General features: G+C 41.2%; 1 protein-coding gene across 4 annotated transcripts; it reads right to left on the reverse strand.

Moving 5' to 3' along the window:
- Positions 1-46,820: 46,820 nt before the first annotated feature.
- SLC38A4 (solute carrier family 38 member 4) lies at positions 46,821-115,130 on the reverse strand. 4 transcript variants are annotated; one of them, XM_037061098.1, is made up of 17 exons: positions 86,950-87,056; positions 86,675-86,734; positions 76,425-76,654; positions 72,593-72,683; positions 71,977-72,092; positions 69,169-69,242; positions 68,614-68,706; positions 64,736-64,817; positions 64,563-64,645; positions 64,405-64,463; positions 63,211-63,483; positions 63,001-63,080; positions 61,655-61,755; positions 59,548-59,672; positions 51,674-51,818; positions 50,438-50,535; positions 46,821-49,024 (listed from the first exon to the last, which is right to left on the reverse strand). In XM_037061098.1, the coding sequence occupies exons 3-17, from the start codon at positions 76,541-76,543 to the stop codon at positions 48,923-48,925; spliced, it is 1,641 nt and encodes a 546-aa protein (XP_036916993.1). In that variant the 5' UTR covers positions 76,544-76,654; positions 86,675-86,734; positions 86,950-87,056; the 3' UTR covers positions 46,821-48,922. The 4 variants fall into 4 exon arrangements, with proteins under 4 accessions (XP_036916993.1, XP_036916996.1, XP_036916995.1 ...); XM_037061101.1 differs by lacking the exons at positions 86,675-86,734; positions 86,950-87,056 and adding an exon at positions 115,077-115,130; XM_037061100.1 differs by lacking the exons at positions 86,675-86,734; positions 86,950-87,056 and adding an exon at positions 107,930-108,169.
- Between the last annotated feature and the right edge of the window lie 29,049 nt (positions 115,131-144,179).

Genomic DNA, 144,179 nt, shown 5'->3' on the forward strand with positions numbered 1-144,179 from the left:
TTAAAAGGCTCCAAAGAGACTTTTTTCTAGGGACTCCATCAAGTCCAAGGAAGAGGCAATTTTCATGACATCACCAAGTGCATTTGTGGGATTTGTCTCTAAGCCCAGCCCCCAGAGGATGAATATCCACATACTATTGAGGGAAGGGGACAGGGTGAAGATGGAAAGGGCTATTTCTCTACCTTCTAAGACATTTGTGCACTTGCACTTTGGCCTGAATAGTTTTTTTAATGCAATATGACCCAGAAGGAGACAGAGATAATCTGCATAATCCTCAAGTGAACACTCTGAAACCTAGGTATCCCTCCTCTGAGAGGAGAGCAGTTCCCACGTGAAAATTCATAAACAGACACCTCATTTAAAGTGGAGTGGGGAGACTAGAAGAGGGAACTCTCACGCCCACATTACCCAATCCACACTACTGACATAACAGTAAGTCACTATACTTTGAACTTTCGCTTTCTTCCGATGGACTCTTTGTCTGCAATAGTTCCTTCCGAGTCTGTAAGAGAGTGTTCCTCTTTGTTTTTCTGGACTTGCATATGGTTTGTGTTTAGACCCCTTGTCCTGAATTGCAATTCTTTGTCTCCCTGTGGGGAGGCAGGAGAGAGGCAGTAGCAGTCAGAGGACGGGATTTGTTATGAAGCATAGGTGAGCCCCCTACTGGAGATGCTCAGAAATACTTGTGTGGTGGTAGAGATTTTGTAAAAAACTAAAAGTCCGGTATTAGCAGTTCAGGACAAGAGTCTACAAAATATGAACTAAAACTACAACTTTGCCTCCTGCCCTACCTATAAACTGGGAAGATAGGTTCCAGCTACATATTACAGGAAAGTAATTGTGATACTTAAGATCAATAAAGGTGAATTAAAATTAGGAGCTACTGAGGTTCTCCTTGACATCTTTGGCAAAAGCTGCTTGAATCACATTTATTTGAATTCAGGGTTTGCAATACAGAGGTATTTTCTCAGGGGATATTTGCTGACTGACTATTACCTTTTCAATACTCACTGGGTGCTATATAAGATACAAAAGAAATATGACTATCCATGCCCTTAGGGGCTTATCGGAGAGATAGCACAGATGCAAAAAAACTTAGAAACAAAGTAAAAGTGGTAGTTAGAAATATATGAGGTCTGTCCAGAAGGTATGCAGCCATGAAATATGAAAAATAGGGACATTTATTGAAGAAGATTCAAGGCATGAGAAACATTGTACATAGGACGATGATACCACAGTCTCCTTCAAAGTAGGCACCTTGGGACCTCACACAGTTCTCTCAATCACCATCAGCTGCCCCATTGTGTTTTCCTGAATCTCATCGATGGTCTGAAATTTCTTCCTTTTCAAGGGTGATTTTAGTTTTGTGAAAAGCCAGAAATCACAGGGCACCAAATCTGGGCTGTAGGAGGGCTTAGTCACCTGAGTGATTTGATGTTTCACCAAAAAACTCTGCACAAGATGTGATGCATGAGCAGGTGCATTGTCATGATGAAACTGCCAATCACCAGTTATAGCTGTGGCCTTCCGAATCATCCGAATAGTTTCCATGGAGGAATGTTCAAGTTTGATGCAAAATTTGATGCAGATTTATTGCTCTAGTCACTCAGTCATTTTTAATGTGATGACCACACAGTACACCCACATATTAAACGGTGTCTATTGCTGCCACCAATTAGTACAGTGAAGTCGTCATTGTTCACACATATACATTCCAGTTCACTCTCCTTGATTGAAAGATTATGTCAATGCCATGCTAAACTTTCTTGTTGTAGTCACAATGGCTGGGCTTTTTCTGGACAGACCTCGTACAGATATTTGGTTGATTCTCATAACTAGTACTTGTACTTAGCCCCCCTTGGTGGACTTGAGGTGAGCTATTCCTGAGGCTAACTTGAAATGAAAAAAACAAAGCAGACATGCAGCTTTCATGCAAGCCATCTTCTAAACTCCTTTTCTCTTTGCTTGGAATTTTTGCTTGTCATTTTGCTTAATCATCATGCAAATGAAAACTTGCTGAGTTTATACTATCTATGGCTAACATTGATTCAACTATACACGTACCTGTCCACTGCCTAGACATTTCCTTAGGTTTGTAACAACTCCATAATTTCATTGCGTTCAAACACTTTTGAGTGGATAAATTAAATTTATAAACAATCATCTTCATAATATATTTCATCTGATTTAAGAAGTCGTTGATTGTAAAATGCAGCATTATTTTATATATCACTAAGGGAAAAAACCCTGCCAATTAAACTATGCCATATGCTTTTCATCATTCAGAATTTTAGACTGGTGCTTGTGAAAACAGCTCTTTAAGCATTATTTATAGAGAATTTTACCACATATTCCTCTTGTGCTTAGATTAAAAGAAATATATAAACAAAATAAATTACTTAAGATATTCCTAAAACTCTACACTTTAGAGTTCAGCTCTTCTAAATCACTTTAAAAAAACTTACTTGAGATTTTTTTAAATGGTGGGGGTTGGAATCTGTTTCCATTTTTTCTTTGATGATCAGTTGTTCTGGCAGAATTTTAAAATAGTCTATAGTTTCCCACAGATCTACAATGACAGCTCTGTCATAGATCAGCGTTCTGTAAAGGGGTGGGTCTGATGGGATCCTATTCTTTTTCATGGGTTTTTCTATCCCCATGCTTAAATATTAAATCACATAATGACTAAGTTTTGCTACTTGATAGAACAAGTGCCCCAGCCTAGCTCTTCTTTAAGCCTGTCTTGGCTTCTCTTACTTGGCCATTTGCTCTTCCCTCCCCATTTTAGAACACAATTGTCAAGGTCTTTTAAAAATCCTATTGAAATTTTTGATTAAAATCATATTGAATATGTAGCTCAGTTATTGGATCATTGACATGATTACTATAGTGAGTCTTCCTATCCGTGCATATGTGTCGTCCCTCAATTCGTATCTTCTTTAAATTCTTTCAATAAAGTTTTACACTTTTTTCTTGCCCATCTTTCCCACTGCTCTCCTCTCTGTCAACCATTAGCTTGTTCTCTGTACATGGGGGTCAGTTTCTGTTTTGTTTTGTTTATCCATTTGTTTCATTTTTTTACATTCCAAAATAAGTGAAATCATATTGTATTTGCCTTTCTCTGTCTGGCTTACTTACTTAGCATAATACCCTCTAGGTCCATTCATGTTGTCACTAATGGCGTGACTTTATTCTTTTTATTACTAATATTCCATATTCTTTATCCATTCATCTATTAATGGCTACCTAGGTTTTTTCCACATCTTCCCTATTTTATCTTTTAAAATATAATATAAAATATATTTTATCTTACTTAGAGCGCTTAGCCTCATCTCACTGTCTGAATCATCATTCTTTTATTCATCCAATAAATATTTATGTTGAGCACCTACTATTAAATCAAGAAGCTAGCTCAGTATTTTCACCTTCTTTTAGCTTCTTTAAAATATTTTAATGAGGCAAGTTGACTTTCCCTTTTCTTCTTCTTAGTCCTATGAGTTCTCTCTGTAATCAGTGTTTAGTGACAAATGACCTTGAAATCTCATTGCTCTGAGTTCATGCAGTATTTTATTCCTACTTTCTTGGTTGCATCCCTCTTCTGCATTAGCCATAAAACTATGAAAACTAGATTGGTAAGTTTAGTCTCCAGGCAACAACAGGAGAAACACCATCAATTTAGCCCGAGGCAGAGCCTTTTGTAAACCTGATTTTTTAAAACCACCAGAATTTTTTTAAAAAATTAATAAATGTAACCAGTTTTAAAACATTTGCTTTGTTTGATATTGTTTTATACAATAGATATGAGACCTGAGGAATATAAAGCACTTAATAAACCAGTTGAATCAATCAATCAACACTAAATGTTTACTGAAGAGGACTAAACATTTTCATCTTTCTTGTCTCTTCAAAAAAGGAGACTAAAAATATAAATGTCATGAAAGACAAAGATGGGCTAAGGACCCCTTCCACTTTAAAGAGACTAAGGTGATGTGAAGCCTAAATGCACAGTGGATACTGAAGTAGATCTTGGACCAAGAAAAAAATTTCTATAAAGGACATTACTGGGACAATTGGAAAAAAATTAAATAAAGACTAAATTAGAAATAGTACTGTACTGTGTTACATTTTCTGATGTCCCTAGAAAGTACACTCTGAAGTGTTTAGGGGCGCAGAGAAGAAGAAAACGGTAAAACAAGTAAGACCCTTGGTCACACGCAGATGGCCAAACCAGGTGATGAGTATCAAAGAGTTCTTTGTAATAGTTCTGGAAAATTTTCCATAAATTTTAAAGTTTTCAATATAAAAAAGTAAAACAAGCAAACAAAAAAATATAACAAAGTTATAAACATGGTCCCAGAGAGACATCCCTTGGTGGAAATCAGAACTCAACGGTTAAGCAAAATTTACATTTTATCTGTCTGTGCTTCTTATTGTGAATAATGTTACCCCCATTAACATGGACTCAACCTAGCATACAAACCCCTTAGCTCTTTTATAGTTAATGGTGATCATAAATTACAGAAGTTTGAATTTAACTGGGGTAACCTGTAAAAATCCTCACATCTACTAGGCTTGCGTCAATCTTCGTAGCCTTCCCTCCTTTCCTCCCTTCCTTTAGCGGCCATTCTCAGGCTGATGTTGGACACAGACATGTGATGCTCGCAGCTGCGCTGTCTGGCAAGCCAAGGAGGAGAATTATGCATCATGTTCAGACCCAGCTCAGAAGCATTTACCTGAATCCTATGGTCATGAAAGTGTTTCATATTCCATGAATCTGAGTGGAGATGAGAAAAAGCTTGAGAACAGATTCCTTACACTATTGATAAGTGTTCAGTCATATTCCATTTTCTGGAATAACTTCTTATAAATTCCATATCTTAGAGGTAGGTGTGAAGGAAATAAAATTGTTTCTGGTGAGTTTAGATGGTGTTCTCTTATATTCTATTATGATTTCCTTTATTTTATTTACATGTTTTCAAGCCTCTTCTGTAACATAGGTTAAAAATTAATAAAAGCAGAATCAATATTTTCCCACAAGGTGTAAAATAGGTTATCTGAATAAAGTGGGTGACTATTTTCTAAATAGAGGAACAAGAGATATGACCTAACAACACATTGCTTAAGACACAGTCTAGGAGATATAGTCAAACTTTAAAATGTTGGGAGCTTTGGGACATTTCAAAGGTACAAGGAGACAATGGGAAAAATATTTGAAATTGGGATTTATCTGGCAGGGGTGTCCAAACGTTTGGCATCTCTGAGCCACACTGGAAGAAGAAGAGTTGTCTTGGGCCACACATTAAATGCACTGTGACATGTAATCACACACAAAAAAATCTCATAATGTTTTAAGTAAATTATGATTTTGTGTTGGGCCACATTCATAGCCATCCTGAGGAAGTCCAGAAGTTCAGAGAGTCCCAAAGAAGTTGGACCCAAGGAAGCACATACCAAGGCACATCATAGTTATATTACCCAAGATTAAAAATATGGAGAGAATCTTAAAAGCAGCAAGAGAAAAGGAGACAGTTACCTACAAAGGAGTTCCCATAGACTATCAGCTGATTTCTCAAAAGGAACTTTACAAGCAAGAAGGGGCTGGAAAGAAGTATTTGAGGTCATGAAAGGCAAGGACCTATCTCTAAGGTTACTCTATCCAGCAAACGTGTCATTTAGAATGGAAGGGAAGATAAAGTGCTCCCCAGATAATGCCAAATTAAAGGGGTTCATCATCACCAAGCCCTTAATATATGAAATGTTAAAGGGACTTACCTAAGAAAAAGAAGATGATAAAAAATGTGAACAGTGAAATGACAACAAACTAACAACTATCAACAACTGAACCTAAAAACAAAACAAACCAAGCAAACAACCAGAACAGGAACAGAATCACAGAAATGGAGATCATATGGAGAGTTATCAGTGAGGAGGGGGAGGGGTGAAATGGGGAAAAAGCTACAGGGAATAAGAAGCCTGAATGGTAGGTATAAAATAGACAGGGAGACATTAAGAATAGTATAGGAAATGTAGAAGCCAAAGAACTTATATATACAACCCATGGACACGATCTAAGGAGAGGAGGATGCTGGAGGAATGAGGGTACCTGGCAGAGGGGATAAAGGAGAGAAAAAACAATGAGACACCTGTAATAGAATAATCAATAAAATATACTTAAAAAAAACATAAGTCCATATAAAGTGTGTCCATGAATGTTTGTATTAGCATTATTCATAATAGCCAAAAAGTGGAGGCAACCTAAATGTTTGCGATGAACGAATAAACAAAAAGCGGTAAATCCACGTGATGCATTATTTGGCCGTAAGGGCAGTGAAGCACTGACACAGGCTATAGCATGGTGGGCCTTCGGAACATTATGCCAGGTGAAGAAGCCAGTCACAAAGGCCACGTAACATATGACTTCATTTATATGGAATGTTCAAAACAGGCAAAATCATAGAGCAGAACGTGGTTGTCCAGGGTTGGAGGGGAAGGGGAAAAAGGAATATTTGCTAGGGAGTGTTTGAGGGGGTGACGAATATGTTCTGGAGTTAGATAGTGGTGGTTTTACCACTTTGTGAGTAGTCTCAAAACCAGTGAAGTGTACACTTTAAAAAATTAAGTGTATGGTTTTTTGCCCTGGCTGGTATAGCTCAGTGGATTGAGCGCGGGCCTGCGAACCAGTGGATTGCGGTTCGAGTCCCAGTCAGGGCACATGCCTGGGTTGCAGGCCAGTTCCCAGCAGGGGACCCACGAGAGGCAACCATACATTGATATTCTCTCCCTCTCTCCTCCCCTTCCCCTCTAAAGATAAATAAATAAAATCTTTAAAAAATTAATTGTATGTTTTTTTAATTATGTTTCAATTTTTTTAAGTTGCTTCAATTTTCCTTTGTGTCCTGACCACCTTGCCCAGTTGGATACCCTCTGAGTAAATCATTTAACTTTTGCTCAAAGAAATGAATTAGAATGACAGGATAAACATTACGAGAAGAAATGTTTCATGTTAGTACCATCCAATCATTCAAAAAATACTTAGTGATGGATTCTCTCTTGCTAAACTCTAGGGACATAGTTTGAGTAAGACAAAAATGCACCCTGCTTGTAAGTAGCATAGAGTTGAGTCAGAGACATTTGTATTGTTAGAATTGTCCAGTTATATAGTTTAAGCCCAACAAAAATATATTCTGCTTTTAAGTAGCATACAGTGAAGTCAGAGAGCTCTGTACAGTTAGAGTTATCCTTCCTCCAGAAGTGTTATAACACCTTTAAATCACTAAGGTGTTTAAGCAGAGGCTGGATGACCAGCTATTGGTATGTGGAATTCAAGTCTTGGTTAATTGTCCAAGAGCCCATAAGTCTCCATGAGATCTGAAATTCTGATCCTCTGACAAACCTCATCAATATGCCAGGATTGCTACTTTGGTTTATTTAATAAAGAAAGTTAAAAAGTGCTTCTGGATTTTGGTTTTTAATGCCTCCAGAACTGAAGGCATTAAAAAGAGAATGCATATGCTCTCTACTGCCATTATACCTGCCTGTTTTTCCTTCCCTCATACATTCTGTTTGAGGGAACGGGACCTGCTTAATCTCTGTGCAGGTTTTACCATTTTGTTTCTCCCTGTGTGATTCAGTTGTTCTTTAAGATTCGTTGAAGTAGTCTTTGCCTGAGAGAAAGAATGGTCAGGTTTCACGGACCTTTTCCAAAAGAAATAGGACCCTTAATGCTACTTTTGAATAGTTTCTCAGTCAAATAGACTTGAGCTTAAATCATGACTCTTCCTTGTAACAAATACATGATCTTTCTCAAGTTATTTTATTTCTTAGTGTCTACACCTGTAAGAACATTTGACATGCAAGTTTGTTAAAAGCTTTAAAAATTACTTAGTCTTGGTTCACAGAATGGGCAGCTGTGTTCATCAAGATTGTTTTGGCTTTGGCTGGTATGACTCAGTGGATTGAGAACCACCCTGCAAACCAAAAAGTCACTGGTTCAATTCCCAGGCAGGGCACATGTCTGGGTTGTGTGGGCCAGGTCCCCAATTGGGAGCATGTGAGAGGCAACCTATCAATGTTTCTCTCGTACATTGATGTTTCTGTCCTTCTCTGTCTCCCTCCTTTCCCTTCTCTCTAAAAATAATAAAATCTTTAAAAAACATTATTTTGATCATGTAAAGTTTAATTAATAATGATCCAAGGATGATATTTTGTATTTTTACAAAATTTTTATTCAAAATGCACCTCTAATTTTTAATATAGAGACCAACCAAATTATTTTTCCTGGGATAAAGAAGAAACATTTGAGTATAGAGAAGCTATGTGGGATATTAGGAAGAATGTTATATCTGGATTTGGAGATATGAGTTCCATCTGTAAGTCTAATGTAAATAATGTGATCTTAAATAAGTATTTTATATTTTTGAACATTGTATTTTTGAACATCAATTCTCTCATCTCCATACTGTGGGGGTTACCTTAGGTCAAGGTTGTCAAACTCATTTTCACTGGGGGCCACATCAGCCTCACAATTGCCTTGAAAGGTCCAAATATAATTTCAACTCCTTAACAGTTAAGGAGTAGTTACATTGATACAGTCCTAAAATTATTTCGGCTCTTTGAAGGCAACTGGGAGGCTGATGTGGCCCCTGGTGAAAATGAGTTGGACACCCCTGGCATAGGTCAACATCGTCCAACAAGGTTCCTCAATTAAGTCAATTTGGGAAACTAAGTTAACTAAGTTAAACTAAATTAACCTTAAATAAGCACTTGCAATATTTCTCAGAAACTACCTATAATAATATATGTTATAATTCTCATTTAGGAAATATAATATGCAATGTTACTTAAACTTACTGGGACACAGAACCACTTTTGGAAAATCTTTTTGATTATATTGTATTTTTTGCACTATCATTTATCCCCCTAGACCCTCTTCCACCTCCATACCCCACCCCTCACCTCTGCAATCACCACCCTATTGTCCATGTCCATGAGTCCTTTTTCTTTTCTGCTTAATCTCTCCACTCTTCTGTTCCCCGCAGAGTTGTCAGCCTGCTCTCTATGAGTCTGTCTCTGTTTCTCTTGTTAGTTCAGTTTGTTCATTAGATTTCACATATGAGTGAAATCATATAGTATTTATCTTTCTCTGACTGGCTTATTTCACTTAGCATAATGTTCTCCAGGTTCGTGCATACTGTTGCAAAGGGTAAAACTTTCTTCTTTTTTACAGCTGAGTAGAATACCATCATGTAAATGTCCCATAGTTGTTTTATCCACTCATGGACATGTGGGCTGCTTCCAAATCTTGGCTGTTGTAAATAACGCTGCAATGAACATAGGGGTGCACATGTTCTTTTGAATTGCTGTTTTAGGTTTCTTCAGATAAATTCCCAGAAGTGCAATTGCTGGGTTGAACCACTTTTTATAGAGCATCTCACAAGACCAATGGGGCACAGGACACGTGCTGGGAAATGATACAATACGTAAGGAAGGCCCTTCCAATTCTAACATTCTGAGGTAAGCTGCCTCCTGCACCTAAGAGTTGTCCAAACTCAAGGGTGTCTAAACCTCTCTGAGTTTTAGTTTTATGTCTATAAAATGGGACCCGTTGCTATCTGCTTACCTCACTACTTGGTGGGAGAGTTAAGGAATATGGTTGAAAGTGCCTTATAAACTATAAGGCACTCCAAAAATGCAAGGGTCTCTTCATATCATTACAATATATTTTTAAAGATTCTATTTGTTTATCTTTAGAGGGGAAGAGAAGGAGAGAAGGAGAGAAGTATCAATGTGTGGTTGCCTCTTGTGAGTCCCCTGCTGGGAACTGGCCTGCAACCCAGGCATGTGCCCTGACTGGGAATCGAACCACGATCGTGTGGTTTGCAGGCCCACACTCAATCCACTGAGCTACACCAGCCAGGCTCATTACAATATTTTTTAAAACATGAAGGTTTGCTCTGACTATTCAAGAAAATATAAGCAGCTGTACACATATCTTTATACCAAATTTAAAACAGAAAAGTGCAAAATTCCTTTCTCCCATGACCAGGGAATTTCCTGCTTATTGTTTGGGTTTGATTAACTAATATGATGCATTTTAAAGCATTTATAATTTTTCATATGCTCAAAATGCCTGTTGGCATAATTAATTAACAACTAATTAAACTGTAAAGGCCTACTGGGTTCTGTAATTGCTGAGGGACAGAGAGTATTCACAGACATTGTGTTTCTCGTATCTGCTCTCATAGAATATATTCAGTGCCTTTTGTATGTGGGAAATGGTTATGGGAGACTTGTGGGTAAAGGTATAGATATGTGACAAAATGGAAAGAATATGTTTGGAGCCAGAAGAACTGAGTGTGGTCTGATCATTCCATTCACTGGCTGAGTGATTCTGGGCAAGGAATACCCCTCTGATAATGAGATCTTTTCTCTATAAAATGTTTTTTAAATAAAATATTGTATGGCTTTTGTGAAAAATAATTGAGAAAATCCTTTGTAATTCTTATTCACTATAGAAATGTTGTCTTTCTGGCTTTGATAAACTATTTAAAGTATATCAGTTGTCTCCACAGTGATGAGTGTACAGTGCACATGGAAAAGCCATTGTGTTAGAGTGGGCACTGGCTGGTCAAATGGATAGTGGTTAATGTGGTTTGTTAACAGCCAGTAGAAACAATTGATTGTTGTACAATTGATTCTTGTACAATTGATTGTACAAGAATCAAGAAAACAAAACAGATAAACAAGGCTCTAAAACGTGTGAGAGCCTCAATGACAACTTGAGAAAACAGGAGTGACTCAGACTATACTCTAAGAAGGGCCCATGCATCTGGGTCCTGGGGTAGAGTTCTCTGTGCAATGGCAGCATCACTAAAGTTACGTGATCGACTAGGGGAACCTAAATATATCGCTAGATTAGATAAATATACTAAAGGTTGATGTTCTGAAATCCTTTCTACAGTCTTAGTCCCTAAATGTGGAGGTGACACATACTTTGTCTTGAAAGGAGAAAACTTGCCATGTATTTCTGAAATGAGGGTGACTGCCATGCAATTAAATTTCCAAAGTTTATTAATGGGAGAGAGATTCCAAATCCCTCTGGAGGACAGGTTTCTCGATGTTCAGGCCAAATTTACTTTTGTGATTTCAGGATTGTGTTTGTATATGCTTTCTTATTTTGGCAAATATGGTTTTTGCTGACACTTATAGGAACCCCATTTATTGTTTCTTGTTCAAATGATTTATTTTTCCTCATGCAAACTTCCTCTTTAAAGCAGCCATCTAATTCCTAAACTTTCTCTTCTATGAACTCTTTTCAGTTTTTTTATAAATGCTTAGTAATGCCTGCCTGGGTTGTTCAACTCTTCTTTGGGGAAATAGAAGAGGAAAAGGAAAGGTCATTAATTATTATTTTTTGTCATGTTTTTAATTAAAATGAGCACAAATTCTTCCTTGTAATATGTGTCATTACATGTCCTCCCTTTCAGGAGCTCTTCTATATTCTCATCCTTTGAATATGGGTTAGCCATGTGACTTGCTTTGTCCAATGGAGTATCAGCAAACCTAATGCAAAAAAAGACTTGAAAAGTAGTTTCATACCAGGGTTTGTGTTTTTGCTGGGCTTAGAACCTTGAGCCAGGCCACCAGGTGAACAATGAGAACTAACATGATAGAAGATGGAAGAGAAATTGGGATTGCTAGCCAATGACCTGCCAGCCATTAGATGTGAGTGAGGGCATCCAACATCATGCATTCACCATCAAATGCACCAACTTACCACAGATACATGATAAAGCACAGGAAAGATTAGATGAACTTGTCCAGTTCCAGAGAATGATCCAGCTGGCTTGCAGATCATAAGCTAACTAATGAGAATTAAATAAAGTTCCCACACTGTATAGCTTTTCTATTGCTGCAAATTAAACCATCCTCAACTTTAGCAGCTTAAAACAACAAACATGTATTATTATCTTGTAGTTTCTGCAGGCCAGAAGTTCAGGTGCAACTTAACTGGGTGCCTCTGACTTGAGACCTCTCACAAAACTAGGTCAAGATGTTGGCTGAGACTGCAGTCATCTCAAAACTTGACTAGGGAAGGATCCACTCACTCAAATATCTGTTGGCAAACCTTGGGACCTCACTGGTTGTTGGCCGAAGGTGTCAGTTTCTTGTCACATGGGCCTCTCATCAGAGCTGCTCACAACATGACAGCTTACTTCCTCCACAGTGAGAGATCCAAGTGAGATTAGACCCCCAAAGCAGAAGCCACAGTCTTTTTATAACCTAATCTTGGAGGTGGCATCTCATTACTTCTTCCACATATTTGTTAACAGCGAGTCCCTAAATGCAGCCCACATCCCAGAGAGGAAATTGTACAAGAGCATGATAGTAGGAGGCATTGGAAGTCATATTTGATGTTTCCTGCTTCCCATATTCTTATAAAAAGATAAATTTTCTATAGCCACAGAAATGAATAGTCACCATACCAATTTTAGCCCATTTAATAGATCAACTCCAACTTGCCTCATTAAACATGCTTTTGTAAGGCCAACCAATCAGTATCAGCCTCTCACTTTTGTAAATAATCAATCAGGAAAGAATTCACTCAAATAAGCACAGCTCTGAGTGTGCCAGTTAATCAACAAAAGTCTCACCCAAGTAACTGTAATTCAACAGGTAATGTCAACTCACTTAGGACTCTGAACGTCCACCTGTCTTCAACTCCACGGACCCCTCAGGCCCTCTGTCAAATCAGCAGTCTGTTCTGCTTGGAGAGACTGTGCCAATCAGTACAGTTCTCCCCTATCACATCAGCAATAAATGCAGCCTTTCGTTTTGTTTGTTTGCTTGAGATACTGAGTGATGGTTTGTCACTCTCTGACAATCCAATAGATGCCATGTCAAGCTGCTAAATTTGGGTGCTAAGTTGTCAGGCAGCAAAAGCTAACTATTCACCCTGGCAAATAACACACCCATCACAAGCCGTTCTTTTTTATCCCCAAAAGAGTAGGGTCTGGGTTCAGTTGATACGGAAGTTGGAGAGTAGAGATAGTCAATTGTTAATGGAAAATATGGCTTGTAAAAGTGGTTAAGAGTCAAAGGTATCATTGTCATACATTTCAATTAATTTATGACTCAATACCTTTTATATTGTTATTCCTATTAAAGTCTAGAATTTCAGATGTCATAAATGTTTCTGGAGTTTTCTACCTGACTTTAAAATGCATTCAGGGGCTTGCTCTTTTTTCTTAGAATAATGAGGATGCTGGTGTCAAGGGCACACACCCTCACATAAGTGCAGACCGACTTATGAAAACTGTTATCTGAGAGGCACATTTTAAAGGCTCTGATTTATTTTTATGGTAAAAACTCCTGGAAGTGGGCTGTGACTGGGTTTTTTCCTTCGCACATAACAGGCTTTCACGTGATGTTCCCTTAAGACCTTGGTCAGAACATGCTCTGTGTTGTCTTGTGTTAAGTTTCCTGAAGAACAGCACTTTGTTTTTGAGATTCTGGGGGTTGTCCCCTGCCGGTCAACAACCAGATGATCAGCAGATGCTTCCAAGGAAGAATATGGCAAGACATAGTCTGAAAAAAATGTAACAGTTATTTCCACAACCAATTGTATTCAAAGCACATTCAACTTACCATCTTGGTGTGTATAATGAACTGGATTGAGGGACTGGAATTAGAAAGAAAACCAATAAGGTTGAACTTTAAATGCCATAAAAAATAAAAGTATATATTTAAAGAGCAGAGGGAGCTTTTGAAATAGTTTAAAGGCAACAATGTCACAATCGGAGCTGCATTTAGGTGTGTGAATATGGTGTTAGGTAGGATCAGTAGGACTGGGCAGTACTTGCTGGGAGGAGACCAGTTGGGAAGCCGGCACATTACAGCATCCCTCTCGCCCATGGCTTCACTTTCCATGGCTCCAGTTACCTACCGTCACCAGTGGTCCCACAGTGTAAAATGGACATTCCAATATGTAAACAATGTAGAAGTAATTATTCAGAAGTTACACTGAATAAGGCCACTTTGCTTCTGCACAACTATTAAACTTGAGACTAGTCTCCCTGTCAGTCAAACATTGGAAGTTGTTTTTAACTGCTTTCTGAGGAGGTGGTTTTCATACCCTTCTTCTTCTTGAATACCCAGAGTGAAATGGGTGCGGGTCATGGGAGTGTCTGAATGCTGCTGGGATGGCCCCAGGCTCTGCCTCCTCAGTCCACCCTGCCATTGCTGTTGGAGTGAGCACACAGCTCAGAGTGTGCTCCCTGAGCAAAACTTGGGGTTCTTCGGGGATGAGGCTTGCGGAGGCACCCGGGAGCCCTCTGTGGATTGTTAACAACAGGCTGGCTGGGACTGGAGGGCCCACTCTCCTAGTGGGAGGGGCCTGAGCCCAGCTTGTCAAAGACGAGGTGGCCTCTGGTCTGCTGCCCTCTTTCCCACAGTAGGAAGGGCTGCTAAGTCCCAGAGGCCCTCGAGGTCGCCAGGTCCTGGGCAGCTAGTGTTTGTCACCATTCCCCTGATCAACAAACCATGAAGTTCAATTGGCTCAATAACTAAGTGCAAAAGTGATCATCCCCTCCACTAAAAAGTTCACTTTCCAGTGTATACCATAAGGAGAGCAGGGGTGGTCGAACCTCAGATCACTTGTTTCCCCAGTAAAGCTTGCACTTGATGCCTGTTCTGAAGTTGTGGAATCCACCTCCGTCCGCTTCACCACAGAGCTACACAAGCATGCATGCATGCACATAGTTCCCTTTCGGATTTCTTCCCTTTGCTGAGGCATAGGTCCAAGTTTTAGCATTGGATATAATTTCTCTTCTTCAAACCATGTGGATTGATTTTTTTACTTAAAGGTTTTTCTTTTCTTTTATTTATTTACTTTTAGAGGGGAAGGGAAGGAGAGAAGGACAGAAATATCAATGTAAGGTTGCCTCTCGTGTGCCCCCTGCTGGGAACTGGCCTGCAACCCAGGCATGTGCCCTGACTGGGAATCGAACCGCGATCGTGTGGTTCACAGGCCCGCGCTCAATCCACTGAGCTACACCAGCCAGGGCTTAAAGGTTTTTCTGAAAGCAGAAATATTAATACTGTTACTTAACGGGTGATACATGCTCTTAACGCAATTCCTGCTAGCTGAAGATAAGGTCCGGGGAAAGGAGGCTCAGGGACCTCCCTGGGCCTCCAGAACGTCTCTCTTTGGGTGGTTCTTTCATCCACTCGGCCTCTGGAATGCAGCCAAGCAGGGATCAGGGACTGGTTCTTGTCTAGGCAGATTTTAATCTGTGAACCCAAGGGCTCTCGTAGTTTCTTTGGGAAGGTGAGGCTTTTAGTTCTCAGAAACCTGAACTACTGTTTCTCAAGCTGGTCTCTGGCCACTTAGTCTTCTGTCCATCATGATACAGTTGATCCTCCAATCGTCAGCAAGCAAGAAGGGGTGATGCCTGCTATTGGCCAGAAGCTCTAGGGTGGGACTGGCAGTCTCCCTACTAGGGCAGAGCTAGGGAACCTCATGGAGATGAAGGACATACAGTTATCATCCGAAGTACAGGAAGTCTAAAAGAAGAGTTCACCTGTTCTTTATCATTTGCTAAGAAAACTCCATATTATCTCAATCAGGTAATGAGGCAGAGCCCTTTCTCAGATCAGAAAGACTCCTGGCTTTCTAAAGATCCAATTGCCTCTGCAGGGTCAGCATCTGAGCATGCCTTCAGGCTACGACACTTCATGGTGAGCATGTCAGCCTGCTTATAAGAACTGGTTAGTGTGTTGGATTTCCAGGAAGTGCAGGCATAGTTCTAATTGCTTCACAAGATTTAACCCTTTTAGTCCACAGAACAGGACTACTGTATAGCAAAGGCCCTTGCATTAACTCTGTTTTATAGGTGAAGGAACAGAGGCACGGGTAGTTAGTGTCCTGATCCTGGTCGAGCAATGAATAGGTATGGCAGAACCAGGAATGGAACCTAAATAAGTTGGCTCCAAAGCCCACGCCCAACCACTGTACCACCTGCCCTTCCAGGTCCTGTCGCCCCTTCTGTGAGTCCCAGTTTACCTTCCCAAGTCCATCTCTTTACTTGCCTGTGACAAAACTGGAGCACTCACTCTCTTCTGAACAAAATCCATTCTCTGCATTCTTTCATGATTTTTTTCTCTGCCTGAAATTCGCCTCTCATTGCTCCACCTCTGCCTGTAAATCTCACACCCGTTTTTAGGGGGAGTTCATCTCAAGGATACCATCAGAGCAAAAGAAATGAACATTTGCTAAGTTCCTACTATCTTTTGAGTGCTGCACCAAGGACATTAAAATAAGATATTTTAGATAGCCCTCAGTCTAACCCTTGGCATAGGGCAGATAAGAAATGGGCCTGAGGTGAGTTCCGTGCCCCGTTGGCAAAGGCCAGGGCTGCTCTGACTGCAGCCTGTGCCCCGTGGCACCGTGGGCTCCAGGCGTGTCCCGTCTTCCCCTTGTTGCTCCCACATGCTGCGTCCCTCAGGAAACTTGACCATGCCTGACAGCGTGGGTGTTTGTGCAATACCCCTATAATAAGACTGTCGATAGCAGAAATCGTGCCATGCTCCTTTTCCTTCCTGAGGTGTCCAGCCTAGTCTGGTGTAGCTAACTTATCTCATAAATATTTGTGTCATCGAATGACACTGAATCGAGTGAGGATCAGGGAGGCAGGCTTCGTGAGGCAGACAGGCTCCCACTTGCCAACTCCAACACTTCTTCTAAGTTCGAAATCAGGAGCTGTCAGTTCCCTTGGGTTGCTAAGTCTTTTGGGAAGAAAGAAGTGAGTCGAAACAAGCAAGTGCGTGCCTCGGTCCACCAGGACAGGAAGCTCCTGCTTTCAGACATGACGAGTTCCCCAAATATGCGGCGTTCACTCCAATAACGTGCATGCAGCCTGCCTGCGAGGTACGGACGTGTGTGGACCAGCTCAGGAGTGAAGAGACAGCCCAACTCAGAAGCGCCAAAATACATGAACATACCACAAAAGCAGCTAACTTGAACATTACATGGCTCCTGCAAAAGGAAATAATTGGTTTGGTCACTCTCTTTTATCATATGCCATGCTTTCACTGAAATGTGTCTAATTAGCCTATGTTTGTTGTGTGTCAGGTGTGTAAGTAATTAGATAAGGACCCTGAGGCACTGTGCCTATTCCATCACTGCTGGGTCTTGAGTTCCCAAAAATAAAATAAAATAAGAATCTAAAACGATAAAACGCCAAAATGAAAAAAACATTCTCTTTTAATCCCTGATTTTCCTCTCATTCCAAAGCAGAGGGCTGAGAGCCACCAAGATAACCTATTTTTGTTTTTTTATTTTTCGATTACAGTTTACATTCAATATTATTCTGTGTTAGTTTCAGATGTATGGCAAAGTGGTTAGAAAAATCATATACTTTATTGGAGAAGTCTCCCCATTGCTTCAGGTACCACCTGGCCCCATAGACAGTTATTTTGATATTATTGACTATATTCCCATGCTGTAATCTACTACCACTAAAGTTTTAAAATAAAAAAAATCAATTGATTATAGATGTATAGGTTCATTTCTGCACTCTCACTTCTCCTTCATTGATTTATATATTATTTATGCTAGTATTACGCTGCTTTAATCCCTGTAGCTTTGTAGTAAGTTCTGAAATCAATTACCCATATTTTTGGACTATAAGATGCACTCCCTCTCAAATTTGGGAGAAATAATGGTTGTTAATGCTGCTGTTGAGTTCTGTTTACATTTACATTGGTGAAATATTATTTATGTTATTAAATATTTTACCACGTTTTTTTGCTTCAAATTTTTTTCTATATTTCTCTAAAACCTAGGTGCATCTTATGGTCTGAAAAGTATGGTAATGTGAGTCTTCCAGCTCTTCTTGACCAAAAAAAAAAAAAGATAATCTAGCCATTAGGGGCTATAAATGAGTTTCATGATGCCAGCCCTCTTTATTTTGTCCTGATTCCAATTGGCTGAAAATCAAATGTGTCTTAAGAATACCTAAGCTCGGTGATCTGTCCAATCATCATCAAGTACTGGGGAGAGAAAGCAGGAGCTCGGTTTACATTTCCCCCTGTGCATCAGAACACAGGGGCGTCAAAGCAGTGGTGGTAGGTATCTGATCTGGAATCAGTCAAAAAGCCTGTATTTGGAGGGAGAAAAAACACTGATGCAGGGCGATCCAGAGAAAACGACCGCAGCCGTTTTCTGAAAGACGATAAGCACAGCATAGGTCAGTGTTAGCTGGAATGGTGAGGCAAAGTGGGGATGTGCTTGGGAGGGGCTGGAAAAGCGTTGGTGATGGAGGACTGGTGAGGGGGGAAGATGATTCCCTTTCTGTAGGCTTGGTGACTTGGGGGGACAGCGTTGTCACCACCTGAAATGTAGAACTCAGGAGCAGCAGGAGAGATGAGGAGAAGGTGATGTCGACGTTGTGGTAGCATAAGGCTGTCTTCTCCAGCTTTCTGGGTAAAGTAGGAAGCATGCCATCTACTAATGGGAGGAGCAGTGGTGTGTCGGGGCCTTGAGGATGGTGGAGGTTTACAACGACTACGGAGGAGAGGCCGACCAAAGGTGACAAACTGTGAAGGGCGGCGCTGAGGGCCAGCGGAGCCTGGAGAAGGCAGACTGACAGAGTGGTGTGAATTGCCCTGGCAGTGGCAGCGGCCTGGCTGCCGAGGGGCGAGCAGAGAGCAGCGGCACCGACAGCCATGAGCCGTTGTTCTGTAAGGAGTGGTGAGTGCTCCCATCGCCAAAGTCTTGCCTGAGGTGGTCAGTAGTGTCTACGCAGGCCAAACACTGACCCACGCAATTTGTGTTTTAAACTAAGCACTGTGGAGAACAATATACTTCGAGCAGCGATTTTCAACCCTTTTCATCTCTTGACACACAGAAGTACTGAAATTCTGCAGCACATCAAAAATACATATATTTTTGCCAATCTGACAAAAAATTAGGTATGATTTCAGTTCATTCACACCGGGTGGTTATTGTTGTGTTGGCTGTTGTCATTTTTTACAAAAATCTGACAAGCGAAGGGAAAAGAGGTCAGTGCCCCTGACTAGACAGTCAGGTACGGCATGTTTTAAAAATCCTGCGGCACCCCGGTGCGGCTGCCCTGGTCTGCCCATTGGACATCGCTGACTCAGGGTGTCAGTGTGAGGAGAGCTGAGGGAAGGACAACCGGAAGAAGGAGGAGGCGCCAGGAGAGCAGGCTCTGCAGAGGGTAAGGTTGTGGCCTTGGGCAGAATTAGCTGAGACGTGACTCGGGACTTTATGACGTCAACAGAAAGGTGGACTTTTGGGGGTAGCTTTTGTTTGGTTTTATTTGTTTATCTGCCTTTATGATTGAATCCTTAAAAGAGAAAAAATGCAGATATATGATTTTTAAGAGAGTATGCTTTGGCAGGTACAACCACAGGTGCTGGTCAGTCAGCTCCCTGGGTTCAAATCCCCACTCTGGCGTGTTAGAGTTGTGTGGTCTTCAACAAGTTACCTAGCACTCATCTGTAAAGTGGAGATAATCATTTTATTAGTTATATGGTGGTTGTAAGAATGAAATAGGTTAATACAGTAAAGGGCTTGGGAAAACTGCCTGGTGCATATTAAAAACTCAATAAATATTGGCATTATTCTCATACACATTTATACCAAGTGTTATCCTCTCAAAGAATCATCTTGTTCTTGGTATTGAAATGAAAATGGGCAGGCCCCGCAGACAGCGTCGTCCCCCCCCCACTTGTGCACTTTCCCGTAGAACGCAGCAGCTCTGGCTCACTACACTCTTCCAGTCACTTCTCGCGTCCTCTGCTTGTCCCATTTTCCTACCTTGTTGGTCCAAATGCAGACCGCAGTTTCTTGTCCTGGATTTCCCCAAACTATCTTCATCACAAGGCGAGTTAGAAGCATTTTATCTGAGGCTGTAGAGGGTAACAGAGCAGCAGCTTATGCAACACACTGAGACTAATTGTGAAATATCCCAGCATGCCCGTGTTGTCCAAAGTCCACTGGGTCTTCCCACGGCCAGGAATGGCCCCCGGCCCCTGCTTTGCCTCACAGACCAAGTTACTGAGTCTCTTCCTCTCTCTCAGCTTCGACGTCTTCATCTCTCTTCCTTCTCAGCCCAGTCTCCTCACACCCTCTTTCCTGGGCTGCCAAAGAAACTCCATCCTTTAAAAAATATATATTGACAACCATTAAATTCCTCCTTGTTTCAGACTTTCACCTTCCAGAACCATGGCCTATCAAGGTGTTTTGTCCAATAAAAAATAATTCTCTCACTAAAAAAATATTTTAAAAACCTGCTGTTGACTTTTGAAACAAGTCTTTCCTCCTTAAATGCACAATATCAACAATTAACAAATGCTACATAGTGCTGTTCTAATATAAATGTCCGCCTGGGTACATCAATAATTCATAAACTGATGAAATGTTTCCTTCTATACAATTTGTGACTGTTTTGTGGAGGATCACATTGTTGTTTGTCAGAAAGATTAATTTACAGTTTTCTTTTATTATAATACTCTTGACGGTCTTTGGTGTCAAAGTTATACTGGCTTAAGAAAATAAGTTAGGAAGGCTTATTTTTTTCTTCTCTGAAAGCATTTGTAGGAAAGTATTGTTATTTCTTCTTTAATGTTTAGAGGAGTTCACGGAGAAAACATTGAACCTGGATTATATGTGCGTGTGCATGTAAAGGTGTGTTAGTGGGGATTGAAATTATTTTTATTTTAATGTCTCATATTAAAAAGAAAAATTATTTATTAATTCCTATAACCCATAATTTCTATACAAACACAGGAACAAAAATAATTAATATGCTAAAGATCAACAAGGCTGTAAAAACCAACATATTCAAAATTAACAATGTTATTTCAGTGTGTTGGGTAATTGTCTTCCTTGGCTAAGTTACAGTTTCAGACATGACTGTGGTGTTGCTTGGGTCTTCTGATATCGCTCCGCCTAAGCTGTCTTGCATCAGGGATTGCTTTAGCTCCCATCTCTTTTCTTCACTCAAAATGTGAGGAACTTTTCTTATAAGGTACACAGTGACATTATTGGGCTTTCACTTAGCAGAAATGCCTCATCTATATACTAGATTCTCACATTGTTTTCTTTTTGCTACCAGTGTGGTGCTCTTAATACAAGGCATTCTTCAAATATCAGTGCTGGAAGGGAGTTAGTTTTTGATGAGTAACTTTTCATACTGTCTCTCATCATTTCCTCTCTTTATCATTACCTCTCTTTACCAGTGATCTCCCCTATTGAAAGAAGTTCCACTTTCTGTCTTTCATTTTCTGTCTTTCTGTTTGTTTTTTTTAGAGATTTTTATTTATTTATTTTTAGAGAGAGGAGAAGAGGGGCAGAACGTAAGGGAGAAAAACATCAATGCGTGGTTGCCTCTCATCTTCCTCCTACTGGGGACCTTGCCCTCAACTCAGGCATGTGCCCTGACTGGGAGTCAAACCAGCAGTACTTTGGTTTGTAGGCCTGCACTCAATCCACTGAGCCACACCAGCCAGGGCCTGTATTTCCTTTTCTCAGCTCCTTGGTCTTTCCTCTCTCTCTTGCCCTACTCTGCCCTTCCCTTCCCTTCCCTTCCCTTCTTTTCCCTTCTTTTCCCTTCCCTTCCCTTCCCTCTGTCTCCCTTTTCTGCCTTAAGAATAGGGTTTTTATATTATTAGAAACAGTTTATATCATTCTTTTCTAGAGTAGTCTTTTGACTTCATTATAACAAGTTAATATTTGTAAAACAGTAAAAATAGTTCTAGGCACATAGTAAGCATTGTTTGATATTCATTTTTATTTATTAATTAATTTAAGAATATGGACTTACTTAGGCATACTCTGGGGCCCCAAATGCTTTACAGTGATTTTAAAAAAGCCTTCAGGAATTAAACAACTCTGGATAAGATCCAAGATAGACATATTTCCCCCCAGTTTTATTAAGATATAATTGACGTATGTACATTGTATTGATGTAAGGTGTACAACATAGTGATTTCATATGTGTATATACTGCAAAATATTTACCACAATTTTAATCAACATGTATTATCTCACATAGAAAATTTTTCTTGTGATGAGAGCTTTTAAGATCTACCCTCTTAGCAATTTTCAAATTTGCAATGCAGTATTATAAACTATAGTCACCATGACATACATTACATCTACCAAACTTATTTATAATGCATGCCACTGCAAGTTCTTGCCTTTTGACCACCTTTGTCCACTTTGCCCACCCCCTTCTCCCTGCCTCTGGCAACTGCCAATATGATCTCAGTATCTATGAATTCTGTTTTTTAGATTATACACATAAATGAAATTGTACAGTCTTTGTCTTTCTCTGACTTACTTCACTTAGCATAATGCTCTCAAAATTCATCCATGTTGTTGCGAATATTGAAAAACGGGCTTGTTTTATACTAAATGTTGCTCTTGGGTGAAAAACATTGGAGGGTGATTTCAGTGCTGCTACGACAAAGATCTTAAACATCATTCATGCTATAGCTGACAGATTGCAGGGAGAATAGACTGATGGTGGACATGAGGTCTAATGTGATTTAGACCTCATGTGGTTTCATGTGATTAAACTTAAATATGCATAACAGTAACCCAGCTGAGGGAGATCCAAGGTGGCAGAGAAGTAGGTGGAAGCTACACTAACCTCCTCCCAGGACCAGTCTGGAATTTCAGCTAAATTGTAGAGGAATCATCCCGAGTGACCAACTGAACACTAGCTGGAGAGAAGCCTTATAACTAAGGACAGACAGAATAAACTACTTTACCACAATGTAACTGGTAGGGAGTGGGGAGACATGAGAGGGCTGGCTGGGCTCCCATAGGTGGCAGCTGAAGATCTGGAGGCATGTTTCAGAGGCTGGGGGGATTCCCTATGAGAATCGTGGGGTCTAAACTCCAAGATGGACTCCCCAGCCTACAGCACCAGAACCAGAAAGGAACTCAGGTAACATCCAGCTGTGAAAAGCAGCAGGGTTTCTGTTGGCCGGGGAGAGATGGCTGGAGATGTACAGAGCTTCTTAAAGGGCCAGTGCACAAAATTCTGTTTGCAGCCACTTAAGCTGGGCTCTGGCAGAGAGAGGGCAGAGTGGACTAAGACACTTCTGGAAAGTCTAGGTTTGGTGGCCCTGGGAAGAGAAGTGAAGGAATAGCCACCAAGGTCCCTGTGCCAAGTCATCCCCCATACTGCAGAAGCCATCTTTCTCAGGCAGAGCACTCCCCTCCTGGTGGCATCAGCCTGAGGGGAAGCAATAGCCCTGCCCAGAGGATTTACTCTGTCGCAACCTGTGGAACTTACTCCAGGTGACTAATCACAGCTTTATTAGCTTAAAAACTGATCAGTTTAGTAACTGATTGCTTTAACAGTTAGGGTGGAAAATACAAACAAGCAGCCAAAATGGGAAGACAAACAAACAGACCTCAAATGAAAGAACAAGAGAACTCTCCAGAAGGAGAACTAGATGAAAAGAGGCAAGCAATTTATCAGATAGGGAGTTTACAGTAATGATTATAAGGACACCCAAAAGCATGAAAAAAGACATAGAAACCAGTATAAAAAGTGAGCCAGAGCCCTAGCTTGTATGGCTCAGTGGATTGAGTGTGGACCTGTGAACCAGACAATCATGGTTCAATTCCCAGTCAGGGCACATGCCTGGGTTGCAGGCCAGTTCCCAGCGGGGAACCCACGAGAGGCAACCACACATTGATATTTCTCTCCTTCTCTCCTTCCCTTTCCCTCTAAAGATAAATGAATAAAATTTTTTTTAAAAGTGAGCCAGAAATGAAGAATGCAATATCTGAAATAAATAATACACTAGAAGGAATAAACAGTAGGTTAGATGAAGCAGAGACTGTGTTAGTGATTTGGAAGATAAGATAGGAAAAAAAAAACACCTAAGCAGCTCAGCATAAAGAAAAAAGAATTTTAAAAAATGAGAAGAGCTTAAGAAACATTTTGGACAATGTGAAGTGTAACAGCATCTGCATCGAAGGAACACCAGAAGGAGAAGAGAGTGAGCAAGGGATAGAGAACCTCTTTGAAGAAATAATGACTGAAAACTTCCCTAATCTGGTGAAGGAAAAAGACACACAAGTTCAGGAAGCTCAGAGCGTCCCAAATAAGTAGAGCCCAATGAGGCCTACACTGAAACACATATAGTTAAAATAACAAGGCTTAAAGACAAGAAGAAAATTCTAAAAGCCGCAAAAGAAAAGCAGGTGGTTACCTAAAAAGGAGCACGAATTAGACTCCATCAGATTACTCAACAGAAACATTTCAGGCTAGAAGGGAGTGGTGTGAAATATTCAAGGTGATGAAAAGCAAGGACCTAAAAGCAGGGCTACTTTACCCAGAAAGGCTATCATTTAAAATCAAAGGAGAAATAAGGAGCTTCTCAGACCAGAAGAAGCTAAAGGAGTTTGTTAACACCAAACAAGTGCTGCAACATATGTTAAAGGGCTTGCTTGAATGAAGAGGATGTGGAGGAGGAGGAGAAGAAAAAGAGAAAGAAAAAAACAGAGGAAAATAGTCTAACAATAAAATTTGCACTACATACATAGCTACCAATATTCATCCTATATGTAAAAGGCTTAAATGCTCCAACCAAAAGACTTAATGGATAAGAAAATAAGACCCATATATATGCTGCCTCCAAAAGACCCATTTTAGATCAAAAGATACACATGGAGTATGTAAAGACATGGAAAGTAAAGACATGGAAAAAGATTCATGCAAACAGAAATGAAAAAAAGCTGGGGTAACAATACTTGTATCAGACAAAATTAGGCTTCCAAATAAAGGCCATCATAAAAGACAGAGAAAAACATTACATTATGTTAAAGGGATTAACCCAACAGAGGATATAACTGTAATAAACATTTACACACCCAACATAGGAAAACCTAAATATGTAAAGCAAATCTTGATGGACATAAAGGGAGAGATTGACAGAAATACAATCATACTCAGGGTTTTTAACACCCCATTGACTTCCATGAATAGATCTTCCAGACAGAAAATCAACAAGAAGAGAGATAGCCTTAAATGGCACACAATGTCAAATGGATTTAATAGATATCTTAAGAGCTTTTCACCCCAATCAGCAGAATATACATACTTTCCAAGTGCACATGAAATGTTTTCTAGGATAGATCACATGTTAGGACACACAAAAAAATCTCAATACGTTTAAGAAGATTGAAATCTTATCAAGCACTTTTTTTTACCATAATGCTATGAAACCAGAAATCAATCACAAGAAAAACACTGAAAAACACACAAAGACACAGAAGCTAAATAACATGTTTTTAAACAATAAACAGATCAAAATGAGATCAAGAAGGAAATCAAAAAATATCTTGAAACAAATGAAAATGAGAACACAAGAATCCAAAATCTGGGGGAAACAGGGAAACCAATCCTATAAAGGAAATTCATAGCATTACAGGCCTATCTCAAAAAGAAAATACAAAACAAACAAACAGAAAAAAGCTTAAATAAACGATCTAACTTTACACTTAAAGGAACTTGAAAAAGAACAACAAAGCCCAAAGTGAGTAGAAGTGAAGACATACTAAAGATCAGGGCAGAAATAAATTAAATAGAGTCTGAAAAAACAATACAAAAGATTAATGAATCCAAGAGCTGGTTCTTAGGATAAATAAGACTGACAAACCTTTAATCAGACTCATCAAGAAAAAAAGAGAGAGGACCCAAATAAATAAAATCAGAAATGAAAGAGGAGAAATAACAAATGACACCAAAGAAATACAAAGGATTGTAAGAAAATATTATGAACAACTATATGCCAACAAACTGGACAACCTGGACAAAATGGATAAATTCTTAGAAACATACAATCTTCCAAAACTAAGGAATAATAAGATAACTTGAGTAGACAGATTTTACCTAGTGATATTGCAGTTATCAAAAAAATTCTGCCCCTGGCCAAAAGCTCTGTGCCAGATGGCTTTACAGGAAAATTTTACCAAACATTCTGAGAACTAACACGTCTGCTTTTCAAACTAGTTCATAAAATTCAAGAGGGGGGAAGTCTCCTAAACTCATTTTATGAGGCCATCATTATCCTAACTCCAAAACCAGATAAAGACACTACAAAGAAAGACAATTACAGGCCAATATCTCTGATGAACATAAATGCTAAAATACTCAACAAAATATTAGCAAAATAAATACAGCAATGCATCAAAGAAATTATACACCATGACCAAGTGGGATTTATTCTGGGAATGCAAGGTTGGTACAACATTTGCAAATAAATAAATGTGATTTACCATGTACCAGGGGGTTCCAACCTTTTGGCATCTCTGTGACACACTACAAGAAGAAGAGTTGTGTTGGGCCATGCATTAAATACATTATGACACATAAATAAAAAAACTCATAATGTTTTAAGTAAATTTACAATTTTGTGTTGGGCCACATTCATAACCACCCTGAGCTGCATGCAGCCTCTGGGCCACAGGTTGGACACCCCTGAATGAAGGACAAAAACTACATGATGCAGAAAAAGTATTTGATAAAATCCATCACTCATTTATGATAAAACTCTCAACAAAGTGGCAACAGAGGGAACATATCTAAACATAATAAAGGCCATATATGATAAACCCATTGCCAGCATCATTCTCAATGGGCAAAAACTAGAAGTGCTCCCCTTAAGATCAGGAACAAGACAGGTTTGTCTGCTTTTACCTCTCTTATTCAACACAGTACTGGAAGTCCTAGACACAGCAATCAGACAAGAAGAAGAAATAAAAGGCATCCAAACTGGAAAGGAAGTAGTAAAACCGTCTTTATTTGCAGATGACTTGATACTGTACATAGAGAACCCCAAAGGTTCCACCAAGAAAGTGCTAGAACTGATAAATAAATTCAGCAAAGTGCCAGGGTGCAAAATTAATATCTGGAAACCAGTTGCATTTTTATATGTCAATAATGAGCTAACAGGGAAATTAAGAAAACAATCTCATTTACAATTGCTTCAAAAAGAATAAAATACCTAGGAATAAATCTAACCAAGGATGTAAAAGACCTGTACTCAGAAAATTATAAGACACTGAAGAAAGAAATTGAAGGAGATATAAATAAGTGGAAGTACATACAATGTTCATGGATACGAGCAATTAACATCATTAAAATGTCCATACCACCCAAAGCAATTTATAGAATCAACACAATTCCTATCAAGACTCCAATGACATATTTCACAGAACTAGAATGAATATTTCAAAAGTGTATATAAAACCACAAAAAACCCTAAATACTCACAGAAATCTGAGAAATAACAAAGTTGGAGGAATTGTACTACCTAGTATCAAGCTATACTATAAGGCCATAATAATCAAAATAAAATGGAATAAAAACAGAAACATAGATCAATGAAGCAGAATGGAGAGTCCAGGAATAAACCCACAGCTTTATAGTTAATTAATATTCAACAGGGGAAACAAGCAAATACAATGGGCTAAAGACAGTTTATTTGATAAATGGTGTTGGGAAAATTGGACAGGTATATGCAGAAAAATGGAACTAGACCACCTGCTTACACCACACACAAAAATAAATTAAAATGGATCAAAGACTTAAGTGTTAGACCTGAAACCATAAAAATCATAGAAGAAAACATAGGCAGCAACATCTTGGACACTGCATGTAGCAATATTTTATGGGTAATATCTCCCCAGGCAAAGGGGAAACAAAAGAAAAAATAAACAAATGGGACTACATCAAACTAAAAAGTTTTAAACAACAAAGGAAATCATCAACAAAATAAAAAGACCATAAAATGGGAGAATATATTTACTGATACATCTCATAAGGGGTTAATACCTAATTTGTAAAGTATTTAACAAACTCAACACCAAACCACCAAACAACCCAATTAAAAAATAGGCAAAGGACCAGAATAGACACTTCGACAAAGAGGACATACAGAGGGCCAATACACATATGAAAAGATGCTCAACGTCACTGATCATCAGGGAAATGCAAATTAAAACCACAATGAGATATCATCTCATACCAGTCAGAATGGCTATCATCAATAAATCAAAAAACAGTAAGAACTGGCAAGGATGTGGAGAAAGGGGACTCTTTTTTGCACTGTTGGTAGGATTGCAGACTGGTGCAGCCACTGTGGAGACCAGTGTGGAGATACCTTGAATAATTAAAAATGGATCTGCCTTTTGACTCAGTGATCCCACCTATAGGAATATATCCTAAGGAACCCAAAACACTAATTTGAAAGGATATAAGCAGCATTATTTACAATTGCCAACATATGGAAGTGACCCAAGTGTCCATCAATAGACAAGTAGATAAAGCAACTATGGGACATTTACACAATGAAATACTACACCATAAAAAAGAAAATTTTACCCTTTGCGACAGTATGGGTGGACCTGGAGAACATTATGCTAAGTGAAATAAGCCAAATGACAGAGAAAGACAAATACCATCATTTCACTCAAATGTGGAATCCAGTGAACAAACTGAACTAACAAGGAAATGGGGACAGACTTATAGGTGGAGAGCAAGATGACATTTCTGGGGTTGTGGGAGAATTGGGCGGAGGGATTGAGCAGAAAGGCAAAAGACTCGTGCACATGGGCAACAATGTGGTAACTGCTAGTGGGAAGGGGTATATAAGGGACTAAAAGGTAATGTAAAAAAAAGACCATAAAGATTAAAGAAAGTTTACAATAATAACCCGGTTGTTTTAGATGCTCAATTTCTTTTAACACCTGGTTTCACACTTACTTGTACTTCTGCTTAACACAGCTGGATACTGATTTTCCAGAAAAATTCAGGAAAAATTGAAAGGGAACTGCACACCTATTTATCGCATGCATAATGTATTTGGGACAATTTAATTATAACCTAAGTGTGGGTTTCTTTTTAAAGTACCTTAAAGACAGTAAGAAAGTAGTACACAGACAATAAACACTCCCAAGTTAGAGAGAATGTACCAGAGCATGCATTCAGGTCCCACATCCCGGGAAGCTCATCCCTGGGTAAAGATGTCTAGGATTTGCAGGATGTGGAGATGGAGATTCTGGGTGGGAGACCCCACTCCGGCTGACCTGGGCCCTTACCGCTATTAGCTGCTTTGTTTTCCTGCACTTCAATCACAGTTGTGTTTAATAAATGTGTTTGATGGTCTTTTCATCTACACATGCTTCCTTATGCTTTCCTGAGTTATGACCAGCCCATATGGGTATTATGTGCAGAGCTCTCCGCCTCTGAGATAGCAATTTACCTCTTAAATCCCTTCAAAGGAGCATTTTACAACCTCTGCCTCTCAGCTTTTGAGTGTGAGGAAATGACCATTTTAAACAAGGGTTGCAATAGAGCTCAAAGTTCTCACCTCGTCTGTTAGATTTAACCCCTTCCGGAGTAAGGAGCATGGCAGCCTGGGTGCTCTCCTCAGGAACAGCCTTTAAGTCAGCGTTTAAGTCAGGAACTTAGAGATCCTGAAGGTTGCAAACCACCCTTTTACATGGAAGGACATACTTTGGAGTGTAAATTCTTCAGCAATGCTGATGAAAACCCATTAGTAATTTGTGGCCAAGAGAGGATCTAGCTGTTTCCTCCAACCTGACAGGGTTCTGCCCAGCATAGTAAGTGTGACGGACAGATGACTACTTTACAGGTAAGATGACCATATATCCCCATTTTCTAGGACAGTCCTGGCTTGTGTGTATTGTTCCTGCATCTGTCCAGTTAATAGCCCCATTCGCTCTCAAGCATGTCCAAATTTAGATACTGAACTTAATGAAGCACTTACCACACTTGTAAATAAACAAGAGGTCAGGAAAAAGTCACATCGGGATATGTAGCATCTCCTCTTGTTCTGTAGGATTTCTGGAGTTCTGGTAGATTGGGATTTCTGCTTATTGAATTAAGAACTCAATGGAAATTCCGGGGGCATTGTGTGGATGGGGTCCTCCCCACCAATCTGTACCCCACTGAGCACTGTACCCTCCCTCCAGCCTCGTCTTAAAATTATACAAAACAAGACCACCGGCATCATTTTGCTCCTTTCCCACTCCTCGCCTTTCTCTCTCCTCCCTCTCCTCTTCCTTCTCTGTCTTAAACAACTGCTCCAGATTGTTTTCAGTTGCATTTTCTATTTTAGGAATTTCTGCTCAGCAGTTGGAATACATGTTACAGCTTCATGATAAGAAGTTATGTATCTTAATTATATACTTTACTGGTTACTTGTTCTATATCTTCTGCTCTTGTTCTATTTCTTATATCCCGTGTTATTCCATTTCTTGGATTACATTTTTATTTTGAGTAATATTTTCAGAAGATTATGTGGGTGGCAAAATTTCTAAATTGCTTGCATGTTTGAAATTGTCTTCATTTGCCTTCATATTTGAATGGTAATTTGACTGGGAAAAGTTTCCAAATACTTTTCCCTCAGAATACTTAGGCTATTTATCCAAAGCTTTCTAGCCTCTCTGCTTGCCAGTCAGAAGTCTGGTGCCAAATTCATTCCAGCTCCTAATTTTCCTTTTCTTCCACCCTCTCTGTTTTTGAAAGTTTGTGGCATTTTCTTTTATCCTTGGAAGACATAAAAATCCTCAAAATGCACTCTTTCTTAATATTTGCATAAAGCACACGATGAGCCTTTTTAATCTGAACACACGTGGCTTTCTTCAGCATATGGAAATTTCCTCCTCTTTTTCTTTGATTTTACTTTTTCCTCCATGCTCTCTGTACTCTCATTTTGGGGGGGTAAATATTAGATTTCCCCTTATAGCTCCATGTTTATTAACTCTTCTCTCATGGTTCTCTCCCCTCCCCCTTTTCTATGTTCTTAGAAAAGGCCTCATCTGGAGCTTCCAGGTTGCCAAGCGTGCGCCTCCAGGCCTTCCCATTCTTCTGTTCAAGCCTTCTACTGGAGTTTCACTTTTGCAACCCAGTTGTTAACTTTCAGGAATTGTTCACTGTTCTCATGCTTGAATTTCACACTATTTTCTTATTTAATAGGTAGGACTTTCTTGAATTCTCAGAAGACATTTCTTTAAATAATTTTTTAGGCTTTATTTCATTTCTTCCATTAATTGTGCTTCCCATGAAAATAAGTCCTCTATTTATTCCATTCTTCTTTTCTCAAATATTGGGACCTGGCTCTGTAGTAGGCAGGCCTGTGTGATGGGTGGGATTCTTCTGAAGGCCAGAGAGGCCTCTCCTCTGCGTATGGAGATCCACGTCCACAGCGAAACCAGAAGGGACCTGGGACATGACCCTGCTTCCATCTCCAGCCCCGGGGCTCATGCTGGCGTTCCCTGGAAGTAAACTCTGTTTCTTGGAGAGGTATTCTTAGAACTTCTGACTGGGGGAAATGCTATTGGCAAAAAGCAGATTCTCAGAATCTGTTGAATTTTGCCAGCATCCAAGTTTAGCCCTTCTACTTTGTGTCATACAGAAATTCCTCACAGACACAGGCAACAGTGTGGTGATGGCTGTGGAGACAGGGGAAGGAGGAGATGGGAGGCATAAAAGGCGATGGACAGGGACTTGACTGGGGTGGTGAACACACAATACAGTGTGCAATGATGCGCTGTGCTTTGGTGCACCTGAAACCTGTATAATTATGTTAACTTGTATCACCCCAACAGATTCAATAAAAAAGGAAAAAAATTCATAATATTCTGGTCTCTAATGCCAGCTTCTTGGTTGTCTAGTGCTTCTGAGAATTTGATTTCTTTTTCCTATGACATTTAGGTAAAAGCGATAAGTAGTTCATCCACTTGGAGCTTTAAAGCACATCAATTCGTCAGCTATTCTAATCCCAGAGAAGCTTTGTCCGATTTGGACCATGTGGACTTTATAGTCAATAGAGGTAACCATAGAACAGCTCTTACTACATGCTTCTACATATTGGTTTCTAATTGTGTCTCTCATTTTATAATTTAACATTTTTTCTAATTAATTCGTGTTAAAGGAAATCCTGTCATATGTTACAGTGTAGATAGACCTTAAGGACCTTATGCTAAGTGAAGTAAGCCGGTCACAAAAAGACAAATACTGCATACTTCTACTTACATGACGTATCTAAAGTAATCAAACTCTTACCAGCAGAAAATAGAAGGGTGGTTGCCAGGGACTGTGTGGGCTGGGCCGTGGGAGAAGTCGTTCAACGTGTGCAGAGCTTCCGTTTTGCAAGATGGTGACGCTCTAGAGATCTGCCTCACAAGAAGGTACTTTGAGTTAATGCTGTGCACTTAAAAATGGTTTAGGTGGTACTTTTGATGTTATGTTTCTTCTACCACAATAAAAAAAAGTGAGAGCTTTAAATCTTAGTTTGAGAGAAGCTTTGCATGTGAATACTTCAGGAAGAGGGAAACAACGGGCTTCAGTTCAGTGGCCACTGACGTGAGTGGGGTCAGGTCCTATTTGAACAGCAGGTCTTCAGAGGAGGAAGGACAGCTGAGAACTCGAATCTCTGGGGCTCCTGAAGGGGCTGGGGACTGTGTGACATGGTGCCAAAAGGTTAGACAAAAGGTTGATGGTGTCTCGATGGTGAGGGGCACACTTAGGGGCTCAGCAACACAAGTTTGATTGGCAGATCGTGTTCCTGCCACATTCTTTCAAGGAGTCAGAGAATTGTTTGGAAAATGAATTTCCCATGGAGTCTTGTATGTAGTTCCTGAAGCCATGAGCTTCCTTTCCTGGTTATATTGTATATGTGAATGCGCTGTGAGGAGCTGAAAATATACAAGGTTGCTACTGAGCATGATGAAATCAGCAACAGGACATTGTTTTGACCTACTTTTCCTTTTCATATCCCCAGTCACCTAACTTGCAAAAAGCCAAATTAAAAAAATAACCTCAGTATTTCTGGACAGCTTCATTCATGACAATTACATCACACTAAGCAGTAAGGAGAAGTTATAAATTACCAAAATTCCAAAAAAAACTAACTAGTATATGAAAATTACGAAGTATTCATGTTATCGTTTGATGGAAGATTATTAAAAACCAGAACACTCAAATTTTTAAGCTGGGAGTTGAACTATCTTTTTAAAACGTTAACAGTTTTAGATACATTAGAACAAACACTTCAAAAAGTAACATTTTATTTCAAAAGGGTCTTGTTGATGTGATTTTCTGCCCTGTATTTTCATTATTATGAATATTTGCTTTATAAATATATGCTTCCTTCTAAACAAATCAGGTGACTAAATCACTTCCTGTACTGAGATATTTGGTATCAGAAGACTTCGTTCACATCAGCTAGCATTTGTGTTAGCACAATGTCTATAGGAAACTGATAATAATACATATTAATGTGGAAAAAGGAAACATTCTAACAGAAAAATGAGCAAAGAATATGAGCGAACAACTTTCTAGTGATGAAGCATTTGTTATTAACAAATTACTAGATATGTAGTCAGATTTATGCTAATTAAAATAATGAAATTCTGTATTTCCTCGTATAGAGGCAATTATCAAATAATGAGACTATTGAGGAGTTGTCAAAGGGTAGGAAAATGAGACTCTCATATACTGCTGGTGAGAGAATACATTTTCGCAGTGACTTTGAGGAGTAATGTGGCAGTTTCCATTAAATTAAAGATGTGCAGACTAGGACACAGCTAGAAAAGCACTCGTATTTATATATAGGAAGGTGTGAATTATGGTCTGCATTAGTCACTGCAGCATTTTGGTAATAATGAAGACACAAGAAACAATAAATGACTGTTACTTGAGTAGTTAAAGAAAATGTGATATAGTCAGACAACGGGTATGACTTAGTTAAAGCAATGATGGGGCTACCACAGTTAAAGCAATAAATGAAATATATGAATAAACAAACATCTCAAAAACTATATTGAGAAAAACAATATAGTTTATATCGTAAACAATATAGTTTATATTGTTTATATAGAGTACCCTATAAACTTACATTTAAACATAACACAAAACAATGCTATATTTTTATTTATGATACAAAATTATAGAAAAAAGTCTGGAAGAATACCCAGAGAATATGCAAGAAGAAGCTTCCAGGTCTCTGATGTGCCCATACCTGGCACCGGGTCATTTCAACTACATTCGAAGTCCAAGGCCAGCCCAGACTCCGGGGGGCTTCCCTCGTGGTGGGCTGTGGTAGTGGTGGTGGGATCATGGTGACCACCTTTGGAGATGATCTACCTACTCTTCTTTCCCTGTTTTAAGCAGTTGACATCCTCCAGCTCTTGGCTCCCTTACTCTCCCATTTATCTCCATCAAAGTTAGCTTTTAAGAAGATTTTATGGGATTCTTTTACTTGCATTGTGAACTGAAACAAGATAAGCCCTTTTAATGGAATATTTATGCTTTATATCTCTCTCAGATTGTGGCAAGAAATGATTTATCTCTTTTAAGGCAAGTTCAGGCAATATCAGGAGGGGAGAGTGCTTTTCAGAGTTTTGCCTTAGAGTCACACCTCAGGATTTTCTAAGTGCTTCACTCCATCCCCCTTCTTAAAAGCTGGCTGGGGATAAAAGGGTACTATCACCCTGGAGAGACCAAGTTCTCCAGTCACAGATGCTGGCTGGAGTTTGAGTCTGAGCTTCTGAAAGGTGTCCACTGTTACCTGAAACAGAAGTGTCCTGTAACCACTTTCCCTCCGCTTTCTGGGCACTGTTAGTTCACTACTGACTGTGTCGGATGTCAAATAGGAGAGGGACAAGAAGAAGTCATCTAGTCATCTATTCAAACATACATGTTGAGGTCAATGTAGCTGGACACCATGCAAGACACTGGATGTACCAGAAGTGAACAAGACAGGCAGGGTCTACCTTCCCAGAGTTTATGGTCTCGTGGGATGTATTGACAAGGAAACAACAAGAGTAATACGTGTTAAGTACAAATAAAAGGGAAATGATAAGGTGCTATGGGAAGACCACAGAGGGATCTAAACAGGGATGTGCTGGTGTTTAACAGCTGGCTCTACCAAAGCGACAAAACAAAACAACACCCCTCTCCCCCATTTGTAGGGCTTGTCAATTTCCGCAGTCTAAAAACTACAACCAATTTCAAGCTATCGACATGGTGTTACTGATGGAGGTATAAAGAGGTGGTCTGTATTGACGGGCAGATCCTGAAAGCCAGCACAAGACAGCTGCAGTGTTCCACTGGACCTAAACAGGATGGGGTCGGGGGAGAAAGGGGATGTCAGATGTCGGAAAGGCTTTCTGGAGGTAGACCCTTCAAAGATGAGAGCTGAAGGGATGAGGAAGAATGAGCCAGATGAACGGGGTCGCAGAGAAATGTTTCATATAGAGGGAACAGGATGTGCCTCGGCCTGAACGGTGACAGAGGGCATGGCACACTTGGAGAATTACAGGTCAGTGTGAGACAAAGCCATGGTACCGAGTGGTGTGTATGTATGGGTTGGGGGGGAGCCCCACATGTGCAAGTGTACATTGGGTGTTGTGTGGCAAGTATATATGTATATGGTACAGTAAGGTAGGGGTGTGTGTGTGTGTGTGTGTCTGTCTGTCTGTCTTGTCTCTAGCTGACTAAACAAAATGCCACTGACTGGGTGGTTGAAACAGGAGACATGTATTTATCACCATTCTGGAAGTTGAGAAGTCAAGGTGCCGGCAAATTTGGTATCCAGCAAGGGCCCTCTTCCTGGCTTGCAGAAGGTTGCCTGCCTTCTTGCTGGGTCCTCACATGTAAGAGAAAGAGAAAGAGCCCTGCTCTCTTTCTCCTCTTGTTAAAAAATTATACTTTATTGATTATGCTGTTACAGTTGTCCTGGTTTTCCTTCTTTGTCCCCCTCCACCCAGAACCCCTTACTCCCTCAGGCACTCCCCCCACCATTGTTTATGTCCCTGGGTCATGGGTGTAAGTTCTTTGGCTACTCCACCTCCTGTGCTATACTTTACTTACCCATGACTATTCTGTAACCATCTATTTGTACTTCTTTTTTTTTAAATATTTTATTTATTTATCTTTAGAGGGGGAGGGAAGGAAAGAAATATCAATGTATGGTTGCCTTTCGTGAGTCCCCTGCTGGGAACTGGCCTGCAACCCAGGCATGTGCCCTAACTGGGAATTGAACCATGATCGTGTGGTTCACAGGCCCATGCTCAATCCACTGAGCTACACCAGCCAGGGCTATTTGTACTTCTTAATTCCCTTACCTCTTCACCTATTCTCCCCCACAGGCCCCTCCCAACTATCAAAACACTCTCTGTATCCATGATTCTGTTTCTGTTCTTGTTTGCTTAGTTTGTTTTTTAGATTCAATTGTTGATAGATATGTATTTTTGCCATTCAATTATTCATAATTTTTATCTTCTTCTTCTTAAATAAGTCCCTTTAACATTTCATATAATAATGGTTTGGTGATGGTGAACACCTTTAGTTTTTCTTGTCTGGGAAGCTCTTTATCTGCCCTTCAATTCTAAATGATAGCTTTGCTGGGTAGAGCAGTCTTGGTTGTAGGTCTCTGCTTTTCATGACTTTGAATATTCCTTGCCAATCCCTTCTAGCCTGCAAAGTTTCTTTTGGGAAAGCAGCTGACAGTCTTAGGAGAGCTCTTTTGTAGGTAACTTTTTTTCTTGCTGCTTTTAAGATTCTCTCTTTATCTTTTACCTTTGGTATTTTAACTATGATGTGTCTTGGAATGGGCTTCTTGCATCTATCTTGTGTGGAACTCTCTGCGCTCCCTGAACTTGCCTGTCTATTTCCCTCACCAAATTAGGGAAGTTTTCTTTCATTATTTTTTCAAATAGATTTCCAATTTCTTGTTCTTTCTCTTCTTCTTCTGGCACCCCTACGATGCAAATGTTGGACTGCTTGAAGTTGTCCCCGAGGCTGCTTACACTATCCTCATTTTTTGGCTTCTTTCTTCTTATTCTGGCTTGTTGTTTTTTGCTTCCTTATGTTTGAAATTACTGATTTGATCCATGGCTTCATCTACTCTACTGTTGTTTCCCTGTAAAGTGTTCTTTATTTCAATTAGTGTATCCTTTGTTTCTGATTGGATCTTTTTTATGCTGCCCAGGTCTTCACCAAGTTCCTTGAGCATCTGTATAGCCAGTGTTTTAACCTCTGCATCTGATAGATTGCTTATCTCTATTTCATTTAGCTCTTTTTCTGGACTTTTGGTCTGCTCTTTCATGGCATTGTTTCTTTGTCTCCTCATTTTGGCAGCCTCCCTGTGTTTTCTCCTATGTATTAGGTAGAGCTTCTTTGACTCCATGTCTTAGTAGTGTGGCCTAATGTAGTAGGCATCCTTGTAGGGTCCAGTGGCATAACCTCCCATATCACGCATGCTTAGGTACTTGAGGTGTGCCCTTCATGTGGGCTGGGTACACTCTCCTCTTGTATTTGAGCCTTGGTTGCTATTGGAAGATCAATAGGAGGGATACACCCAAGCCAGTCAGCTGCAAAGAATGGCTGTGACCACTGACCACCACCACCGTTTATGCTCCATGGCAGATCAGCTGTGCAAGGGCAGGGTTGTGGTACTCTGTTGTGGTCTATAGCTGTCCACTGGGTGCACTGGCCCTGGGGTTTCCCAGGTGGTGCAGGCCAAGGTCAGTCCCCACCTGTGTTTTTCCCAGGGCCACTCTGCCTGAGCTGTAAAGCAATCTGAGGTGGCTGGTACTTGTGCTGGGCTTGGAGATTCCCAGGGGGAGCCAAGCTATGACTCTAAGCTGGCTTCTGCTAATGCTTGCCTGGGGCTCACTGAGGCCAGCTGTTGCTTGTTTAAGAGGATTTAGAAAGTTGTCTCTTTCTCCTCCTATAAGGGCATTAATCTCTTTATGATGTATGAGGTCATCCTCATGATCTGCTGTTGTGTAAGCCCTGACAATTATTTTATTTATTTCTATTTGGTAATACAAGTGGCTGACTCAAAACTACGATTGCAGAGGCATCTATTTCAACGAGGCAACCACTTCTAAGACAGCTATCTCAACTACACACACAGCCAGACACACAAGAGCCCGGCCGCCTCCCCACATCGAAGATCCTTTGTTTTAGAGATCTTGGTTGATTTCAGCAAGTGTCCACATGGAATACTTTTTCCTCTCTTCTGATACTTTAAATTCTCACTCTTACACTTAAATTCTCCAATAGAGGGTGACCTCACAAAACCTCACTCCCCCAACCTGGACCCCAGTAAAAGCAAAACCCCAGGCCCCTGTTCTCTCCCTGTCTCTCTGTCTCGATCTCTCCCTCCCACCTCACTGTGTGGCCCCAGGCGTGCTTTGTAATTCCCAGGTCCTGCGAGTTATACGCCTTTATTTCCTTCAAAGTTTCCTGATGGTTGTTGCTGAAGGACATCTTGTAGTCCTAATTAGAAGCACAAAGGCTGGTCCAGCCACTACTTTGGTTTTGATGGTCTGAGACCAATACAAAACACGTCACCTTAACCTAATTACCTCCCAAAGGTTTTACCTCCCAATACCATCAAATTGAGAGTTAGCGTTTCAACATATGAACTGGGCAGTGATAAAAACATTCAGTCCACTGCAGTCTCTGGGCGTGTTCCTGATGAGAGAAACGTGGGACCGGGGTGTGAAGAGTTGTGCAAACTGGGAAGGTTCATCCTGGTTCTCGACTGGAGCCCAAGATTCTGTCCAAACTGGGCCGGTCTGTCTTTCAGGGAGATTTTAATAATATCACAAAAACTCAGCAATTTTCCAACCTTTACTTCATAAATTTTCCTCTAGCTGAAGGCTCCTTTGTAGACTCAGAGGGCCCCTGGGGAAGATCCAGTCAGTTCGTTTGTGTTTTCTGTGGGTAGGGCTATGCTGCAGAGAGAGGCTTCCCAGATCGCCTGGCCAGGGTATCCTTCAGGCCTTCAAGTCTCAGTTCTCAAACTTAACTGGGCCATCACTAGGGCTGGAGTTGGAAGTAAAATAATTTAGTTAACTCTTATTCTAAATAAGTCTTCCCAATCCTGAAGTAAACCTCTGCTTAAATAGTACTTCATTTCATAACATTATTAAATAGGAAATTATTCATGTGGTAAGCATCCCTTATAGGGAAATAATTTTTTATGACATTGTCTGTCTTATTCTTTCACTTTCCTGCACAGCACGGTGAGGACTGCTGTCATCTTAGCTGCTGTCCTCTTTCCAACAACCCGCCAGTGGAGGACCAAGTTTCATACCTTTAGAAAAAGAGAGCAAAGCAAAATGGCAACTGTTTTTGTCCCTCTTTAAATTGCTGAGTCAGCATAAGCTGGAAGAAATGCTGATTGTACTTCTGGGAACAGAGGATTGGGCTGCACACCAGGTTTAGGTAATTTCTTATTCACCAAGTAAAACTTGGTGAGTTTCCAAAATTTTAACTTAAAAAACTGACAATGATAGAAGAAATATGTCCATCACTTTATGGCGAACAGTCAAGTTGATCTCTGACATGATAATACCAGGAAGCGGGCTATAAAGTAATCAATGTCAAGTAACTTATTCACAAATCATCCTGGAGCATAAAATGCTCTGTGACCTTGTGCCGGGTGAAGCTGGGTTAGGCTCAGCAGAGAAGAATCGGGTTTCTGTTTTTCTCCCTGCGGGGCTGGTGGAAAAACCCAGCTTAGTGACACTTCAACTTAACGTCAGTCTGAGAGCGCAGATCGAGATGCTCAGAAGCCTATTGCTACAACTGCACGCAGCCCTGGCCAGGCTTGGAGCTTCGGAGACCAGGAGGCCGTGCACAGTGTGGTGAAATCTCGTTGCTACTCCTCTGTTCCTGGGGCCTCTCTGTCCCTTCAGTAAAATGGATGTAGCATTTTCTTCCTGTGAGCCTACTGTGCTAATCAATTAAAGTCAGACAAATGTGGGAAAAATTAGACTGCAGTAAGCTCACGTTTTATTTGGTTACCTTCTGTAACCCTCCTTTGGTCTGGCCTGGCCCCTCATTCCCACCTCCAACACACACACACACACGCACACACACACGCACACGCACACGCACACACTTCCGTTCCAGACTCAGAGTGGCACATGGCGATGGTTACTGTGCCATTTTGTACTACTGTGCACAGAGCCCTAGAAAACACGAGCCCCATATCCTTTTGACCACAGAAGGCTAAGGTCTTTTTTTGTTTACAAAAGGATATTTTATTGAATATAAGATTGTTTTATTTTCAGATAAACCACTAGGTTATACACCTCTAGAAGAGGAAAACTGCTGCTAATTAAAATGAGACACAGTGCTTTCTTTTTTCTTTTTATTTGTGTCAGTCTTGCTGGAAGTTTATCAGTTTTATTAAGTTTTCCAAAGAACCAGCTATTACTTTATCGATTTTTTTCTGTTGTTTTCCCATTTTCTGTTTCATTGATATATGCTCTTATCTTTATTAGCTTTTTCTTCCGCTTGCTTTGTGTTTATTTTGTTCTTCTTTTTCTAGTTTCTTTTTTTTTAATTTACTTATTTCTTTTCAAAGAGAGAGGAAGAGAGGGAGAAAGAGAGAGAGAGAAACATCAGTATGAGAGAGAAACATTGACTGGTTGCCTTTTGTATGCACCCTGACCTGGGACCGAAGCTGCAACCCAGGCATGTGCCCCGACCAGGAGTCAAACCAGCGACCTTTTGCTTTGTGGGTCGATGCCCAGCCAACTGAGCCACACTGGTCGGGGTTTTTTTTTTTTCTCGTTACTTAATATAGGAATTTATTATTGATCTGAGACCTTTCCTCTTTTCTAAATTAAGCATTTGGCGCTAAAATTTCCCTGTCAGCACTACATTAACTACATTAACTGCACCCTACATATTGTGATATGTTTTTATGCCCATGTTTATCCAGGTTCCAGTTCTATCATGCAAAGGGTAGGGGCCCCTTCTTTCTCTCTGCTGCGTAGAAGCCCACTGTGTAAATGTACCAATATTTGTCCTTTTATCATTTGCTTTCTGTTCAAAGGTTTTTCTTTGATCAGTGTTTAAGGATAGGTCTGCAGCAATTCTTTTAGTTTTTCTAGAAATGTTATTTCCCCTTTATTCCTACAGAAGAGTTTTGCTGGATATACATTTTCAGCTAACCAATTCTTTTTCTCTTGAAAAACGTGCCGCTTCTTTCTCACCTCCACGTGTTTTGCTAAGAAATCCTCCGATATTCGAATCAGTGTCCCCTCCGGGCAGTGCGTTGTTCCCCTGAGGATGCTTTCAAGGGTTTTCCTTGTCTTTAGGTTCCAGACGTTTGATTATTACTTGGTATAGATTGCTTTGGCTTTATTTCATTTAGGATTCACTAAGTTCTTTAAATATGTAGCTTGGTGGCTTTCACCAAATTTTGAAAGTTTTCAGCCATTATTTCTTCAAATTGCCTTTTAGTTCTAATCTTTTTTCCTTTTCCTTCTGGGACTGGGACTTTTTACTTTCTGGCCCACCGGCCCACAGCCCTTTTGCTCCCTTTTCCCTTTCCCCTGCCCTTTCTCTCCCCCAGTATCTCTCTCTCTCTTGTTCAAATTAAGCGAATTCTGTTGATATTTACTCTAGTCCACGGATTCTACCCTCAGTTATCTCCATTTTACTACTGAGGACATCCACTGAATTTTTCTTTACATTTTCAGCTGAATCTTTTCTAAAACTTTAGTGTTGTTTTTTTTTGCCAGCATGGTCTATTTTTTACTTGTTTAAAGAATATTTGTAATTGGTCATTGAAGCCTTTTTACAATGGCTGCTTTAAAATCCTTATCAGTTCATTTGAATGTCTGATTTGTCTCAGTGTTGGCATCCGTCGACTGTCTCTTCTCATTCCAGTTGTAATTTTCTTGGTTCTTGGTATGATGGGTGATTTTCCACTGTGCCAGACACACTATTTAAATCTTTTGTTGCAGCAAGCAGTCACTCTGTCTAGGCTTGGCACATAGGCCCTGGTCTACTTTGTGGCTGTAGAATGAAATCACAGTTTAATTTTAAGAATCTGTTGTTTTACTTGGTCTTTATATGGCTCTGCTGGGGCTTCTGCTGATCCTTGCTGTGCTAATTGTAGGACAATAAAATGTGTTCTTTTAAGCCCCCAAGTGTGTGGTAATTTGTTGTAGCAGAGAAAGGAATCGAATATAGAGTTTGTGGAAGTTATAGGCATATATGTATTTTTGAGAGAATGTGTGGGGTAGGAGGGCAGTAAGAACAGTCACGTTTCGGGCCCTGGCTGGTGTGGCTCAGTGGATTGAGCTCAGGCCTGCAAACCACACGATCGCGGTTCGATTCCCAGTCAGGGCACATGCCTGGGTTGCAGGCCAGTTCCCAGCAGGGGATGCACAAGAGGCAACCATACATTGATATTTCTCTCCCTCTCTCCTTCCCTTCCCCTCTAAAGATAAATAAATAAAATCTTAAAAAAAAAAGAACAGTCATGTTTCTGTGCATGCTGCTCACGCTGCTCCTCCCTCTCTGCCTGATAACTCAGCTGTGTCCTGAAGGATTCAGTTCGGGGGCATCTGCTGCCAGGCATCTCTGACCGCTCATCTCTCCCCGAAGCTGACTGGCGCTCCCTTTAGATGCTCTGTTGAATCCTGGGCATATAATGTAGCACTTTTCACTTTACATCGTGACTATTTGTATACACATGACCCCCGCTCTAGACTGGGAAAGGACCACTCTGTTGTTGTGCCTAAGGAAGTGCCTGGCAGATGGATTTTACTGAGTAAATGTTTATCTATTAAATTATTCAGTCTGAGTGGCAAGGCAGAGTATTCTTCCGAAGTATTTGACTTACCTACTCACTTTCAGGACCGAGCTATAGAAATCATTACTGCGAGGTATTCTTTGTAGCTCTCTGATGACTCCTTATTTATGACTGTCGCTAAGCATTTGTACTAGAGATATGACTCCTGTAAGAACCTTCTGCTATTTCCAATGATCCCAAGCTAAATGGTCTTAGCAGTGGCATTATGCAAAAAGTATCCCAACAAAAATGAAGAAACTGAGGCTCAATAAAATTTAACAGCTTGCTCATATCCTGGATCTGAGACTCACCTCCTTGTCTACTGGCTGTGCGACACTGTGTTTTGAACAAGTCATTCCTTTCCCTTCTCAGCCGCCCACAGGGGCTAGGGTCTGCCCCAGCCCTTCATCCTCTGCGTCAGTCATTGGTGACTGTTCCCTAGTGGTGAATTGCCCTCACATCCAGTTCTGCCTTTAGGCCCAGCTGAAAATGTAAAAATACATAGGAATTGGCAGCATGCTTTATGTCTTTTTCCAGAAAATGTAAATTGGCAGAAAGGAATTTCTCTTTCTTAAAAGTTTTTTCTAACTATAAAAGGAATTTTGTAGAAAATTTAGAAAGGAACAGAAATGTATGAAGATGAAAACTNATATCCTGGATCTGAGACTCACCTCCTTGTCTACTGGCTGTGTGACACTGTGTTTTGAACAAGTCATTCCTTTCCCTTCCCAGCCGCCCAGAGGGGCTAGGGTCTGCCCCAGCCCTTCATCCTCTGCGTCAGTCATTGGTGACTGTTCCCTAGTGGTGAATTGCCCTCACATCCAGTTCTGCCTTTAGACCCAGCTGAAAATGTAAAAATACATAGGAATTGGCAGCATGCTTTATGTCTTTTTCCAGAAAATGTAAATTGGCAGAAAGGAATTTCTCTTTCTTAAAAGTTTTTTCTAACTATAAAAGGAATTTTGTAGAAAATTTAGAAAGGAACAGAAATGTATGAAGATGAAAACTAATATCACCATTGTCTTGCCATCTATAAGTACCTCCTTCTCCTTTCAGTATTATTGGGAAATAACTGACATACATCACTGGATACACTTAATGTGTACAGCATAATGATTTGATTGATATATATTGTGAAATGATTACCGCAGTAGGCTCAGCCAACATCCATCTCCTCATAAAGATACAATATGAAGAAAAGCCTGACATCTATTTTTAACATTTTAGATCTATTTCCCTTTTCCTGTTCCTGTTTTTCTATTCCATGCATTTTAATATGTGAAATGAGATAAGAAAACATTTATTCTTTTTTCACCTGATATTATACCATAGTTTTTTATTTCATTAGTGATTATTCAAAAACATTCTATTCCAGCAAAAGAAGACACTAGAATTTATTTAATCATTACACAATTTTGGACATTTGCAGTATTTCCAAGTTGTAACCTATTATATGTTGAAAGAATGCATTAGTACATAAAAGTCAAATCACTTTTCTGATTATTTCCTAAGACCAGAGTTTCACAGAAGAAATTAGCGGATCAAAGAACATGAATGTTATATTTCATAGTTTCCTATTGCTAGCACTTAAAACAGCACTTGTTCACTATCTCACAGATCTGTTGGTCAGAAGTCCAACGGGCTCAGCAGCCAGCGCTCTGCTTAGGGCACTGGCTGTCCCCCGCTACTCGTCTGCTTAGGTTTCTCAAATCGTAAATGGGGGTGTGAGTGCCCTGGGCTCCTGTTTGGAGGCTCAGGAGGAGAATCATCGTGGCTCACTTAACTTGTTGGCAAAATTCATTTCCTTCTCAGTTTCCATGTGGTCTCCGCCATCCTCAAGAAAGTAATGGCGGGTGGAGTCCCTCTCATGCTTTGAATCTTTCTAAAGTCAGCTGAAGAAATCAGGTGACTTTCCCCCTATTTTAAGATTTGTACTTCATTGTATTGGTGAAGTCCAATTTCCTGTGTAAGGTAACATATTCTCAGGTTCTAGGGATTCTGATGTGAACATCCTCGTGGGGTGGGGGCATTCTGCCTGCTACAGACGTTTTTAGGAACCTTTGTAAGTGTCACAGGAATACTGTCCCGATACGCGGAGCCAAGATTTCTGCCACCAGCGTGGAACGGAGGCGCTCAGTGCTCACACCCACTTGGATGCCTTTGACTCACAGTGAGGTCAAGCTTTGAAAATACTCATTGACCGATCACTTTTCTTCTGATGTCGTGTCCATTGCCCATTCTGCTATTGGATTCTCAGTATTTCCCTTACTGATTTTTATTATCTTTTCATACTTTAAAGATATATTGGTCTTCTTTGCGGTAGCTAGTTTTAAAAAATTACTTATTCTTTAGGGTTCAGGATGGTTAGTTGCTGGTGCACAGTTAGGGGCATTTGTCACCACTTTGGGGTCCCCTCCACTGTGTCTGCTTCCCAAGGAGCCACCGAGGATGTCCACAGGTTGTTTTGACTCTCACACGGAAGTTTTTCATTTTGATGTGTGATGTGAAGAAAGACTCTGAACCTATTTCTTTTTTCAATCAGTTTCTTAAATACTGTCTATTAAATAAGGAATGCAAAACTTTTACTGGGAAAAGACAGTCCCGATTTTGAGTGCTGCTGAGGCAAAGGCTGTGCGTCCTGCTTCTAGAAGCACATGCAGCAAAAGGCAGAGTCGAGAGAAGACGGCGGAACTTCCAGTGTGGTAAATAAGAACCAGACGAAGTCATTTCTTCTGTTTCTCTTATATGTGTTTGTAACAAGGGCTGTGAAAACTAACAAAGTGGGTGACCAGTAGCTGATATGGGTTTTGGATACCCTGGGCCTGTCTGTGTAGCACTGAGTCTCAACCAAAATTCAAAGTGATTTAGAAGAAGTTATTTTAAATCAAGTATCTGTGTAAAACAAGAGCTAGATTAGCATACATTAATAAGCTAACTACAAGCCCCGCCCCCCAAAGAAGACAAAGACTCTTACCTCCAAACTTGACAATCTAAGTACTAATTATGACAATACCATTCCAATTGATCTTATTCTAGGAAGACAGGAATGGCAGCATTTCAAGCCATAAAAACCGGGCCCCAGACAGATGTGATTAAGGCACCCGTAGGAAAATGAATAGGTGTGCCATATACTGAGAAACTAGATTTGCAATCTGACAAAGGACATATATCCAGGATATATAAAGAACTCTGACAGGCCCTGGCTGGTGTAGCTCAGTGGATTGAGTGCGGGCCTGCGAACCAGATGATCGCGGTTCGATTCCCAGTCAGGGCACATGCCTGGGTTGCAGGCCAGTTTCCAGTAGGGGCCAGTTCCCTGCAGGGGATGCACCAGAAGCAACCATACATTGATGTTTCCTTCCTCTCTCCTTCCCTTCCCCTCTAAAGATAAATAAATAAAATATTTAAAAAAAAGAACTCTGACAAATTCACAATAAAAAGATAACCTAACTTTAAATATAAACAAAATATTCAAACACACTTTATACAAGGAGACACGAGTGGGCACGAAACACAAGGATATTGCCAACACTAGTTATCAGGAACTAAAAAATGAAAATCACAATGAGATACCATTTTGCACTCACTTGATACAAGGCCACATGTGGAGGAGCTGGAACTTGTTTGTATTACTGGGGAAAGCAACAGCGGAGGAATCTCTTTGGGGCGCTATGTGGACGCATCTCAGGAAGTTAAGCCTACACTTGCCATATGACCCGTCACCCCCACTAATTGTCCGTTTTGACCCAATCCTCAACCCTCACATGTTGCTTTCTTTCCTTCCAAATCTCCCACGTTTTTACTTTACTATTCTCATGGTTCTTTTAGTGAAAAGAATCCCTCTCCCCACTTCAAATAAATTCTGTCATTAATCATAAAGACTCATTTCTTCCACATTTATTCTAGGAGGTATATTTGTGATGACATAAAGGTGATCGAAGATTAGCTGTGTATTTGCCTAAATAAGAGGGCAACTGTTTTTGACAGCTATAGATGTTAGTTATATGTCAAGAATAACAGTGAAAATAGAACCTACACCAACTTAAGAAGGATAACGTGTAGATTTAAAGTGTTTTCTTATACAAATAATTCATACTCTTCAACAATAGAAAGAAAATCACAACGCCGTCCTTTGAAAAGTTCATTTATTATATACTAATATACACTTTCTGTAATAAAAAAGCCTCCCAATACGTTGAACCATCTTACAAATGAAATAAGAAAATAAAACTTTCATCTGCTTATAAATGGGGTTAAATTAACTAGTGCAAGATAGATGTGTACGCCTGCCCTGCAGTCTGTGAACTCCTCCTGAAGGGGCCACGGGAAAGCAGCCGTGCTCCGCCGGCCAGTGCTGTGCTGCTTCCCTCGGATGTCTGCATAACCACACGTGTGGGTATTTTCAAGTTAGTCGTTGGAAGGGTGGAGCATTCAAAATATATACAGATGTTACAGTTTTCCATTTGGGGGGATTAATCTTTGATATTTACATTTAAATATATTCAGATTAAATATTTTTTTAACATTCAGGAAGTACCCTTTCCACTTGCTATCTCTTTAGATGAAGGAAAATGTACCTTAAAATGGTATTTGGCATTTTTCCCCCCAATAATAGTAACTTAAGAGTTATGATAGTATCTAGTAATGCTCAATTTTTATAAAAAGTGCACCATTTTACATATTGCGCCCCTAGAAAATAATACATAAAGCAAATACACACTTTCTTAAAGCACATTGCAGAAAAACAATTGAAATGTGATGTAATATTATCATACTTATAAGATACTTTTATTTCATATTTACTAACATATAAAATATATAAATGTTCTTGCTCCTGATCTGAATAAAAAAGTAGCAAACTCAATTTCCTGTGCGTTGTAGGAGTGAGCAAGAACAACAGTTTGCTTCTCTTTGCAGTGTCCGCACTTTTCCTTTCATGGAGAACCGCTCCCCGTTATATTAAATGGCAAATGGATGTCAGCAAATGCCTGTGTAAGATACTATGAACTAAATGCTATTTTAGATATGCTAAAATAAATGAACATTGGTATTAATGATTATTTGCAAATAAGAACTTCCTTTCTTGTAAATGATTATGATGCTATTGTAAACATTGAAGAGCATTACTGAACTATATATAACTTGGGTTCCAAATTTAAAATATCCTCAGTAGACAGATACGTACAAATGGATGTTTGAGTCCATGAACTTCATTCCCTGCCCCCAACCCCAAATAATATAAATGTTTTTACTGTAATGAGAGAAAAACTACACATGTAAAAAAAATCAAATGTACCACACACTACAATTCTGAAGACTACAGAATGAGATTATATACATAAACACATAGCAATCACAGTTTCCTGCACTGAATGTTTATCAAATAAAAATGTATCAATACTGGGTAGTACACCTCCACATGAAATTGTGGTCTTCTGAAAATTCCGAATGAGAATGGAAGACGAGAGGGAGAGCATTGTTCAATGATAAAAGAACAAGAGGACGAAGAATAACATTAAAAAGCAAATGCCTCCAGATTAGACAGTTTATAGTTATAAGCATTATTTTTGTTGTTGCTCTATAACTGAAATAAACCCCCTCTCTTAATGTCTACAAAAATATCTAAATGAAGAAGTCACTAATCCAATGTCACAAACAGAATGGGCAAAATACTCTTTTACTGTTGACGATAAGATATTCTAGCCTGGTGTCTGATCATTCATGTGCCTTACTGGGACAGTTCACAAGACATGCCTTTTGCCTCTGTTGTTAAATAGACCCAGAGTATTTGGTGCAAGATCAGGGAAAGGCATTAGCTGGTGATAGCTTTGCCACCAGGGCATTTTGTTTGATGTTCTGAGAATGCAAGTATTTGGTACTTTGGGGAGGAGGAGGGGAAGGGGGAGGGAATTATCCAATGACCATGATACTCAGCTACCCGTATTCTTCTGCTTATACAGCAACAAAAATACATCATCTTATTTGCCTCTTGCAAAACCTGGGTAGAAATGCACACCACAAATTTTAAACACATGAACAGCCATTCTTGACAAAAATGATGATTTCCTCTTCTGAAGGTGCCTGGTGATATTGCTAGTAAACGTCTGTGGAATCTTCTTGTTATTTTCTATGAATAATACCCCACTCCTTGGGGCAAAATAATTCACATGTCTTTGGAGCATAATTTGCAATCACTTCCAGTAGAAAAAGAAGGTATTTTTTCTTTGGGTTAGTGATGTTTGGAAGTTGGGGGGTTGTAAATCCAGTCGATTATAATGAGCGCCATGCTTCCACTCATGAAGATGATGCCAACCACAAGGAAAATCAGAGCCTGCAAGGCAAAGAGAACTGTCAGGGACACATAAACAGCACACTGTTCACCAAACAGCGCTCTGATTTGCATAGTCAATGGTATTACTCTTACAGCTCAGATGCCTAGCAGTTCAGTCAATTTAGAACCCTAGTTGGGGAAAGAGGGTGAATACACTGGGCAGATTGAACTCAAGTGTTCAAAATACAGTAATAGTTCACTGATGTGGTACAGAAAAAGGATGGGATACCCTGTGATACCCTTTCCCTGTTGCGTTAAAAATCAAGTAACAGAAAACACTTTAGTGACCTGGGGAGAGCTCACAATGTTTTAGGTGAAAACAGGCAGGTCATAAAAGAGTAGCATGTATGATGTAATCAAAATTTATAAAGCAAACCAATAAAAATAAAATCCTAATACATGTTGCATATTCCTTGGGGGGAAAGCAAAGTGTGTGTGTGTGTGTTTGTGCAGAATACAATATTTAAGAATTTTAACAGTAGGAACAGCCTTCTATAGTACCACACAGATCAGCCTCCTAATTCTATATATGAAGGAAGTGGCCACTGATTTTTTTCAGTAGAAAGAATCAGTGGCCACTGATGAAACTGAAAATGGGTATCTCAAACAGAACAAGTAACTTGCCAAGGTCACATTGTTATAAAAGTCCAAGAAGGATAGACCACGCAGAGTGGAAATCTGGGGGTGAGATGAAGGGGGCAGCTTTAGATGCCAAACTCTCTGCAGTGCCTAAACAGTCGGAGAGGTGGATGACTCCCAGGCAAAATCCGGCGTAATTCAGTCAAAGGCATTCTTTCCGAGCCTTAATATAAAACTTCATGAAGCAGTCACTGATAATATTCAGTTACTGGAAAAATTATTTCTAGTACATTTTTCTATAGTTTTATTATGGAAAAGAAATACATACTCTCTAGTTTAATGAAACCACATTTTATATCTAAAGAGGTTAACTGGAAAACAAATGCTTCCATCTGGACCTCAGTCCACACCAGAGAATGACAGGTAACTGTGGAGGGGAAACAAAAGCAGTGTCTTTACTTTTGGCCTTACAGACATAATGGATATGGCCAAAGTATTTAAATTATTTCATAGCACCAATAGGGAGACTCATTCCTTCTTGCACAATTCACTGTAGATTGTGCGGCAATAGCTGAGTGGGCTATTACCCCACTCCTGCCAGTGGGAAAACTCCGTCAGCCTTTGACAGGTGGGGAGAACTCAACACGAAATATTTAACATTTGAACAGAAGAAACCCAGGAATCTTCTGGGGGTACCCCTCTTTCTCTCCAGCTCATCTTTAATTTTTTCATTCTTGTTCATTAATTCCGTTTTTTGAACCAGGTATATTTTCTGGTATATTCCAAGTCATTAGACAATAACTTCTAATGGGGGAAGTTACAAGCCTTACTTACCCCAACCTTTTGGGGTGACCGAAGAGGTTCTTTCTTGACTAGTTTAAGATAAAAAGCTGCTGGGAGAATGAAAATCAGCATAGTGGCCGAAGAAGCGCCTGGGGAGAGAAACACAGGGCAGGTCAGTGGCTCACGGAGAAGGCCTGGCGCGGCGCGGCAGAGACCGAGAGCAGGCACTTTGAACACGTCCAAAGCTACCCTCATCTTAGCACTGAAAGCACCATAGGATCCTCTTGGCTGCTTATTCAAAGGAGATAGAGAGGTTCATAAAGGAGATTAAAATGTACCGAACATCATAGCTGCATACTACGTATGTGTAAGCTATAATCAGTAATAAAACAGCTGGTTGTCACACACGCACAGGAAACTAGTAATGCTGTAAACACCTGTGAAGGAGGCAGGACCCATCACACACCCTTTCTATCTCCTTCTAACTTACACTGAATGTTTAGAAGTTTCATATGGTACTGGATTTTAAGTTGGAATAACCCTTCACATCAACAGAATAAAGAAATTAACTATGTTAACGGGCCACACAGTAAAGGGAAATAATATGCTTTACAAAATATCAATCTTTTCCTCCTCCGAAGATATCCTTATTGCTCAACTAACTCTCACAGACCGGAGAGAGCATCCTATAGGTACAATCTATCTTCCTTACTTTCTGATGCAGAGTTAGGACCTAAATTCAAATCCTGGGTCTAAGGTATGTGACTTGCCTTCCATGGGGCTCAGTTTCCTCATCTGTCAGAAAAGGACTAAATGACCAATAAGGTAGCTTTTGGTGCTAACATTTTCCAATCCTGTGAATAACTCTCAGTGTCACCTAGGAGGGAGGGAAGGCGATAGCTGGAGTCCCACTGGACTCCTAAGAATTCTGTGAGCCTGAGACTAACAAGGATTCTTGATCTCCCAGCAGAGGCTCCCTGTCTGCTATTTAAGGAGCTCGGGTCAACTAAATAAAAAGGTGAAAGGATTAAGAAGTGCAAACTGGTAGTTACAGAAAAGCCATGGGGATGTAAAACACAGCATAGGAATATAGTCAGTAATATTGTAATAACTGTGTATGGTGCCAGGTGGGAACTAGAAATACTGGGGAGCCACTGTGTAAAGTATGTGATTATCCAACCACTATGCCGTGCACCTGAAACCAATACAAAATAATATTGAATGTAACCTGTAATTCAAAAATAAAACTTAAAAACCATAGAAAAACAAAGCCTCTCTGAAACTTACCTATGAATCCAAAGATGTATTTTATAGTTGGCACAAGGATGACCAAAACATTATTAAGTGCAAGAAGCATGGCTGCAATCAGGAAATGTCTTATCCAGCTGAAGGGTCTTCTGGGAAATAACAATGTGCTCACTGAGGTACGAATCTGCAACAAGAAAGTTCAAAGGCAAGGTCACAGCTTTGTTTTCTACTTCATTATTTGGAATATTCTCATTGCTCCAGAGCATTTTCTTCTTTTTAGATTGAATTTATCGGGGTGACATTGGTTCACAAAGCCATACGGGTTTCAAGTGCACAACTCAACAAAACACCTTCTGCACATGGCATATGTGCCCATCACCCCAGTGGAAGTCTCTTTCTGCCCTCATTCCGCACCCCCTTCTTTGTCCACCTCCACCCTGCCCCCCTTTCCCTCTGGCTATTACCACACCGTTCTCTGCATTTTGTGTTGTGTATATGTTTTTTGGTTAATCCTTTCCCCTGTATTCATCTGGTCCCCTACCTGCCTCTGACCACTGTCAGTCTGTTCCATGTGTTCACGCCTCTGTTCCTATTCTTCTTTGTCAGATTATTTTGTTCATTAGATTTCACGCATGAGTGAGATCATACGGTATTTGTCTGTCTCCGACTGGCTTGTTTCACTCAGCATAGTAATCTGTTCATAATAATCTTTGTTTCTCCCAGAATAGATCTTGATGCTGATTTTTTTTAGAACTTTTTTATTGTGGTAAAATACACATACAGTTCACCATCTTAACTATTTTTAAGTGTACAGTTCAGTGGTATTAAGTAAATTCATACTGTTGTGCAACTTTGATGCTGATTTTTGATGTGTTATTTTTCCTTGATGTATTTATCTTGTGCTCACTTCCTTAGCTTTCAGAATTTTTTCTTAAAACTAATCTCAGTCAGAAATAGATAAAATATCATATAAGAGGTATGATTCAGAGATATAGTAAAACCCTTACCGATTTCTAATTATGTCTCATCAGACTGGATCACATGTTAAGGGGTGAGCACTGAATTGATTTGCTTGGAATTGCAAATGGAATTTTTACAAATCTGGGTTTTCCTTAATTTTGCATTGTACTTTTTTCCACGTGACATATATTTTTAAATATAATACTCTTTGTGTTTACTCCTTTCTCTCTCTCCTCTTTTATCACCCCACCCCCAATTATAGATTATAAATGCACAAAAGCAAGGAATTAATAACATTAACATTCCTCCGAGTTCCTAGCTTAGAGTCTTACGCACAGCAGGCACTCAATAAATGTTGAATTAAATTAAGCAGAATTCATCTTTCCCCTCCCTTCAGGATCCTTGACAGATTTCAGCCCTATTTTAACAACCCACACAAGTAGGTGAAAGGTCGAGAGAGTCTCCTTTCACAGCCGCTGCTCAAATTGCTCTGATGTAACTGGATAAAAAGGTCCTTGTGGGCGGAGGGCGGGAGGGCCAGTGCTGCATGAGCAGCTTCACAAAGTTGAACATAATCTTATCTTTGAGATTGTTTAGAAGACACTTCTGACTTAGTGCAATTTGTCTATTGGCTTTTCAATAAGTGAGCACTTCACCTAAGCTGGGACTTCACACTTTTAGAAGTGCTGGGATTCACTTTCACTTTAAAATTTTACTTCTGAAGTCTCTAGTGGCATGGAGACGGGCATTTACTTAAAGGAGAGAAAATGTAAACTATAGTATTTCGAAACACATGTATGAATGACAAAAAACTTCGAACTGAATTGCTTGCAGTTTCCAATGTGACATTCCGTTCATTCCACGCCACCAGAAATTAAAGCCATCTGTTCAGATTTAAAAGGCAATTTCATTTCCAGAATGGCAAACCAGATAGTCTCTGGAAATGGTTTAAGGGAGACTTTGTAACAGATTTTAAAAATTGGATTAGCAAAAATTATGAAAGCCATTGTAAAAAGGACCGAGGAAGGCAAATGCCCTCATTTGTTTTTCCAGCAGACTATAAATTCTACATTATGTCCTACAGTTGGTGTTTGCTTAATAATATCCCACTGGTCTAATTAGTAGGGTTACAATAAGCTTTCTATGGTGCATATATGGTGTTTAAGTATTTATTTGCCGGAAAGTGCTACGTTTCTAGAATGAACAATGAGAATATAGGTTATTTTCAGGCAGAGGTCACATCTATGTGCTTTTTAGTCATTTGTCAAAATAATGCCTTTAACTCAGTAAGCTGAATTAGAGGCAATCCTATATGTAGAATATAGGATTCTGCATTAGGATTGTACACAGAGGTTTCTAACAGTCATATGGCTCCCAGAAACATGAAGATTTAGGCCAACGAGGTAGAAGACAGAAAGTTTATAGGAATAGTGGTCAGAGTAAATGGTAGGTACTTGCTCCTCCTAGTGAGTAAGGAATAACAAAACCTTGAACAAGACTTCCGGCCAAGATGGAGGCATAGGTGGAAACACTGTCTCTCCTCACACAACCAAAATTAAGGACAAAAAAAGATTTAGAAACAAAAACAAAACCAGAACAGACAGAAAATTGAACTGTATGAAAGTCTGACAACCATTCAACCAGACAGGTAAGAGGGGCTGGCAGAGAGGGATCGTGGCAGGAAAAGGCGGTGGCTGCCAGACCCCGGAGCACAGGTGGTATGGGACCCCGGGTGCGGGGAGGAAACAAGCAGAGTGGGCAAGACGGTTGGCTGACCTCGGTCACACAATCATGCACAGAAAAAGCAGGCAAAAGTGGGCAATGAGACAGACTGTGCAACCCAGGACCCCAGCAACAGGAAATTAAGCCTAAAAGCACCGATTGAAAAGGTACCAGGAGAGACTCCTAGCCTCACAGGACAGTTTGTTGGAGAGACTCACAGGGTCCTGGAATGTACACAAGCCCACCCACCTGGGAACCAGCACCAGAAGGACCCAGTTTGCTTGTGAGAAGCAGCAGAGGGCACTGAAATCCAAGAGAGAGCAGAACAAGCACCATTGTTCCCTCTCCGACCCCACCCCCACACACAGCCTCACAATCCAGCAACTGAGTTGCCCCGCCCTGGTGAACACCTAAGGGTCTGTCCCTCATACATAATAGGCACAACCAGACCAAAAAATTATGGCTCAAACAGAAGAACAAATCAAATCCCCAGAACCAATACTTTTAAGTGACCAAGAGATAGACAACCTATCAGATGCACAGTTCAAAATACTGGTGACCAAGATGCTCACAGAACTGGTTAATTTTGGTTGCTAATTAGATGAAAAAGTGAAGGCTACACTAAGTGAATTGAAGGAAAATGCACAGGGAACCAATAGTGATGGAAAGAAAACTGGGACTCAAATCAACGGAGTGTACCAGAAGGAAGAAACAACCAAACAGAAAAGAATAAAGAAACAAAAATTCAAAAAAATGAGGAGAGACTTAAGAACCTCCAGGACATCTTTAAATGTTCCAACATCTGAATTATAGGGGTACCAGAAGGGGGAAGAGGAAGAGCAACAAGTGGAAAAGTTATTTGAACAAATAATAAAGAAGAACTTCACCAATCTGGCAAAGAAAATAGACTTCCAGGAAGTCCAGGAAGCTCAGAGAGTCCCAAAGAAGGTAGACCCAAGGAGGAACACACCAAGGCACATAATAATTACATCACCCAAGAGTAAAATGAAGGAGAGAATCCTAGAAGCAAGAGATAAGGGGACAGTCACCTACAAAGGAGTTCCCATCAGACTGTCAGCTGATTTCTCCAAAGAGACCTTACAGGCAAGAAGGGGCTGGAAAGAAGTATTCCAAGTCATAAAATCCAAAGACCTACATCCAAGATTGGTCTATCCAGCAAAGCTTTCATTTAGAATGGAAGGACAGATAAAGTGCTTCTCAGATAAGGGCAAGTTCAAGGAGTTCATCATCACCAAGCCCTTATTGTATGAAATATTAAAGGGACTTATCTAAGAAAAGGAGTTAAAAAATATGAACAGTGAAAGGACAGCAAACTCACAGTTATTAACAACCACACTTAAAACAAAAGCAAACCAAGAGGACAGCTAGATCGGGAGTGGAGCCACAGAAATGGAGATCACATGGAAGGTTAGCAACAGGGGAGTGGGAGGAGGAGAAGGGGGGAGAAGGTGCAGAGAATAAGTAGCATAGACAGACAGTAGGTAGAAAATAGACAGGGGAAGGGCAAGAGTAGTTTGGGAAATGTAGAAGCTAAAGAACTTATGACACATGGACATGAACTAAAGGTGGGGAATGTGGGTGGGAACGGGTGTGCAGGGTGGAGGAGGATGAAAGGGGGGAATGGGACTACTGTAATGGCATAATCAATAAAATATATTTTTAAAAAAACCTTGAACAGAACTGAGGGTATAGAGAGCTGCCAGTGCCTTCCTGAAGAAGGCAGCCAGGCAAACAGGGAGACAGCAGGCTGCTGGTGATGGTAGAGGTGGAAAAAAAATAGAAGGAAACTTGCAGATCATTCCATGTTAAAATGCAACCTTGAGAAGTGAACCTGGGATCAAAAGGTCCTCAGCAATGCTGTTTACCTATGTCAGGATAGAGGTCACTCTGGCCAATTACCCACAAAGCACTGCCTGCTATTCCACTTATCTAAGTGCCCTTTCCTCCACAGACACAGACTGATAAGAACCTGGAAATATAGGTCAGATGCTGTGAGGCGTGGGGAGAGTCCCCAGCAACAGCCATGGTGTTTGACTCAGAATGATTCCAGAAAAGTTCTATGCTGCTCTAGAGAAAGCGTTCTGAACAAGAGCCTCTTGGGAGGTGCTCGGTTGTAATGTGGGGACCTAGTGTCAGAGTCAGAAATGAGGTGGGAGTGTAGCAAGGGGGAGCCTTAGGTCTGAATTCTACCAAAAGGGAATAAATCGCAGTATTACTTCGTAGGATTGCCTGGGACAAGACCTGTGGATCACGATTCGATTCCAGCTTTCGTAGCAACGTCTGCCATATTTCTATGCTTACTCCTCCAGACACTTCAGAACAGAAAATCTGAAGGCAGCATGCCTGAAAAGAATAACTGTACTATGGTCAAATAAAATAAATGCAGCCAGAGAATCTGAGACGTGATCTCTTTTTTGTAAGCAGTGGCAGGTGGAACTTGAGCTTCTGTTCATAATAAACCTGTTAGGATTACCTGTTTTTCTGTTTTTCATGGTGCTGTGTGAATTCTGCTATCTACAGGGAAGCATAGCTAATGTGACATTGTTAGTCTGCGGGGAGGAGTGGTGAGTCTGATAGGAGGTGCTGCTGCCTCGTATCATCTCCCTTCCCCTACTAAGGAAGAGGAGACAAATGCTGGATGGCTGGGGAAAAGCAGAGTCTTAATTCACTTCATTTATTCATGCGTTCAACCAACATTTCAAGCTGTCACTATGGGCCTTTTACTAAGAGGGAAAAAAACAACCTGATGGGAGGAAAAAGATATGATAAATGGATTAATCAAAAGAAAAACTGTCCAGCCAACCCACAGCAACAAAACCCTTCTATCTCCCTGGGCTTCTGAGAGATTCCAGTTATGTATTGAAAAGAGGATAATACCAACCTCTCCCTAAAGCTGACATATTTTAATCCAGATTATGTTTTATTTGCTTGTTTGTTTTATTATTAGTGTGGGGATATGGAGATAAAGTAAATAAACTTCTCATAGGTCAAGAGTCTCTTGATACAAAGAAACCTGTCAGGAGAACCATGCTGTGACTCAGCACTTGACACCTAGAAAAATCTTGGCTCTAAGACTGTAAGAAACAAACAAAAACACCACTAACAACTTTTCTGCTTATTTGGGGGGAAAGTGTCTGAATGTAGCCTTGCGGCACTGACTGGGACAAGGAGGCCGGACCCGCTTCCCTGTCATCCATCCGTCACGTTCACAGAGGCTCTGTTCATTCAGCCCAGACCCTCATCCAAGCTGGGGTTCCTGACGAATGTCAGAAGGAGAACGGTCTATGCAGTTGCTGGAAAGGGGAGTTTGTACATCTCCAGAAAGGCAGGATTCACTTGGACACCATTTTTCTTGGCGAACTTTGCTGAGACTACCCTATGCCAGTCTTTGTGCACTTCCCTAATCTCCAGGGACTTACTACCCAGGGAAATGTGGACAAGTAAACAGATCATCTTGATGTGACACTGTGAGAACAAAACAGAGTTAGATGCACACTGTTTCGTAAAAAGCTAAGGCTGGGTAATGAAGGATAGCAGTGAATTATTTTTCTGAACTTAGTAATGGTCTGTTTTGGTTCTAATGGACGTTGAATGGGGGTATTTCCAACCTACTATGGCTCCTGATGGTCAGATTTGTGCCAGAGCCTTACCTATGATGCAGGGAAAGAATGCCTATGGGGATGTCAGCATTGTTAATGTAGAGGGGAAAAGGTCCTCAGTAAATGAAAGGCTGAGCGTACTCTCCATCGTCGTGACCCAGCCCTCGGTGTCACGCCTGGGGCACCACAGTCACTGGACTGCTGCTGACGAGCAGCGTGAGCAGAGCCAAGCCTGTTAATCTCCTGAGACCACGACTTGAAAGCACTACAGTGGGCATTTGTGAATGAAGCAATACAGAAGCACACACCAGCCTTCTCTGATAAAATGCTTTGGTTGAACAATGATGTATCTACCGTGCCCCCAAATTTAGTTAGTGCTATCTTTACACACAGAAAGGAGAGCTCTGATATTCTTTTCCCAGTGACGTCGTTTGCTTAGAAATGTGGCCCTATAATACACTTTCTGTCCACAGCTGTCTTCTGCCCTGTACCCACCAAGGAGCGGTCTGTGGGCTGAAGCTGTGTGCATGTCGTTTAAAATACTTTCAGATATATGAGAGACAAGACATTGTTTAACAGTAAATATTAGCCAACAGAGTAATAAGGATCTGATTTCATGCAGTCATGAAAAAGGAATGTGCCAAAAAATATTTCAGGACACAAACTGCATTTAAATTGACCACAGAGTCATTATATGACCAGTCCTCATACGCTTGGCCCTGTATGGAACATTCCATACAGGACAGTGCTGGTTACTGTGTCGCTTATTTCTTCCCCTAAAATGAATAAGTAAATTCAGTGTTCATGAAAGGAGAAGAGCTGGCAGGAGAGCACAAACCTATGTTTATCCATAGGTGGTGGTTTTAACTCACACCGTCCAGATCTCCGCAACCAGCCCTGCTCTGTGGTCCCAGAGAAGCTGACATCAATGCCAAATGCCAAGAAGAGTAGATGCATTGGGAACACAGGTCAGTTTGGGCAGCAGCACAAGAGATATATGATGGATAATATCACGTCTTCAAGAAATTTGGTCTTAGGATGTAATGTACTTAACAGAAATCCCCTTTTCATTAGTTCTCAAGGAATTAAATAAGGTGACTTTTGGATGTTATCGTTGCACAGTAAACTGGGGGAAAGATGAAATGCCTTCAAAACTACAGTGAAAATGTAATATGACTCTCAAGTTATTGTGGTTTTGGCTTTCAAGGAGTGATATGAACTCCCCCTCATTTCTACTAACCCACAAAATGGAAGCTCAAGATCTGTGTTTTGAATTTGAATTTAAAAATAAATTTCTGTGTCAGGAAGGCTGGAAAATAAATAAAAATAACTTTCATGATTTTTCCCTACACTTCAAAAATACTTAACAACAAAAAATATTTTCTCTATTTACATATTAAGTAGTCAATTTTAAGTGGCTCCAAGTCGTTGTGGGGGGGAAAATGGAGACAACTGTACTTGAACAACAATAAAAAAGAGAAAGAAAAAAATGATGTCCGCAGGCATTGCAGATGCAAACTCACATTATAATTAAGTCCATATCAAGTCGGAACATATGTACTGATCTACAGAGTCAAAGAGGATTTTTTCCTCAAAGCTCCATGTACTTACCGGGAACAGGACGATGGGCACAGTTAGTGTTACTGCCACAAGGACTGCCAGGCGAACCATGAGGAGAGGGGTGTCAAAGGTATACACTTTGATGTAAGCGTGAAGTAGTTCATCTTCAACTTCTCCTACAAAGAGGAGGAACAGAAAGAGTTCATTCGGTGTTGTCAAGGCATTACTGATTACTTGTGTTAATATTCTAGAGAGGGAACATAGTACAGTTGGAAAAACCCATGTCTGCAAATCCAGACACTCCTGTTTTCACTACGTCTCTGAGCTTATTAGTTGTGCGACCATTGGACAAGGGGAGCCTGAAGCTTGTAAGTTGCAGAAGCTAATATGAAATTGCCAAGAGGCTTCTCTAGCTCATTTGCATGGTGATAAATCTATCTCTGCTCTACAGAAGCATCACAGAACAGACGATAGACTAAGGTGCTCCTGTTGAAGGGCATGAAAAGCCCAAGCCCCACCAGTTGTCCCTCATCCTGTCACCCACCTTCTGCCCCTACCTGCCCAGCCAGCCTTGAGGCAGCTTCTCATAACCCAGTAGGGAAACCCTAGGACAAATGATCTCTAACATTTTTTCAAGCTCAACAACTGTGACTCTGTGGCAACACTGACACACAGGCACATTTGGGCTTTTTCAAGTTCTTGCTTGTCTTAGGAAACTCAGAGTCACTATAAGCAACATGCAAGGATGAGTTAGTACGATTTTTTAGTCTGGTGCAGACTTTACAAAGTCTCCCAGTGAATATTGCTCTAAGAAGCTGCCCTCCTGGAAAACACATTCATTCAGAATTTCAGGCACAAAGAGATGCCGATAGAATGAAATGCAGTCTGATTATCCCACTACTCCCCTCAAAATCAGATAAAGGTAGATAAAAAAAACACCTTCAATGATACTGGCCTGACTTTCATTAACTTACAACCAGCAAGGAGTTAATGCCCAATGTAAAGCAAGTACTTAGCTAGTAGCCAAATATTAGTCAAGTAGAATAAAATTCAACCACAGGATGATCCCTCTCCCCCAGTCTTTTCCTCCCCAACTTGTCTTGCAATCAATTTAATTTTTTAAGTCATTTGGAAGATTGCAAAAAGTTGGGTTAATACAAGAAATTATATATACGTTGATCACATTGATTAGTGGAAACGAATGCCAGCAGCTCCATGTTCGCCCCCCTGGGATTTGTCCACGAGGCCGTGTCTCCTGGGAGGGAATAGCAGTCCCACTCCCTTCTGCATCCTGCTAAGAGGCCGCAGAGGAAATGTTTTAGGCGTTATCTAATGTGACCACCGTCACATTTTGTTTTGGTAGTGCATTCCCAGATAGAAGGGGATTCTGTCATGTAATTTTCTTTCTTTTTTTTTTTAGATTTTATTTATTTATCTTTAGAGAGGAAGAGAAGGGGAGAAGGAGAGAAATATCAATGTGTGGTTGCCTTCCCCTTCTTTAGAGGGGAAGAGAAGGAGAGAAGAAGAGAAATATCAATGTGTGGTTGCCTCTCATGAGTCCCCTGCAGGGAACTGGCCTGCAACCCAGGCATGTGCCCTAACTGGGAATCGAACCTCGATCGTGTGGTTCGCAGGTCCACGCTCAATTGTAATTTTCTTTCTTTAGGAAACCATTCACTATAACAAAATAGAATGGGATGAGGGAGGAAAAAAAAGCCTAATGCTCAAAGGCCTCAGATTCAACTTGACTGGTAACTAAGAAGCAGGCTCCAATTCAGCAATGTTGTATTTTTTCTGCCATTTGCTTGATAGTTTTCAACGTGCAATTAGATTCACTGTCATTGCTTCTAGCCTGAGATGGACTAGGGAGTCAAGCCAAAGAACTATCATCTATCCCAGCAGGAAAATAATTAAATCTGAGGAATCTTTTAAATACAATGTGTATGGATTTTCAGACTGTTGTAACCTGTTAGCCAAGCTGGTTCAGATCCCATTTTCTTAGGTCAAGAGGCATGACTAAGATAGCATGTTAATTGAGTACTTGTATCTCCAGTCCATTCTGCTTGGGAGGGTAATTAAAAGAAGGATGCCTTCCCGGGTTAATGACCAGTCAAACTAGGATTTGCAGAAAGAAAACGACTTCAACAAAGTGACCTACCGTAGAAAGTTAGGTAACCGAAGAGGGCGGCAAGCAGGTACATGATGAGCATCCCCGTGATGGAAATATTTGACACTGTTTGCATCTTCCTCCGAGACCGACTGAAAAGAAAAAGAACACTGAGTTGTTTTTTTTAAATCTATGAACAGATCTTAAAATAAGAAAATAATGAAAGAATGTATGTTTGTGCTACTCATTCTAAAACCTCATTTCTGGTGCAGAAACACAGCTTATTTAAATTTGTCTTAGGGAGTCATGAAGGATTTGTTTCCATTTTTCTAAAACATTACTCCTTCAGTCTTCCACTTTCTGAGAAGAAGACCAGTTTGTTTCGTGTCGATAAGTCAGCTTGTCTGCTGAGTATTTAGGAATGTGATTAACATGAAAGTCTTAATATTTCATAGTGAGGTGGGTTAAAGGAGGACAAGTACCTACTGGAACAAGCAAAGTCCTACTTCCAGGAGTTCTGATATTTTCACCAGGATGCTTGACATTTTTACTTGGACAACTTCTAGGAACCATTCTAGAAGGTGCCCAGTGGCTAAAATTGAATTATCAGGACTGTAAAGTAACTGCTACATGTGATTTTCCAAGTAAATCAAAGACATCAAAGTACTTATAAATTCCAAAAATTTCTTAGGAGGTAAGTCAGAATTTATGGGGAACGTTATTGCTATTTGGTGAAAAAGAAGACTGAGATTGTTGTTGTCTGGGATAGGGAAGTTGAAAATTATTATATGACCTTGTCCCTTAAAGGTAAAGAGGGAAGCTGCTCCAGTGGGCTCAGGCCCAACTCACCCTCTAGTAGCTGCCAACACCCTCAAAGGGAAAAGGCTATCAGCGACTCACGGACTATCAGCTGGGAGAAACGCGATTGCCTAGCCAGTGTCTCCATTGTACAGACAAGACCATGAAGGTCAGATAGTGGTGAGCGACTTTTAGACAAGGATTGGGGACTGACCACAGGTGGCATCAGTGGCTTAGTAAAGTCACCCTACTCATAATTTTTGGTCTTCATGAGTGTGGTAATTTCCAGTTCAGGTGACATAACTTCTTTCCATCAAAATTCAAATTCTCCTTGCCCGCCCAAATCCTTACAGCCATCGGCTCCTCCTCCCCTCCCCCATACTGTTAGGATCGGGGAATAGAGGAGAAGGAAGCAGACAGGGTAGTGCAGTGAAGGGTCTAATTCACACCTTTTTGGTTAAAGCACATTACCGAGAAGTGGTTGTAACACAAACTTTCTCTGAAGAGAAAGCTATAAACCATGCTTCTGAACAGAGCCTCCTTGAACATTGAAGCCCATTTTCAAAGCAAATGAGAATGCTAAAGGATGGCTGCCTTACTCTTTCAGTTCACTGTAGATGGGAAGGACCTCAGGGTGGCACACAAAAGCAAATGCGAGGATAGGAATTGCATAGGCCGTCTGTAAAACAAAAAACACCGCATGTTTAGCATTCCAACGCAGACGGCAATCCCAGACCATCTCATCGAATGAAAGAAAAACTCAGGGGCCACACTGCTGGGCTCATTAGAGGCCAAGGCCTCACACTTACCCGGGAGTTGAAAACAAAGTATTTGGGCTGACACTTGTCACCATGCGCTTCATACTCTACTCCACTGCCATGAAGAGAGCTCTTGGCCTGGTGGTCATCTAGCCCTGTAGGGTTCTGGTGGGTGTGATCCATCATGAAGTTCACACCACTACTCTCCGAGTTGTTGGGAAACATGGTCATGTGCATTGGAAGTGTATTGTTGAATGTCAGATTTCCAACAGCGTGGTCCAGAATGGGCAGAGGGCAGGGTATTTGAAATTTCTTATAAATCACCTAGACACAGCCATTAAAAAAAATTAGCCTTTTGAGGCAAACAATGAAATGAAAATCCATATGTGTGCCTCGGAGGATGATGACTAAGGATGATGGTGGGGAGCCTCTGCCTAGGGGTCCACTTAGACTAATGGACAGTGGAGACCCCCTCTAGCCTCTGTCTCGAGGAGAGTTGGAACTGTGTTTGGCAGCCCTCCTCTTTGAGTCGACAGAACAGTATCTTGCATGAGTCATCCTAAGCCTGAGGCACACTCTTCCACAAGAAAGACCATCATTTCTTTGCTGTATTTCACATCTTTTATGTCTTCAAACTAACAATAATACAGGTCGTTAAAAATTCTCCTCTCCTCCTTATTCTCTTTGGAGAAATGCTGTGTAAAATTTGGCAGCTGTGATATGATGAGAAATTCTCTTTTGGCGGGGATTGGGGGGAGGTGAGAAGAGATTTCTGTCTTAGTCCCACTGTGGGTGCCCTCTCTTCATGGGAAGAATGTGTAAGAGAAGATGGCTGATTCGTGCGGATATGGCTGATTCTGTAGCCTTTTCTCTTCTGGGACTCGTATCTTCTTTCTTCACCTCGCTAAATGCTGGCTTATTGTCATGTTCCTGCTTGAAGTGTTCTTTTTGTCCAGATATATATTGTGAGCCTAAAACATACTATTAGCAATGGTCTTGCTAATACTAAGTCCTAGACAGTATTGGTCTTACAATAGTAAGACCAATAGTCTTAAAATAACTTAACTGTTTTTAAATCGTGACTGTTCTTTTCTCTTTCCAAATTAGAATATAAAAAAATTGCTTGTGACACAAGAACTCTCTCATGCTAGTGAGTTGCTTGAACAAAAAAGAAAACACTAATTCAGGCACTAAATGCGTCTCATACTCCCCAAGCTACAAGAATCATGTCAATAAATCACTTACCACACTGACAAAAAACACCATGCAGCTAAGAGAAAATCCACTGGTATAGCCAAGGTAACCTGGGAGTTAGCAGAGAAATTCTGGAAGGTTAATATGGCATCTACAGTCAGCTTGCTATTACAATGTAAAATAAAAACAAAACTTAAAACTGACTTTACCTAAATTTTTAAGAAGAGAAAGTGGAAGAATGATTCCAACAGACACAAATATGATGAGGTAGTTGCCATTGAGGTACCATTCTCTGGAAAAGAAAGACCAACCAGAATGTTGGGATTGGAAAAGACCAGCTAGAATGAGTCACTGGACTTTACAGAAAGAATCTAAGACATACCCAGTATTTTCTTCAAGTCCCATGAATGCTCTGATCACTTCAGGTAGTTCATATTTAATGATGAAGAGGTAGCTTGACATTGCTGAAATGAAAAGCATGACAACTCAGTAGGGTGCACGCACTGAAGTCACAGGTGAATTGTGAGAAACCCTTGCACTTGGGATGTGTATTCTTCCAGTAAGATGAGCATTTACTCCACCAAACTGCATGAAAACTCACCCACTGTGTATTTTGTGCTGTTTCCAAGTTCTTTGGCCCTCTGGCTCTTGAGCATGGAACTTCACTAACGATATCAATGATGGTTCTGTTCAATTCTGCTCTGAGGTTTTCAGAGAAGCTGCCCCTGGCATGTTTCCCCCTCACTAGTTCTAAGTCATCACGGACTGTACTGAGTGTGCCTGTTTCAGTGTCTGTACAATCTGAGGAGGGGACTGGCAACAAAAGGCATGGGCCAGGAGGGAGGCCAGAATGGCAGGGTGAAGCAGGGCTGACTCCGTGTCACTCGGGCTGTCCCCAGCTGGGTGCCAGTCTGGGTCTCTCTATCCTCCCCGAGGGGCCAGCAAAGTCTGGGGCCACGATTATCTAAACTGGAGTCACATGGGGCTGGTGAGCGTACAGGAGAGGATAGCTCCTCCCCGCTTTCTCAGTGAGGTTTTTCCTCCCCTACATCCCGGTTTCCTTTGGCCGTGTAAGAGATTATACAAAATGGAAACCTTTGAGCATCTAGGTAAGTGATACATGTGTGATCATGTTCTCTTCTGAAAACCTGATGAAATCTGTAAACCCAAACCCTGGAAACAGTGTATATATATATATATATATATATATATATATATATATATATATATATAATGCTCAATAGACAGTTTTGTCAGCAATTGTGGGGATTTCTGCAACATCTCTTTCTCAAGTCCATCCACTCAAGGAAGTTAATCCTGATTTGGTATTTGACACACAGTCAAAAGACTCAATTAAAAATAAACGGACAAGTTTTACATTGGTAGCGTTAACTGTATGCGGCATCCTGGCAAGTCTTTGCGATCAGACGTTTTAATGCAAACACTCAGTTAGTTGTAGATTGAATCATTAAAATATTACTGAATATTAAGCTATTTCCTTAACCTCAAACAAAGTAATAATGGTGATAATAATTCCCCACATTGTTCAGTTCTGCACATTACTCCATTTGGACAGCAAGATATATGTTATCTTCATTCCACAGCTGAGGATAGAAAGCTTACACGACATGTCCAAGATCACATAGCATGAAAATGACAGTCCACGTGCAAAATATGTTTCCTGGTCTTGGGCCAGTGGCTTCTTCTTGATTGGGAAGTGGGATGATTCTTACAATAACTGACGTATCTTCTGCAAACATTATTTGGTTAATCTTTACGAAGACCTTGGCTACAGCTAAATCTTACAGAGCGTAAACAGGAGATATTTCTGATTAACTGGCTCTGCGAGGTACCATGCAATTTTAGACAGCTATTATTGCTGACTTTCAGTGATGTTACCACTGTTAATGTGTTTGGTCTTTAAAAATTCAGAATGATCCAGACCTGTCTGGGTAATGTCAACATTATTCTGCCAGTGTTGAAACATCCATGGTAAATGTTAATTTTCAAGGGACTGAGAAAATTGAACATTCTACATGTGGAGTTGCTAAATACAGAAATACAAGTGATTTCCATTCGGGCAAAATAACCACTGACCATACAGAGTAACCAAAGGGAGAGCATTGTCAGGGACAATATAAAATTGGACCTTACTCCCCGAAAGCCACACTCCCCTTCATGCGTATGGCTTGCTCCAGAGACCACTTCGCAGCTCATTCCATGATTTGGAAATACAAGAGCAGCTGTACTTTGAGCAACAGGCCACGCTACTGTCGCCCGGCTTGTTGGATTCGGGGCTAAATGTGTGCATGGTTATTTCAGTTGTCTGAACAAGTAAAATAGATCAACTATGAGGTGATCCTATGAAACCCTTGGTGCTTTAAATCTTGATAAGGCTGAAAATTTGAACCAAACGTAGAGCAGTCTATTTGGTGGAGGACAGGAAGGTAGCGGGGGTGGGGGGGGGAGGAGGGGAGGAGGGTGCACTGAAAGGCTTATGACCCCAAACCAGTAAAATGAATGCAGCAATCCTGGCATTATTGCCAAATTCTGCCCAAGACTGTAGTCCTAATATATACAAATATGCGAAGAAACAAATACAAACCAATATATCTTTGGATTTTATCTGCTTAACTACTATCCTGGCTCTGCTTAACATGATCCATGACCAGGAGCAGGTACAGTTAGACACAGGTTATAACGAATTGCTGGGTCCTGAAATCCTAGGTGGCTCCAGTGAGATTTTGTTTATCAAAAAGGTTTCCTATTTTCAAGATCTCTGTGCAAATTTATTTACTGCCGCGTTGTTCGTTATTGTGAAAAACTGGAAACCACCCAACTGTTTGTCAATAAAGGGTTTAGTAAACTAATTACGCTGCATTTACACAATGGCAAACTCAAAAGTCATTAAAAAGAATAATATATGAGTATATTTGAGGCATATTGTTAAATTAAAAAAGCAGACTGAAAACTAGTATTATAAAAAGATCCAGTTTTAACAGAAACAATATATTTGTTAACTTTGGCATAGAGAAAAACCTGGGGTTGTTATCTCTAAGGGTGACTTACATTAATGTTTCCCTGTCATTTATATTTTATGCAATGTTTTAGTTTTCATAGTTAGCATTTATTTGTCTCAAAACTATAATAATGCTCATTTAAAAAATAATCAGAAGGGCTCCAGACCCATGGATATTGAATTGAGAACCAGGTGGGAAGGAAGCTTGTACTGAACCCCTATTATGTGCCTTATGTTGTCTTAATTCATCCTTACAATGACCTTGTCAGGGTGGAATATTGCTCTCATTTTCATAGATGGAGAATTAGACTCGGAGGGGTAAAGTGGTTTTCCCAAGGTCACAGATGGTGACAGACACAGACTCAAATTCAGAATCCACAATGCATCAAACCAATCCGCAATTCTGTTACCTATGCAAGGGTTTTTAGATACCTTTTAAAAATAGTGACAGACAAGAAGCCTCCAAAGAGGGCTGAAGGAACCCAGAGGAACTAGGTAACCCCAGATCCTAAAAGCCTAGAGAAATGCCAGATCCTGGGAAGAGAGCAAGGAAGACAATGAACCTGTGTCATTGTGTGTTTGTGTGTGTTAGGATAGAGGGCTACCGGAACAGGGGAACTGAAGATAGTGTGTTATGGTGTGACACAGGACACACACGGGGTAGATAGAGAAACAGACAGATATTAATAGGTAGATAGATATGGGGGTGGATAAGAAAGGTATCAGAAAGGTAGGCAGAGGGAGAATCTTATGCAGAGGAGAAGCAAAAGTAGATTTGAATTTGAGAAAGTTAATCTGCAGAATGAGTTAAAGACGGGAGCAGGAGAAGCTCAAACTCAGGTGGCCACTACGGTGGTGAGAACAGAGTGAGAGGAAAGACTGAAGAGCTTAAGTGATAGAATGAAAAGGAGCTGCTTGGTGTTTGATTGGACGTTCAGGGTTAGAGAGGGGGCGTCATTTAGGCTGACACCCAGACTTCAAGGAAGCTTTTTCACTCTAGATTTTAATTCTAGAATTCAATGGGTAGGGTTTTATAAAGTATTTCATTCTTACATATTGCTATTTTTAATTAAAGAGGAACAGGGAGTCTATTTTATTTATTTATTTTTTTAATTTAAAAGCTACAAAGCAACTATTTTTCTGTATTTAAAAGTGCTGTCTATTGCTGCAAGAGTTTTCTTACATATCAACATTCTTTAGAAAGTTGGAGTAGCCTGTTGAGAGCTGTATCGCCCCCTTACCTCCAATGTTCTGCGTTGTGATGGAAACAAAAGCTCCAATTTTCCCAGGCCATCCAAATGCCTTTTCCCCTAATTTTTCATAGATTAAAGACCCTACAACCAAAGATAAAATAACCTTGTTAAAAAAGAGTGTTTCAATGACTAAAATATTTTTGTAATATAATTCTTCACCAGCATCCCACATGTGAATAAGCACCATGTAGAAATTATAAACTCAAAGAGCACAGTCTCAAAAACTACTTCAAAATATGTTCAGATATGCTCAGTAAGAAGCAGTGGCTTCACTCATGCGCTCCACGCAGCAGACCGAAACTCGTATTTGCATTATTCACCCCCAAACCTCTTTATTAAGTTGGCTTCTACTTGAGCCAGCTGACTTGTATTCCTCTCAGTGGCTCAAATAACTAAGAACCTGGAGAAACCACACCGTGGGGGTCAGAAGAAACAGAAATGTGGAATTGACCCACATCATCCTATAATTGTGGAGCGACAGACTGACAGACCCTTTAGTGAGACTCAAAACAACATTTCAGACTTGAAGAACGGGCAGCATACCTCCTTCCTTCGAAGTCTTTAATAAGAGGTGAACTGAATAGAGCGATAATATTGCCACAGCCAGCAGCAAGATGCTGTGAAGGAAATAGAGAGTAGAAAATAAATAAGATACAGTAACAGATAGTATAATAAATTCTCCCGTTGGTCTTTTTAATCATGGACATTCGAAAGTATGTGGATTGGGGGTAAGCTGAGGCACTCTTTTCAGAGCTCCACACATACTCTTTAATGTCAGAGAACTGGAATTTGCTATTTGTGTACCCAAACCGACTGCCTGAAATTCCTAACACATCTCTTTTTAATGTTACCCAGTAGTAAAATCTAGTTTATAACTTAACTTAGATGCTAAATGTATAGCAAAACTAGCAAATACCACATCTACTGACTCAGCCCATGGCTCTATGTGCATCATATTTGCAGGATAGTTGCACCAACAGTTATAATTGGAGGGCCGTTCAAGAGTCTGACTAAACCTTAATCAAAATCTAAAAACAGAGAAGCCAAAGCATGCAGAGTCTGAGCTCCATCACTACCGACCCGGCACTTAGAGGTCAAGTGCGAGACCCAGAGGGCCAAGCAATTGCCTGTGTAAGAGAGAAACAGAGAAAGGTAAGTATGGGGTAGAGGGATATTGCTTTTCTAGATTCAGAAAACGTCATCTCAGGACCCTTCGCACGTCCTGAGATCATGCATGTATGATCTCTTTATGTAGATAGTGACCAAGAACTGGAGAGCAAATATAAATGAATAGAGGCAGTTACATAATAATAGAGGAGCAATAGTAAGCTTTACCTGACCTTAGAAGAAACTGTATTCTTTGTCTGTTTTCACATTATAAGAGCACACTAAACATTTCCCCACAACTGATCACATTCTTTGGTAATTCCTGCTGAACTCAGTGTTGCAACTGTACATTTGGACCATGAGTTATTAATTTTACAACTACCCTACTATGCTGTACCAGAACTAAATAATCAATGACTTATTCATATATTTTTCTGTATTCCTTATGAACTTGTCTGTTTTTAAAGAATTATGTAATTCAGATTACATAATTTTGTTCCTTGGAAAAATACTGAACATTCCCTGTATTCTAAACACAAGGTTGCTTTGGCAGAAAATACTAAGGGTACAACCAATGCAATCCTGTGTTACTTGCTGTGAATTAGGACAGAGACCTGCATCCAGTCTGTGCTGCTCAGACACCCAAAACATACCCACAATGTCTAGAAATTTAATTTCTCTGGCCAAATTAATCTGCTCCATGTTTGTAAGCCTGAAATGAGGTTCTCGGTTTTAGAAGTAGAATATTCTCCATGAGAATGGTCTGTGGCTCTAGTGTTGAGGGGGGGAGCATTTCCTTTTCCTTTTCATCAGTGATCTATGCTAACATCCTAGTTATTTTAATAGTATGTGTAATTAATGAGAAAAAATATATATAACTACATACATGAATACATCTATAGTCATTAAGATTCAGCAAGTAGAAAACAATGAGTTTATTTCAAACATGGCTTATAAAAGTAAAGTTGATTTTGAACATAAAAACCCACTCAGCTAAAAAGTATTAGAACTAAAACACGTCAATGAAAGCACTAGCACAATATAAATATTTATAGTGCTGCCTGATTCTTAGCCCTCAAGTGGCTGTGTGATCGTCTAATCATAGGTGGTGCTCAGAACGTAAATGGCATGTATGGGTAATACAAATGCTGCATTCTTAGACAGTTATCTAATGCTCTAGCATCGCACTGGAGGTTGCGATCTGCCTCCACACAGATGCCTGACTAACATTAGACTTTATTCCAGTGGAGAATTCCAGTGCTGCCAACCGTGTCTTGGAAAATGCCAGGCAGTACGTAATGCACACAGACATCTGTGGCCGTCTGTCACGGACAAGGCGGGATCCACCCTCCAGGGCAGCTATGTGGCTTTACTAATCTTAGGCAGCATTTACCATGTTTGATTAAAGTACCTAGGTTTAGGAATGAACTTGGGCCATTCTACAAATATTCCCTGTTCTAAGCTTGTACTCGGTCTTGGGGATATAGACACGTGGTAAATAAAAACAGACATAAGCTCAACTGTCTGGAGATTATAGTGTAACAAGGGACATAGACATCAATCAAATGAGTCATACAACGGCACCCAAATGTTAAAACATGTGAGTAAGTGTATTATAATAAGGTAGTTTGTCCCAGTCACGGAGGTCAGGAAAGCCAGCCCAGAGATGAGGCTGAGCTCATAGATCAGGAGTTAACTACATAAAAATGAAGAGGAGAGGGTTCTAAGAGCATGTGCAAAGGCCCTGCGGTGAGAGAAAACATGGCATCTTCACGGGATGGAGAGAAGGTTAGTGTGCCCAGCATATCTGGTGCAGAGACATAGGGCTGAGGTGGGATGTGGAACCAGAGCTTGCAGGGCCCTGGCTTGGTGCGGACTTTCTCCCTACGAGTGTTACAAAGTCTGACATGCTTCTGAGAAGAATTTTTTGACTATTAAACACCAAATCATTGTAAGCATCCACTAAATAATGAATTACTTTTTGAAATGATCCTATAGACTGGGGTTGGGGAGCTTTGCTTGGTTGAGCACATAAAGTTTCTGCCGCTAGGTTAGGAATGGTGGGTTGAACAAATACTGTGATTCAACTGCTCTGCGTATTCTTCAAGTTGCTGTTTTATCTAAAAGCAAGAGGGATATGCTAATAATTCCTCAGATTATTTCTGTTCACAAAGATCAAACTACAGTTTGTTCATTAAAAGAACACCGGGTTCAAACCTAATGCAAATATGCCCGTTCACTTACATAAAAAGTATGATCCCTGTGTTGGCCATGGCGTAGGACAGGCCCAGGATCCCACTGCCCATGATGGCATTACTCAGGTTAAATGAGGACATTCCAAATGAGGTGGTTCCAGGATGCTTAAAGAAAAAGAGATGCACTGTAAGCAAATATTTTCCCAAGGATGAACCACTTTTGGATTATTCTTGTTTTCACATAATCTTTACTGAAGATGAGTGTCTAAGATATAAGACTAAGATAAAATCACAGTGAATGAAAGCTTTTTATTTACTCAACTTCAATCAGATCCACGCAGTTTTCAATGGCATGCTGTGCTGAGCCTTAGTAAGGGTCTCAGTGAAAATAGGAAATATAGGTTGAGTAACATAAAGAAGGGAAAGCATGTATGACTGCCAATTACATTGGGGTTAGAATGATTTTTCCAAAAAACAAATAAATTTCATAAATGATTTATGTAGCCATATGGCGAACAGGAAAAACAAGCCCTTATTTCAGTAAGGGCCTGAATAAACAGAGAATGTGCTGATCAAGGCTTGGAAAATTTCAGTCACACTGTTTTCCCGAAGAGACCTGTTTTCCTCAAGTCCTGTTTATGGCCTGAAAGCAGAGGTTCACTTACATGTTCATCATCATAATCTGTCAGCTTCTTTTTCCCCAAAAATCCATTTGTTAGGAATTCCTGACTTTCATCATCTCCGTTAGCAAACTGACTGAACATACATATAAAAAAGAAAATAAGAAAGTAAACACATTAAAGTCAATGCTCTGAATTATATTTATGTTTCGGGTAAGCTCAGTAACCGACTGGGGGAGCAAAAACAAGACACCAAGAACTCTTTTTTCTCTTTTCGAGTGTTCCTTCAAGACCAGTGACTGAGCTCCAGTTATGAGAGTGAGGGAGGAAGTTGTGATGGAAGAAAATGTTAGTTTTAGCTGGACTTTTTAAAACCACATTTCTTCCCCCAACATTAGCTGCAAGAAAGAGAATAATTAGAGTTAATTTTGTTCCCACCTACAGCCCTTCCCAAGGAAGGATGAAGAGTTGTACTAGGTGTTTCTCAACTACTAGCACAACATAATCAGATAATTAATTCAATAAATATTTATTAATGCCTAGGCACTCTAGTCCTCATCTCATTTGATGCTCAAATACCCCTATGAGAGGGTTCTTTTGCACCCCTACTCTAAGGATGAAGTGACTGTGGCTCAAATAAGTGAAGTGGCAGGCCTAACCCCCTCCCCAGACTCCAAGTTGAGCACTCAGTCAATATTTTCCCCCCTGTTGGCTACACCTGTCATATAGCCCTTGCAGGGAGGTAGTTCAATGGTAGCTCAGTGTTGTGTTTGGTTGTTTTCACTATGTGAGTTTGTGTATATTAGTTACTCTGAAAATATGCTTGGATTATTAGGCAATGGATGTAACTAAGAAAAACACCGAAGAAGGCCAATGAATTAGCAGGAGAGTTGAGAGGGAAGCAGGGCATTAACACACCACTCCTGGTGGAACATTGTGATGGTGGTCTACTTGGGCACAGGCTGGAGGCTGCGCACCCCTCACTGTCCTGGTCGGCTCCTGTGCTCACATGCCAGGGGGCTCAGAGTGTATGAATCTTGTCTCAGCCACATTTCCAGAGGGCTCAACCAATGAGTCCGGCTGCCTCTGTTGCGTTTTGACACTGAAAAATATCTCACAGGCTTCCTGTCTGCAATACGGAATGCCCAACCATGCATGCTTCGTAGTTGAAAAGGGAACACTTTTGCACTATTGGTGGGAATGCAGATTCATGTAGTCACTGTGGGAAGCAGTATGGAGATAACTCAAAAAATTAAAAATGGATCTTCCTTTTGACCCAGCTTCCCACTTCTGAGACTATGTCTGAAGGAAACCCAAACACTAATGCAAAAGAACATAAGAACTAATTCAAATGAACCCCTAAATTCATTTCAGGGTTTTTTATGATCACCAAGATATGGAAGCAGCCCAAGTGCCCATCAATAGATGAGTGGATAAAACAACTATGGGACATTTACACAATGGAATTCTACTCAGGTGTAAAAAAGAATAAAATTTTACCCTGTGTGATGGTGTGGATGGACCTGGAGAACATTGTGCTAAGTGAAATAAGCCAGTCAGAGATACACAAATACCATGATTTCAGTCATATGTGAATCTAATGAACTGAAGTAACAAGGAAAATGGGGACAGACTCATAAATGGAAAGCAGGATGACAGCTGAGGGCAGTGGGGAAGGTTGGGGGTGGAGGGATCGAGCAAAAAGGAAAAAGGACTCATGGACATGGACAACAGTGTGGTGATTGCTGGCAGGGGGAGGGTATAAGGGGACTAGATGGTGAAAAAAATACAATAAAGATAAAGATAAAAATAAAAATAAAAAATAAAGTAGAAGGACAGAATGGGTATGGTTGAAAACGATCAGTATTTGCCATCGTGCTAGGCTTTTGGTTATCATGTTATTCTTGTATAATGTAATACATAGCCTTGTCGTCAAGAGACATGGTTTATATAACAAGGATCATTTTAATTAGAAAAGTGCTTTATAATTAGATAGGTTTCAATTTGGGGGACATTTCTTCCATGACATAGTAAGATAAAATAATTGGAGAATATTTTATTAAAATAACCTTTAGAAACAGAAAAGTGATTATCATGGGAGATCTGTGCAAATTATAGTTAATAATTGGAATGAATCCTGAAAATAATCTTGTGAGGAAGACACAATGAGGTTTCTTTTTGAAAATGGAGAACAATGATCAGGTGTTGATAGAACAAGCAGACAAAATCTCAAAGTTTTATATGCACTTGAGAACCTAAGGTGTGGGTTTTCAAGAACCTCAAGTGCACATCCAGGTTAGGAGCATTTCCTGGCATTCTCCTCCTCCTTCTCATGGGGAGCATCATGCCTTCAGATGCTGCCTCCTTGCACCTCGGCACTCCCTCACTTTGGCTGAGTCTGCAGTTGATGTACTTGCTATGTGGAGACTGGTGTGTAATATTCAGAATTGGAATCTGAGACAAGATGAAATGGAGCCTAAAAGGGCCTAAGGATAAAAACAAAAATGAGTTCAACTCTGAAATATCCGGCATTCTACTTTTTACCTTAATCAATAAACTAGAATCCTTTAGTCCGTAAGTAGCTTTTAAAATTTAGAATATGGAAGTAATTAGACTTTCTTTTTCAAGGCATTTACATGCTCTTATTTTGGCATGGGATGAGTTGTACTCATAAGACATGCCAAGACTGTATAAAATAAATGAGAAATGTCCCCAGTGTCTTGAATGTTTTGAATATGAATCCAGCATGTATCAAAAACACAAGTATAATGATTCCAAATACATGCATTATGTTGAATGTCTCAAAAATGTACATGTAAGGGCTCGATGCAAAGCAAACAGAAACAAAGCTCATTTTAAGGTGATTGTTCGGTTGGGAAATGAAGGCCCATGCCTGAGTCAGAGGTGAGAAGGTAGGGCCCTGTGAGCAGTCCAGAGCCTGTTGGATGAGCCTTAACAAAAGCATCCTTGCTCTTTCCATTACAGCTTTCAGAGGACCAAGTGGAATGGCTCGATAGGACTCTTCTTGGGACAGTGTCTCCTTCAGCTTGGCCACCTCTGCAGAGCTCGTGTCTGTGTGCATCCTTCTCAGAAACAAAAGAGCTCTCTGGTTTCGGTCGATTTACTAAGGGTGATGAAGCAGAGGAGAAGGAACAGAAGTTTACTGGGTACCATCTATATTCTAGGCACTCATTTTAGTCTCAGAAAAGTAGGTGCTGGTTTGCCATTCCTCACTTTCCAATGAAGCTCAAAGAAGATAAACATCTGCTTCACGTTGGGCAACTGCTTTGTAGATTCCAAAGCCCTGTGTTTTACCACATTGTTCTCCTGCTCCAGAAAATGCCACGATTTAGACCTCTAGGGCCTTTCTCATCCTACAGCCCTAAAATTTACTGCACTGGCTCCTGAGAGAAGAATAGTGCTTCCTCCCAGTGGCCTTTCCCTATATGTATATGGTCTATACCTAGTGGGTGAAACCGTGAAAGCTATGAATGAGCTTGCTGATAGGACACTCTCAGTGAGAAAAGAATCCCTACAGAACTCAAGATGGAGCAAATTTTAAAGAGTAGTCAGAGGGAGAGGAATCTAACATACAAAGATCCAATGGGAAAAAGCAGTGATAACCTAATGTAATTTAAGTTATTGTATTTAACAAGGATAGGAACACTGTAACTTCAGTTGTAAATTAGTCATACAAAGGATTAGTATATAACAATGGTGTAATAGGTATACTTCAGGGTTAGGCCGTTGGTGTGTTTAACATCAATGTCATTGTCATGTCTCAAATCAGCCCAGTTCTTCCTGACAAGCCCCATATTCTTCCTGTCCATAAACCCGTCTACTTTCTCCATGGAGCCCGTCACTTGGAACCTCATACCTGCTCATCACTGCCTTTTCTAGGTTGCCCACCCCGGTATAGCTGTCTTGGGCACTTTCTCCGCTGCTGCTCTCGTCATCGGGCCCCATGTTGACATTTCTCAGTTCCACGGGATCCATTTGAGCTGTCAGCGTTTCTGTTCCACACAGGCGCTCCTTCAGTGTCAACAGTATACTGTACCTTCAGCTGAAGGCTCTTCTGCTTTGTGTTGGTGTTCAGTACACACTGTTCTGCAAACAGAGCACAAAACAATCCTTACAATTTCCTTTAAATGAGATAAATGAGTGAGAATTATCTACTTTGTGTACCCTCTCTATAAAAACATGGAAAGGAAGTACACTCCTGAAAAGTTCACACAAATATGTCCAGAAAGATTGAATTGAATTGTAGGAAGAAAGAAAGTTATTAATAAATTGCCAAATCTGCACATGTTTATAATAAGAGTGCCGGTGTACGTGCACGGGGCACATGCTTTGCTAGTCCCATGAGAAGAAAAAAAAAAACCTAAAGATGTAGCAGTAGTCTTGAAGAAGCTTTAGGTAGTTGGTTTTTTAAAAATTTCAATTGAATTTATTGGGGTGACATTGGTTAATAGCATTATGTAGATTTCAAGTGGACAATTCTATCATACATCATCTGCATATTGTACTGTGTGTTCTCAGACCAAAGTCAAGCCTCCTTCCATCACCACTTATCCCCCCTTTACCCTCTTCTACCTCCAACAAGCTTTAGGTGCTTGTTAGCAGATTGCATGACGTAAAAGAAAGGGAGACAAAAGTAAATTATTGACAAAGGAAGATCTGCCTGTGTCAGTGTCTCTACTAGCAGTAACATGCAAAAATTACCACTTTAATCTGCTAATTGTGCATGAAAGAGTTAACACTGCCAAGATGCTTAACCATGTGTGACACAGGGTAGGATCAGGCCCAGGGAGCTGCCTTCCAGGCCCTTGGATCGTGAAGCCAAAGTTAAGAATAGCAACAAAAAGTACAGGTTTATCTTTGAGTCAGTATCAGTCACCATCCACATAAAATTAAAATACATTTTAACAACAAAGAAATTCAGCTTTTAGATTCTCTTCTATCTTTACTTCAGTAGAACTCAGCACAAGTCATTTAACTATTTGCCCTTATTTACTTCCTCAATTGTAATGAAAAGTGGCAGACTGACATTGTGGGGAACAAAAAAGCTACAACAAACCCATCATGTTGTTGATATAAATTCTTCTGAAATATTTACTATTAGAACCATTTGATTCATGTTAAACCATTATACTGGGGAAAATGCTATCACTCTTGCAAGGTGTGGTTCTGGAATGTGTACTGCCCATTTGGTAAGGAAATCCTGAACAGAGAAACTAATGTAAAAATTGCTTTAGAACTCATCATATCCATAAATTCCCCAGCACATACGTACGGAAATGCTTACACAATCCTGTGCTGCTGCAGCGTACCTGTGGAAGGCAACTCATGCCCTAAATTACCAAAGTTACAGAACACCTGTGGGAACTCGTCTGGCTGAGTGTTGGTGGGCATGAGAAATAGAAAGACTCGCCCCTGAGTAATTACCGATAGCAAAGCAATTAAAAAGGGACTTGAAAATTAATATAATAAAAATAATGAACAGATTTTAAATAAGAAATGGCATCTATAGAATAAGAAGATTATAAAAGAAGATCAGCCTGGTTTTAAAAAGAGACAAATGAATACTAAAAGTAGAAAATATAGTCATTGTTTTAAAGCAAACTCAGCTGAAGGGAGTATAATGGAACTGGAGAATAGATCTGTGGAAATCAGTCAAATTATATCAGAAGGAGATAAAGACAAGTATAAAGTTAAGAGACACGGGGAAAAAGCAAGAATAAGAATTTTAAATATATTCTAGTAATGATTCTAATATGAGAGAATTGAGACTAAGGAGAGACAAAATAGAAAGATATAATGGCAAAGAGATGTCTGGGACTGAGTAAAAGATGATAGTTTTTAGGGCTTAAGAAAAAGTATACAGTGCTTCAAGCAAGAGGAATAAAAATGAATATATTCATTAGTATGAGGTAGTGTAAGACATCAAAGATAAAGGGAAAAATCTTAAAAGCCACCAGAGAGAATAGTAGTCAGACATGCACATGGTTAAGAATAAAAACAGAATCTTGCATTAAGCGAGTACAATGCTTTCTCTCACCGGTCACACAGACCAACTTCACTTCTCAGCAGCAACCACTAATGACAGTTTCTGTTTTTAGTTCCTCACTTAAATGTAGTCATTCTAAGTTTAAATTATTCAGTAAAACCTCTCTGACTCGGCTCAACAACTCTGGACTGGTACCTATGAAAGATAAGGAAATGACATACTTCTTTCCATCTTTCCTTATCACATATTTCTGTTTCAGTTAATGAAATACTTTTACAAAGTTGAGATTCACAGTTTCATGCTACTCTGTAAAACAAATCTCCCGTAATTTTCTATACATTGTTTCCACACACTGAAAACCAGTCCTCAGGACTCACAGTGTTGTGACTATGGGAACAGTCTGCCCCAAAGACCCGAGTGGGATATTTGACTAGGTAATAAATGAAACATAGTCTTTTACTACTCAAATTTTGAAAGTGAATTTGCTATATTTTTTACTTTTTGAATGGTTTCCCCTTCACCCTTTGGGTCTCATTCAGCTAATGTTTCTTGAATGCCATTCTACCTTCTTTCTTCAACTGATTTTGTTGCATTGTGGTGAAATACTATCTTTAAAAAAATTTTTTTCACACAACATATCCATGTTTGTAAACAAAATTTCTGACTTTTTCCATGTTGGAAAATGTCTTTACTTTGCCCTCAAACTTGGTTGATTGAATTCCTGGTTCAAAATCATTTTCCTTCGTGATGTTGAAGACATTAGTCTCTTGACTTGCAGCTTCTACTGATGCATCTAATTCTTTGTTTGATTTTTCCATCTGAATGACTTTAGAATTTTTCTCATTATTATCCGAAATTTCTCCAGGGTGCACCTAGATGTGAATATTTTTTAAAATCTATCTTATTCTGGACACGAAGAGCCCATTCAATTAAAAGGCTCGTATCTCTCTTCCAATTGGAAAAATTATCTGTTATTTTAAAACTTTCTTCCCTGTATTTGTTCCTTCTAAAACTTTATTAGTCAATATTAGACCTCTTGATCTACATCGCTAAATTCTTCTCTTTCTTTTCTGTCTCTTAGTCTTACTACTCAGTGTTCAGGGATATATCCGTGATGTCATGCACAGAATAACACAGTTGATCTTCTGCCGAATGATAGAGTAAGAAATACGTATTCGGTCTTCTTCATAGGTTCCCATGCACAGAGCTCCTAATGCAATACGACACATTAATATTTGTTTTCGGTCCCTAGTTCCTGAAATAATAAAGGTGAAAGGAGCATCTTTTGTTATTCATAACAGGCCCCTTGAACCACATTGACGTTAAGTTAATGAGGTGATTTTTGGAAAGCCCCTGTGGATGGGGGCTGGTTGCCAGGGAAATCCACTAGGTGATTAGAGGGCTGGAACGTTTAGCACCACACCCCCCAACATCCTGGGTGAGGATGGGCAGCAGGTTGAATTAATCACTAATGGTCAATGATTATATCAATCATGCCTCAGTAATGAAGCCTCCGTAAAAACCTAACAGATTGGTTAGGCACGGGGTTGTTGGGAGGGAGCACAGAGAAGGCGTGGAAGCTCAGGGTCCCTTCCTTCGTAGCTTGCCCTGTGCATCTCTGCCATCTGGCTGTTCCTGAGTTATGTCTTTTTATAATAAACTGGTAATCTAATAAGTAAACTGTTTTTCCGGGATTCTGTGAACAATTCTAGTGAATTACTGAATTCGATTTACAGCTGGTTGGTCAGCAGGACAGGATGTCAGGACTTGCAATTGCATCTGAAGTGGGGGAAGTCTTGTGGGACAGAGCCCTTATCCTGCGGGGTCTGACACTAACTCCTGGGACATGGTGTCCGAATTGAGTTGAATTGCAGGACACCCGGCTGGTGTCAGAAAATGGGCGAGTGGGACAAAACACACACACTTGGTGTTGGAAGGAAGTATTGAGAGCAGAGTAGATAAACATGATCAAACTGTATCCATTTTATTTTTCAACTAGTTCACTAATTATTTTTCACAATCAGGTTTTTAATTTCTAATAATTTATTCCTATCCATTTCCTCTTTTTTCATATTACCTTTGTTTTGTTTTGCTTTCAGATGCAGTATTTTTCCACTCTTTCTCAGAATATTGATTGGAAGTTTCTAGAGTTCTTTTTGTTCTTCAAAGGATGTAATTTTTTATGGAGTTATTCTGTTTGTTCATTTGGGCTCTTCTCTTTCATGCTGCTGGTTTTCCTGAAGTTCTCAGTGACCCTTGGTTGTCCACTCATATTTATGAATGAAGGGCACATTGGTTAACTTGGCTAGTGCTCGGGGCTTCTCTGAAGTCTTGCGGGCCCATGTCACTGATGGGTTGCCCCTTGCAGGTCCTGTGTAAGCGGCTTCTCTGCGATTGTCTCTGTGTGGGGCACCTTTCGGGGAGCCACTCCCCGGGCCCGGCTGGCACTCTGGGAAAGAGGCTTCTCTGGCAGCAAAACGCTGTGATGTATCATCTTCCTGGTGCAGCTTCCAGTCCTGCTCGTTACCCCACTTTGTGTGCTGTGGAGGCCCTTACACCCATCCTAGCATCTATTCTCAGAATTTCTTCACAGACTAAATCACAGCCTCATCCTGTGGGCAAAAGTGGCAGCCCAAACCGATCCGCTGCTCCCAGGCTCCCTCTGGTTCCGCCGCCGACATAATCTGGTTTGCCCTGGTTCTTTCTCCCTTTCAAGATTTTCCAGCTTTAACTGCTTTCTGGATCCTAAGAAGTCGGTAAAACTTCTGTTATTTTTCAGAACTGCTTTTCTTTTAAAAAGTGTGAGTTTGTTTAAAGTTTCATTGCTTGAATTCCTCCAGGCTAGGTCGTAAGCTCCTCTTTCTTCCAATCTACTCCCAAGACTTTATATACGGAGGACCCCTCAGGCTCACCTGTAGCCCAGACCTCTGCTCTGGTCTCCCATCCCATGTGTCCCATGGCCCAGCGAGTGTACATATGTGCACATCTCAAAGGTAGTTGAAATTAAGTGTGTCCAGAATCTAACTGTGACCGGTCTTTCCTCTGCCAGTGTTTCCTATCCGAAGGATGTTGTTGCCCTTCCCCCAGCTACTCAAACCGGAAGTACCGTCTTCTGTCACAATGTTTCCTTTCTTCCCCGTAGCATCCAGTCCTTTGCAAAGTCTGGCTGATTTTACAAGTCACTAAAGTGTCTCTCAAATTAGTCTACTTCCATTTCTTCCACCATCACTGATGTCCAAGCTGCCATCATTCTTACACTGTCACTTGTAACAATCCTAACTGATGTCTTTGAATCCTCTCTTGCCCACCTATTCAGTTCTCACACAACAGCCAGACTGGTCTTTTAAAAACAAAACTTAGATCATACATTTGCTTAAAACCCTTTGATGTCTTCCCTTTACTCTTAGGACAAAGTCTGAAATTCTCAACATGCCCGCAAGGTTCTACGTGGTCCACCTACTTCTCTGGTCTTACCTCCTTCCACATCCTCCCCGCCTTGGTGTCCTAGCTGCCTCGCCTTCGGGAACTCACCTTGTTCTGTAGCACCTGAGGCCATTTGCACATTCTGGGCCTGGTTCCTGGAATGTGCTACCCCTCTGCCTCCCCTGCCTGACTTAGCCAGCCCCTGAGGCGGTTACAGATTGGACATGTGGGCAGTCCTGAGGACTTCAGTTGGAGCCTCTCTCACTTTGTACTTACTCACTCACAGGAAACTCACTGACTGCATTCGTGTTAAGCCATGCTGTGCCAGAATTTTTTTTTAAAAGAATATCAAACACTCATGTGGCCTGTATTCTACACCAGACACTATGGTAAGGGCATGATGTCTATCAATTCATTTAAATCTCACAGCAGCCCTCTGACCTGGGCACTATTTTTGCCCTCATTCCCATCTTACAGGTGAGGTAGTAGAGGCATGGACAGGGAAAGCAGCCTCTGTGCTATGTCCCCTCTGCACAGCTTGCTGTCTCTGCTACAGGGAACTAAGCCCAGGCGGGGAGCAGGAAGTCAGGCTTTGATAATGAGTAAAAGTGGGTGTAAATTCTGCCCAAATTAACTAACTTCTCACTGGTTTGTGTTTCTAGATGTAAAAATGAGAAAAATGTCATTTACCACAAAGCAGTGCTTTGAGGGTTTAGAAGATACTATGTGTGTCAAAGTTTGGCGTGTAGTAGGCCCTTAATAAATTTAAATCCCTTTGCTTTTCCAATAATCAGCATTTTATATGCATATGCATGCATGCGTAGAGTTTACCTGAGGCAGTGAGTTACACAGCTCTCAAACCCCACACAAACATTGGGAAAACTACTTTGCTGTTTGTAAAATACTTATTCTACTCTCTTTTAAGGTCATATAATAGAATAATATGCCCAAATGTAGTGGTTTAAGACCTTGGCCACTAATTCTAATTTTAGCCTCAGTCAAGAGACAACAGAAGTTGAAACACATTTTCAGAGCTCATATCTTTATCTCTTGGCATTCTATTACTGATCTGTTTTAAGGGAACAACAGGTAAAAACACAATTTAAAATAATAGAACATTAGGAGAAACTAATATTTGAACTAATGTCTGAACCATTTGCCTACAGCTCAAAACACATACTTTGAAGAATTTATACGGTATCGTAACTGCTAAAACTTAATCTCATGATTAGTCACAGAATTCTTCTCCAGTAGAGAAATATTTTAGAGGTGGTATCTATTCATTCATTCAACAAATATTGAGAATGCAACATGAGCCAGAAACTGTGAAAGATAAAGCATGGATAAGACAGAACCCGTGCACCTGATGAACTCTGTTTAGTAGCGAAAACAGATTTTTGAACAAACTATTATAACATAATTTACACCTTAACTTTTTTTTCTGAATAAATACTTGTAGAACTAATCAGTGATTCACTGCATGGGTAGGTGAGAAAAGAATGATGTTGGCAAACACTGAGAATGAAAAATACAATGATGGAATAGGACAATATGTACAGCACATTGCACAATGTAACTTCCACAGGCACAGATTGTGCCGTTCCCTGTGTCTCGGTGCACAGACATCCATCCACCCACCGCTCGCGAGAGGAATCTCACTGCCAGTGCTGACGCCTCTCATCCTCTGCCCTGAACCCCTCTTCCCAGATCCAGTCTGTCTCCGAATCCTATCGGTCCTTTTTCAGTATTTATTTAAAATTCATTTACTCCTCTCTCCGTGACCATTATTGTTATGCCAAATGACTACTACCTGCTCAAGGCCCTAAAACAATTTCCTCACAACTTTTTCCAACACAGTCAAATTTGCCGATGTGCTGTGAGGTTCCATGTGCTTCAACCCAGACACAGCCCTTTAGGCCCAGGTTGAATCGCGCCTGCCCTCACTCACTGGGCAACTAGCCTCCTATCCTCTCCCTACGGGCCCGTCCGGACCTTTGACCTCGCTGTCTGCTCCGCCTGGAGTGCTCTGCCTCACGGTCTTAACCCAGGTGTCCCCCAGAGTCAACCAAAAGAACCTGAACATCTTTAAGTGGCACGTGGTCAGAGAGGTACCACACTGAAACTGACACCCCCGTGGCACGTTCTCATGGCATGTTCTCTCCCGCCTCACAGTGCTCATCACGCTTTGCTCTTAGACTTTTCGTTGTGGTTATTTGATAAAGAAGTGTCTCTTCCACTCGGCAGAAAGTTCCGTGAAGGTGGAAGCGATGACCAGTTTGTAGGCTCGTATGTAATCTCGGCGTCTAGCGCACTGCCTGGTGTTACATTCCACTAAGCCCAACGCATTTTTCTGTGGAATGTAAAGTTTTCCTCTTGTTACCAGAGAAAGAGCAGCTTTGTTGCACAAGGACTGTTGAAAATGACCCTAAAACAAAAATTAGACTTGATTTGACAGAACGCTGTGTGGTCTAGCCTTCCTTTCCCAGGGAGTCACGTTGCTCTGTGATAGGAAGGTGTTTTGCAGAAACCAACTGGGCGCTTCAGTGTGGCAGTCTTTTGCATTGTGGCTCGACTTCACTCATTCATGCAGATACAAAATCAAAATGTGAAACAAAAGTATTTAGAATATTATTAGCATTAAGAGACTTTGTTTCATAACATTTATTAACAGATGTCTAAATACCATAACTAGCTGATTCCTAATACCCAAATTCTAGTTTTTAAACACCAGAATGCCTTGTTCTTTGAATAAGTACCTAAGAAATTCAGGATAGAAGATTCTCAGAAAAAGCAAATTTCTCCATTTCTCACTTGGATTGGTCAAAGAAGAACATCAAATCTGGAAAGCAAAATTGCCCCTGAGCCAAGAGGCAAAAGTTATGACCTTCCCTAGCTTGCTGCTGCCGACATTTATTGTATGTGACAGGCGAGAGCAGAAAGGGAGCTAACACGGGCAGAGCATCTCCCGCCATCCCAGTCCCAGTTCTGGCAAATCCCTCTGAAATCTGGGTGAAGGCAGCAGATAGCTTCGCATGTCGTTTACCTTTTGGCTGAGCAGGCAGCAAGTAGCTGGTCACGCAACTCCCAACAGGCAAACTACCTTGGATCCCAGGAACCGATTTAAACCCACACACAGAACATATCTGAGATAAATGAACATAGCTTTGACAATGGAATCAACCTCATATCATTTTTATACTAAATTCTCTTAAACCATTCCCCAAACAATGCCATCCTAGTCACACATCGATAGTCGGATGGCTTGTTAGTCTCCGACATGATTTCTCACAGAAATTAACTTTCATAAAAGCGTTCACCAGTCAGTTGAGGGGCCTCTTAGAAAAGAAACTGCCGGCCATGGCAGAACCGTATTTGCTTGACTACTCCTTACAGCTGGTGCAAACATGACATTGTCACGCCTCTCCTCAACGCAGACATAGTCTACAATACCTAGGGAGGACTAGAGAAGTTAAAATAAATAACCCCATAGTGAGGTCTTTTCCCTTTGCCAAGAAGGTTACATACTTGTTCATATAAGAATTAAAGCAGACACTTGAGGACATATAAAGAACTATTCATAAAACCTGGATGTGTTACTTTGCTTGCAGAGTTTCCACCTCTGCTCTTAGAAGACAAGGATGCTCTAGTCATCTTAAACATTAAGAAACACCTTAAACTCCTGCTTAAAGTTTAGTTCCTATTTCCCCAAACTGTAGTTTCCAAAAATGTACAGGGATATATAACATGTATGATATTAACACAGTGAACTCTTTATGCTACTCGTGTTAACGCATGGTATTTAATGAGCTACAGTGGATACAGTAAATTCTAAAAGGTCTACATTCTATATAATCGATAGCCAACCACCACTGGAGATCTTTTTTTCTTCCAAAAACTAATTAAACAACATGGTTAAAGAAAACTCAAGAGTTTAGCCCGCAAAATTACATGTCTCAGTACTTAAATATTACTGCTATACTTCTTAGAAGTATAAAAATTCTCAAGAAAATAACCAAAACATTGCCTAAATATAAATCTGAACAACTGGTAGAAGTTGGCCCATAAAATAAATAGCAGCGTTTTCTAGAACACACACCTACATTTCTTTAGTTTGTCAAAAGCAGAACTTTCAGCCAACTGTCCGTGAGTATGACCTACACCATCAATTAAAATATTTCCCACTGAGTTAGAGTGCTCAGATCTCTCACCTGGTCGCTGGGTTAAAACTACGGCACGTGCTCCGTGAGACGCCCCCAACGGAAGTCTCCCTGAATCCACTGCCAGTGCTCCCCCTTTTTAATGAATACACTTGAGTATAGTTCTAATTTCAGGTAATTTCCTTCGGTTCTTCAAAATCTAAAGCTAGGCTTATATTCTATTCAATTGATTGGTTTCTTCTAGTAAATTTGCTCTAAAAATGCCCATTAACACAGTCCCACATGAAGACAAGGGGAGACATAACTGTCTCTTTTATCTGACGGTGATGCCACCCACGCCCTCAGCCTTTCCCAGCTGCTGCCTGTGATGTCCCTGCTTTGGTGACTTCTTTTTGTTTTCAAGCGAACAAAAATCTTCAAAGTTAGAAATTGAGAATGTACTTCTAAAACTTTATATATTTTCCCCTAAGACCAATTATATCAACCCTTCACTCTATTCAGTGATTAACCAAGAGATATAAAGAACTAAACCCTTGTTACCTGCTGGTTTTAAAATGTTTTCCATTCCTGTTGTCCACTGTTCTGATTTTAGGCTCAAACCTAACATCATCAGTGAGAGAAAACTGCAGTCAGGATCTGGGAAAATCATCTCAGTGTCTGACGTTATATTAAATTGATCCATTTTTCAGTGAGAAAAAATTACCCAGATAGTATTTTCGAACTTTTTAACTTGTTAAAAAATAAACAATGACACATAAAAAGAAGAAAAGAACGCTATTTTAACACTGTATATATTCATGGAAAACCAGCTTTACCTTAATTATTCATCCAGTCCTGGGAGTCTTTCCAGACTTGTTTAGAATGACAGAACCCTGACATGGAGTGGACTTCTGAGAACCTTTGGGCATCTAGACATTGACTTAAAGGCCAGTGGGCGTGAAGGAGACAGGCCAATCACTACCACCCCTCACCCCAGCACCGCCCTCTGTCCAACTTGCGTCAGCTTTTAAAAAAAAAAAAGAAAAGCTAAGTCAGTTTACTGTTTTTCACTTGGATTAAACATCAGTTACACCAATTTCTATTTGCTTTTAGGATTTTTGGCTTTTATTCAATGAAATACTCACTTACTGAAAGTTCTGCTTTGAGCGGTGTCATTCTGTATCAAGACTCTATACTCTGGTTGACTAATAAATGTTAATGTTCCCAAAGGTTTAGGAACTGAAGTCAGAGTAGAAGAACACACTGGTAATATTATAGAGTTAGACTGTTCAGTGAAGTATTACAATCACCATGCATAGAAAATATTAATTCTATAGCAGAAGACTTATTTTCTTTTGAATTGTTGACTTACTTAGAGAAAATGTTGCAGGAGGGAGACACTTCCAAATGGCACCAAGCTACGGGAGGTGCTGCGAGGTCAAAGTCATAAGCCCGGTCACGACTGCTGCTATGCCAGAGCAAGTGTGCTGAGCAAGCAAAACTCTTTTTTGAGGTTCTAAAGAATTTTTAAACAGATATTTCCCCCCTTTCAAAAAAAAATCTACTTGGCTTTCCACATATCAGAGAAAGAATTCAAATATGTATGTCTTTCTTTATTGAAAACCTTTATGTATTTTGTCTGGCCAGGTGGCTCAGTTGGTTGAAGCACTGTTCTATACACCAGGAGGTTGTGGGTTCAATCCGGTGAGGGCACATACCTAGGTTGCAGGTTTGATCCTTAGCTGGGATGTGTGTGTTCGGGGGGCGGGGGGTGGCAATCCGTCGACATTTCTCTCACACCAATGTTTCTTTCTCTCTCTCCCTCAAATCAGTTTTTTAAAAACTATATCCTCAGGTGAAGATTAAAAATGTTTTTAAATCTTTTACACATTTTCAGTTTTTAAAGTTAAAAATTTATATACTGAAAATCAGTTTTTATAACATGAATGAACAATCTGGTAAACTATCAGAAGAAATGCTAGATCACAACAGTGTGTTAACTCCCTGGTTCTAGAAAAAAACAACTAAACATTGTTCTTGGAGTAAGAAATTCTTAAGTTCGTGAAGAACATTAAACATGAAACAAGATGTGCAGTTACCCATTTTTCTTTTCCTTATCTAATGTGCCCATTTGGTCTATTAACTTTAATATTATATATTTTCTTTTATTTGTATTTTAGTGACTGGTCCTTTGTTTTTCAGAGTTAGCCTATGTTTTTTCCCCTTTATCAGATGAAAATTATTATTGCCTAAGAAAAAATAATAATAAATATACTATTTTAATTTCAGGGGAATTTGAAGAATATTTCTTTACAAATAGTTTTGTCATTTAATTGTGATCTTTCCAATTTACAATTTCCTTCTGTTTGCAGAGTTACCAGATGAGTATAAGATTAAGCAAGCAAAACCCTGAAATAATTGTTAGAGAATTAAATACCTGTATCCTGATAAAATTCCACCTGATAGTGGGTCAGCTAAAAAAGAATGAATCTACTACAAAATGTGAATTTTGTAATACAATATCTTCATATAAAATAGGGTGGAGATAAATATATTAATACCTAAAGTTTTACCTCTTTAAAATTCTACAATTTTGGATTCTTTATAATTTTGATCTTCTTTAAGTGTACTAAAAATTACAGTCAATTAGCATGTTGGATTAAAACAAGAAGCACCTAAAAGAGACTTCTATAAAGGGTCATATATTTCTCTTGAACCTACCCTAGTTGCAAAATTCTCACCATAAAAGTTTCCTAACATTGACCCCAAAATCAAATTTACACTTATGAAAACTAATTTGACAAAAGTCAGCTGAATTAAAATAGTTTAGGAACTTGGTTTTCGTTTGACTGTCTTCCCTAGATATTTGACGTGTATGGACATGCTGAAATTAATGAAGAAATGTGTGGTCTGGTCTTGACAACACGCACAGTAACTTTCCTTTCATAAGGAAAGCACAGACTTAAACATTATAGTTTAGTGTTTGGAATATTTCTTAAAATCATACCATAATGTAATTTCATAGACTGTTGGTAATAGGTACACATTCTTTTGCTATTGAAAACATGGCAAATGCAACATATTTCATGAGGCTCTGATTTGGTTCAAGTATCACTGTAGAAAGAGGTAATGGACCAGAATATGAATCGACTTTACAAAATGAAAAATATGTGGGCAGTGAGTAATGCAGTCTGAGCGATGAGGTGACACTTCAACTGATCCTTCACGTAAGGAATTCCTGTAAGTGCCACTGAGAACGGGTGCGTGAGACTTGGTCTATGGAGGGCACAGAGGGGTGGCTGGCGTAGGAGAGGTCCATGTGAAGGGACGCTGAGCTTCCCAGACTGTCACATGATTATGTTAGCAGAATTGCACAATGTGCCCCAGGACTCTTCAAAAGAGTCCTGGGCGGCTGAGGCCATCCAAGAAGCCTTTGGGGAGCCCATGTACCTTGAGGAGGGCCTCGAAGTCCAGGTGAGATTCCAATAGGTTTGGAGAAAATGGAGGGAAATCCTGGAGGAAAAATGCAAACATGCTAAAAACATATTCTGGCAGCACAGAGAACCAACCTGGCTGCAGTGGAGACTTTCTGGGGCAAAATAGAACAGAGTGGAATAGTCTAGATGGTAAAAAGCAGTAAGTCTAGGAAACCCAGATTTCTGGTGATGGGGAACTCTGGAAAGCTTCTAAAGGAAATCAGAAAATCAGCAGGTGAGAAATACGAGTGGCATCCTGCGGTAGAGACCGAGGTCGGGACAAGGACAGCAAGAAGGTTTACTGATAGTTTGGCTTTGTCAATATTTGTCTGCCTGAGAAAAAATGACAGAGGAAAAGGCTGATGGAAAGGATGTGAATTGGAGTCAATGATAGTTTAACTCTTTCTTATTCTACTGTTTCTATTTACCACTTTCACTAGCTAATAACACATGCTGTAAAAAATGTTATGTGCTCATTCAATGAGAAATAAAAACTTGCAACAAAATCTTCATTTTTGTTTACATAGAGAGAGAGAGAGAATGTGTGGTGGTAACGCAGGCCCTCCAGCACCCCTCTCAGCCATCTGTGGCTGTCATTTCCCAACAGTTAAGAGAAGGTCCTAGAATGTGTATCCCAGTTTATTACCTACTGAATGCACAGATTGTTGGCTGAATATAAATTAAGCGATTCAGATCAAACCTATGCCCATATTTAAAAATCACCGATCGTCTTGTTTGTCTACCTTCAGCGATGTCCTCAAAGAGAAAGTGCCAACTGGATTCAACCCAGAACTGGTCCACAATTAAAAAAAAAAAAACCTTAGCCAGACCATAGTGGCCTTTTGCAAAGACACTGGGAAAGATAACCTCTTGTTCTAATCAAGACTGCCTCCGAATTTCTAATTTTAGTCATAGGACAACATAACGCTTGGAAATGAAATCTGGTGAGAGCCAAATTAGAAGCAAACACGTAGAAACAGTGATAACTGAGAAACCAGATTATCTAGTTTTTAATCATGTTACATTGCTTTTGTACCTGCATTGACTTGCTATTTTTTTTTCTCTCCCACTTTAAATTCCCTTTTGGTCACCTACACTTTTTCTTTTTTCTATTTCTTTTTAACCTTTCTGTACTACACTGTTTTTATGATGCCTTATTTCCCAAGAAGAGTTAGTTAGCTTTTATCATGTCCAGCCTCAGAGCTGTAAACTCAAAATCTAATAAAATAGGCCAAGTCCCAAGATTATCTATCATCATCCTACAGTCGACATTACTGCCTCCACAGAGAAGGCATTTGCCTGAATCCAACTCTTTTTTATGGTACTGCAGGTAAACGCCCATCCGCCCCACCCAGCCACTCTTAAAGACGAGAGGTGCTAGCATGGCTGAAGCTAAAAACAAGATTTTTATTTATTTTTAATGTCGGGTTTACCCTTTGGCTTTTGGGCTTCAGGGTTACAGTGATGAAGAGAATTTGTGATTATTTTTGATGTCATGCTCTGGCACTCCAACTCCTTTATTTTATCTCTCTTAATATGAATACATGAAAAAAAAAGAAGGAAGTGGAAGAGAAGGAGGGGGAGGAGGAGGAAATCCATGCAGAAATATTACAGAAATCTTCATAAATCATTCAAAATGCAGAATCCCATGTTATTCTGAAAGTGAATTGGGTGCTTACATACTTGTGTTACTATATCACCTACCGAGTGGTAAACCTTAACTATGCTAATAGGTATCACTCTTCATGATTATGTAATTAACCCCCATTTACATAATAAAAAATCCCAAACAGGATTATTACATTATAGCACATTTGTAATGTTTCCGTTGCACAAAACAACACCTTAACATACAGGCAACATAAATGACTTTAGGAATAACCACACTGGATGATAACTTGAAAAAGTCTAAATTTGGGACCCTCCTAAATACGAGACCCCAAAGGGCTTCTGTGTCCAGGCCCCTGGGAGAGGACCTGCCTTTCTGTTCTAACAGCTTCCCTAAGAGAAATGCAGTGCCCCAGGTGTGCTGAGGACAGAGCCTCCGGTGGGCGGCACCCCTCTCCTTAGCCCAGCCCACACCACTTTTACAGTTATACAATGGTACATTTGAGAAATGTTTGAATAGTCACTTACTATGTTGCAAAATTAGCAAACAAGTTTGGTGCGAGTTGACAAACCCACTGACTTTGCCACAGACCTAAATAGAAAATTCCTTTTAGCCTCAGCTGACTGAAAAAAAAAACAGGGGACAGCTCATGTTGTTGATAAAGTTTTGTTCTGTATCTTTCCCTTTTCAAGCAACTCAAAGCCTTGTGGTCAGTTTCATTTCTTGATCCTGCATTGAAAGGATGCAGAGGAAAAAGCATCACTAGTACATTCCTGGCTAAGCAGATAGGTCATGGTAAAGAAGGAAAACCAGATCCGTAAGGCTTAGGGCTGAGTGCAGCTAAAGTAACTAACGTACTGCTTCTAAGTGTTAAATTAGAGCTTTTAGAAGTTCGACCAAAAGAGTGATTCCTACCGTTTAAAATGCCTACTTGAGAAAACAGCACTGCTATGAGATGCATGATTATAATGATTACTATAACAATTCCTAAACGACTAACACACCTTGTTAATTTAAGTTCTTCGTATAAAGTGCAATATTAATACAGTGCTAAGTTGAGCAGACTGCCTTTCTAATTCATAATAGCAACTGATGATTTTTTAAAAAATTACATTCTTTGGGGGTCACAGCACATTAATTTCCATTACTTTCTTTCATAGTACTACCCGTTCCTTTCCTTTAAAAACAAATTCCCTTCCAGAACAATGTCTATGCATTTTGATTTTTGTAAGTTCATCGGTGATTGCAAATCATTGTAAATCTGTCATCCTGCTTGAATTCGGATTCCCACAGTGTCTTGAGCTTCGACCCAATAGGCTGAGTGGCGAAGCTGGGACAAGACAGGGCACAAGAGAGGGAGAAGGTGCCCAGCGGGCTCTGTAATGGGGAGGGCTCCCCTAAAAGGTGGTAACACAAACCTGTGCTGCAAAAGAATCATGTCCCTAGTAAGGGGTGATGCGCCAGGCTGGCCTTTGTAGTACCCTATTTGGCACGTTGAAATACGGAATGCGTGTGGTCAAATTCAAGGAATTGGAGCACAGCAAGATATGTAACAGATAGTTCATATACATGAAATGGACATTAACATTTCCTGATGGACTTTTTGGTGACTGCATAGAAGGATTTCCTGAGTCAGGTCTCCTCCGTGAATGTGTGGGGTGCTTCCCTCTCCAGCTGAGCTGTGAGCAGCTCCAGGGCTGGGCTCCCCAAAGGGCACTTGCCCAAGAGGGTTAGCAGTGCCAGCATGGCTAAATTAACCAAGTTTTTTGTTCTTTATGGGTTGTGTGAGTTAGGAATTATAATTCCTGGAGGATAGAAAGCTGGTAGCACCACTACTTCTTTAAATACAGGGGAGCCGACGCAGAAAACGTGAATGTCTTGACCTCATTCAGGAGGACAAGAGCAGGGGGCACATTCAGGCAGAAGGTATATTTAGTAGGTTTGGGATGGACTCAAGTATTCCAGACAGCCAGTTTAGATGAGTGGTGAACAATCTCTTTTGTTTACCCTGGTTAATATGAGGCCATGGCTGGTTCGTTGGAGGTACCCTATAAATTTTGAATAAATGAAAGTCTCTATTGAAGGTACTGTGCCTCCAAAACAATTCTTTAGAACTTATTTAAGGGTCGCAACAAGTAACATTCTAGTAAATATTCTAATTGATGGATCCTGCCTTACATTACAGTGCAGTGGCTCCTTCTCATGCTCAGAGCCAAGTGTGAGAAGGTGACGTAAATGCTGGTGGTGCGTGCAGGGAGCTGGTACTCCCTTCAGAGAGGGCTGCCTCCCCGGGACACTAAGCAGTAATTAGCAACCATGTGTTCAAAGAATATTCAAAGAATAATAAGGACATGGCAAAGTTATAATTATACTAAGGTTTTCAAAACAAGATACAAAATCTAATATGATCCCTATGGTTTTTTTAATTATGCATATGATGTATAAAAACATTTGCAAAGAAAAAATGACTGAAAAACTCAAAATACGAATAGTGGTTATTTCTAGACTGTAGCAATGCGGATAATTTTTGTTTTCTCATCTATATTTGCTACATAAGCTTTACAATGCATGAATTACTTTCACTCTGAAAAAAAACCAACGAATGTTATTAAAAAACAAGAACAACAAAACCAAAGAGTTCTCTCTCCGGTTTTGTAACAGTCATTAATCAATCCCAGACGTTGGCCACTAGCGACATCTTTATTTTTAGGGAGAATGCTGTGGGTGCTGATCCAGACCAGTCAACTCTCTTCCAACATCTTCAATTCTGAATGAGCACTTATGAGTTACTTAGAGTCTAGATAAAACTGTGTACGTCCAGGTTGTTCTGGAAGGGTAGGGTGTTTGTTCCTCATTGGCAAGAGGTACTCTAATATTCCTCAAAATATGGTTAAGAAAAATGGAGATTTTAAAATACACTTAGAGCCTCAGTATGTTTTCATAATGTTGTGAGAGGCAATTTTTAGTATAGCATAATAAGGAGTCATCCTCATTTATTCATTCGGTAAATATTATTGAACAACTGTGTGCCAGGCTTTATGGTGAAGGGTTAAGACAAGGAAGGCAACAAAAACTACTTTAGTTCAGTAACTCGGTGACCTCCCTGGGCCCTCACTTTCGCATTTACAGAGAGCACACGGTTCCTGAGCTATGACAAGACCATTGGAAGGCCCTGGCTGGTGTAGCTCAGTGGGTTGAGCGCGGGCCTGCGAACCAGAGGAGCGCGGTTCGATTCCCAGTCAGGGCACATGCCTGGGTTGTAGTCCAGTTCCCTGCAGGCCAACTCCCAGCAGGGGACACACAAAAGGCAACCATACATTGATGTTTCCCTCCCTCTCTCCTTCTCCTCTAAAGATAAATAAATAAATAAAATCTTTAAAAAAAAAAGACCATTGGGAGGAGGAAATGAAATGTACTCATTCACTTATTCAGGATCTACAATGCGCCAAAAACACACTATAAACACCATACAGTTCAAACTGGTAAAATAGTTATTTCCTTCTTCAGGTGGAGCTTCTTTTGCCGCTGTTTGGACCATAAGACCTAGAAATGCAAATCGTTGGTAGCTACACTTCATAGCAATCAAAGAAACAGCAAAGGGTCCAATGGAGACTCATCAGGCGTACAATTCTGATTCCATATGTTTCAATTTCACTAATTTTCCTCATAGAAATGTTCACCAAAGTTAAAAGGTGAATGGACTGAAATGTTATTAGTCTTTTTTTCTTTCCCTTTCCTGTCTCAGTCAATCAAGCAAGCAATCACTGAACACCTACTGTGTGTCCAGAGTGATGGTCCCACGTGTTTCCATGTTTGTAGACTTTCCTTCTACTTGCGAATACCTGGCTCTGTTTCACCTGACTGGCCACAACCTTTAGAATAACCAGGGAGCTTTACAGTTGATTTGACACACGAGTTCTCCTGGTATCTACATATACATTAACTATATATCATATGTTCCATATACGAAGGAAGAGATCTTCATGCCTATATTGATGTTTATATCAATCAGGATCATAGTGGTTTCTTTCCTATGTGGTTTTCTTTCCTTTTCTTTCTTTCCATAGTGGTTTCTTTAAGGAAACTCAGCTTTTAGCCTTTGGTTCATATGTATGTTCTTGTAAGTAAGTGCCCTTTTGTTTTCTCACTGTAATTCCAAAATCTTTTTATCAGATAGCATACTGGAGTTCAACTTCAAGGATGTGATCCTCACTCTGCAGGCTCCTCTGAGAGACTTTAGACAAGATAGATTTAATCCGTCCCTCCCCTGTGCTACATACAAGCTCTGCTGTTGGGCTTGCACACTGAGCTAAGGTCTTTGCTTATGGGTCCGCCCTTCTAGACTTCGAAGTCCCCAGGAGCAGACACTGTGTCTTGTTCAGTATAGCACAGGGGCGGCTGGTATGGATCCTGGAGCTCAAGTGCCTAGCCCTACTGAAGTCTGATTCCGGTCACTTATTAACTATCTGATTTGGGGCAAGTTGTTTCCATCTCCATGCCTCAGTTTCCTCATCTATAAAAAGAAGATAATTATCGTTCCCACCTCACCCTACTATTATGAGGATTAACTACGTTAGTATTTGTAGAGCATTTAGAAGCATGTCTAGCACTAGTAAACATGATGTATTTGTTAGATGTGTATATTTAGGGAATTGTCTCTAATGTCAAAACCTAATTATGGTGGAGATTCAGTAAGTCTTTATCGAGAAAGTAAAGTCAAGTAAATATTTTGAAACTCAGTTTTCTCTTCAAAATTGGGTCTAATATAAACCATTATATAAAATTACTTTGAGGTTTAAAAGAGATAAGGGGTACGTAAGCATTATAAATGTAAAAGGTATTTTTATTACCATTCATTCCTAAGGGTAATATGACATTAGCAAAATTGGTCATAGGATTAAATTAGCTTCAATGCCTTTTGCTTTGGAAGTATATTGTCACTGTTCATCAAACCATTATTTCACTTGTTAAACTATTGATTAGTGCTGTAGAAAAGCTAGAAGAACAACAGACTTTGACCCTGACCCATGGAATCCCAGAAAACAACCACGTAATGAGACATGGCTTGCAATATGTGTTTGTTTAACATTAGCCAAACTGTGAAGTTGAACAGCACCATGGTGCATATTTACCCCTGAACTTGTCCTCAGAGCCACTGTTTAAACATGCAAATGTACTGGTAGATGTGGGAGGATTTGGTTTGACTTGCTATGGGTTATTTTTCTTTTCAGTCAAATTAACAAAACACGAAGACCCCAAGGAAGTCTTAAAAGCATGAATATGTGCTACTTCTCACTCATCTGAGGTTAACTTGGGTATGTTTGCTTACAATTGGTGTCTGAAAGTCTGCAGTGTCAAATCCTTTATTAGGTCCAGCCAAGTTCATTCTTTAAAATTCAGAACTGAGGAAACACATGTGCAGGTGTCTTCCAGTAGGAAGCTTGATTGATATTAAAAATAACATTAATTAAAAACTTTTAGTGTTCTTACAAAATAGTCTTATTCCATTTGAGAACTATACCAATTTATTTACTACAAGGTGGTATAGGTACAAATGGAAATAAATATAATGCTGATGGAAATTGGTGATGGGCACTCTAGTATTTCACCTCCTTTCCATCTCTTTCTTTTTCACACGGTTGGTCTTCTAGCTGCTGACATATTGAGTTGTTCTCACATGAGTGTAAATATACTGACATGAATAAATGCCTGTTTCCTCCTAAACAGAATACTATTGAAGTACATTTATTATATAAATACAGGTGTCTTAAGGTTTAGTACCTATCCAGAGTAGTAAGATTCATGGTCTCAACAACTCAGTTTAATTTTTGTAAGGTAAATTTAGTTTAAAAAAATCAGTAGCACTATTGTGTGGTAGGATAATAATAACTAGTCTGATGAATTACTTAACTGTCCTGTGTACAATCACCTAGAATAGTTTTCCTGGGGCAGTTGTTAAGTAAACAAGGTTGTTTATCATTCCCATGCCCAGTTATGAAAAGAATCAACAGGGCAAGAACTACAATAAGAAGTAGAGAAAATGAGCTTCGGTGAGCTGTTCAAAGACCCCCGAGGATTTTACTCAGTGTTTTCTGGTCCTAGTTTAGCCACAGAAAAGATTACGTAAATGTTTATTTAAGAGTATAACTTATTTTTATCACGCTAAAATAAGGATTTAGAAATATGTTGCAATAAAGATGAAACACATTTCTAGATGTCATCTCAGCAGAGTAATCTCTTTCTGATTACTTCAGGAAACTAAATCACCCCAGCTATAGTGAAAATCCTGAGGCTCTGTTCATTCTTTTTACTTCTAGGATTTCAGCAAGTGAAAGTACTCATGTGCATGATCACAAATGTTTAGATATACCCATGAGAAATACTTAGGCATGTATTCTAGATTCATTGATTGATTTTCAATGGGAAGAAATAGATGAAGTCACATGGCTTTGTAGCATGTGAGTTTTGCTTTAAAATGTTTAAGAAACAACTTTCTTTCTAAGCTTTGCAGTATCTAATCACACTCGGGTATTCTCTGTGTGACTGCTGAGATTTCCTGGGAGTAATTGACACCGATGTACATGACAGTATGCCTGTATTGAGTAGACTCAGGTGGGCAGCAGGACAGATAATTTCCCAAGAATTCTAAGTACTTAGAAGGTACCTATCTTGGGCATTTTATTTTATATCTTGACTATACTGAAAAATTAAGACCTCTTTTTATTTTTCACTCTATTGTTCTTTTCTCCCTCATTCCCTTCATTTTTCCTTGCACAGAAAAGTACCATGTTAAAGAAGGCATGTGTATTCTTTATTTCTTTTTCTGCAAGTCAGACAGTACATGTAAAATGCTTAGAACAGAGCCTGTGATATAGTAAGAACTAAATAATATTAATTGTTGTTCATTGTACATATATTTTTAAATTAGTGAACCACTTATAATAGCCTAGCTACTTAGTATTTTTGATAATCTACTCTTAAGCAGTACATTAGTTTCAAGAATTATTCAAGAATAATTACCATATATTAACTAAACCCTAATTCAAAACTTTCATTCCATAATCTTGGCTGAAAGCCAGATGGCAAATTTAATTCCTTGGCCTGCTGGGCAAACACATTCCAGGAATGGCCCCCAAACTCCCGTTACTAGTGACATTCACAGATCCTCAGGAGGCATAGCTTTCTTTAGGGGCCCCTTAAAATATTCACCCACACAAACACGAGCATTTGCTGCCTTGTGTTAACTTGTTAGGAAGTTAAAGTTTCATGTGTAGGGAACCCTGAAAATACACATATGTATAGCAGAGATAACAACACGGGCCTGGTGCCTCCTGCACGACCTCAGTCTGATGCAACGTCTGTTTGCTCTGGTCTGGTCTGCAATAAAACACACGAATTTGCTGTGGCAACCACTGCACCACGAAGCATGCATGTGTTTCTCAGATAAGGATGACTTTTTGAAAAAACAAACAAACATACAGAAATACGCTAGTTGTAGAAATACAGTTAGAGTTTCTGCAAATAGAAATGTGTATGGTAATAACATTTCTAAGTACTTATTATATACAATAGGAATCATACAGGTATGGTGTATTTGTGTGCACAGGAGTGACTCTGGCAAAGAACACACCCCCATAGAGAGGAGTATAAGAATTGGGGTTGATGGCCATCATTTTATTTAAAAAAAACATGATATGTAAATATAATGCCTTGTTTTTATTTTACTTAATATTTTCTGAGTATGTTCCCTAAAAGTGAACTTTGAGGAAACCGAAACAAAGCCACTCTAAGACACCTATTTCTAAAGAACAAGTGTGAGGTGTTTCTTTTTAGTGAGAAAATGGTTTGTGCTTTATTGTCAGGTGGGCAGATGACTGAGTCTTCTTTTGGTCTCAATATTTGGTATATTTGGTGGCTTAAATCCCACAAGATTTGAAGTCGGTCACACTTGACTATTTCCTTACTTTCTCTACTCAAAAGTTTGCTGCCTTCCTTTATTTTTCTCACTTAATTTTGGTGGAGAATAAGGCAGTAAAATAGAGGTACTCACATGGTTTTTGGAATTGTTTCTCTAAATTTTTTGCAAAGCTTAAAATACTTACAAATTTAGAAACTCAAAAATACATACATATATAACATTAGTTTTATTGAAAAAAATTACAGAGAGGCATCAATTAGCTTTTTATTTCAATTTTGGTCAAAGTTTTTAAAAAGCGACTGCAGGAAGACAGCTCAGAGTTATGTGAAGACACAGAATAATGTCTCACCAGATGAGAGGATTAAATTTCTGAAAAGCCCATGACAAGGGAAATACAGAATGAGAAATTTAACAGCTTATGGGGAGGATATGGTTATGTGGCCAGGGCCAAGACTGTGTGGATTGGTCAAATATTTTTACATTCACAGAAATAGAAATATTACCAATGATATTGCTACATATTAACACAATTAAATTTTAATTTTTACCTTTTGTTTATTAAAATATTCCCAGAGTCTTACATTTTGCTGGTGCAGAGCGAATTACACTGGAAAATTAAGTTCTATTAAATAAGCTACTTAAATATAATACTAATAAAGTAATAGAAAAGTATTAATAAAGCTAAAGGTCCTTTACAAAGGTTTTCCAGCATATATGTCTAGTGTAAGCAGAAGTCATTAAATTCTCCTATCTTCTCAACAGTTGAACAGAATAAAGAGAACTAAGACTAAAGTTAAAAGGTTATTGCTATTGACTTTCACCTTGAAAAATACAGCCTGCACGTTCATCTGGCGTAGTAGCAGGGAATATGTGTGTGACCCTCACGACCCACCCTAATGTCTCTTCTTATGGGATAAACAAATGGTGCGGGTCATCCCTCCCCTGGGAGTCTTTTGTCAGCTATCAGTCGACGTTTTATAGGGGCGTGTTGATGAGCTTTTCCACACCACGGCCTTAAAGGTGGCTTAGATACTAAATCACAAAAACTATGATGCACCTCTTCATGACTCATATTTTTCAATAATTCCAAAGCACTTACCCAAATACTGAATATATAATATATGTTAATAAAATATAATAATATAAAATAATGAAAATAAAAGTACTTAATATAAAATATTATTTATATGCTTAATTTTTACTTTATTTTTATTGTTTATTCTATTACAGTTGTCCCAATATTTTTCCGTTTTGCTCTCTTCCGCCCAGCCCACCCCTCTCACCCACAGTCAAACCCCTCTCCATTGTCTGTGTCCACGGGTCATTCATACCTGCTCTTTGACTAGTCCCTTCCTCTTCCTTCCATTTCCCTCCTCTCTCCTCCCCTCCTACAGCTATCAGCCTGTTCAGTGTTTCCATGCCTCTGGTTCTCTCATTCTTGTTAGTTTATTTTATTCAATAGATTCCAGCTCTAAGTGAGGTCATATGGTATTTGTCTTTCACCAACTGGCTTATTTCACTTAACAAAAGTCTTCAGTTCCATCCACGCTGTCAAAAAAGGCAGGCATTCCTTCTTTCTTTCTGTTACATAGTATTTCATTGTGTAAATGTAGCATAGTTTTTCAATCCACTCACCTACTGATGGGCACTTGGGCTGTTTTCAACATTTAGCTATTGCAAATAGTGCTTCTATGAACATAGGGGCGCATAAGTTCTTTTGAATGGTGTGTTGGGATTTTTAGGGTATATTCCCAGCAGTGGAATCACTGGGTCATAAAGCAGTTCAGTTTTTAATTTTTTTCAGGAAACTCCATACTGTTTTCCACTGTGGCTGCACTACTGTGCATTCTCATCCACAGTGCACTAGGGTTTGCCTTTCTCCACATCCTCACCAGCACTTGTTGATTCATTAATGATGGCCATTCTGACAGGTATGAGGTGCCTCTCTCTGATGGCTAGTGATGCTGAGCATCCTTTCATATGTCTCCGGGCCCTCTGTAGGTCGACTCTGGAGAAGTATCTATTCGGGTCCTTTGCCCATTTTTTAATTAGGCTGTTTGTCTTCCTGGTGTTGAGTTGTATGAGTTTTTTATATGTTTTGGAGATTAAAACCTTGTCCGATGTATCAGAGGCAAATATGTTCTCCCATACAGTCAGTTCCTTTTTCATTCAATGATGGTTTCTTTAGCTGTGCAAAAACTTGTATTTGTTTTTTTCTTTTTTTCCCCTTATTTCTCTTGCCCTGGGAGATACAGTGGCAAAATTATTGCTGTGTGGGATGTCTGAAATTTTACTGCCTGTGTTTTCTGCTAGGGTTTTTATGACATCACAACTTATATTTAAGTCCTCTTACCATTTTGAGTTTATTCTTCTATACAGTATAAATTGATGGTCTAGTTTCATTTTTTTTTGCAAGTACCAGTCCAATTCTCCCAATACCATTTATTGAAGAGACTGTTTTCACTCCATCATATATTTATGCCCCCTTTGCCAAATATTAATTGAACATAAAGGCATGGGTTTATTTCTGGGCCCTCTATTCTGTTCCATTGATCTATGTGTCTGTTCTCAGGCCAGCGCCAGACTGTCTTGATCACAATGGCCTTGTAGTATAGTTAGGTATGTGATCCCTCCAACTTTGTTCTTCTTTCTCAGGATTGCTGTGGCTACTCATGGTCTTTTTTGTTCCATATAAATTTTTGGAATATTGTTCAAGATCTGTAAAGTATGCCATTGGTATTTTAGTAGGGATTGTGTTGAATCTACAGATTGCTTAGGGTAGTATGCAAATTTTAATGACGCTAATTCTTCCAATCCATGAATATGGCATATGCTTCCATTTACTTGTATCTTCCTCAATTTCTTTCTTCAGTGTTCTATAGTTTTCCCAGTACAGATCTACAGTTTTCCCAGTACAGGTCTTTTACATCCTTGGTTAAATTTATTACTAGTTATTTTTTTAAAGGCAAACCAGACTTGCAGAATGAGAAAAGTGAGTGCTCTTTTGTTCCTTAGACATTATTTTTTATTGAATTTATTGGGGTGACACTGGTTAATAAAATTATATAGGCTCCAGGTATACAATTCTATAATACATCATCTGTATATTGTATTGAGTGTTTACCACCTTAGACATGATTTTCTCATGATCCTTGGCGAAAGTGTTATAATAAAAACCCCCAAGTGAAATGTTTTATTACTTAGCTTAGACAGAATGGTAAATTTCATTTTTTTCTTATTATGGAAAATTTCAAATTTGCACAAACGTAAATGGGATAACATAGTGAAACCTCACACGTTCATTATCTAGCTTCAAAATGATCAACCATGGCCAATCTTATTATATCTGAACTACCACTGCTCCCACCCATTACTTTAAAGCAAATCTCAAATATATAATTTCCTAGTAAATATATCTGCATATATCAAAAGGAGAAAAGTACATTTTAAAAAGTAGTCATGTGTCCCAATTGTTAAAATCAAAACACCCCCTACTGATGGCTGGTGATGTCTTGCAACCCTTGAGAAAGCTGGGGTAGCCCCCAGTGATCAGACCAGCACAGGTTTGAAACCCGATTGAATGGCCACTCCAGGGATGTCTGGTTCTATGAGGAAGAAGCGTTAGGTAAATCATGGAAGATTTACTTAGAAAAAAGGATATTTGGGCAAACTTGGGCAAAATGTAGGCCAGAAGATCCTTAAGGAAACAGGCAAAGGAATGACAACAAGTTGCAACTTGTTTTTTTAACAAAAAGCAATTTTATGAGATTGGAGGAGCAGAATACTGATATTTCAAAATTACATTTTAAACGTGTAAATTAACAAAATTCAGAATATGGGAAATTCTATAGGACATTTGGTGTGGTTGCATCATCAAATAAATTGTAAAAGGAAAAAAGCGAGATCAAGGCTGGTTGAACCTACAAATTAAGACACTCAAGAGACAGACATATCGGCCAATGAGTACATGAACCCCGTTTAGATTTTGATTCAAGAAAACTATGGATAAAACAAAAAGTGAGAGACAATCAGAGATATTTGAAAACTGCATGGAAACGCAATAACATTAAGGGAATGTTGGTTTATTTAAGGTATTATAACATTTTAGTTATTCTTAAAGACTTCTTTAGCTTTTTGAGATATGTACTGAATCGTGTTTGTATCAAATTTTATAGTGACTTGGATTTGCTTAGAAATAATTTAGTTATGATTGTGATAGGCATAGAGGGAAGAGAGGTGTGGGTACAGATGAAATACAACAGACCAGTACTGAACATTGTGGAAGCTGGGTGAAGATGGAATTTCATTATACTGTTCTCTACTTTGGAATATGTTAGCAATTTTTCATATTGAAAAATTTTAAACTTCTTAGTTTGGAACTACTATGATGTATGTCTTGATATTCCTTCCAAAAGTTTGAAAGCAGAACAAAGATACTGTAAATTATTTCAGCCAGCCATAAGTTTCTATTAACCAGCAATTATGAATTTTGCCATTAGTTGAAGTTACCGATGCTGAGCACTCTGAGACATTTTTTAAAGGCTCTGGCTGTATTCTAATTCCTTGAAAATCAACAGTCTGTGGCTGGTATGATTTCTTCCTAACCAGAATATTGTGTTCGTTCCCTAATTAGGTTAGAAAGTGTTTTGGTATATCCTTAGCCAGGCAAGTAAAACTTTTATGCAGAAGTTTCCCTCTTCTGTGGCTGTGAAATGTATGCATGTCCATGTGCACACATGCACCACGCCTAACTTTTGATGACATCTTCAAAAATTATGAAACACCGGCATACACACAGCTCCAGTCACCTACAAAGAATAATTGTTTAAGGTGTGGCCTCTGGACAGAATGAAATCAGAACCTGCATGGGACTCCATCCCTTGTCCCAAACCCAATCCACCTTGCTATTAACTCAAAGTATTATTCTGTTCATAATAACAATAATTGCATGCTGTGGTCTAAACAACCATTGTTAGATCTATAATTCAAAACACAAAAGGGGTTTGTTTAGACACCAGTGTAATCAAAACAAGCGTGAATGGTCATGCCCTGGATTGGACTGAAGCCAGGCTTAGTGCTACGTCAACCATTTATAGGGAAATATCAGAAAGCATAAAGACTTTGAATGCGTAGATCAAACAACCAGTTCATTTGTTGAAATTTTTACTTAGGCCACAGGTTGTATTTGTAAATACTTCAAAGATGGATGACTCATCATGAGGCTATTTTAATTACTCTTTGAGACTAATATCTAGCATGTGTTTCTTTCTTTATAGAAATTCATTCATCATTTGATTACCTCATACCAAAATAAAATCTCCACCAAGCCACGCATACTTCTATTAGATCTAAGAAGGAAAGGATCATTCTGTTTCAATCTGTTTGGGTCCAGTCTCAGTGGGTGGGCAACTGGAGATTCTCTCTTCCCGGCTGATAGGCATAGAGGTCCCCTTCTTATGGCAGCAGTTGGGGTTGAGAGACGCAGAGAAGCCTAAATGATCAAGTTTTGTGGTCTGCATCCTCCACTCAGACCAAAATTCTGTTAATGTTGTGAAGTCTAAAACCTCAGTTTTTAAAGTTCTCATTAGTAATAATCATATTCATGATAGGCCAGCATTGAACCAAACAATATCACATGTATCAACTCAGTGATATCTCAGCTTTGGGGTAGGTATTATTATTATCCCCATGTTACAAGTGAGGCAACTAACACTAAAAAAGATTGAGTAACTTGTTTGAAGACTCAAGCTGGTAAACAAATGGCTGAGTCAGAACTCACATCCCCAAGTCCAAATGCAGAGCCCGGCTTCTAATACTATCCCATTACCACTGGGAATACACTTTGTGTGGGGCATTATTCCTACAGGATCACCTTCTTCAAGACCCATGGAAATGCACTGGAGAGCTCAGCATGAGAGCGAGGGCAAATACAGCCGGTATTATGGAGAAAGAATGATACAAGAGAGCAGAGGGTTCCAGGCAGGAGAACTGGGATCCGAAGTTTGGCCCCAGAGCAACTAGAGTTTACTTTAGCTCAGATGGAATGTTTGTGGAGAGTCTGGCTAAGGCTGACCTTGACTGCCAGGTTGAGGAGTTTATGGAATTCTGGTATAAAAAATAATGTGAAGCACTGTCTTTGGTTTCATTCTTCCAAGTGCAGATACTGCTATATTACTACACAATTGCGTGAAAATAAAGCTAGTAATTCATTTTTGTCTATATTGACATAGTACACGAGGCATTTCTATTTTACTTTTCTTTCAGAGAAGCTCAATTTCTTCTCTTTAAAGAAAAAGTTCAAAAAAGCCAACTAACCTTTCCATCACCCCTTAAGAAAACAACGTCTGCAAAGCTGGGCGCCACAGTCTGTGTGTTTGTGTTTACACCTCCTGTCACACCCCCTGCTGACTGTCACCCTTAGTCCAGTCGGTGACCGTGTGCCGTCAGAGAGGTGACCCGAACTCAGTTGGCCTTCCGTTCAGTCTCCGGTTTAGAACGAAGGGTCCTCCCCACAAGACCACCGGCCGACTTGCCTGCCCTGCCACCCGCTGTGGGGCCGGGCAGCACACACAGGAGGCATGACCCAGAAGAGCCTGCCGAGTGGTGTGTGGTGCCTAAGGTCTGCCCCAAATGAAACGTACTGTCAAGACAGCACACGCGATTGTATTCCATTTCAGAAGGTTCAGAAGAGCAGATCTGCCCATAAAATGAGTTCTGAGTTGTTCGAGCCACGTCAGTCCTTTACGCGGTTAGCTTTGGAACCAGCATCCCTTACCTGCCCTCCATCCTCCGGTAGCGGGCGGCATAAGGGCTCTTTTTCAAATAATAGGAATCCCTGAAAGTGAAGACTTAGGGCAGTGCCTTCAGTTAGACTTGGGTCCAGACTGATAGCTTGTGTGATTTCATGAATTAACATGTCTCTGAGAAGCCCAAAATGGGAAATTTAAAAACTCAAAGGGGGTTTACACTCCCAGATAGCAGGAGGTATTTTGTTCTCTCCTCGGCTGGGAGGCACGGCGGCGGTGGGCAGAGCTGTCCAGTGTGGGCCGGCTGAAGGGAGGGGCTGCACCTCATTGTTCTGGGCACTATTCAGCACTGGTGCCCTTCCCATGCTGGTTCTCCGCGCTTGTGAGAATTCAGGGGAAAACTAACATTCTCATTTTAAAACCCAACTTAAACCACGTCTGGGAAAAGCTTCTCCCACTGGCAGGTGGGCCGAAAGGACAGAAAAGCATAACACTGGCCATCTCGGGGCCCTTGGTAGTTGCCCTGGGGCTAAAGATGCTGCTTTGACTCCCTGTGACCTGTGTCAAACTGAACAGCCACTTGCGGTCACTTCCAGCCAGGCCTCTGTCCCTGACTTACCATCTATGTGACTGAACATAGGCAGGGGATTTTCTGTAGTAGAGGCATTGTTTTTATTAGTCTCAAGAAATCTGAGTTGTCTTAAGATAAAATCATAGAACAGATTATTATATGGGTGTGAACATTTTTAAGTGTGCCAGATTTTATACCTTATTGTCAAAATGCATACTTTTCTCTGTCATACCCTGTTTCTTCCTTTCAATCCTCCAGTGGCGTCTGTTTTAGATGAAGGCATGGTCTATGCATCCTTCTGCCCTATGACACTCTTATCTGAAGAGAAAAACGTATTCAAACTTTGTCCTCACACTTTTTACCTTGCAAAGTGGCTTCTGTACTTCTTGGATTCCACTGAAGCTCTGAATAAGAGTACCAATTTTCTCTCGATTTTTTTTTCGAGAGAAAAATCGTACCATTAAGAGTAGTCAAGTAACTGGAATACTACTCAGTGAGAAAGAGGACCCAACTATTGATCCAACTATAATGGATTTCAAAAGCATTGTGCTTAGGGAAAAAAATTCTCGAAAAGATTGTGTACACTGTGATTCCTTTGATGTAACATTCTCAAAATGACTGAAAAGTATAGAGAAGGAAAACATCTGGTGGCCGGGGACTGGGAGATGGGGGTGTGGGGGAGGTCTTCGTGGCAGTGGGGGGTTCTGTGTCTTGGCTGTGCTGCTAGCTACACAAATTTCTGTGTGTAATAAAAATGACATAAAAACTAGACATATATTGTCCCAAAGCCAATTTCCTGGTTTTGTTATTGCAAGAAAATTGTATCTGAGTAATCATTAGAAGAAATTGGGCAAAAGGTATTTGGAGTCTCTTTGAGTGACCTTTGCAACTTCCTATGAATCTATAATTACTTCAAAATAAAAAGGCCATATGTGTGTGTGTGTGTGTGTGCGCACACACACACATTATATATATATCAACCAGTAGCATGAACACCTCTGTATAGCAAGTATAAATATACCATAGCAACATTGGCCAAAATAGTGTCCAAAACATTTTTTAAGTGTACTGTTACTAAAAAACTGCTTCAAAAGACAAAAAAAAAAAAAGAATAAAACAGTGATGAAATGTGCTCTCAGGACTCTGATTGCCCCATTTATGTAGTGGTTTGAGCCATCTGATTGCTTTTCAGGCATTCGCAAAGGCTTGAAACACAAACTCTCTCAGTTACATCACTCAAAGGTCAGTTAGATCATAGAATTTACAAGAACATTCATATCCATATATCACATTCCTCCCACAGGGAAAAATTCCAGAAGATAAGACTATAGTCTGTGTAGCCATGCAGGAAACATTTCTTAAAACAGAAAGGGCCACCACAGTCCCTAATGAATCTCTCCCTCTTCCCTCATTTTTCAGTTCTTTGCTCCTCCTTCCAGGCTCCTCTCATTCGCTCGCCTAGTCTCTCCAGCAAAGTTAAGCAAAAGCAGACAAACCTGTGAGCAGTACTGGGTCCCTGAAGGCACTGGCGTCCCGAGTTCCTCCTGGCTCGCCTACCGCAACCCAGCTCATGCTCCCTGAGCCCTGTGCACAATTCAGTGGCCCAGTGGCTGTGCAGGACACAGGCGTCACCAGACAGCCAGGAGCCACTAGCCACCAGGCACGGCCGAGATGCTGCTGGGCGGGAGCTCCAACACTGCAAACAGAGCAGCGGCCCAACCAGCTGTTGGCCAACCTGGCCTCTTGGTCAGTTACATTTTTTTCCATTTCCTTCTTTAACATTTTTATGGTACCGTGAGTGTACCCAATGTTGTAAAAGTATGCCAAAACAAAGAGCAAAGTCCTTGTCCTGAGGCGTATGCAGTGGAAAAGGGGCAATGACCCAAGGCAAAAATGACAGGACAAACACAGGCTAAGGAGGCGAAATTAAGTGTGAAAGGTAAGACAGAATCAATAAGACTTTCAATGGACCCAAAAATGGAATAGCTAGGTCAGGGCCCCAACTCCTCATAGTAGCAAATACAAATAAAATTTATAATACTAGCAATAGTAATGGGGGTGTTATAGGAGTGTCTGTTTTGTGCCGTGCAGTATCAGTGAGCCAATTCTGTGAGGTAGGTATTATTACATCTCATTGAAAACCAGGGTTTTAAAAAAACTTTCATTTAGCCAATACCTCTAATGTGCAGTGCCAAATACTAATCTCAATGCTTTATGTCTATTATCTCACTTAATCCTCATAAAATGTGTATGAGATAAAAACTAGTCCCCTCATTTTTTCTTTATTTTTAGTGCTGACACCCTTGCAGATGTTCCTTTTCCCCTCCCCTTGCCCCCTCCCCCCAGCCCTCACTCCCCCCTCCCTCTGGCCATCACCACCCTGTCGTCTGTGTCCAGGGGTCACACATGTATGTTCTTTGGCCAATCTCTTCACCTTTTTTCACCCTCATTTTACAAATGAAGAGAATGAAGCAGTCAGGTTAAGTGACTTGCTCGGGGTCACTCAGGCAGAATGGGGGAGAGCCAAAATGTGATCGATCACAGGAAGTCCGAGTGCCAGAGCCAAGATCCGGATCCAGGAAGCCCGTTCTACACCGACGCTCCGATTCCATCCACACACCTGGACTCCCACGACTACACACTTAATCCTGTGCAACAACGCACACTGGATAAAGAATCTAATTTTAAACTATTTATATTGTCTATCAACAAGGCACAAATTCTCTTTGGAAAGGCCTTAAACATTCCAATGAAAACGTGTTTCGTGAAGGAATAAATACTGCCAGGGGGCAAAGTGAAGCAGATTTTCATTCTTTCATTCATTCAGCAAATGTCCAAGGGTCTGTTTATGCCAGGTCCCATGAGAAGCACCAGGGTGACAGCAGTGATCAAAAGTGACAAAAATAAAAGAAAACAAGGAAACTGGAGACGACGTCCACTTTAATGATGGACATACATTAGATTTATCAGGTGCAATAGGGGCAAATAGCCAACAGGAAGGAAGGGAACATTTCCATCCTATCATACAGGAAATGACATATTCTGGGCTGGACTGCTGTACATATGCATTATGTAGCCCCTTTTTCTTTTCTTTTTTTAAGATTTTACTTATTTATTTTCAGAGAGAGGGGAAGGGAGGGAGAAAGAGAGGAAAAGAAACATCCGTCTGTTGACTCTTACATGCCCCCAACTGGGGACCGGGCCCACGATCTGTGCTTGTGCCCCGCCCAGGAATCAACCCAGCGACCTTCCAGTCCTCAGGTCGGCTCTCAACCCACTGAGCCTCACCAGCCAGGGCAGACCTTTTATTGTTTCCTCTCTTCTGTTTCCTTCATTTCAGTTATGATAGTAAGAGGAAAACATGTTATCAAAGAACATTGAGTATGGACATATGTTAACATTTCAAAATAATGCTGTGGGTGGCAGAAGTAGTAACAGCTGTCCCATATGGAGGGCTTACTACACAGCAGACATTATTCTAAGCACTTTTACACGTGGCAACTTCTTTAATTTAATTCTTATCACACATCTTCTGAGGTAAAAGCCATTGTGATCTTAATTTTATAGATAAAGAGATTGAAGCTCAGAGAGATTAAGAGGCTAGGATATAACAGCCAGGATATAATGCTAAAGAGTGAAGGATTTAATCTATTAATTGAAATTAGGTTGGGGGGTCATTTGTAGATTTCACTCACCCTTTGAATTCCCTTCCTAATAACAACATGACTAGCAGTATTTTAAACGTTTGAAAAGGTGATGAGACATGCAGGCCTCTGAGCCTGGAATGAAAAATTGGTATAAAAGATTCCTGAAGGAAAAAAAATGACTTTGGGAGTTAAGTTTTCAAAGTCCGTTATCAAAAGCTAGACTCTCACCTGGCATAAACATCCAACTGTTATTCCATCTCCCACCTCACTTTATGTTGTAAATACATTTTTACTTCTTAACTCCTCTATAACACATTGAAATAAAAAACTTCTTAACTCCTCTATAACACACTGAAATAAAAAACAAAGCCCCTGAAAACTAAAATAAAGAGAGAAATCCTTGCCTCAGCCCAGTGACCCCTCGAGGAAAACACAGAAGACCATCTGTTCGGAAGTCTTTTCCGTGATTGTGAGGACTGTATCTATGCTAAAGTAGAACGGCCCCTTGAGAACCAGAGAAATAACTTGGTTTTTCCAAGCAGAGGGCAACAAATTTGTGTATGTGTTTTAAAACACTAACATTACAAGGAGTCTAAATAACTATAATTCTCTATTGCAGAGCCATAATAAAGTGATAAAATAATAAAATGTATTGCTAATTGCTCAAATAATGTCCTTTCACTCTATGTCATTTCGGAGGAGCTTAACTCCTGTTCATGTCAGTTAGCCTGTGGTAAAACTGGTTTTATTATACGTCCTTCGGTTTAAAGTTGCAGAACCTGTCCACCACGTTAAGTGAGGACCTACTGTACTCAGTCATTTTGTTCCCTAGAGCATAGTCGCTTCAGAACTTGACGGGGGCGGGGGGGGGGGGGACACAGACACTTGCAGAGACAGTGCCCAAAGGCCTCCTCGATCGCACCTCTCTCCCAGCCGCCTCCCTTGCACCCTGCACTTTGCGGTACTGAGCAGCTATGGTCCCAGAGCTATGGCTCCTACCTTCTCCTTTTTCTGTGCAGACTGCTCTCCCTGTTGAGAATCCTCTCCTGCTTCCCTTGCCTGGCTAACTTGTATTTCTGCTTCAAAACGTAGCTCAGGCATCACCTAGTCTTGAAATGTTCTCTGATCCCTTTTCTAAGCCAGGTTCAGTGGTAGTGCACTCAAATCTGATTTTTCCTGGCCCTCAACTTGCTGTAAGTGTAACTGTTTGTTTATTCTTCCCCCACTTCCAGACTGATTCATTTAGTTAACAAACATTTCTTGTGCACTTAGTATTTGCCCAGGACTGTGGCAGGTGTGAAGGAGACAGGGATAAAGGAAACTCCCTAATAGAGTTTCTGAAAGACAGTGGTACTCGATGCTTAGTTGTGGAATGCGTCAATGGAGTTAGGTCACTTAAAAATAGTGGAAGGGAGACCCAAGGGAGGTTTGCAGCCGAATGACAGTGATTGGCTTTTTCCACTCTCCCATCTCTCACGCCCTACTCTGTTAGGCAATACCTTCCTAAGCCTCTTCTTTCCTCAAGTGTCTTCTCCTGGCAGTCTTTCTCTCCCTGCTGCCTTTACTGGAGGCAGGAGCTTTGTCATAAAAGAGACATAGTTCTGATGCCAGCACTGTCACTTGCGAGCTGTGTGACCCTCGGCTCTTTCCATAATTTCTCTGAGCTTCAATATCTCCCTTTGCTAACTGGAGATAACCAGCACCTACAGCATGGAGGACCATGTGAGGACCAACCATGATCTGCACACATGAAGGGCTTAGCTCAAAGGCTGACCGAGAGAGTCCTCCCTTCCTTTCTTTTGCTGTCCCCCATGCTGTCCCCTGTGCGGTCCCTTGCCATTCCTCCAAGATGCCATCAAGGCAGTAGTGCCATGCAAGGTCATTTTGGGTGATATGTGGAAGCACATTTGCAAAAATTATTATTTTTATATTTATTAAAAGATATTAACCCTTATTAAATATTGAATATAATTATATAGTAAATATATTAACTCTCATTAAATCTTTGATTTTATGGAAATCATTGCATGGGATATATAAAAATAAACCTGGTGGGGTTTAGGTTGTTAAAAGTAGTTAGAAACCATCAGTAAGTCCATATGAGGGTTAGGGGGGAAAAGGATAGATGCCTGAAACACACTGACGAAAATGAACAAAGGCAATAACGTAAAAGAAGGAAAACATTTAGAACAGAGTCCACAAGCTGCTATGCCTATTATGCTTGCCTTCAGCATTTGCTATGCTGATGGGTAGCCATAGTTATACCAGGCATTTCTCAGACATCATCTGTTTAAAAAAAAAAAAAAAAGACCAATCCTGGGGCTGCAAAGATTTAGTCTTCAGCTGCCTGATTATGCCATTGACTTTCTTAAGATAGGGTTAGCCTGCAAGAGACCAAAAGGTCAGCCTTGGGTCCCTAGAAAGTCACCTCTCTAGTTCTGCCCATGATAAAGTACAATTCAGAATGAAAGAGAATTGTTCCCTTATATTTATGAAAAATTAATGTCCAGGTAGAACTTCCAAAGATGTTCTATGCTTCCCACACTGTGTATTTGCCTTTCCTGATCTTTAAAGTAGATATAATAATGGGATGTATCTCATAAGGTTGTTAGAGTAAATGTTAACATAAAAGAAGCACCTGGTAATACAAAAGAAATATATATCTCTCTCTGCGATCATTAACCTAGCAGAGGCCAGCCTCCTCAGAGCACTGGGTGGTGCACACTCAGCTCGCCTCCTGGCCCTGCAGCCCAGAAGGTTATTTACCCCCTGATGCCAGTCTTCCTGCTTTTTGTGATAAAATCAGCTTAATAAAAGCTTCCTGTGTCTGCACACATGATATTCAGTAATTTGGGAAGATCAGATGTTTTCTCCAGTGTCTCTGTCCTTACAAACTTCTATCAAGAACATAGATTTTTCTGTAGTCTCACTTGTTCGAATTTGAGAGGAGACATCACTCACACACACACACTCATGTGCCTTGTGAGATAGTCCATCAATCTCACTGACTCTTGTAGACACTTGTTTGCAGTGGGGGGGGGGGGGACCCCCATGGGCTTATTTCCCTACTCCAACCCTCTGGCTCCCAAAGTTAAGGTCTACCAAAGGCTATAACTAAAGCTGAAGCAAGCCCGAGCTACAGGCCTGGCCACCAGGCCTTGGGAATCGTGACATTGGAAATTGTGATCTAGGTGTAGGATGCCCTCTCTACAGCATAAACCATTTTAGTCGTAATGATTGTGCTGCCGGGAAGCAATCAAAGATGAATTAAGAAACTGGGAAACAAGCCTCCTACAGTGAAGGTCTGGCCGCTCTCCCCTTCCCTTCGTGAAGGTGAGAAGCTGCACTTCTCCCAAGTGGATAACGAAGAAGAATGCAAACCTGGGAAGTGCCCAGGCCTGTTCAACTCACAGCCCCAGGCAGCAGCTGCCGCTTCACCTCTATTCCCAGAATCCAAGATCTCCCCCACCCCCATCCCCGAGGCAGGCAGAGAGGCACCTTTTGCACCCAGAAACAAGCAGCAGCAGTCAACCTTCCCCCTTCCGGTAAAACCAGCCTGAGGCTTCTAAAGCGCCCTGCGGAGGAGGGCACGCAGCCGAGCATCTCCGGGTCCTCACCAGGAATCTCAAGGCCCCCAACTACTGCGCCCTTCCTTCCCGGCACACGCCCTAGCACAGTAGGGACAAGGTTCCCTGGCCTGGGTTTCCCCAGTTTAGTTCGTCCCCTTTCCTCTAACCAAATCAGCAGCTCTCTGTGCACCTCCTGGGCTGGCCCCGACACGCAGAGAACAGGGGGACTCACGGGTTCCTGCCCCCCCACCACCACACTCAGCGCCTCCCTCCCTACATGGCATCCACGCAGGTCGCAGAGCCCACCTGTACCTCGACGGCAAAGAGCCGGCCCCTCCCGCCCTCTGTCCCCCGCAAACAGCTGGCTGGTCCCTGTCCTCACCGTTCTAGTCTCCAGACTCCACTCGGAGATGCTCCCAACTCACCCTCCCAGGGGCTCCCTAAATCCGGGTTCCTTCCTCTCTTCTCTTCATTCATTCTTTTTTCTCCATTTTCCCTCCTGCTCCCCCTTCTTAGGATCTGGCCTCTTATCGTTCTCGCCTTCTCCCCTCCTCTGTGGACTTCCCCCGCTCTTCCCCAACGTCCTCTCTCAGTTCCAAAGACTTCACTTTTCAGGCTCGCCCGGCATCTCCGCGGCCCCTACCGCACCCTGCTTCCAACCCGATGGCGCACGTGGGCTACCACACCCCCCACACCGCGCACTCGAGATTCGGCCAAGGACCCTCGACCCAGCACTTTTCCTCCTCCCTTGAAGGAGACTCCCCCGGGACTCCTGGGGTCCGATACCCCCAGATACCCCCAGTTGGCCTCTCGGGTGGCCCAGCTCTCAGGGACGATGGGTCTATTTAAAGTTCTACACCCAGTGCCCTCCCGCTGAGGGCGTGGGCACTGGTCCCGAAGCTCGGATAACACCTTGCCAACCCCATCCCGAGCTGAGCTGATGTGGAGCCAGCGCCCGATAGGCAGGCTGCACAGCCACGGTCCACCCAACTCAGAATCCCAGCGCTAAGGGAATCCCGAAGCCGGGGCAACCCCGAGTTCGCCACCCCCTTCCCCCCACGGGAGAAGCTGCCGCGGCTCAGCCACCGCTCCGCGCAGGGGAGCCACTGGAGCCCTCCCAGCGAGACCGCTTCACCTCCGCGCTACTTCGCTGCTGTTCAGTCCGGTCATCAGCCCGCAACAGCCCGCCCAGAGTGCAAACTTTTAGAAAATATGAAGAAGAATCTGGGATTATCAAGTTATTCATCAAGTTATGAAGAGCTGCAACGCCTAACCTAAGCCCCAGACAGCTGAGAGACGGGCTGCAAACGTGTGCGTATTTCCACACGCGCACAAGCGCGTGGGCACACACACACCGCACCTAGGATCCAGCCACAAGTTTGCATATTGACAAGTCTCTAACAGAAAACATAAAAACTTCCACTCACCTGCCCTTCTTTCTACCCTCTCGGGATCGGGATCCAGGGGAAGTATCGGAAAAGGGTGGATTGAGAGAACCTTCCTCCTTTTCTTTCCGCCTAAGAGTGGAAATTTCCATCATGTGATAGGGGGCAGCATCCCCAGTGTCGCGTTTCCTGTGGACCCTCCCTTCCAGCCCAGCCGCCAATCGGCGGGCAGCAACCTGAGATAGAAACAAAAGCATCCTCCCAGGTGGGGCAGAGCCGTCCACTGTCCCCGAGAGCAACGCCTGGGAGCTGCGGATCCCCCTGCTCCCTGGCCTGGGTTCCCCAAAACACAGATTTTTGTGTCACCGGGGTGTGTGTGTGTTTCTATGATTAAGTTTCTTCATTAGCCAAGGTTGCATTTATTGGATCTGCCCTTTATGCGGAAATACATGTTGCTCTTCATTTTGAAGTCTGTGAAAGAGTCTTTCTGGTAGGTGACCAAAATTCCTCTGAGTTCAGGGGTGTTACACCTGAACTTAACATAAAGAAAAAATAAATAGACAAATGGCGCAGGGGTACAAATGAAAAACCTGTCGTTCACAGTTCAAGTCACTTATGCGAGAGGGAGGTGGAGCATCATCATTGGCCTAACGCTTAACTAGGCTTTCCTGGGGGTAACTTCTTTTCCCCTGGGAGTCCAGTGTAAGTAGAATCCTCAATGTATATGAAAAAGAAATTTGGATATAATAAATGACATTTCAATTTCATTGAAGGCACTACCTACCATTTTAAGGGAAAAATCGTTTAAGTTAAAGCATTTTCTGATGTAAAGCAAAATTCTTGGTTCAGAGGAAGCCCATATCTAACAAATATGTTCACAACCCCCTGTTTATTTAGTGCTCGTTTGTCATTCTTTAGGGGGAAAATATTCTCCTTTGGAGGCCTAACCCCACACTTCACCAGGCAAACTCACCAGGCAACACAAATTACTTCCTGGATTCTCATGTGCCCAATTTAACTTTTTTTGGAAGAGTCTCATTGTTTGTTCATAAATGAATGCCTAGAATGCTCACATTTTACAATTCCCATTAACTAAAATTCCAGGAGCACCTCAGCATTTAAGAAAAAGGGTAATAACAACAAAAATCCATCCAGATAGTGCATAGCAATAAGGAACATTAAAAACCTACTAGTGAGCCCTGGCTGGGTAGTTCAGTTGGTTAGAGCATCATCCCAATACTCAGGGTTGTGGGTTCAATCCCTAGTCAGGGCACATACAAGAATCAACAAATGAGTGCATACAGAAGTGGAACAATAAATCAATATCTCTTTCTCTTTCTCTCTCCCTCTCATCAAAAAACAACGACAAAAAAAATGGCCAGTACACACAAATACAAGTTGTGCTAAAACCATTTGACAATGCAAATTTAATAGAAGGATGACGCAATAAATATTTTCACTGGAGTAACCACTGTAGAACCTAAAGACAATTGATTATTTAAAAGATATATAAGAAATATTTGTTTTATGAAAGCTGGTTATCCCCCACCTGACCAAACATGGTATACTTCTTTTCTCTTTAGAGAAACATTGTCCCGATGTTTCCATTTTGTGAAATTAGAATACATCAGAACAATTTTGAAAGTCCTTTGAACTTATTGAAACTAGATTATCTTTACACTACCGCATTTCTCCGTTTGATTCTTATTTAATAAATATAAGTGCCTTTTACAAAGCTACTAAAATGTTAAAATTGGTAGGCTTGGAAGAAGGTTAATGGGAGATCAAGCCGGATACATATTTTTCTCCACCTATCCTGAGATTCAGTGAAAGTAAAACCACGATTTCTAAAAGCCCTTCCAGAGAAAACACAAATGAAGATAGAATCAATGCAATTCTAAGACAGATACTAGTTTACTATACAACTGCTCAGCGTTTTTAAAGCACTGCTTATTTAATCAGTTCTTGGTCTCTCTATCTTAGCTGGCACCAAAAAAAAGATAAAAGAACAGAAGTGTATTGCCTAATTTGTCAGAGGACTATGGGTTACTTGTCTAGATATGCTCTTGTTAATTATTAACAGGTTCTGGGGTGAGCTGAAATGAATTGCACTCATCCATAAAGCAATGGAGTGCTGAGCAAAGTTCAAATTCATCATCTTTCGAAGCTACATCATTAGAGTTTTAGAAGGGCTCAACACAGCGTCTCGATGGTATGAGAAACCTGAGAATGTGTTATCTTCTGCGGTACAGTAAAAAACCTGCGCCATTAATGACCATGCGGAATCTACCCAGCCATCCCCAAGGGTTTGCTTTAACCTGGCGTTTGAAAGAATGTGAAGCAGCCCTGACTGGCCACGTGCTCCCGCAGGACCACAGTATGAAACACAGGTCGATTCATCATCAGCTCAGGCTCTGGCTCTGGAGCAAAAAGCTTTAGTTTGAATCTCAGAGCCACCACTCACCAGCTGTGTGACCTTGGCCAAGTCATTTTATGTTCTAAGTGACTCAGTTTCTTCATATGTTCTTTTCCTGCCTTATTTTCAGAGAGTACTATAAACTCATATAGTGACGGAGGGACATAAAATGTTTTCAATCGAGGAAAAAGGCTTACAGAGCAGTTAGAATGTGTTACCCTCTGACGAAGCTGGATTGCCTGAGGCTCTCTGCTCTAAAATCATATTAACACACTGGCCCTAGAATTGGTATTCTTGGTTCTGTCATGGGTGTTTTTGTTTTAAGAAGAGTCTATATTAAAAACATTCCAAAAATATATTCTTTTGAACTAAAACTAATACTCAAAAACAGAGTTCTGTTCTCCAAGAAGTGCTGAAAACATTGTAGTAAGAGTTACTGTGGATTCCCTGGAGGTTTTAACCGGTCGAAGTTGAGTTAGAGTGTGTAGTGTTTTCCCACAATCCCAAGCCCCTTTTCAAGGAGTATTTCTAAGGTCTAATGATCTGAAGCCATCACTGATTTTAGTGTAAACAAACACCTTAGAAAGGAAATAAAACACAATTATTACTCCCACACCTTGCGTGTGAAGTTCCTTGGTTAATGGGTTATCGTTGCACAGTTTGACAACAGTGATTTCCGTAGACATTTGTATAATACTTTTTCTTTGATACTAGACTTTTAACATGAGTTATTTTTCCATGTAATTATTATAACTAGTAAGAGGGCTTTAGGTTATGGAGCATCTTAACATAGTACTATGCTTGATATTCTTAACATAATACTATTTTACTTGCTACTAAAATCAGTAACCACATAGGTATTATTATTTTCTTTATTCGATGGGAGAAGAAAATGAGGTTCAGATAAGTTAAGTAACTTCTCCAAAGACAACGAGCCAATAAAGTGGGGCCGGGAGCATGAGGCAGGTTCCTGACTTCAAAGTCAGTGTCTCCCCTTCTATAACTCATCTCTTTTTCCTTCTGAGCATTTTCTTTACTAAGATTGATGGCTTTTTTTCTGCCTACAATGTAGCCAACCTTAAGTAACATGCTTAGCTATAAAATTATGATTTTTAGAGAACTACTATAAAAGCAGTTATTTGTCATAGTTACCTAAGTCTCTATAAACGTCTAATGTCAGTATAATAATTTTCTTTTCTGTGAAGTTGAATTTGATTTATGTGAGAAACTGAGTAACAGCAGGACTTAATTACGATTGAGTTTCTTTGGCCCGTGGGCTCTAAACGGACTGTCATTCCTTGCTGGCACCAGGGAAGAGATGCTTGGATAGACCACTCACCGTCTCAGTTTCACACATGATGTAATAAGCAGATACCAGATCTCAAAACAAAAATGTCAAACTAGATTTACAGTGTTAGAAGATCCAACAGCAGTGTCCAAGATTGAGATGTCAGAGCTCCGACTCCGAGGCCCCTTCCAGGAGGTGAAAAGGGAGAGCAGAGCCCACACTGCACATGGTTACAGCTCGGGGAGGAGAATGTGGCTCCCGTGCAACCCCAAGCAATGCCCGGCCTCGGGGAGGTCGTTTTCCTTTTTCATTTTCTTTTTCTTTTTTTTTTAAATTCTCACCTGAGGATATTTTATCGTTGCCTTTTAGACAGACAAGAAGGGACAGAGGAAGGGAGAGACAGAAACTTTGGTGCAAGAGACAAGCGTGGACTGGTTGCCTCCTGTGCGTGCCTGTACCAGGGATCTTACGCATCCGGACCACAGACCCAACCCACAGCCTAGGTATGTGCCCTGACTGGGAATTGAACCCACGACCCTTTGTTTACCAGACAATGCTCTAACCAACTGAGCCACACTAGCCAGGGCAGGGAGGTCAGCTTTGGTTCCTCCGGTCTGGAAAGGGCACTCTGTGCAGACAGCTGACCAGCCATATCCGCCTTTGCTTTCCATCTTGATACTCACAGCACCAGTCAGCTGCGCCCCTCATACACCCCGTAATTTAAACCACTCACCATCCCCAGCTCCCCAGCACCACCATCCTCCATGCCTTAGTGCTTTTGAACACACTGTCCCCAGTTCCTGGAAGCCCTTGGGACAGACCCTGCCTGTCAGCTTCACCTTTTACTCACCTTTCAAGCCCGAGCTCACATGTCATCGCTTAAGTGAATGAAATGAATGTCACCACTTCCCCAACTGCTCCAGCTATTTTTTTTTTCTTGGTAGGCTGGGGACATGGAATGGTGGAGAAATTTGAAGAAGGGTAAAAGAGAGAAGTAGCAGGTATTGGGCATGGAATTCAGTACTTACGACTGCCCCGTGAGGGGGCATTTTTACCCTCACTTTACAGGTGAGAAAACAAAGAGTGATGGGTTACGTGACTTGCAAGAGGCTGAATCAGAATCAGGACCGAGGCGTCTTTGATTCCGAAGCTCTCTCCATTCTGTCTCCATTCTGTCTCCATTCTGTCTCCATTCTGCCTCGCCCGCGTTTGGGCTCCAGCAGCACATCAAATTACACTCTTTTGGCTCCCATTTGATGGCCATCCCTTCAGCGGCCAGTTCTCTGAGTTATTACCTGCATTCCTGGCATTTGCCATAGCCTCTGGCACCTCGGTACTCTGCTGACGTTTTTTGAATGAGTGAGTGGATGAGTGAAAGAACGCCCCTATGATTTGTATATTGTAACAAATTCTCTCTGCCTAAGCTGTTTCTAAAATAAAGTTACCTGTGATTTATCTGTAATGGTGTTTTGTATGTTCTCTCTATTGTTTTTTCTCTAAGGTTAAGAGGCACTATGAGTAGGTGGCTAGCTGTCAGTTTGGTGCCCAGGGAGACAGTCCGAGGCGGAGTCGGCCAGGCCGCAGCCTCCGACATTCTTTGCACAACTGGTGTTTGAACAGAGACTGACATTGTTGTGCAATTGCCAGGTCATGCAACAGTGTGGCAGCTCTCAGAAAATATCTAAAGGCAAACTGTGCCCTTTGTGACATTCCTCTGAGAGTAAGAAACTTATTCTTGTCTATATTAACTATATTTTCTTTACCTAGAAAAATTGGGGGCATCACCCAAACTAGACAGGTTTAATGGGAATTACCACATTAAATATATATCTATTTCTGTATACAGTCCAGCTGTAGTGTGTGAAGTTAAATACTTGGTTTCTGATTTCCGGAACCAGTCTCCTTGGGTTTGAATTCTACCTCTGACAGTGACTAGCTCAGAACTGGTGATTAGTAATATAATAATTAGGCAAATTATTACCTCTCTATGCCCCAATCTCCTCATCTGTAATTTGAGGATATCAACTCTACCCATTTATGGAGCTGTTAAAAAATTAAATGAATAACTTAAGGCACTTAAACCATATGTCCTTTTCCTAAATGGAATTTGCTGATTAAAAACATATTACTTGTTAGTGATAAATTCTTGTAATTACCCCCCAAAATTCTATTCTACTCCCCTGGGCCTGTTTCCTCGTTCTTCGTGTGAGAGGGAAGATCATCGGATCCTGCATCCAGTGTGAGGCTGGCAGTCCACAGTTGGGTAGCATCTGAGTTTTTACTTCTTTTATTCCCTGTCACCACACCCAAACCCCGTTTTTCTATTATTTGTATTCTGAAGAGGTGGAGAACAGGAAACTATTATTAATCTATTCCCTAATTTTCTCAAGACTGAACCTAAAATAAAACAAAACTTGCCAAGTCCCATGAAAACCTTTAACTTCTAGCCTTCGGAGTGGGAGATGGACAGTGTGTGAGAGGTCAGTTACATGCTTGTCCCCCCATCTGCCCCAGGTGTCTACCTGTCCCATGGCTGCGGTGCTGGTTCATTCCTTCTCACTGTATAAGAGCTTGTTCGCATGGTTCCTCTTGAGACTGTAAGTTCCATAGATGCTTTTTCAAAATGTATTTTCTGAATGAATGAATGAGTAAATCAGCTTCCCATTCATTCATTCTCTGATGTTTCTCTGTTTTTAAAAAGTTGAAAAACTGAGTAAAATGTTCTTAAAGATAAAGATAGAATTTAATCAAACAATAGCATTTTAGATTGAAATACTACTGTGAAGAAGATACTGGTTCTATGGGCAGCCAAATCCTACTTCAGTCTGCGGGGGGGCATCCTTCCAACCTATGTGGGACATTGGAGAAGTTGAGTCTTCTTGGGGTCCTCTGTGCCACTCCATGAAACTGTACTGACCGAGGGAAATGCCACCTTCTGCTCTACCTGGAAGGCCAGGACTCTTTCAGCCTCTTCTTTAATGAGGCTCTCAGCAAAGTAGGGGGTCCAGGCCCTTCTCTTTCATGCCATCCTGCTTGGCCAGCCTTCAAAAACTCCCATGCACAGGACTATATAGATCTGCCAAGTTCTAAAGGGTGAGGCACATCTCAGAAGGGTATCCAAGGTGGGAGATTCGAAGTTGAAATCCTGACTAATTTAACTGCACAGAGGAGGGCTCCAGCACCTTGTGGATGTTGCTTCATTTGGGACATCTCTCCCCTCCGCACTCTGAGTGCCCCGTTCAAGTCTGGTGACTCCCTCTCCTCCCCCAGAAAACCCAGTTCTGTCCACATTTGCACATCCTCTAGTTTAACAGAAATTCAAGGGCCACCTCCCAAGGGCTAGGCGCTAGGTACAGAGTCATCGGCAAGACTAGACACGATCCTATCCTTGTGGAGCTTATAATTTGGTAGAAGGAAATATTTTAATCAAAGAGTGATGCTAATAAACATGAAATGACAAAGACTGCAGGGAAGGAACTGTGCACTGGGCCTGGGCAAAGACTTCCCTGGGAAATGACTCTTGAAGATGAGTGAGAGGAGGAGGTGAGGGTGATCTGGCTGGGACATCTGTCACCCCAGTGATCACCAAGGGTTGATGCGGCAGATCTGGCTGGCTAGGCAGGGTCCCCTTCCTCCTTCATGACCCATGTGCATCCCTCCCACAGCTGCACACTCGGTCAAAGAGGACAACCTTCCCACCAGAGAATAGGACCGGTCTTCAGTCTAGGGTATACAAGTAACTGCGCTCCCTACTAGAACCTCAAACAAGCTCTCGGGCTGAGTGAGAGGGAAGTTTTGTCTCTCAAGACAATAGCAGCTTCAACATATCTGGAGGCCTCTGGAGAGGCCAGGCCTGCAGGTGAGTCAGGACATGGCTGTTGCTCCTGAGATGGTAGGAGGGGTGAGTCCACCTCAGGTGGAGTGATTGCTTAGGTAGCAAGACTTCTTCCCTGCTTAAGGCTCTGTACTCATTCTCTCCAGATGGGCTAAACCCCAGAACCTGATTCTAGTTCTGTCTCCCCATCAGTGAGACCTATGAGCTGGCGGGTCTGTGTCCCACAGTCCCCTGTCCATCCATGGCCTGCAGAGATAGGCTCTACTCATCTAGCTGTAACCAGGGTTACTCCCCCTTTTGCCAGATCTTTTAAGAATAACCGAGGATCCCATCCCACCCCCAGCACAGTGCTTTTGATCTTTTCTGCCCTGCCTTGGGCCAGTCACATTGTACTGAACGTCATGCATAGTACCCCCTTGCACCCACCCTCCTCAGCCTTCATCACAAGTTCAAGGATGACGTGCTCAAGCTGAACCTCAGATCAAACTTTGACAGCATGTCCCTGGGCAGTTTCATCTCATCGTCGGCACTGGACCAGGACCTGGACTTCACCCTGGACCCAGGCTCCATCCCTACTTCGAGTTCCCAGACTCCTGCAGGGCCACAAAGAGTTCAGGGGGAAAGGGGAGCCACTTCTTATAGTAAGCCAGATTGTAAACTGGAGATAGTTTCTGTGTGAGTCAGGGAAAAGTGACTCTCACGTGCAGGGACAATGAGTACCATAATTTTGAGGAGTGTCTGGTACATGAAACCCAGAGAGTTTCCTTTAAACCTTAAACAAACAAACAAAAAAATGGGAAAGTCAATTTGAAACTGGGATTTACAGTCAGTCCCCTCATTTCTTCTTAAACCTATGTTGACATATTGCAGCACGTAGTGTGTCAGGAAAGATATGTTGCAATATTCTGCAATATTTAGTGTGTGAAGGACAAAGTCACACCTCAATTCCAGGTTCTGGGTTTTTTTTAAAATTTGTTTAATGTAACCAGTTTTCACACTAGCAGTTTAACTTATAGCATAAAGGGAAAATCCTGACAGATAAACTTGGTCATCCTGATTCAAAGGTTTGAGGTAGTGCATGGGTTTGTTACAACAACATTTGGTTTCCAAATATCCTTGTCAAACAGAGCCTCCTGCTCGTAAACCTAGCATTTTGCTTGCTCTCACTTTAAAATCATCCCATGTCATAAGCTACTTTTTAAGTTGGCGTTGGATGGAAGAGTAAATTGGACGGAATGTGACTTTGGCACACTGGCCTACTCCTCCTTTGAATGTCCTCTGGTCCCTGCAGGCGTGTTTACTGCCCCGTTCCCCCCCCCCCCCCCCCCCCCATAGAACCAGAAAGAGCGTTCTGTCCATACAGGAAGGCAAACTTCCTGCTTAGCTCCCTGCTGTAGTGGTCCAATCTCTGGACACCCTATGAAACTGAGTGTCTTTTTTCCCCCTTTTATCAGAAGCTTGTTCTCATTTAGATATGAGCAGACTGAATATTTAGGGCGAGCAAGCCTTTAGGTACAAAGTAAACCCAAACCCACAGATGCCCTCCCTCTTCTTGCAGACAAGCCCTGAAAGAGCTCCGCTGTGGCAGCCTATGTAAGAGGTGAGCTGACACAGGAGGGGCAGCCTTTCTAGAACTGACCTCAGCACTGACCTTGATGCATCGAGCGTGTCTTCAGCTTTCTCCTGCCCCATGGGGGCTTGTAGGGGGCGGGGGAGAGGGGTGATGTCCCACTGTCCTCATATTCTCACCCTCCTCCATGTCAACACCTACTCAGAGGGAAAGGCCTGACAAATTCACTGGCATTGAGGTGTCAGGATTTAAGGTATTATCTTGTGTTCGTTAAGCAACAATTTATTGAACATTCACATGCTGGATAATATCTAAAATACAGGGACAAACCAGACATTCTCTGTTCTTAAGCATTTGGAGTTTACTGGTGGGGAGCATATGTGTAAATAATAATTATTCTAAATGAGAGTAAATGTTGAGATGGGGTAGAAGGCAGTGTTGAAAAGCATGAAATATGAAAATATGGCTCTGGCTGGTGTGGCTCAGTGGCTTGAACACCAGCCTGTGGACCAAGAGGTCGCTGGTTCAATTCCCAGTCAGGGCACATGCCTGGGTTGCAGGCCAGGTCCCCAGGTAGGGGTATGCAAGAGGCAACTGGTTGATGCTTCTCTCTCTCCTTTCCCCTCTCTCTAGAAATAAATAAATAAAACCTAAAAAAAGAAAGAAAATATGTAGAACTAAGCAGCCTCATGGTTCCAGTTGGGACATTGTTGAAACATACCTCAGTACTCTCCTCAAAAGAACTCAGTAGTGTTTAATGTTAATTATTCCCATTCTTTAACATTTGAAGGAGTCCTCTTCCCTAGAGATGTTTAATATTAGCAGAATAATAAAACAACCTTTAGGTCAAAGCGACGCATCCCTCATTGTGGAATTTTGGGTACCGGGAAAAGCACGCCGTGGTGTCCGGTAGAGGCCCTCCTCACTGACAGGCCCACATACCAGTCTGTGCCAGACCTCTCTGGAGCACAGGGTAGAGGGGAAACCCCCGGACTGCATTTGTGGGGGGGTGGGGGTTGGTTCAGTTGAGCTGTGACTTTGAGATTCTATTTAACAACATGCCCAAGGTCATCTTACCCTGTGAGCAAGTTGGGAAACCAGGGTGCTATCTTTTGAAATGCCTGAAGTTGTACCAGGTTGGGACATGTCTACTTGGAAGGCCAGCTCCCGCCCTTTGTTAGGACCATCACTTAATGCCAGAGTATGACTTGGGTCCCTGAAAAGATTGGGTTCTTTGAATTTCAGTGCCCATACCTATTCCATAGATGCTGCTTGCTCCAGAATCCTGGTCCATGAACTTCAGCAGGGGGCAGTGGCGGGTGGGGGGAAATGGCATTGGGCCTGGGACCAAATCAATGTTTTGCAAAGCGGGGTCCCTGGATGGCCGCCTGACTGGGAATTCCTCAGAGTCCTAGTGAAAAACTCCCTAATCCGACCCCAGGCCTGCTGCTCAGAACCTCTGGAATGAGCAGGAATTCACATGAACAGATTCCTCGAGGGGTTCTTGCTTCTACTAAGACTGAGAACACCTAGACCAGGCTCCCAGACGCAGGAGACAGATTTGAGGGCTGTGTGGGGAGAGCAGCAGGCCCAGCAGGCCAAATACAACAGTTAAAGGGCCTTCATAACTCACCGTAATGAAGGTGCAAGAGAGCCAGGCAGGGGGCGTGGCTGCTGAGGAGACGCTAGAGCAGGGTGTGGGGAGGGTGAAGAGAGGCCCTGACGTAGGAGATTCAGGAAGCACTTGGGTCATAGGGTTCTCTGAGCCTCAGAAGGACCTTGGTTATGGCATTGGGAAGTGAAGGTAGAACACCAGTCTCTTCAAGGAAACTGGAGTCCAAGGAATGTCCCCAAAGAAGAATTGAGATGGAAGAAATAATGTAGGATCACACTGTCAGCTCTGGGTACACCAGTGACAGGAAATGGGGTCCCTGAACATGAGATTCCTCTGAGCTGGGCTGAAATCGATATTGCAGATGGCAATCCAGTGGCCACTCTGAGGGAAGGACAGTTCAAGGTGAGGAAGGGCGTGTCTGACAGTGCTGGTTAACACTAAGGTGCAGAGAGGGACAGCCGGCCACAGCCTCCTAGCAGCTGGGAGGGAGGAGAGTCCTGCGACTGGACTCTGGGCAGTCATTCTATTCTTCCATCTCCTCGTGATGTTTCAGTCCTACAAGCAAAAGATTATTAGAAAATAGAACCCTACGTAGTGGCAAAAAATAATTCATTCCTATTTTCACTTACAAAAAGCACTGTTTTATATAGTCAATAAAATTAATTTGCATAACTTTTGCCCATTTTATTGACAAAAGGAAATGAAATAAAAGAATGTAAAGGAGAGTGCGCAACTAAGAGAGGTACAGAAATAGACTTCTGTTAAAACAATTCCATTCTGGAGATGCTTTAAAAGAAAACAATATTTTGCCCTGGCTGGTGTAGCTCAGTGGATTGAGTGCAGGCCTGCGAACCAGAGGATCAAAGTTCGATTCCCAGTTGGGGCACATGCCTGGGTTGCAGGCCAGTTCCCGGCAGGGGACTCACAAGAGGCAACCGTACATTGATATTTCTCTCCCTCTCTCCTCCCCTTCCTCTCTAAAGATAAACAAATAAAGTCTTTTAAAAAAACACAGTATTTTACCACCAATTTGTATTATGTGAATTGGGACAAGTAAATTTTTAAAATGTGAAATTAGGCAAAAGGGTAAACTTATCTCCTGTCTCTTTCTGCAGGTCTGTGTATATAAAGGCATAATACAGAACTTTAATGTCCTAAAAATGTATACATTTTTTCTGTCATAAATACTTATTGCCTGTTTTTTCTAAGATACAAAGTTCTATTCCTACGTAAGCCTGAATCTAATGGAGGGTAATATGGTACCATATGATCTGACAAAATATATGACATCATATAATATAACATCCCATAGTACTATTTTTATGTTATTTCCACACACACACACACACATTTATATATATGAGTTCCCATCGAAGTTATCTGAGGTCTGGGGTCTGGTTCTTCCTTGCACAGTGCTCCTAGTCATTTCCAAGTATGTCCAAAGGGGGTGCCTCACACAGGCCCGGACACCAGTCACAATGGTCAGCTGCTGTCACCACCCCACTCCTCTTACCCTGCTCTGGTACCTACTCCATGACAGCTGCCCAAGGAGCCACTTTGTAAAGTTCAGAGAGGGACATCCCGGTCCGCACACACAGTATGGTCTCCAGAATACCCAAGCATCCACCAGGGCGGGGATTGGCTGGGGCAATGGTAAGGCGAAGGGGCCTCTCTGATCCTGGGTCTCTGGGAAGCAGGCAGAAGCCACACTGGCTCCTGCATCCTCCTCCTCCTCTCGGCGCAGCCCTGAGATCCTTTCCTGAACATTAGTGGCAGGAAATGAGTGGGGGGCAGGGAGAGAAAGGCGATGGGGCATGTCAGCTCCTGGACTAGCAGCCAACAAGCCCGAAGGGTGAGTTTCTCAACTGCTGAACCATGCCTGTGCTATTCTCTCTCTTGAGAAAGAATAATCGTGTTTTCTGTAAGACCTAGGACAGCTACCAAGGACACACCTACCATTCCGATGGCCTTGGAGCCAAACGTTGCTGTTAGGCAAATGTTTTACCTCTCTATGTGATAGTGAAAGAGGTGAGTGTATTAGAAGTGTTTAGAATGCTAATATTTAGTTATTAAATTGTGATTTTCTGGCATATTGTGTTTAATTGTTCTGGGGAACACAAACACAGAATCTGATATTAAAATCTCAATGTCACGGGGACTGTGGTAACACTGCATGCATGTTACCATCTCTCAGGTAAGAACTGTAATTAGGGACTGAACTCTGATAAAATAATTGGGATCTGTTGTTGAGAGAGGGCTGGACAGAAAGTCATCAGCTGGCTTCAGATGTTCACTTTGGAAAGCCGAGGGCCCCAAGCCCTGCTTCCAGGACTGAAGTTGCCCTCTCCTCCCTCAGGGCACAGTGCGGGTATAAGGGGAGATGTAGGAGAGGGAGGGAAGATGGGAGGAGCTGGTTCTGCTTCCCTGGCCTCACACTGGGTGCTATGAGGTCTCTGCAGCCTTGTATCACCTGAGGCCTCAGCTTAGAAAAGTACCACTATATAAAAATTTTATGGAGGATCCTCAAAGCTTAAAAATATGAACTACCATATAATCCAGCAATACCACTTCTGGGGAAATGTCCAAAGGCAACATGAAACTTGAAGAGATATCTGCATCCTTATGTTTATAGCAGCATTATCTGCAATAGCCAAGACGTGGAAACAACCTAAGTGTCCACAATGGATGAATGGATGGATGGATGGATGGATGGATGGAGGCATTACTCTTAGTGAAATAAGCCAGACAGAAAAAGACAAATATTCTATGATCTCACTTATATGTGGACCCTAAAAAGAAACCCCAAACTTACAGAAAAAGAGGTCAGGCCAGAAATGAAATGTGATGAGAGGGGGAATTGGAAGAAGCTGTTTGGTCAAAAGCTGCAACCTTGCGGCTATAAGATGCATGGTACTGAGGGTGATCCACAGTATTGGGGGGATCCACAGTATAGGGGGGATCCACAGTACTGAGGGTGATTCTTAGTACTGGGGGGATCCACAGTACTGGGGGGGATCCACAGTACTGAGGGTGATCCACAGTACTGGGGGGATCCACAGTACTGGGGGGATCCACAGTACAGGGGGTGATCCGCAGTACTGAGGGTGACCCACAGTACAGGGGGTGATCCACAGTACTGGGGGTGATCCACAGTACAGGGGGTGATCCAAAGTACTGGGGGTGATCCAAAGTACTGGGGGGATCCATACTACTGGGGGGGATCCACAGTACTGGGGGGATCCACAGTACTGGGGGTGCAATGTGCAGTGTGAGGACTGCCGCTGGCTCCTCTGTGTGGAACATAGGGAACTTGTTGACAATAAACCCTACGAGTGCTCATCACAAAGTATTTATTTCTTCTTTCCCTTCTTTTCCTTTTTATTGTATCCAAGAGATGATGGATGTCAGCATCACCTAACTTGGGGATCATTTCACAACAAACGTAAATCAAACCACCATGCCGCATCTCTTAAAATCACACAGTGACGCATGTCAGTGATTTATCAGTAAAACTGGAAAGAACTGATTGTTGCACAAGTGCGTGAGTATGCTAAAAACTACCAAATTATACACTGTCAATGGATTGTATGGTATGTGAATTATATCTCAATAAAGCTGCTTTTTTAAGTAAAAAATAAAACTGCTTTACTTGATAGCCCATTCTCTGACAATACTCAAGAAATTTTATATGACATGAATTCAAATTGAAGCTTGCATTATCTCAAATTGCTTATAATCTTCAGACTGTGATGGATGAGGGCACAGGCGAGAGGTCCAGCTCTGCGGAGCAGGGAATTCTGACAGCGTTAGAGCAGGAGGGAAGGGGGCGGGCTACCAGGGGCACTCCCGCAGTCTCGTGCCGCCCCCCCCCTCTTCAGGCTTCTCTCCTGCCTTTGGGTTGCCTCCTTCCAGCATGGTTGAGCAGAGAGGTGTTGGCTTCTGTCTCCTCGGCTCCGCTCCAGGCCCTCCAGGTTTCCTGATCCTCTCTAGGCCGCTCCTCCTGGCCACCGGGTCTTGACAGCCCCACACTCATGAATTCCCACAACTTTCAGAGGAGCACTGCCTCCTGTTTGTTTCACAAGGCCCTCATGGAGGCGAAGTCATTTGCTAGGGCTGCTGTAGCAAATTCAAACAAACCGGGCGGCTTAAAACCACAGATACTTATTCTCTCACTGTTCGGGAGGCTGGCAGGCCGACATCCAGGAGTCAGCAGGGTTCCTCGTGGGAGCATGGAGTCCACTCAGCACTGCTGTCTGAGCTCCCCGTGGCTGCTGGCAAGCCTGCTCGTTCCTTGGCTCGATGGTCTCTCTAGTCTCTACCTCTGTCCTTACCTGGCCTTTTCATCTCTGTCCTCCCTTTTCTGTCTCTCATGAAGGACACCAGTCTTTGAATTCGGGGCACTCCCCAGTTCAGGGTAAATGATGACTTATTCCAAATGGGATCCCATTCTGGGGTTTGAGGTGGGTATGAATGCCTGGAGGACGCTGTTCAACCCACTGTAAGAGGTGAACGAACACTCCCGTGTTTGGCCCATCCTTTTCCCTCTGCAAGTCACCACGCCAAATTACGTGGGTTAGTCAGACTTCGCCGAAAGCTTGGTGAAAATTAAACGCAACTACAGCAAATAAGGAAAAAATAGCCATATGCTTGCCTAATGTTCTTGCACCAGATAAAAAATACTTTGAGAAATTAAACCTTTCATAACCACCACCCCATGAATGACAGAACTCCTCTCCTTCAAGCCCGTGAGCCCTGAGAGGGACCACTTTCTTCACAACTTCACAGAGCACCTGCCTCTTCGCCCCACCAAGTAGCCCGTGAGATGCAGGCATTGTAAGGCCATTTCCCAGAGCCTGGTTATTCACCACTAGAGCAACTGGACAAGGACGAGTCCAAAAGGTTGGTTCAAGGTGGGCTTGGGAACGCCCAGCACAGTAGGAACTCCGGGTTAGGAGAAGCGCTCCATGCCCTTTTGAAATGACACCACCGTTGTGAGTTACAGCTATGACCTTTTCTTGTGCTGACTGTGTCCATGTCTCCATATAAGGATAATTTCTCAAAGCAATGAGGTTTATATTCTTTTAGGTACTTTGAGGAAATGGGTTCCTAACTGAGCCATACCTCCCATAATGTAAAGGGTGCAGGCAGTGGTTCAATAAAGCAGCCTGCTAAAATCACCCCTTCCCCTTCGTGGGTAGGAAGGGACAATGGAGGCTGCAGTAGCAGGAGACAGTAGTTTCATGACCGTCTGATTTCAAAGCCATTTCTGATTAGAGATCACTTGTAGATCACAACTCTTGTTTCAGACATAATCTGCTTCCAGTTTTTGTTTATGCTATCTCACAAGAATAATACCTATTCATTAAACCACACTAAAGACTTTTATGTGCAGCCAAGGCAAATAATATTGGCCAACTTCTTACTTTTGGGTGCATCTTATTAGGTTGAGCCTAAAACATTTCCTGCTGGGGCCCAGGGGATCCTCAGCAGTACCTCTGATCCCCCTTAACCACTTCTGATATTTAATTTTCTGACCTGACTTTTTATTGACTCAGGTTTTATTTCCTGGAATATTTCATTGCTGCTGTTGTTTCATTACGACATATTTCATTCATACAAAAAATACAGAGACATATAATCGACACCCATGTATCTGGCCCTCGACTTAAATAAATGCCACTATCTCATATGCTTTGGAATTTTTTTTTAATAAGTAAAACATTGCAAATTTATTTGAGGTTAGATAGGTGCAGGGTTTTTAAAAGGTATTTTTTATTGACTTCAGTATTTTAAAATATTGTTAACAGAGATTTTAAGAAGCGCACACGTTTCTTCACAAAATGTTTTCCTGTTCAGTGCCTGTAGCGTCAGTGCTTTACCTCCATGCGGCCCTGGACCCTCTTACTGGGCCCCGCACCGCACACCCACTGCGGCCTCCTGCTGCCTTCCCGCCACCTTTTACCTGCCCCTTAGTTCCTTCAGCCTGCACTGGCCCTTCGGGGCTGATGCCTCGCGTAGCTTCTCTGGCACCTGGCCACTGTTCTCCTTGACCCTGCTACTGCCCTCACCCTCAGCTGTTGCGACTCTTGGCCACGCTAAGTAACCACCCCAATGGGAGCAACCACTCCCTAACTTGTCCGCATGGAGAGAAAGTGGTTCCTAGAAGGGACCGCAGGGGTGGACCCTGGGAAAGGCTGCCCTCCAGCTGGGGTTGGAGGGGCAAAGGGGAGGGAGGGGACACGTGGGGTTTGCTGGGGAAGGCCACTGAACATTTCCTGTGATACAATTCAGTACTGTTTGGGGTTTTAACCATAATAATATATTACACTAAAAACAAAACTTTTGTTTTTGAAACAAAAATGTGTACATGAGGAGGGAATATGTTTATTCATTTATGGCACAGATCCTCTGGAGGCCCTGGTAGACCCTGTGCTGGGTGCTGGGGACACTGGGGAGCAGGTGCCAACCCTGGTCTCTCGGAGCTTTCTATTGAGACGGGGACATGTGGGGACACTCAGCAAATAATCACACACCTACCTGTGTCTGCACAAAAGTTGGGACCGTGGGAGAGTTCGACCTCCTGTTTTCACTGGAAGGTAGAAGTCGAGATCACTTGCTGAGAAAAGGGGATGGAATTGAGCAGGGGGCTTGAAAGGAGGGTGAAGATTAGGAAGAGGAGTCGTAGGGGAAGAGGAAAGAGACAGACCAGGAGGACACACACAAAAGCAGAGCTCTGTACCGCTCTTCACAGCATCTCTCTCCATTCAAGTCCCAGACCTCAATTTGAAGCTGGCCGGTGTGTCACATATTTGCTTCTAAAAAGCAAACCCTTTTCCTTTCAGAATCTGTTAGTTTCTGCTGTGTTTTTAACATCACCAACTTCCATCTCCTTCTGTAGAAGGACTTTCAGTTCACAGTAATTGTAGTAGTAATAGATAATCCATGTCTTCAGGACTGTTATGGACAAGACAGATGTTTAGAGTAAAAGCAATACAACTGTCTGAGTCCTTATTAGGTTCTCAAGCAGATTTCTAACCCACTGCTTTGCAGAGTCGATCAGCCCTGTCCCCCTGGTTTGCCAGGGGGAGCCCTCACCTTCCCGGAGCACAGGCACTGCGGCCTGACCTGGGTTTCACGAGTGTCACCGACCGATGGGCTCCCATGGAAGCAGCATATGTAACAATTACATCTAATTAAATTGTTGTACAAGTGCCTCCGAACATTTTTTTTTCTAATCTTAAATGCACATTTCATAATGTCATTTACTAATTTGTAAGCACATACTTGCTGAATACTGGAAAAGAGAACTGAAAATACGACAGACATCTTGAACACTTTTCCCTTCTATGAAATACCATAAAATAGCTTACTCTAACGTACCCATCACAGGTTTTTACGTCCCATAAGTGAACTTCTAAGGGAATCTAGTTTGCTTTTCAATGATTGTGCTAAAATCAGGTGTTTTCAGATATTAAAGAATAAAAACAGAAAAGTGATGACCAAGAGAAGTATTTTACCGATATACTGATATTTTATGGGTAACAAACTCATTTGTTTTCTGTGTCTCTTTTCTCGTTCCCTCCTTTGTCTCATTCGTTTTTACAGGGTATCTGGGGCAGCTTGGTCTGTTATGAGCTGTGAGGAGGGGGGCAAAGAGAGAAAAGATACGTTACTGAATTCTGAATAACATCTGTATATGTTGCATATGGTAGACAAATATTTATTCAATTGAATTCATTGAACCAGGATCAAAAACATGCGGCTGATGGTTGAGAAACATGGTCCTTTGGTATCAGGTTGAATCAAAAGTGTTGGGGAGAGAGAAGGAGGAGGCAAAATATACAAGATGAAGTGAGAAAATAGAAGCAAAGTTACAAGAACGATCACAAGCATAGGATACATACATACATTATACATTATATTATGTTACACATACACTGTTATACACACACATACATGCTGCTACACCTGCACCTCTGTATGTAATGTAACACGCTCCATCCCTGCAATAACATTACAGGGTCAAACTTCAATGAATGAGACATCGAGTTAAACCTAATCACATCTAGTTCTTTCATTTTAAATTAACACCTTAATTACTGCATCTCCTCATGTTGCACAATGATCCATTTAAATGGAAAGAATTTCAGTAGCCTGAAGGACAATTATTAGAAAAAAATTTTTTTCAGTTAAGATCCTCACTTGCACATGAACTGACCTCTTTCAACTGATTTCCCATAGTCTTTTGTTGCATTCAGGCATCTCATTTGTCTGTTCTTCCGAATGCCAGAAAAGTCCATAAAGAAACAAATACCAGAAACAGCAACAACAAGTAAGTGTGTGGCAGTCTTCTCAGCAGCCCAGACTCCAAACCTCCTTCCAGTGCTTGGGGACTCCTTACCTTCTGAGTCTTGGGGGCAGAGGGGCAGGGGACATTCAGACACTGCTCATTCTTAAAGAGGAATATGTCAGGGATTTGCTTTCCCCACCTCTTTTGAAGGAGGTGACTCGAGTGTTGCCAACATACTCCATCCGGGGACCTGGCGGGTGCTCAGTCTCTCTGCAGCAGTGACAGGCATGCCGTGGCTTGGGCAGAGCCTGTCCTTGCTCGGTCACCCTGCAGGCTGCTGTGCTCAGGGTGGTGAGTGACGGCCTCCTGAGGCTGATCCTCTGGTGTGGTAACGGCATTTTCTAGATCCATCACCCTGCATCAAATTGCCCACCCCAGGCCCCTCCGGAGCCTGTCGAGGCCTTTGTGTAAAAAAGGAAAAGATGCCCCCTCCTGGTGGGTACAAGGCTCTGCCAGCATATTTGATTTTTATTTCCAGCAATTTTGTTAACTTCTTTTATTTTTACTAATTTTCTGAAGCTTCTTTTGGACTGTCTGTGCACAATGTAATATCATTTGCAAATAATTTTGTTTTCTTCCTTCTAATTCTTACAGTTTTACTTTTTTCTCCTTGTCTTTTTTGCATATAGCTGTGCTTCAAAAGAAAGAGTGGGGTTGCAGGTAATTCATCCCACCCCGAATTCCAGTCATTTGCATCCGTTTGCAATAGTTCATTGGCAGGGAGTGAAGTGGTAACTGTGTAGTGAAGAACATTCATCAAAGTTATTAAATATCATGTTAATGAAGATTTCTAAATGGTGCAATACTGTATCATCTTGATGTTAGCAAGTGAACTTTACGGAACCATCAAATTGTGCCTCATTAACAATTCCATTTGAAAATTGTCCATTGGCAAAATTTGACTAGTATGGTATCTGATTATGTTGAACTAGGAACTAAAACTTGGGTGTTAGTGACATTTCTTTTTACAACACATTTGAGAACAGGCATTTGCATTTATATTGGTAATGGTAAAATAAATAAATAAAAAGAGGCTGCATCTGTTAACTACTAAGTCAAGCTTTGGCAATGTAGTTTTTGCAAAAGAATGTCTTCTATTATAGTATATATTAATATCCTAAATTTAAGTTATATTTTCCTACTGGTTAATCTCTAAATTGATTTGGCTTTGTAGCAATAGTATAAGAACTATAATTATACATTGTTTACGCCGAGTTTTATTACATACTTAAGTAGTTTTATTACATACTTAAGTAGTATTGTCATTAAAATAAGTTTCATAAATCCTCATGTCTATGAGGATTTTTTCCTTTGAAATAGTCTCTCATCTTAATACTTACGTTTGAGAAACCCTGCTGTGACGAACCAGCAGACCCCCCAGTCTCACTTGGGGGGACCCTGCCTTTGGTAGCCTTCCTGAGTTCGTCACTCACCTACTTAGGTTGGTCGTGTGCAGCTTATGGCGTCAGTTTCACCACTGTGAGGGCTCCTGAGTGCTTTTTAAAAGCACGAATCTGGTTCTAACCTTTGCCTACTTAAAAGTCTTCAGTAATTATTCTTTATTTCTGAGATAAGGTTCAAAATTCTCACCATAATTTAGAAAGCTCTGTAAACTTTGTTTCCTACTTATCTCTCTAAACTCATCTTTGCAAATTGCTCCTCCCATAGTTCTCTATTTCAGTGGAAGCTCCATTTCTTTTTTAAAAAATTAAATTTCTCAATTATGCTATTACAGTTGTCCCAATTTCCCCCTCTTTGCCCCTGCACCCAATACCGCACCAACTCCCTCAGACAATCCCCACTCCATTGTTCAAATGCCATTCTTTGAATCGCTTAGATGGAAAACCTTGGGGCGATCCTCGACTCCACCCAGTCACACACCACATCAGCAAACTGTGTAGGCTCTGCTTTCCAAATACATACAAACTCTGAGCACTTCTCATCAGTCACTTCCATACAGTTAGTTGCCTGGACCATGCTGTCGACATCTCTTGCTGTAATTTTGGAGTAATTTATTGATTATTGTTCATGTCCTTACTCCTGCATCAGTTTTCTGTTGCTGCTGTGACAAATTATCAAAAATCAGCATCTTAAAAAAACACTGATTATAATCTCATGGTTCCATAGCAATCCTGTAGATGTGGCTGGCCTTCTGATCTGGGACCTCCGAAGTCGAAAGTGTTGGCAGGGCTGGATTCCTCTCTGGAGGGGCCGGGGATGAGCCTGCTTTCAAGCTCATTCACGTTGTTGGCAGAATCGAGCTCCATGTGGATGTAGGCAACACAGCGTTGCTGTCCTGAGAGAGACGGGCAGGTGGAGGGTCTTTGCAGCGCGGTGGTGCCGGGGGCTCTGGTGGTGGAGCTGGCTCTCACTGAGCTTTTGGGAAACGCACGCACCACCGGGCACTGCAACAGGGACTTTTATATACAACGTGCTCTGTGTGTGTTTGTCTTTCAAGGAAAGCATGTAAATATAAATGGTGTTATAGTACATCAACACTGCCTATGTCAGCTGGCTATAAGAGAGGTGTGTGTGCATTTATATGACTTTGCTATAAAGCTCTTCCCCTGCTAAACTGGGAGCTTCCACAAGGCAGACGCCCTGCTCACGCTGTTCACCCCTCTATCCTGGGTGCCACAGTGTGGGGCACAGAGGAAGTTCTCAGTGAGTACATGCTGAATAAATAAATGAACAATGGTTTTATATTGGTCAGTAAAACCCGACCACAGAAATGTTTTAAGTCCTAGCATTAGCTAAATGTTACCTTCATAAGCAAGATAAAACCATCTGTTTCTGAGCGGGTTTAGGAGAAAGTAAGTCTGAGGGAAATGTATTTCTGCTCCCGATGCAGTAGCCCCAGGGCAGATCAGCCAGGAACTAGCAGACCCTGTTCCAGTGAATGGATGTGAGGTGAGGCCTGAGCCCTGGGCAGCGTGGGGCTCCTGCTGAATTTAGCTCACTAGTCCAGGTGGTGTTTCAAGGCCTGTTCCCTTTGTCTTCTCCCTTCCGACAAGAATGCAAGAGTGGAGATACAGCAGCAATCAAGCCTTGGTCCAAGAAGGGCCCTGATACGACCTTTGTCCCAACCTCAGCTGCCCAAAGCCACCTGTACAGACTCAGAATCCAGGGCCTTAGAACCAAAAGAGCAGGCTGTGTGGGGGATGGGCTGGCCAGTCTTCTTCCAGAATTTTCTCTGTTGTCTGCTATTCCCTCTAAGGAGGCCCTTCTCTCTTTTGTAAGGGCCCACTGGGGAAGGCTCTGGTTGAGCTGACAATGTGGGTGGGTCACCATGGCTGTCTTTAATTTCATTCAACTGTTAGAGAGGAGATCCTGATTAAACTTTGCAGAATAAAGAGAACAAACCCATGCCATTGGTTACTATTTTTCTCCAAGTATTATAGAAGGAATGATTGTTCGGGTCTTCGGACTCCATCCCACAAACCAGAAACTATTCATTAAGCTCATGACAAGCAGGCCTTCCAAGGAGTCTAGCTCTTTAAATGAGAACATGAGTTCCACGATTTAAAAGCAGGCACACGTTTGTTCCATTTGTACATTCAACAGACATTTAAAATAATCATCATCCGATTTTTGTCAATGGGCCAAAAAAGAAAATGCTATCAGATAACCCCCTTTGGGTGTCCCCTGAGTTTTTTGCAGACTTTCCCAGTGCAGTGAGCCTTACCCTTCAGGGTCAAAGCCAAGGAGACAGACACTTTGGAGTGAAGGCTAATGATTCGCCATACAACTTTTAGATTTGGTTTTCTATCTCTCTGAGCTCAGTTCCCTAATCTCAGAGACAGGGTGAACATTTCTCCTTAAGCATTCGTGGAGAAGTAATCAACAAGCTAATTATAAAACTCTGCCAAAATACTATGCCACACAAGTACTCACCCATAAATGTCTCTTCGTAATTGCAGAACATTTTGAAAGAAGATCAGAGATGATGAAGGTGATGTTAATTTCCAAGGTAAAATTTTGGTTAAATTTTTTTTCTTTTCTCCTGGGGTGGTCCTGTGAGGGGGTCACAGGACCTCCTGCGGGTCAGGGCAGTCAGTGGCAGGTCTAGGCAGCCTGTGTGGTAGGCATTTTGACAAGCAATACAGAGATGGCAGTGAATAAATAGTTCTCGGCTTCAAGGAGCTTAGAGAACAGGAAAATCAGAAAAAATATTCCAGGTGGTAAGTGCTTCAAGAGAATAAATGGTAGTGCCATGAAATATATAGGGGGGGACCATAGTAAAGCAGCTAAGACCTGAAAGAATTATAAAAGGGAGGGGAGTAGAGAAGGTGACCTCTGGAGGAGAGAAGAGAGAGCAAGCCCGACGTCTCAGAAGAACTAAAAGTCGCTCCTGTTTGGCCGAAGTGCAGAGAAGACCGGCCTTCCAGTGAGATCGTGGAGGGCTTTGACCTGTATTACGGATTTTACCTAGGGCAACAGGTAACTGGTAAAAGGTTTTAGACAGGGAAGCGACATAATCAGATTTCTGTTTTAAAAGGTCACGTTAGAAAAGCATTTTAAAAGGTCGCTATGTTATGTCTGTTTTACCACAATGTATTTTTTTAAAGGTCACCACTATGGATAACTTTTCCATGAGTGAAAACAACTGGGCCTCAAAATGAAAAGCTTCTGCTCTATAAAAGCCTATATGTGGAGGAGAAAATGTTTTCAAACTATGTATCTAAAAAGACTTAGTAGAAAGAATATATAAAGAACTCTCCAAATTAAGTAGTAAAACAGCAGCAACAACAAAACGATGAAATTTGAAAATGGGCCGGAGAGGAGCAGTCACTTTCCCGGGGAGGAGACACAGCTAACAGGCCTGTGCAAAGCGGCTCAATGTCATTAGCCACCAGGAAAATGCAAATCAAAACCCCAAGGAGACATCACGACATACCTTTCAGAATGGCTCAAATGAAGAACAGTGACAATCAAATGCTTGCAAAGATATTGAGAGAATGGATCACTCATTCTTTGCTGTGGGGATGTAAATGGTGTAGCCACCCTAAAAAATTGTTTTGGAGTTTCTTGCAAAACTAAACACGCAACTACATACCACCTAGCAATCTCATTCCTGGGTATTCACCCACAGAGAAATGAAAACTTACACTTATACAAAACCTGCACTGGATGTTCATAGCCACTTTATTTGTCGTGGCCAAAAACGGAAAATAATCTAGATGTCCTTTAACGGGAATGAGTAAACTCTGGTACATACTTACCACGGAAACTACGCAGTAACATAAAGAAGCACACTATTAATACACATGATTTGACTGTATCTCCAGGGAGTTATCCTGGGTGAAAAAGCTGATCCCAAAAGGTTAAAGACTTACATGATTCCATTTTTGAAATGACAGTTTTAGAAATGGAGAACAGATTAGCAGTTGCTGGGGGATAGGGATGAGGGGGCTGGGGCTGTGCAGGGAGGAGGTGGGTGCAGTTACAAAAGGATGAACCGAAGGATATCACTGAAGGATAAACCTTCACAGTGATGGAAATTGGCTGTGGTGGTGGGGGCATGAACGTACACAGGTGATAAAACTGCATAGAGCTTAACATACACACACAGATACACATAAAACTGGAAATCTGAATAAAACAGGTGCATTAATACAGGGTAGCAACTATAATCAATAATATTGTAATAAATATGTGTGGTGCAAATATCAGGGAAAAACATGTTGTCAAGTGTATGATTGCCCAACCACTGTGCTGTACACCTGAAACTAATACAAAGTAACATTGAACGTGAGCTATAATCAAAAAACACTGGTGCATTATATCAATGCTAAAATCCTAGTTATGACATTATACTAGAGTTTTGCAAAATGTTACTTACTATTGAAGGAAAATGGGCAAAGTATACAAGGAATCTCCCCATGTTATTTCTTGCAGCCGCAGGTGAATCTACAGTGATCAAATAACATCTCAATTAAAAACAAGTTCACTATGAATGGCAGGACACTATAGAACAAGACCAGCCACTTGTCTCATTTCAGGCATCAAGTCACCTGCCATCCAGGAGAATACCACTGGGCAAAGCAAGTCAAACGTGCCACTCTCCAGCCAATGCCCACAAAAGCAGACTTCGCCAGCATGAAGTCAGAGCAAGCCCACGTGACGGAGCTCGAGGGCTGTGGTCTGGGAAACACAGTCTTCCCATGGAGGTGCGTGTGGCGGGGGCAGTCCTGGGGGGCCAGGAAGTGGCTAGTAACTGAACAATAGTAAGCCCACCCATTCTCAGGAGAGACCCTTTGCTGTGTTTGTCAGATGAGGTTTGCTGGAGGCTTTTTCTGTCGAAGCTCAGAGAGGCTCTTTAATCTCGGTATTTCATAAAAACAGAAACATTTTGTTGTAAATAAGGTGAGCAAGGAGTTCGCTGCAGTAGTAACTGCAGAGTACACTTGTACCAGGGCAGGCACGGCGCACTGGCCACCCGACCCCCAAGGCGGCCTCCGCTTCCTCTGTCTGCCTCTCACGCCTAGCCTCTCACACTGCCCTCATGCAGGATGACTGTATTATTTTATTCTAATCTACAACAACGTACCTTATTCCTTTTGCAATAATAACATTTAAAAAAACTAACAAGGAAGCTTTATGCTTCTTCCACAGCTGTGTCCTTCTTTCTGCCTTCATCTCGCCCAAATGCCGTGCTTGAGAAATCAGTGGCTGCCTTTCACCCGGGAGGCTGAAAGCTGCCGGCCAAAGGTGACTGAGCTAAAATAAAAGGGTCTGAATATTCATGACATCTTGGAGTTGTTAGACTAGCTCTGACTTCCAGATCCACAAGAAACAAAAATCTATGTAGTTAAGCCATTGAAAGTTAGACTTTTCCTTGCAGCCTATTGTAGTTGAATATAATGAACTACAAGTGAAAAACAGGATTTCCATTACAAATGTCTGATTATCCTTAATTAATAATAATAATAATAATAATAATAATAATAAAGGCCATCTGACTGCTTTGTAGAGCATAGAGTCAAAGCAGCAGTAGCTCACCCACTGCAGTGCCTGGGGGAGGGGAGAGTGAAACAGATCGCTGGGCTCCACTTTCAGAATTTCTGATTCAGCTGGTCTGGGGTGAGGACTCAGAATTTGCGTTCCTAACAGGTTCCCAGGTGACGCTGATACTTCTGTTTGGGGAACTATCCTTTAAAAACCACTAAATTAGAGGGTCGTTGTGGCTTTCCCCATTTCTATGCATTTCATAGGGGAAAAACAGAGTTTGGCTTTTCATCCATGTTTCTTTTCACAAAGACCTGGGCCCCCACGCTGGGCACCTGCCAGCCTAGGTCACTGGTTGAGGACTTGCCCACACCTTTGTCTTCCAGGGCAGCTTTGGGGTGTTGGTTAGAGCAGTAGTTGCCCAAAGTGTACCCCTGACGCCCCCTCCTGAGCTGGTAGCATCAGCAGCACCGGGGAACTTGTTAGAAGTGCAAATGTAAAGGCTCCACCCTACACCTAGGACGGAAGCAGCTGCCAGGGTGGGGCCCGCAATCTGCGCTTTAACCAGCCCCCCAGGTGAGGACCACTGGGCTAGAGAACAGCACGAGAAGATGTTGAGAAGCCATTTAGGACCTTTTTCGTTAAAGCAAACAAGTGTGAAGGGGTTTCCAGGTTTACACGATTTCAAAACAAGGTGGGGCCCAGGAAAAACGGAGAGGTCGTTTCCAGAGGCCGGTGTAGGGCTTCTAGCCCCTTACCAGTAGAGGCAGAGGCAACACTGACCTATCTGCTAACGCAGCTCCTCAGCAGCCCGTGCTGGCTGACTGAGCAATTAGGGGATCGTGAAGCACACAGAATGAGTAAAGCTCAAGATCAACCCTAAGTGGTAATTAGCGGTGTTAGGCAGCACCCCATTCATTGTGTGCCCATGAATATAGCAACTGGGTGCTCTTAACAGGGAGCTTCAGCTTTCAGAGGCCTCTGGTGACTGCAGGGCCCAGGAGGATTGCCTCTTGGACAATGACACTTTGGGCTGTAATTCTTCCATCCCAGCACCCAAATTCTTCCGGCTGCCTATCGAAGACCTACTTCTTTACACTGTGGTGAGGTTCTGGAAGTGGAGACGGTGTCTGGTCTCTCTGTCCCCTTCTATTCCCCACAGTGATTGTAGATGTGGCTGGCTGTCAACGTTCAGAGACACAGTAAGTTGCTGGGGACCATGGGTCAGGGTCCGTGTGTTGTGAGGGGGTTTAATGCCAGGTCTGTGCACTAAAGTCACCAGCTGCTCTATTTGTGGAACAAGAGGCCAAGATTGCCAGGCCGTCTTCAAAGCCTCACTTGGCCCAACGGCTGTCTCGGTGGTGGTTATGTTAAAATATTTCTCTTCATGTATTGTTTTGCTTGCAAAGTTAACAGTAAAATGTCTAAAACTTTTAACACTTTTTCAACACATTGTGAGGGAAATATTGACAATGCTCAAAAATGCTCCTTTCTTGAGAACTTCCTTCAGGTCCTCCGAAACTTTTTGCCAACTTCGGACTTTGTAAAGAGACAGTGTGGTGAAGAGGAACGAACCTGAGTGTTGGAATCAAAAGAATTTATGTTTAAATAACAGAACAGCCACTCACTAGCTGTTTGGTCAAGTGACAAATTCTCTAAGCCTCAGGTTTCCATCCCTAACATGAGCTATGATGCCTGCCTTATGTGGTTGATTTGAGAAAAACAAAACAACACATATACAGTGCCTGGCATGTATCAGGCACAAAAACCTCTTGGTTTCTTTCTCCTAGTATTACAGATAATTGCTTGATGGTGCTGTGAGTTTTCTCCATAAGTTTAATAGTGTTTGAAAAAAGTTCAAGTGATTTATGACAGTTTGCTCCCTGCTCCTTTTTTAATCCCCTGCTTCCGTCAGCATAAAGTCAGTCCTTCCGAGGTTCAGGCAGTTCTAGTCCATGTGCCAAGGATCCTATCATGCCTTCTATGGCCTGAAAAGTGATACTCGTATCTGGACAGCATCCAAATCATAATGATGCTTTAGCTCATGTTTGTCAGGCAGGACTCCAGAAAACAGACTGTAAAATATTAAAAGTAACAGAATTCTTTTCCTATAGCCTCAAAAGAACCAAACATTAAACAACTAAATGCTTAACTACCAAAATTATACTATGGTATATAATTATAATAAAATGATAAAGCAGGATATATATTGATATTATTCAACTCTATGAATAATAAAAAATAATTCTGTGGGATACATTAGGCCTTTGGTAAATCTTAAAATGAGATTAAAAATATTTAAAATATTTTAGGGAAGTGAAAACCAACAGATATAGAAACTAGCTGAAAATCTGTTTTGTTAGACAGAATAACCTTCCGTAAAAATCAAATCCAAGTACCTTTGGGCCAGGCATGCGTTCTCCCGCTGGTCATATTCCTACCACCCCTGTTATTTCATGCCCACTGGCCCACCTGCTTCCTGGGTTACAGGCTTTGCCAAGCCCCTGAAGGCATTTAAATTTGTAGACCCCGGTCCCAACCATTCAGATCAAATTACTGAGTGCCTGCTCAGGCAACTGGGCTCTGACAGCAGGAGTCTTAGCAACACATCTGACCTGGCGTTTGGGTCAAGTTCTTCCTCTTCAACACAGAGATGATAACAGTTTCCTGTAGTTATTAATCTTTGGGTAACTTGACCTTACTTTCTTTTGGTCCTCAAGAATTTCCAATAACCTTGTAAAGAATCTCTCTATTAAATTTGACCTGTAGTTATGTGTAGTTTCTGTTCTCCTGTTTGGACTCTGATACAGAGCCAACCTCAACACAGCTCCAAAGCGAAGCCACGTTCAGGTTGCGCACTTACCCATAGTCATAGACCTAAGAAGGAGATCAAGGGTCACGAGACATGTGAGGAAAACAATGCCCTGAGAGAGAAAGACCAAGATGAACAGAAGAAATGCTAACCCTCAAGAAAAGGAGATAACGTGGTAAACAAACAAGAACTTAGACTTTAAAAAATAATACTAGAATTGGGATGATTTTGCAGCCAAAATGAAAACAGACTGCTGTGAAAATGGAGCAATCAGAAAATGGGAAAGTCTTTGTGGTCATTAAAAATATAAC

This window comes from Sturnira hondurensis, unplaced genomic scaffold, assembly GCF_014824575.4.
Source record: "Sturnira hondurensis isolate 20B ecotype Veracruz unplaced genomic scaffold, ASM1482457v3 Scaffold0013190, whole genome shotgun sequence".
Taxonomy (NCBI): domain Eukaryota; kingdom Metazoa; phylum Chordata; class Mammalia; order Chiroptera; family Phyllostomidae; genus Sturnira; species Sturnira hondurensis.

What these genes read in the sequence shown, in the direction of transcription:
- SLC38A4 (XM_037061101.1), bottom strand. Translation starts at nt 76,543, where the DNA reads ATGGATCCCGTGGAACTGAGAAATGTCAACATGGGGCCCGATGACGAG. An exon ending in ACTTTGTTTTCAACTCCCGG is followed by an intron (nt 63,081 to 63,210) that starts GTAAGTGTGAGG and finishes TTTGTTTTACAG; the next exon opens with ACGGCCTATGCAATTCCTAT. An exon ending in CGGTTACCTAACTTTCTACG is followed by an intron (nt 59,673 to 61,654) that starts GTAGGTCACTTT and finishes TCCTCTTTGTAG; the next exon opens with GAGAAGTTGAAGATGAACTA.